The sequence below is a fragment of the Pholis gunnellus genome, assembly GCF_910591455.1.
Source record: "Pholis gunnellus genome assembly, chromosome: 8".
Taxonomy (NCBI): Eukaryota; Metazoa; Chordata; class Actinopteri; order Perciformes; family Pholidae; genus Pholis; species Pholis gunnellus.
This window is the reverse complement of record NC_136534.1, coordinates 23,248,508-23,392,686: the sequence shown is the minus strand read 5'-3', so window position 1 is coordinate 23,392,686 and position 144,179 is coordinate 23,248,508. Positions and strand designations below refer to the sequence as shown.

At 41.3% G+C, this 144,179-nt stretch overlaps 3 protein-coding genes across 3 annotated transcripts; all 3 read right to left on the bottom strand.

The window, feature by feature from the left end:
- Positions 1-78,852: 78,852 nt before the first annotated feature.
- On the bottom strand, positions 78,853-113,728 carry plcl2 (phospholipase C like 2). Its single transcript, XM_079164786.1, has 6 exons — positions 113,290-113,728; positions 94,037-96,520; positions 92,675-92,878; positions 88,887-88,962; positions 83,287-83,396; positions 78,853-81,911 (listed from the first exon to the last, which is right to left on the bottom strand). Exons 1-6 carry the CDS (start codon positions 113,542-113,544, stop codon positions 81,708-81,710), a joined length of 3,333 nt encoding a protein of 1,110 aa, XP_079020912.1. The 5' UTR covers positions 113,545-113,728; the 3' UTR covers positions 78,853-81,707.
- Positions 113,729-117,315: 3,587 nt separating this feature from the next.
- On the bottom strand, positions 117,316-124,449 carry LOC306699513 (cysteine-rich venom protein-like). The gene is made up of 8 exons (XM_079164147.1): positions 124,312-124,449; positions 124,090-124,157; positions 122,002-122,102; positions 119,700-119,790; positions 119,191-119,333; positions 118,278-118,366; positions 118,005-118,087; positions 117,316-117,916 (listed from the first exon to the last, which is right to left on the bottom strand). The coding sequence occupies exons 2-8, from the start codon at positions 124,151-124,153 to the stop codon at positions 117,780-117,782; spliced, it is 708 nt and encodes a 235-aa protein (XP_079020273.1). The 5' UTR covers positions 124,154-124,157; positions 124,312-124,449; the 3' UTR covers positions 117,316-117,779.
- A 12,641-nt stretch (positions 124,450-137,090) lies between these two features.
- LOC306699727 (cysteine-rich venom protein-like) lies at positions 137,091-143,639 on the bottom strand (the record flags this gene model as incomplete). The annotated part of the gene is made up of 8 exons (XM_079164448.1): positions 137,091-137,227; positions 137,332-137,414; positions 137,607-137,695; positions 140,990-141,132; positions 141,501-141,591; positions 142,431-142,531; positions 142,835-142,838; positions 143,580-143,639. 8 exons carry the CDS (start codon positions 143,637-143,639, stop codon positions 137,091-137,093), a joined length of 708 nt encoding a protein of 235 aa, XP_079020574.1.
- Between the last annotated feature and the right edge of the window lie 540 nt (positions 143,640-144,179).

Sequence of the window (144,179 nt, the reverse complement as noted above, 5' to 3'; positions counted from 1 at the left end):
TATCTTCAGAGTGCTTCACGCGACCTGACGTGACCCCGTTGTGACCCCGTTGTGACCGTATCTCTGCTGGACGCTCGGATGCAGATGTCTTCCAGACGGCGCACAACCTGGCGGAACAAGTCCAAGGTCTGGTACAGGAGGAGGTACATGAAGTGCGACGGCGTTTGGCTCCACACAGTAGAATTAATGATTTGAAGACACATAGTTGGTGAATAATTGATTCCAGCCCCGAGGATGGTTAGGAGCTGAGTAAAAGACTAATAAATCATTTGTGGTGCTGCCAGTTGTCACTTTCAATTATTTCTGGGTTTGCGATAAACTGCTGCACCTGCCAGCTGCTGGTCCCACGATTCTCTGGAGCAGAAAGTGACGACTTTACCCCAAACTTTGCTCTGCCATGCCTGACACACACAGCTACCCTTTAGCAGGCAGGGTGTGGAAGAAATGGGGGGAAATATAGACACAGTATTGCTTATCAAAACCATTTTCACAACTGCACAAGTAGAGCATGATATTAAAGTTTTTCTGTTAATGATTTCCACACTATCAACTTTAGTCTGATTTATTAATCGGAGTCGCATTGACCTTCAGCCAAGTCATTAAAACCAAGCAGGGGTTATTACAAAAATAAGTCCGATTGTATGGAAGTCAATGAGAAAACGACTCTACTCCTCTCTTGATTTATTCCCTCAGTAAACATTGTGAACACGAGTTTATGGTCTCAATCTCTAGTTTCAAGTCTTCTCCAATACAGCATGATGCTCATTTAGTAGATTATCTTCCAGTCGAGAGTAAAACAGACCATAAAGCAGGGTGTGCTTTAGGGCGGGGCTTACTGTGATTGACAGGTTGCTGCCGCTATACCAGAGACGTATACGGCGTCTCTACGTCACTCCTCCGCATTCCAAATATGGTAACTTCGGTTCATTGGCTGCAAAAAAACAACACGGCGACGGACGTAACACAAGACTGCGAAATCGAACCAAGTCGAGGCTTCATAACGTCCACGAACCAACGGGTGACGTCACGATGACGACGTCTTCTTCTTATATACAGTCAGTGTCATAGCCGTAAAAAGAACAGCTTGAAGAACACTGTTTGACAAACACAAAGGCCTCAACAAGGTAAACACGAGCAACATGGCTGCAGTCAGGAAAGAATGCGTTTTAAAACGTGATTGTAAGAAATGTTGTCCCTTTTAAAAAACAGAATATTTGTGTGCATGTGAAACACAGCCAGCGTGTGCTGCATACAGTCGTAAAGATGAATTGATCTATAACGTATCGAGACTCGACAAAAAAATGAGAGCTTCGGCAGCGTTGCTATGGTGATGTCCATTTACTTTTGTCCCTGTTGTTTCTGATTAGCCTTTTAGTGTCGAGCTAACAGTCCTCTGTAGCAGCTGCTATGAAACACCAGAAAGTATCTGTAATAAAGGGGTTTTATTAGCCAATAACAGAGTGGGAAGAACTTAAGTTTTTGCAAAATGAAATGCTGGAAATGAGAAGATGAGGCACAATATTTCCACATTGCTCATCTTATGACGTTATCTTTCCTTTTTTTTCTGTCTGTCTATCCTGATTGATTGACTGACAGACAGATGGATGGAAGCGGATTGATTGATTGAGCTGTTTTAAGGGCCTGCCGTAATGGAAATGTGATAATCTGCTAAATAAATAAATAAATAAAATCAGGTCTGTCATCCCCTCCCACATCTGACAAGTATAAATCTAACTGATTAACACTGTTGTACATTCACATTTTACTTCCTGTTTATTTGAATGTAACAGATTGCATATTGTAACATTATGAGAATGTGTCTCTAGGTGTAAAGATGTCTTTATAAATCGGCGCCGCAGCAACACATTGCCATTGTTAACATATGTGAGACTTGCTTGTGTTTTGTCACATGTGTAAATGAGCCTAATGCACAATGTACTACAAGGAAGACCTTGTCAAGTGAATAATTGCGGAGTTGCGGATCACGAGCTCCTGCAGGCCCTCTCCCGGGAGCGAGGCTTGTCGAGGTAAACTAGGTGTGCGGCACAGTTCGCGGTGCTCGAGTGAGGGCTTTTAAAACCCCGTTATTCCACAAACAAATACTATGTTTGTATTCTGAAAGTAATTTGATCAATGTTGGTCTCTATTAGTCATTCCACATGGGGCTAGAGCAATCTGGGAACAATCAGTGGTTTGTAATTGTAATTAGTGGTGGGATTTTTTTTTCCCTGTTGCTTTGGAACAAACTTTTTATTCAAAATCATTATTTTAGTTTTAGTGTGAAATGCCCTCTAACTAAAACAGTAACAGTAAATGTGTTTGTCATTGCTTGCCCATTGAAATGTACCTATTTAAGTATTGAAATGCAAATAAACTCCTATTAAGTACACCTGGACATCTCATCAATTGCAATCCAATAGAACTGCTCTGCCAGAAAGTCTACTTTACTAAATCTTTCTCACGGTCATAGAGGTGTTAATTCATGTAATTGTTTGTAATTGTTTTAGCATTGAGGTTATTGGAATTTAAATCCCCTCTCACTATAATAGTCCAGAATGTAGTTGTTTAGCGATATAGAGTTACATCATCTGTATGTAGTATCTAAATACGTGTGTACATGTTGTTTAGTTGATGCACTAACTTGATGTTGGTGAGATCTGAGGACACCTTGCTCACTGAAGGTAGCCACTCGTCACACCTGCAGGTAACGGACTGATTGGCACTTCTTTGTTGGTACTAGCTAAAAACGGCTGATCCCTGAAGCTCAATGAGTCATAGCTGAAATGTTTGCACACGTCACTCTGCTGCGCTGAACATATGAGCTGAAGGTATTTGATTTCAAGTGCTTTCTGACTGGTTTGCAAACTTTTTCCACTGTGCCCTTATTGTCAACAAATCCCATGAAAAGACCAAAACCAACAATCCTAACAAATATAACCTTTATGTCCCACCCTTGGTATAGCTTATTCCTGTGTCATGTTGCTCCAAAGAATATTTAAAATACACCACCGTTGCAGTGGGTGATACGTTCCTCCATTTCAATCAACTGTGTATCAATCCACATGAGAAAATAGTCCCCAGCAGATGTACTATTTCTTCCTGTTTGTGTAACATGTATTTAAAGCTACAGTACAGCTATTTCAGCAAATTACTGAGCCTTTTTATGAAAATGAATAATTTACTCATGACCCGTTTTTTTTTCTTTAATTTGTCGTCTTTAGTATGAACTCGTGGGTTAGGAGCTGAGTGCAACAGAAAATATTAAGAGATGCACTGTTGGTTTTGTTGCCCGTGCAGATCATGACTAAAGAAAATGTAAAGACGAAACACCACATCTAGGTTTTGCTTCATTCAACACAAGCATGCCCCTGTTTCGTCAACAATGTGAGTGAAAACTGCCCGATCAAAACACGATCCCGTGCTCTGGCACATTTGTGCAAATACGCTCCTTTCGTCAAATTTGTGGCGGACGCTCCTGTTGAGTAATTGCTATTTTGGTTGTATAGCGGAGTGATAACATTGCATTTGACAGCTGATAGAGAGCAGGGAAGCGTTAAGTAGACAGTGGTGGAGTGCGGTCCATCTGTGAGGGGGAACAGAGGGACGGAGGCAGAGTGTGAGGCGGCCCCTCAGGGCCTCCAGGCAGCTCAAACAGCATTAGCAAGAGGTGTCCCTGCCTTCACCGCAGCTTTCACGCCTCACTCCTCTTTTCAACGCAAATCAGAGGCAACACAAGTTATCCATTTGGGATATTGAGTCGATACGGAGATAACGGCTGCACTTATGAGCCACGGTTATGAAAAAAGATCAGCGATGTGCCCACAGCCTGTTTATCTGTCTCCCACATTAGTGAGAGCAGACACTCGCTGCAGGTGGCATGAAATATTAAAGGGATAACCTCGTTTTGCTAACTGACCGGAGCAAAGTTGTCACATGTGTCCTCGGGTTGTGTGAGGTCTCCGACTTATTGATTTTCTCTCCTTTGTTGTTTTCTGTTGGGATATATATGATTCAATATCTTCCCTCGGAGGCTCCTTTCTCACCTTGTTAACTGTGACTCCTTTATGGCTTTTCTTTGAGGATTGTTTCATTTTTAGCAGCTGAACAACTGCACTGAATGGGGTGATTCTTTTCTTTTTAAAAACCCTCCACCTGAGAATGTGTTTCAGCATTTGATTACGTATTCTCCCACAACTCACTTGTGCAAGTAACCAGCGACTCAGCCTGACTCAGCCTTGTATAATACCTGAATATAAATAGACGGAGAAAGAGAGAAAGATGGTCTATGTAGTATATTGCACCTTTGGCCACGCCCAACAGTGATGTCACAGTGTTCCGACGTACACCTGGAGTACACCTCTACATCACTGCAGCGAGGGGAGAAGTTAATTAAGCCACTGGAGGTCAGCAGAAACAAGATTTTCAGCTGGTGTCAGGTTTCACATTGAAGCAGGCGGGAACCGCAACATGTATTCGACAGTGCGTAAATATAATTACCAATATATTGGATTAGATTATGCACTTATATTCTTTCTTGCCAAAAGTTACATGAAAGGATTGTGAAGACGCTCTTGTCTTGTAAGCTAACTATGAAGCCAGAGCTAGCAGGCTGTTAGCTCCGTTTTTACTCCTTCAATTAGAAAACCAAAGTCTCAAATGTTGAACTGTTCCTTTAAAAGTCTGAACCGTTACCATATTTCCAGTGGGCCACCATTCTGGTTGATATGAAATAGGGTACAAAAACTAAAGAGAGTTGTGATAATTCATTTACTGTAATTTATAATTCCAAATGAGACTTTACATCAGGAGAGATAAAACTGTTTTGATTGTGGGCCATATATAGAAAAATTATAAATTCAAAGTTTTTAACCCGTTACTAGACAGCATTTCTAGACCCTGCGTGGAAATAACATGTCTATCAAAGTAACTATGCAACACTACTAAAGAGTTTGACATGACAGTCGTATAATAACAGTATTTCTATATCTGCTGCTATAATTATTCATTAAAAATTAAGATTAATTCAATACTCTTTAAATCTAATACAGTGTATGGCCTAAGTGCCCACTTTAAATATTATGCTATACGTAAACTAGTAAATGAAGTTAAAACTGGTAGAAATTGCAAAATACCTGTAATGGTTTCTGTTCATAGCCTCAGGGCCATCTTAAAAGATAACCATGTAAATCTGTAAGTCTAATAATGAGATGCAACAAACAGAACAGTCAGCAAATATTACAAATGAATTGGTCTCTGTGCCCAGACAGAAATATTTTTGACAAAATGTAGTCAATATTCAAATGAGGACGTGCAATATACAGTAATCAAGCCACATTCTAGTTCATTCTTGAACCAAATCCGTGGTTCTTAAACCGTATTTCGCGTATCTTCCGAGATTTCCACTGTAACATTGGCACATTAAACAGAACAGGACAAACTAATTGTTTAGTAGAGGTGGTGCATCGTGTTTAAGGACCCTTTTATTCCCTAATGTCAAAGTGAACCTCAGCCACTGAGGGGTTCAGAGAGATGTTTGTGCTCATTGTTCTTATACGAATGTGAAAATAGCTTCATGGTAGATGTGACATAGTAACATAAGGTTTACAGTTATTGCAGGTATTTATCGAGCAGTCTTTCTGAAGAGCACTTTATAGAAGTTGGAGGCACGTGATGTGACTCACATGCAGCGTTCACTGCTGGCAGGAGATCAGCAGCACCGCGAGCTGCCAGAGCAGCCCGGTCACGTGACCGGCTGGGAAGCCTTTGACAGGGCTGATGGTTTTGGAGTGAGTGGCAGCTGAGGCTGGTGGGGTGGCCGGTGGAGGGGGTGGGTTAGGACTGCGAGTAGAGGAAGTCAAAATGAGTGTGTGGGGGGGGGGGGGGGGGGGGGGAGTTGGTGCGCTGTGGTTTGGGATCTGTGAGGAACAACAGCGTTGCTCCTGTGCGTCTGCTCCCTGACACTTCCCTAATCTGATAACGGATGAGGACAGGTTGCCTCCGCTGTACCTGGCAAGTACCTTCCTCAACCTGCACAGGCGGATTTCGGCGGATAAGGCCAGGCTTGGCAAATGCCGGCGTACTCCGGAGAATAGTTAAAGGGTGATTAATCATTGTTTAGGCGAGGAATGCGCGGGGAAGAATGGGAAAGCGGCGTTTCACACCTCTGAAGCAATTAATCCCTGTGATCTCCACCAGGTTTGTCTTGTAGATAAGTCAGGGTACAAAACTGTTGCTAATTTATCAACCCACTCATGCCATCCAGCATAAAACACACAATTTATTTCCAATCATTTATTGTCAAATTTTAAAAAGAGTGACTTTGCCACATCCAAGTGTGCCTTATATTAGCTTCATATAAACTAAGTACCCCAGATTACAATGGGAATCTTGTTTTATTGTGCACATCTGGTGGAGTCACAATGCATTTTCACATTCGCTGTCTGAATTTTTGAGTGATTGTGGCATAAATCATTTTGCTAATCAGAAACATAAGTGACATGAAGGCATCTCCCCTCTTGGAACAAAGGAACAACATATGGCTCTAAAAGCACTCAGGTCTTTTATTTCCAAGGTATATAACCTGTGCATAAACCAATATTATTGGACTGATTTGCATTTTTCTTTCATTCCGGGCTCTTTTTCAGATCTCATATCTCTGCAGATGACTCCAATAATGGATAAGAAAAGCATTTCTTCCTCGTTATATATTTGATTCTCAACTTGAGTGCAGTTAAGCAAAACATAAGACTCGGCTCAATGGTTTGTTGCAAGGTGAATTATGGCGCCGTACTCCGTGATTTGTGGAGAACACAAGACCAGCGCGTGCATGATAGATTTATGTAAATATGCGAGCCAACCACAAAAAGTAGAGCTCCTCCTCCCTCTAATAAACTGCATTAACAGATGAACCAAAAAAACGACACTGATAAGACAAGATGAATTCCTTTATTACGAGTGGGTTCTCTCCGGATATCTCTGCATTGCTTCCAAATCATATTTGCCTCCTAAAATGGGAGGGGGTGGGGGGTGGGGGGTGGGGGGGACACATTCCTGCCAATAATAGTAAAATGGCTCCTGTTTTAATTGCATCATTACGTACCCAATATCAGCAGCCTGCCTGCCAATATCAATATTGCCATAGCATGGGTGGAATATAGATGACCCAGGGTATGCGTGGGTCTTCCATGAGTGCCTCCATGCCAGACTCATCCCATTGCCCGCTGTGCGGGGAATGGGCATGTAGGCCGGATAGCAGCTCGTCTTTCTAATGTCCCCCCGTATTCCCTTAATTGCTGACGGATCTTGTTTGGATTTTTGATGGCGGCTTGGAATCTGTGGTTGCTACACATAGGAATTCATAGGCCTTGAGGGAAACATCATGTTACCCACTGGGCGCGCGTCCGTGTCTGCATGTCTGCGCGCACATCCGTAATCCGTGCGTCTACATCTGCCTGGTCGGTACGTGCAAAGATCAGGTCTGTTGTTAAGGTGGAGAGGCGGAGGGCTCTGCATAGTGCGTTCATACATTAGGATGATGTAACTTATATAAATGGGGGTCGGCGGGGGTCAAGTATGCTGCACGCAGATTCACAGAGCAGCTGGTTAACTGGTGGTGAGAACGCACAGGTTCCTCTAAACATGATGGTGCAGCCTTTGACTGGGCAACACTTATATGGACCTGAGACAGATTTAAAAAAAATAAAGGCTGTTTTGCATTTCTCATCCAGCAAAGCTGCACATATGGCCCGGCAGCAAACTTAACAATTAGTATATGCTTTGATGAAGGAAAATTACATATTGTAGGTCCCACTTCAAATGCACTTCACATATCCATATTAATGCATTCAGGACTGGAAAGTGAAAAGATAATTTTCCTGTTTAAATATTTCATTCTAGCTTAAAACTTAGCCCGTAATTAGATCTCCCTAATGGCAAGAGCATCCAGTTTGTCCGTTTTAATTAGATTGTTGTTTAACTATTAATTATGTATCTTTGTGTCATATAGTTTTGATGCTAACAGATGGTGAAGTGCTTAATGGCCGGGTAAGATTGGGTGATGATTTATTTACCTGCACTCTGTTAGTAAGATCCATACTTACACTCCTGGTCCTCTGCAGCTTGTGTGGTGACCTGCTGTAATGATACAGGACAGGACAAGACGTACAATATCAGGTAGATACTGTATGCAAAGGACTGCAACTAACAACTTTATTCAATATTTCATAATCTTTGCTTGAAATATTACTATTTATACTGTAATTTCAGCTCTAGATATGTGTTATAGACACATTATTCAACAAATATACATTGCTCCGGTGTTCAATATGGTTGGAACTGACAGACAGCTGTAATCCCAGCACTGTAATGCATCACTGCACAGCGAGGTGCAGTGTGTTGAAGACGGTTACATGCATCAAAAGTGAGGCCTGTTAACACGCTTCTACGACTGGAATGCAAAGAAAACATATGCCGATCAATATAAAACACTAAATTATGAGTACACAGTTTGCATGTATTAGTACTCTGATCCCCTTAGTTTCCCTGCATGAGATCAATAAAGTGTCTATCTATCTTTTTCTATTTGAACTCTCACTATTATTGAAAAACTGTAGTTCTATTAAAATTGACCATTAACCTTAAAATTAACCAATTTGGTAGCTATTTAATCAGTATAATATCCTTCCTGCCCTGTGGAGGAAACTCACCGCACAAAACTGCAGAATTATAAAGCACAATAACACAACAAAGCATCCGCATTTAAGACAACAAGATGGAAAACAAATCAAAGACAGTAGCAGAAATGTGCAAGGCCCCCCCCCCCCCCCATGTCTACGTTGATTTAAGATTTAAATCTCGTAAAAAACTCGCTTTTTGTGATTCAGCACTTTGCCAGAGCTTGAGAACTACTTTTGCAAAGGTGCACCATATTTTTCTCACAAGCCAATCAGAGCAGAGGGGAGGAGGCCTTAAAGAGACAGTAGCTGAAACAGAGCGTTTCAGACTGAAGAAGAAAAATGCTGAAATACATATGAACCTGAAAAATCGTGTGATATGTCTCCTTCACAGCCACCTTTTTTCTAAGCAATTTGACTTTGAGGAAACTTATTAAACATCCTAACCTGACTTCTTTATATTTTAAATCCTGCGCTCCATCGATGTTCGGTAGCTTGCGGTGTTATTTATTACCTTTGCTGGTGCATTGCTGCAGTATATATGCACACAGACTCAACAGGGTACCTTTAATTAATAGTTTACGCATGCATCATATATGTGTCCATGTAGCATACAGTGTTTGATTTGTAGAGACCCGATTTAGGTCACGTTTTAACAGAATATAGTTTAGTTATATTTACTGGCAAAACATGAAGTAGTCAATAAGTGGCTGAGTGGATTTGTTGTAACGTTACCTTTGATATTATAGAATCAGAATCCTATTCAAAATGACCTGTTCCTACTAAAGTTGTATGCTCTTAAGGTATCAAAATGAAGAGAACTACATTTTGCAGCTTTTTGTCCGTTTTTTTGTTGTTATTGTTGAAGCAACAAACATGTGAACATGTTAAGCCTTACAGCGCGGTGAGTTCATTTATTTCTTTCAGCATGGGTGACCCGAGCGAGCGAGACTCAAAAACTCACAACCTGGCAGCGTTGTTGTGACGCTCGAACGGGACCAGCACACAAACTTCACGCACTGCTGAACTTTTGACCCTTTGTTGTTGTTGTTGTTGTTTTGTCCGTCAACAACTACTCGAGACCCCCTGCTTTTACTCTAAAGTTGAGTCATGTTGGTGTCGGGGTGTTTTGTTGCACCCGGTTTGACTCTGGGCTCCACATTTGGCTGACTGTTATTTGTTTTGTCTCCTGATGATGGGGGCCTGTGATTGATGGACGGGGTCCAGGACATCTCCGATCGACAGCTGTTGATAGCTCTGAAATCGAGAGCAGCAGTCGGAGCGTAACAATGAGCTCATTGCGCTCTTGGCTTGGTCGCCAGCCCAGCAAACCCCAGCACTGGGGGGACTTCATGAATTTCAACCGGGGCCACAAATGTGAGTGCACATGAAAATTGTGCTGGGGTGGAGGGAAAGGGACTTAACTTGAAATATAGCCCTGATAATTACAATAATCATAGTCGAAGCAAAAGGAAAAAAATGAATACTTCATGTGAGCAGCACAATGTTGAATGCAAAAAGACTTTTGTTTCAGTCTTTCATGGATGTTATAAAGTTCTCAGGCCATGTTCAACTGAAAGACTGAAGCGGTGCTTAACAGGAAAACTACAAGCTGAAAGATGCGAGTACACTGATGTGTTGCCCCATCAAAGCTTCCTGATAATTTGCCCCCAGTACATCACGGGGGGGGGGGGGGGTTACTGTCGTGGGAAGGCCTGTAAGGAGCAGCATGCAATGAAACAGGGTTTTTATTAAAGAAATCCCTCACGCTGGTGGAATGTCGCATTTTAGTCGGCAGTCACATCTCCAACATGCACGGCGGCTACAGTGTGATTTGGATTCACTAATATAGCGGCTATTTTTATGACAGTTTGTGCACTTTGCAGCTGACGAAAAAGAAGAAATAATGACCCAGAGCACTGCCGCTAATGACGGATTCACCGCACAGCGAACGCTTCGCAGCAGAGTGTCTGTCAGCCCACGTATGTGCTGTAGGTTAATGATAGAGGTTAAGGAGTCAATGTGAGCATTAAGCGTCGCTCCATATTGTGTTTTGTCTTAAAGCCACCCATACTTTAGCTTTAATTGGACAGCATCATGCGGTAATAAGCTGTGGTTGCATGGGTTTGATGCCCGAGCCCTCCGAGGTTACCAAAGCACCGGCACCACATCTGAGCTCAAATTAGCATTCTGGGCAAGCAGAACTCCCCAAGCTTAATTAAGGTAAATTCAACATTCTAGTTCATCACTGGGTTTTATATAATCTTAAAACCAGTTGCGCTTGTTTGGCAGCTGTTTATTTCTTATATTAAAAAAGAAAACATTACACTGTAGATGATTTGGCATCCCAGGATTTTGAATTTGAGCCCTCTATTATGGGAAATCTGGGTTTGCACAATGATTAAATGCTTAATAAAATATTCATTGTTGTTGCCAACATCTGTATTGTACAGGCTAACGGCTCACTGGAGTGTGCGAGACTTGTAAAGTTTCCAAACGCGCCGTTGAGAACCCTGGAAAGTTCACCTAAGAGTTTGCCTCCCTCATTACCACGCTACTTCTGTGTCTGCGATTAGACAGAGAACATCTTTAATTGCTTTAAAATCTGAATGCATGATAAGAATGGATTAATTTGATTTTTCTGTTCCTACAAGTAGCAGATGGTTTATGTCTTCAGAATGCTCATGTTGTAAAATGAGATCCCCAGCTTGTCTCTGATTGGTCACTGTTAATGAAGCATGCTGGGCTGATTATTGATTTAGAAAATGAGGACGACACAAGTATTGTGTGCGCTGCTGTAATAAATTAAAGACATGCTTTGTTTTATAGTTGACAGGCACCTACCTTAAACAACACGAAATATTTGATTTTCCATTCAGGTGGTCTCCGGCCCGTCAAAGTAATTTTATTGTTTATTTTAAAACAGGCACTTTTATAGACGCCACTAACAAGCAGATGGTCGACTTGACTTATTTGTGTTTTGTGTTTCTGAATGACCGATCAGATGCATGATGGGAAATGCAATGAGCTGCTTGTCAGGGAAGAGACAATTCACGGGAGAGGGCCCGCGAAAGCTGTATACATTCCCAATTTACTCCCATCTCTGCGGTTTTTAAGGTTAGTCATTTTTTTTTTTTGCATTATTATTGGCTGTTGCGAGAGCAGCTGTTCCCCAGCCTCCTACCGAATTACCATCCTCACACTGACAGACAGGCAGCTGATGGGGAAACTCGCTGCGTGCATGAGGAGATCCAATTCAGCAATGAAACTAATGTGCTGCATCAAGGGGGGGGATATGTGGCGGCCCAGGAGGAAGGGGAGGAGGTCCAGTCCGGGACCAGTTTGGACTGGATCTGGACGAGCCTGGATGTGGTTCCGTCGTGTCAGATCCTTCCTGTATTTACTCATTTATTCACTTATTTATTCATTTATTTATTCTGTTCCCGAGACACCGCCTTGGCTGCAGATTCCAAACTGGCAGTTTTCCACTCCCTAACAAACAACCCCCCCCCCCCCCCGAAAAAAGACAACAGACACATTTCTGATGTTTGAAGAGAGTACTGGGGGGTGGACACAATAATAGAAACATCTAAATATTATAATACGATGGGCCGTTACAACACCAAAACCACAGATACAATCAAAAGTAATGATCCCCTATAATTAAATAAATGTCTCTCTGACGCTGCCATCTTGACAAAGGTAGTATATATTGTTTGGTTGGTTTTATGACAGGGCTTTTGTCTTGGATTGTACTACATATGACAGGTGTTCCTGCTGTATATCAGTTTTTAACATCAGTGCGTGAAGCATACTGGAAGATTTTTATTCGGCTAAAGTTAGTAAGCTTGTAGGAAAGGAAAAAATACAACCAAATTAAAACTAAATTCAAAATATTACACAAACGTCTCATTTGCTTTATTCATATGTGAAATTGCAAAACACAAGGACTGGGAGGGATATGAATAAACACTAAATAATGGTAGTTTATAATTATGGACTGTGATAATCATGATACAGTTTGTGGGAAATCAGTTTTGTTTGATCACCTTGATACTTCATGGTTGTTCCTAGTTTTATGACAATTGCTTATAAACATAACTTGTTACAACAGTTTTAAATCTGCTACAGAAAATGACACATTAGTTCTGTTTGGGGTGTCTAGACGCCTCAGCTGTGAAACGTGATTATCTACGCTGTATGTTTGCACCATGCAACTCCTGCAGGCGCTAGCTAGCTAGTTTATAGAGCTTCTCAACTCCCAAAGCCAAACTTTCATTTTGTCATCAAATTTTGTAAAACTGCCAATATTTGTAACCTGCAGAGTTGATTTCTTGCCTCAGAAAATTCTTATTGGTGAATTTCATGATGAAATAGCATTCGAAAATGATTAAGAACGTACACGTGTTGGTCTGTTTCTCTGCTGCCTTGGTGCTCAGCTCTCGGGTATCTTTGGACGACAGGAACAAAAAATGTGAGCTGCCAAGTCACTCGACACACAAAGTTCCTTTCAGCGGTTAGCATCATTGGCTAGGCCAACTTAGCGTTTATCACACACCTGGAATGTCTGGAAAGGTAAAGACAATCAGAGGCAAAGTAGGGGCGGGACTTCCCGGTAAAACTGTAAAACTGTTGATGGATGTAGTTGAAAGATTTATTCATTTCGTTGCAGCAAGTTACACGATGAATAAATAAAAGTATATATTTAAATAAAATCATAAATAGAGAAAAGAAAGTGTGAATAAATAGATGAGTAAATAGATAAATAAATATACGATAAAGTAAATGTATGAATATATATATATATAAATGAATACATAAATAAAAATAAATTCAACATATATATAATAAATGTCTATTTTTTATTTATTTATGGTGACAACTGAGCTTAAATTGCATTATTATTCCTGTATTATTTATTCATATTTATTTATATAAACCGTTATGTATTTATATATTTAGTTTTGGCCCATAAAGCCTTCCGTACTGCTGGAGGAGCTGGAGAGGTCATTTAAAAACAAAGTGGAACTGAGGACTGAGAATGATTTGAGTACTTGCATTATTCAAAAAAGTAGCAGCCGTGGATCCCATTCAAAATCCCCCACTGTGCTCCATTTCTAGACATGCAGGCCTGTAGTTTGTCCAGCGCAGTGAGCTCCTTTGAGCATAACAACAAAGTGCTCGTCGCTTTTTTGCTGCTGAGGTCTTATGTTCATGTCTACTTCTATTGACATGCAGTGCAAACATTTCTAATTACCTTTAGCTCTGTGATATCAGTCTGCCTCGAATAACCTGCTGTGGCGTTTTACCACCTGTTACTAATCGCTCTGTGAATTCGTCACGGCACCGGCAATGATTCAAACCAACACTGGGCGCCCCACAAGACCCTCCAGGAAACGTAGCAACCCGGCAGCAGCACAGCGTTCAGAGAGCCGGGGGAGTGACTTCATGGATTTTTTGCATCATTAACTATTTATGAGTTGCCACTTCATGTTATTTACACTGGACTGATGGTAATGCTGTTCAGAGCTCAAACGCCATGCAGGGACCCGCTGGGATAGCGGGGCGGAGGGTGCAGGGGGAGGCGAAGGCATGTGTGAATCTGTTAAATATTGTACGGAAACGCCACCTGCAGCTGCCAACGTGGCGCGGGGTAAAAAGGGCGAGTTGGGAGCAACTCTGGGGGGGGGGGGGGGGGACAAAGAAATGCAGCAGACTGCAGTGCATGCAGACAGGCCACACTGTGACTATATAATGTATAAGTCAAAGCCTTACCACAAGCCACAGGGAATATTCAGTTGACCTGGTTTATCTTTAGCTTAAAACCACAAGAGCTGATTGCATCACCATTTGCAGTAAATGTGTCATAGCTGAAGATAGATTATGCATCGTCTGCTCCTGCACTTAAGGTTCAAGTCTGTAGAGCTGCTAGTTTCCCATCTATCTATCCATCTATCTATCTATCTATCTATTTATCTATCCATCTATCCATCTATCCATCCATCTATCCATTTATCCATCTATCCATCTATCCATCTATCTATCCATCTATCTATCCATCTGACTGTGATACAAAGAATTGTTGGTATATAATGTGTTTTAACTCCTTTAGAGCAGTCATTCCCACAGACATGGGTCGGGTTTTTTGGAGATTTCATTAGGGTTCACCAAATAAATGTGCAGAATTTCTTCCACGGTCTTTAACATTTATATCTGCAGTACACCTTTGAGCCAAATGAGTGTTCGTATTATTCAGTTTTTTTGTTAGCTTACATTTTGTTTTAAAGATGAACAGTGAAAATCAAGAGCCTGTTAACGTCGCCTAAATGCATTTATTTGGTCTAATTTAAAAAATATGAACCATGTGTACATGTTTTCAATAACAGATGCATGAAACAAAGTTGTCATTTTATCAAACATATCTTTTCAAAATGGCGGATTGACCTATTTAACATAATACACGGTGATGTGGAAATGGTCAGGAAGGTTTGATTATGAAAGTCACACGATAACACAAACAAGCTAACCGATCGAGGCAGCGGTAGAACAGAAACGTCAGTGTTTTTGTCTTTCCGAAGGGTAACTGAAGCCGCTGTCTATGAGCTCATTAAAGCCACAAACTTCTTTGACAAAACCAGTGATTTTTACCCCCAAGAACACGGAAGCTGCTGGTCTGCCGCTGCCTCGCTTGGTTTGTTTGTGGTATAATGTGTCTGGACATGACGTTCACACTGGAACTCCTGTCTGCTTCTCCGAACTGGGTGAAAGTACCTCATGCAACCCCACTTTGAAAAATCCATACTAACCCTTTCAGTTGTTCTCATACTTAGCACAGCAATGTACGTTGACTCAGCTAGTGCTAGCTTTCAAATTATTTATAATCTTATTGATTAGTTTACTGTGGTAACTTAGGTCAGTGCTGTTTGCTAACAGCTGAGGGACGTTTCCATTTGGAAAAACACAGGAAAAACCCATTTGGGAAAAAAATAGTCGACTGAGTCGACCTTTAAATGAGCAGTGGGTTTTTTTAGCGTTAGCATCTACGCATCAATGTACCTGCCTGAATATTCATGTCGCTCATTTACTGTCTCTTTCTCTCTCAAATTGAAAGGCAAATAAACAATATGTGCAGTTAAGTAGAAATGCATCAACATGGAAACGTGTCAAAATCAGTTTCGCAACATGGCGCGCAAACTGTAAATGAAACACTTGGAATGTCCAATCAGACAAACAGCTGTCACACACTCTCTCGCAGTGCAGATGCTCAAAGACAAAAGACTGGACCTGTCAAAAACAAAACGTAGCTATAAGTTGAGTTATACTTCAACCACTTGAAAGAAAAGTCAAGCAGCAGTGATAAACAGAAACACTATATTTTGGTTGATATGATGAGCAGCAGCGTCCTTGGAGTTGCCTCAAGACCGTCGCTTCGAACACTGAGGGACTTTTTGTTGCCAGGAAACATTTGAAAAGATTTTTCAATTTTGTCGGAAACTGCTGGGAGTGTTGCCCATCTACACTGTTTTAGTTTATCAGCACCCTGAGGCTTTGCCAGGAGGGATATCATCTTTGTTACTGTAGGATTTTCATTAGCTTGTTGTTGTCTGGTGTGTCTGTAGCTTCTATGCACATAAGTACAAACAATGTTTGAGAACAGGCAGTCATTTGATGTATAATTATTCCAATAATTTACAAATACGAAAAATACAGTCAAAACAATAATGCCATGTACTTTACACTAGGATCACAAGGCTCTTTAGGTTCGACGTCTTGCAAAACTGTGCAGCCCGGGTCTTTTGAAATGTGTCGCTGTTTGCAGAGGAATTAGTTTTTCCCTTTTGAAACGACACATTGTGATTTCACCGGTCCAGGTTTGTGCCTGTTCTGCTGGAGGGTGAATTTGCCTCCGTGCATAAATGTGTTGCTTCTGAGCCCGACACAAGACACACAGCATCCTCAATGATCAGCAGCGTCATGCTCGGTCTGAGTCATTTCCCATCAAATAGAGAGATAAATGCGGAACACGGTGTCTTCTATCCAAACATCCCATGCTTGTATCCACTTGTACTCACCTGCATCCTCTTGATAATGTTGCCTTCGCTGCCTATGAGGGCCTTGATGTTGGCTCATTAAATACGCTTTTCTGCCAGTTATTTAGGCTCCTTTAGCTCACAGTTTGGAGCCATGAATACTGCATGGGTCTCACCCGCGGTGCCGAAGCAGCATAGATTTGTTCATGATCCCCTTATGTCCCCATTGCTGTCATCTGAACAACATAAAACGGGCTGTAATTTGACCAGTGTGATTTGGGCCGGTGCGCCTTTGCAACAGCAATCCGCAGCCATTATAGTGTGGTGTCGACCGCCTAATCCAGCGCCGCACAGAATTCCCTTTGAACTCGCCCGATTGCGAGGCTAATTTTTATTAAGTAAGTACACACATTATTATTTGTGGCAGTCACTGAAGCTTCAAGGAGTTGTCGTGACAAGCGGCGCCCGAGAGCTTAAATTACCAACTCTCTCTGCTAGCACCGCTATAATTAGCAAAGAAATTAACAAGAAATGTTTGCTTTCGTTAAATTATTCAAAACATGTATGTCACTCTTGAAGGTTTAGATCTAATTGTTGTTCAAAATGGACTTTTTAAATTCTTTTATGTCAACTTTTGTCTCTGTTTCTCTTGTTGTTGACTGCAGGCCTGTCTAGATGGACTATGTCTTAGTAATTGAACATAAAAAATGCTGCATCATGAAACACACCTTCATTTATAATGCACTTATTTGTCTTTCTTTTGTATTTCATCAAACAAAGAAACAAGCTCTGTTTGTTCAACAACATATCTTCTCTTTTATTAGAAGAAGCGCTGGTGAGGACTGATCTCTAAGTCTTTATCGGAAGAGATCGGAAGAGTTCTGGTTTCCTTTTGTAGTCCGAGTATTGTATTATATGAGGCTTTGGTTGAATGCAGGTAAACAGTCCGTGTGGGGAGCAAAAAAAGGCGAAAAGCATTGACCGAAATAAAATCCCAGAACCCACCAGTGATCGTCCGACGGCGATTTAAGGGTTTGAGGATTCAAGGATAATTTATTGTCATTATACAACACAGTTATAGCTCTTTTGCTACACTAGGAAAATATGACAAAACAGTTTTTAATCAGAAGGAATGCAAACATCAACAACAAAACAATTCTCTGGCCAGATAGTATGACCGGCACCTTTTACATACAAAAATTCAGCATCAGGGAAACACAGAGTCCATCTTCTTTTGTCCTACCAGAGTCCGGTGCTCTGTCCTGCAGCGTGATAAAGCGTAAAGATGTGGGCACCACAGTCACCGACCTCCTGGTGCTGGGTCAGGCTGGAAGTTATATTTCATCCATCTTATTTTCCGGTGACCTGACATTAGACAGCCAGAAGCAGACCTGCTAGTGGAGTAGTCTTGTATCCCAGCTGGGTTAGCTAACCTTCTATCTCGGCTCTCCTCTCTCTCGTCCTGGGGCGGTCGACTCGACGTAGAGGAGCAATGTGCTTCACCTCCGGTTGAGGGAGGATAAAGTAAAACATGCTCGCTGCAGATGTCATCTGCTGATTTAAAATGCGCCTCTGAACCAAAGCGAGGTACAACGAGTGAGTTTGGTGTCATCACGCACCGTCTATAACGAGATTCAAACTTTGATCCAACACAATGCATGATGTATAACTACAAGGCCACTGTGTTGTGCCAAAATACCACATTCAGACAATTCAAACGCGAACATTACTTATTTTTCATTGGAATAGTTGTGGTTGGCTGCGGGGGGGGGGTTTGTTGTTGTTTGTGAATAAAATGATTCACGGTGACTAATGTGCTCAAGTGTCAAATCCAACGTATTGATTGCAGACGGATTAATTGAACATGGCGTGGTGAATTTGGCGAGGGCACGTTTATGGAAGTTCACCATTTATTAACACAACGTGAGCGACCCGAGGCGATGAGGTAATCTGCTGTTTTTTCTTGCACTCTAAATGCAGACTGTGTGTTAAATCCATTTTTAAATAAAAAACAAGGCGGGGGAGAAAACAGCGCCCAGATTCTAATGCAGCGAGATTGACAGACAGATAAAAGGGATACAGTAATACAATGACGGCATGACAATCTTGCCACGCATTTTATGGTGACGAATAATCAAAAATCCTTTTATCGATGACACATCAAGGAGCATTTAGTTTATGCTTCGGTTAATCCTATTGACTATTTAGTGATTTCTCTCTCTTTTACTTGTTCCACTGTGCTATATTTGTCTCATAAATACTGGATATTTTGGCTTGACAAATTGCTATACAGGCACAATCCTATTAAGGGATGCGGTGTTGTGTTGCATGCCAGTGACATTCTGTTTGGGTGTTGCATTAGACACTATGACTACTGTACCGGGTTGTCATTAATGGATAATAAGAGCATTTTGTATTTTTAGACATTTCTTTTAGCATACCACTATTTTTTTATTATCCCTGAACAATCCCCGCTGCAGACTTTTGTTGTTCTAATGTGCCACAAGATCCCTTTCACCGATCAATCAATTAATTAATCTTAATTCATCCAGCACTTCACTGAAACAAGGCGTCTAAGACGAGGCAAAGTCGTTTAGAAGAGACAAGCGAGCAGTGAAAACCATACGGCTGACTGAAAGAAGACATCAGAGAGCCAGTGGGACTGAATTAATGGTCAGGTACCGTAAGGATGATTTTACCGGTCACGATACGATTTTTAACAGTTTCAATACCTGTTCCGAGAGAAAATATCAGTCTGGGCTACTGTACAGGTTGTAAACTGCTGCAAGTCTGAAAACGAATTAATATCATGCAAATGGTGTTTAAGTGTGACGCTGTTACAAAACACTGCGTGATGTGACTTATCCTCAAACTATTCTGTTAATGTCACAAAGTCTTCCTAAATAAAGAATGGAAGGTCATTTCTTACACTCAAACTGGCCTGTGAATGTCATAAATCATCATGGAATCAACCAAATCATGTCAAATGTAAAGGAAATACATTTATCCAAGAATGAAAGTGATATTTTTATACAAGTTAAACCAAGCACCAGGCTTTAAAATGCTGAAGTTAAACCTAAACTCAAGAGTAACTTAACTTCATTCCCATCAACATGGCATAACATAAACGTTTGTCTATTCATCCCTTATGCTGTATGAGTGTAACCAAGATATTTGTGTCACCAACAAGTAATTTGGGTTTCAAACAGCACATTTCCTGAATTTTACATTGAATTATTGACACAGTTTCCTACTGACTACATGACCCAAAGGTGTGTGAAATAGAAGGGAGGGGAGGGGGGGGGGGCAGCACATTACAAACTCTAAAAGCCACATCAGACCAGTGTGCCACCTGCATCTCACTTCAAACTCTCTACCTCGCATTATATCCGTCACAGAAAGTGGAAGGATGCAGCTGCAGGTGGTTTTCGAAGCTGTTGCGGGTAGAAATAAACATCTTGACAGCTTAAATACTACCCTCGTTGTCTTTGTTATGGCGAATCTGGTCTACGAGAACACTTCATGACGTTTTGGACTCGGGTGTCTCGCGCCTGTTTTGACTCGGACCTGTCTGGATAATGACTTTTCCAAAGTGTATAAAATATGGTATAGTTTTAATGACGTCTGGGGGTTTCTCCCTTTGTAACACACACATTTTAACCAAATATATTTCAATGCGTTCAAAACCAATTACTACGAGTGCTTTAGAGGTAAAGATACACTTTGCACAGTGTTCCTTTTTATCTTTCTTAGTCAAATCAGACTTAATCAGCCCTGGTTTTGGTCTTGACTGCAGCCTTGATAAACATTAAATACGATGCTGTTTTTAAGGGAGCATCAACCTTGTCACCACCTTGACGGGCCCCCGTTTCTGCCATGGGTCACAGGCAGCAGGAGGCGGTGAGGTCCTGGAGAGCATTATTGAGTTTTCAGTGACATGAATTATGATAAATTATCGGTCAATAATTCAACATTGTGTGTCAGATAGAGTATATTTACAGGACCACCTGGCGTTGCCTTAATAGAGGTTACACTATAGGGAGTAAATAAATAATACAGCTTTTTTTTTTTTTACGCTGCGATTTAATACCATTAAATATTCAGCTATTTGGATGATCAAATTTGCTGCTAAATTACAGCTTCCCCGTTGATAGGACTGGGAGGAGAGGTGGCCAACGGGTGCTGCGGTGGGAACCCAGCCAGAGAGGGGAACAACACATGCACACACACACACACACACACACACTATCAGACGCACATATGCATGTCTGTGTGAGCTAGAATGACACACACACACGCGCGCGCGCGAGCGCGTACATATGCACACAAGCAGAGGCACACAAAAGCACATAAACACACACAGCCCCAGGTGGCACATGCTGGCATACAACGCCTTACCTGATGATGCTGTATGCATCAACGAGCGCATCCAAAATAATGCAATGTTTACCCGAAGAGGGATGGTTGGAGTTCAGACTCCTTGTCTGAATATTTCACATAGAAAGAGAGGATTATTCGATAAATAATAAATACATTCACAACCATGTGTGTGTTTCTCTATCGTACAATATAATACAGTGCTGTGACAAGCTTCATTTCCCCGGGATCTGCCCTCTGACAGACTGGTGCAGTTATTAGTATTAACCACTGTTAGAATCATCAGCACCACAAAACGAAAAAAAAAAGAAAAAGAAAAAATTGGCATCCCTAAGCATGATATGAGAATTTGTAAGCAAAATGAGAAATGAAGCAATTAGAGAGGTTCACATACATTATTTAGCGCTCATTAGCTTCCTGTGACACTGTAGGCTCCACACCAATGAAAAGTGTTGGCCGGGCTCAGGCAATTAGTAAAATTAGTGGCACAGGATTTGGCGTTGATTCAGGCCACATGGCCCAGAAGATACCAGACTGGTGTCAGTCGTGTAATTTATAACTTTGCACATGAAATAATAGGTTTGAAAAATCACTGGGGCTACCAGCGTGTCAACCTGTATTATCCAGGCGACAGGGGTTGTCTGTTGGACGGAGGGAAACAGCAGCAGCTTCCTCCCGGGCGTTTATACAGGGGAGCGAGCGGTGCAGTCGGCCATTTTGTGTCTCTCCGAGAAAAACAGGGGACAGAGGTCCAAGCGGATGGTAATTAGCAGTCTGGGTTGTGTTTGTTTTCATTTTGCGCATGTTTGTGCTGATAAAGTTTGACTTGCCAAAAAATCCCAGTCCCGCGCTGGATTCCGCTCAAGCTGTTCCCCAGCATCCTTCAGGAACGATGGGAAATCTTGTACGCTGCCACTGGTCACAGCACAAACAGACGGTGGTAATCAGTGATTAGTGGACATGTTACAGTATACAGCGATAAGCCCACACCCCCAACCCTTCAATCTGAATCAATAGCAGCACATGAAATACATAAAAATGTACACGCTTGGTGCTCGACGTTCTGTGATTAACCAGCAAAATAAGCACGAAGGGTTTGTAGAAATCTATTTATGTAAACTGTAAACTTCAAAAGGAATACAAATAAATAAATTGTTTGTTTGTTTTTCTCTGGTCAGAACACACGGACTGCTGAGGAAACACAAATCCCATTTTGTAAAAAAACGGGCAATTTAACAGCACAGTTTTGATCCCTTTAGGTTTTGAGCTTAAGGTCTGCGGCCAGCTTCAAATGACTGCAGGTCCGCGTCCAACACCCGAGCGTAGCTAAATAACATTTTGCAGCCTCTTTATCATTACAGGGGAGAGAGAAAAAAAAAAAAAAAAAGGGGAAGGCAGAGAACAAGCAAACCAAATAAACAGGTGTTGTGTGCTTTAGAAAAAGCTAATGCTAACGTGTTCTGGAATAGAGAGGCATAATTATACTGTGCTGGATTATGGAAAACATTGTGCATGTTAATTACACCAGGTATGCTCATTGATTTTCTGTTATAATACTTAAATGTGTCATTAATAATTCATTTTCCTGCCAGCCCATTCCATTTTTCATGCACCTGTGTGTTGTTGATGTGAATGACGCTGTGTCATTGCTGATGATGGCTGCGTAGTTCATCATGGAAAGTAATTTCTGCACTGACACCTACTTATTTGTCTTTTATGAGCCACTGACAATGTCCATATTGTAAGGAACGACTCTCCCCTCAGAGACTGACCGAGAGCCATGTCGGGTTTTTTTCCTTCTCTCTTTGCAGATCTGTGAAAAGGCTTTTATTTGTCTCTTTGCTTGTGCACCTGAAAGGTTTATTAGGGCGAAGACTTTACCAACAAGTATGGAGCAGCGGTTAGCTCCTCAAACTTCCAATCGCTGTCAATAAAACTAAATAAATTTTGGTTTTTGACATTTCTTGTGCCTCTCTTAGGCCAAAAGGCATGAACGTAACGCTTGATTCCCCCGAGCCGCTGCTTCAACAACTCGGCCTGTGGACCTGATTCAATGCCGAGTCTCTCCACTAATCTCAAAGTTTCATGAAGACTAATTCCCATGTTCTCGTCTTTTAAGAGCACCCATCCTTCTCCTGTCATTTTAAAGGAGCGCGTCTCTCGAGGAGCGTATCCGTCAAACAATAGTGAGACGAGCACGACAAACAAACCCGGGAACAACAACAGCGGCCACGGGCACAATCAAGTTTGTCCTTGAATTTCCACACCTGTGAGTGCCGAACGCAACTGGGGCCATTTGTGAATTGGAGGGAACACGACATGTTTGTCCAGCATCAACTCGGCAGCGTGTTTATCCCCTCGTTTTTTTTTTCCAGCATTGTTTGTCTTTTCTTTGTGGCGCCGAAATGCTCAAATTGCATTTCTCAGATGTTGGTTCCCTGGAGGTGTGCGCTTGTCGGCAGGTGTCTGCGGGAAAAGCGGAAAAAAGGGGAAGGGGAGAGGAAGAGGCGCTGGAAGACGGATAAAGAGAAGAAAAAAAAAAAGGACAGAAAGAGAAGAGAGAGCGCGAGCAAGAGAGATCTCCCACTCATTCTCCCATTTGGAGCTGAATTTATGCCGAAATGCTTCATCTGCTATATATGCTCTTTAGCAATGTAAATGCATGCTGATGAACTTGGATCCTGCAACAATATGGCACATGTTTCTTACACCGCGGAAACTTTTTCACAATTAGTTGTTTGGCAGAAGATGACAAACTATCCGGAGCTCCTGTGAGCAACATCCAAGTTACGGAAGTTTGGAACAAACGCGCATTTTATTTATTTATTTCTCCCTGAGGTACACGCTGACAAGCTAAATCCTGCTAAAAAAAGCGTGAAACATGGTGCTGTTTCCCCGCAATAATAATTCCGTTTTCCTTATTTTATTTCCAAATCAATTAACTAACCTTGAGATGAGCTTTGCTGCTGATAAGTGCTGTACAGTGCAGCTAAATCCCCCTCCCCCCCCCCCCCCCCCCCCCCCCGCTTTGAAAGAGGTTTCCTCTCCAGGCAGCATATAATAGATATTGAACTGTAAATTTGAATTGAAAGCTCGGGTCATTGTGCCTCATTGACTTTCGACCACAAAAACCAAATGATGTCTTAGTTGAGAGAAATATATCAAAGGATATCAACAATTACGAGTCATAAACACGCCTGGAGACGTGCCTGGCGGGCGTATAGCAGCGGGAATTAGCATGTTGAGCTGATAAATATGCATGTAAAGACGCTCCCAGGGGAATAACACGCGTGTGATTGATAGCTTTGGAATTGAAGGATGTGTAAATTCCTTTTATTCTGGGGGTTGTGCTGTTGTACCGCCGAAATACATAGCACTTGTTAAAAGTTTTACCAACTTTATAATCCTTAATGCCACATCTGTTTGCTGTCTTTATAGCGCCTGTAAAACGTCATTAAATTATTACCACCAGCTGGCCTCATTGCACAATAACCTCACTTATCTGTTATTCTCTGGGAATACTTTTGATTTATAGACCCTCTTAGAATAAATGATATTTTATACATATGTATATATAAATAAACAAGGGGAAATGTGTTCTCTTAAATAATTCATGAGTTGTACTTTGAATAAGTTACTTAGTAGAAGTTTTTTTTTCCTCTCTCTCTCTCTTTTTTCACCCCAGCAAGTATAAAAGAGTTGTTTGTGGCAGTTACAGACTGAAAGACGTTTGATTCCAGTGTGGACGGCAGAGCAGGTCGGTCTACTGAGTGTAATAAGTGTTCAATATTTTCACTTGATCAAATGTAAAGAATTAGATTTTCTTTTTACGTTTTTTCTTTTTTTTTTTGGAGATTACAAGACTTTGTAAATGAGGAACATGGTTTTGCACATTTTGAAAATTCTGTATCCAATCGATTCTCCTCATCACCTGTCGTTGATCAAGTGTGACACAAAAAAAAAGTTAAATTGAGCAGCTTTTCCGTGGTGTAGAATCTATATTTAAATGAAAACTCTCATGAACAGTGGATCTAAAAGAATAATATCACACCACACTGTAGTCAGTTTTTCCAACACTGCTTCAAAATCCAACGCCTCATCACTCAACTCTGAAGAATTCCAGCACCCCCTAATGTCAATACGAAGCTATTGAAATGAAAAGGCCAAAGAAGAAAAATGGACAAACTGACAAGGCATCATTTCAGCACACAAGCGCTCTGAGAACAGCAAAAAACAATACCCACACAAATAAATGCAGCTCAGGTAGAGGAGTGATCTCTGTGGCTATGCTGGTGCTTATAAATAGCACTCGCCCTGGAGTAGCAATAAAGGCTGTTTGCGTAGCTGCTATATGTTTAGTATGTAATGATATATTATTGCTCTAGGTAGTGGGAGCATGTCCTATGTGCTCTGTCCTCTTGGGTATAATTGCTTCAGAAGAGATAAACTGGAGAGAGGGAGGGGAAGAGAGGGAGGAGAAGGGGGGAGCAAGACAAGATATTAAAGATTAATAAGGTGTGTGTGCGTGTGTGTGTGTGTAAAGCTGTAACTCTCGAGAGTGATTCTTTTCATTTAGCTATAGTCTTTTATTTCCCATTGTCCCATCTTATTCTTCGCTCACTTTGAAATTCAGACTATTTGGAGAGACCCTCAAAGGCCTCGTTGTGGCTGCTGTGTAATGCAGTACGCTGCCTTTTCCAGCTTTTTCTCAAACCGTATCTCAAGCTGAAGCTGTCAGTCATCGCAGGCGTAATGCTCGACGCAGTGGTGCAAATTCAATTTGTTTCTCGTGCGTCTCCATGTTTTTCAAATGAGACTATTAATTAATAACATTGTCATGACAAGAGGAATTCAATATTTAGCTTATTCTATTATTATTTTGAAGGAATAGAAAGCAATCATTTTTTTATTATTATCTGATCAGAGTGGCTTTTGTCTTTTGCTCTAATTTAGAAAAATAATAGACACCAAATGCTATCAAAAAACAAACCTGTAGCTGCTCCACGGATGATGAATAGCTGACTTTCTGCCTTCTGCTTCTAACGAGAGTGGTTTTCATGGTTTGGGGGACATTTTATGATCTAAAACTGCATTAAACACATTTATTTTGTGATGTAAAACTCTGAATGTCCACAAGGTTCGTCTCTCAGATGTAGTAAATGAGCCACAGTGTTCTTTTTGATAACAGATTTACTTCAGGTCTAGCTTTTTTTTAAGTACTATGCACATTTACAAATATGACCATTTTCAATGCAAGAACAGGATGTGTGGATGTGCATTATGGTAGCTTATTGCTTTAAATTCCAATTAAAAAAAGTAAAGCGAGTGCACACATACGGGATATCGACGTGCGCGCACACACAGAGACACACAAACACTGAGAGTATCAGTGTGAAGCTCAGAATAAAGGAGCCTGTGAATTTGGCCAGGTTTCCGTGTCAGAAGCAGCCTGCATGTACGTTTGCGTTCCGCAGGCTTTAGAAGGCTCTTTTTTTTTCACACCCTGCTGTTTTCCCCTGATAATTTAATGTCCATATTCTTCTCTTCAGGCATTAAAACCCTCTGAAGTTCATTCTCTGCCTTTGTACTCTATGAGGCTGCACAGTGGGGCTGGGAAACACACACCACACTCCGTAGGTCCTCTGTTGTATTGCCTACCGAGTAACCAACCAATTACCGAGTTCAAACACGCAGCTATCACTCTGTTTTCGCTGCTATCCTCTGATTTGGCCAGTGTTTGTACCAGACTTGTTTTCCTCTCTTTTCAAACTGAGCTTCTATTAGAGATGGATGTTGATCACGGCGCGTTACTTATTCTCACAGATGACGAGGCAAATCCTCTAACTTAAAACTCCCACGGGAAGAATATTGACTACAGCGTGCCAAGTCATTTAGTGTCACGTCGATAGAAAGTGACCAGTTTGGTGAATGATAAGAGTGACAAATGTGGTGCTTCCTGTGTGTTCACTGTAAGTCACACATGCTGTATACGTGCAGGACTGATTGACACGCTAACATATAGAGGAGCCGACACTAAAACAGTAGCACACATGTTACAAAGACACAGAAAGAAACACTTTGAAACAATACCAAAAGAGGCTGATGGAGATGATATAATGAGCCTCTTATGTAAATCAATGACTTACAGTTTTTGCAAATTTGAATATATAATACACAATAATTCATAACTCACATGACTCCTAACTGTGTGTTAATATCAGTCGGGCAATATATTACAGGCAAAATAAATACATTTAGCAATGCGCGAAATAAAGGTTGGTGGTATGTACTCGTTTTATTCTGGAACGGTCGAAAATCTGTAGAGTTTGAGTCCGCTGTTGGAATAGATGACGTCGAATGTGAAAGGTTCCATAGATTTATAATTTATTAAATACTCCCTGAGCCATGAAAAGCTGTGCTTATGTGTGTGTGGTATCAACCCTAGTGTCTATAAAGTTGCTGTCGGGGCCAGAGCTGCGATCGGATTGGGTAACATGAGGTAAAGACAGGAAATAGTGTGGATTGGTTTGTAACAACATTATCCCGCAAGTTGCAAAATGATTATCAGGCGCTCAATTAACATTTACCTCCATGCACTCACTGTAGCCAAGCATCTTCTGTCGGTCACTTTGTTATTACAAATATTAATATGTAAAGTATATAAACTATTACTGCTTCTTGAAAGAGAGGTCAGTGCCTCCCTGTCTCTCAAGTTGTCCCGGATTGAACTTTGCACAAAGCAAACGAGACGGGTCAAACCGCGACCGGGAACAAATATGTTGCACGTCTCACAGAAATTCATGTTGAGCTAAATCTGGTCTGACTGCACTTATGTGTGAAGGCCGTGTATTTGCAGAGTGCTGCGCAAAGGCAACTCCACAAAGAGAGAAAACTTTCTTTGGAGTATGCACTGAGAGACCAACTTTCATAATTGGAATAAATTGGCACCGTCTCACCTTGAAAAATGTTAGTATGGCAAAGAAAAAACCTTTTCCCCATATTTTACCGACCTGCTGAGGAGAACGTGCTCGGTTTCTTTCAATCATACGCTGTAGAATAAGGGAGATCGTTGCAGACACTTGGTAGAATCCATTAAGGGTAGAAAAATGTGTAATTGTTGCCTTCCTGTCCCTCCAAAAATATGGAAAAATACCTATGCTGATCAGTATTTTAACTAATTTAAGGTGTTTTTTTGAGGGAGCTTTCTACTGGATATGTTTTGCCTTTCAACTGAAGACATATCGTAGCGGCTTTACAGACATCGGGGTCCCACAGAAGTAATAAGGAGTATAAATAGAGGACAGGTTAACAACATTCTCACTATAGAAAGCTTAAGTTGTTCAACAAGAATGCTGAACCCCAGATAGTCCACTCGATTGTCCCACGTCAACACGATCCCTTGCTGTGTCTTCTTCTTCTTCTTCTTCTTCTTTTGTGTGGTACAAGACGTGCATATTGTGGGAGCATGGCGGCTCATGATTTCCCCAGCGAGGCCCATAGGGCCTGTAGAGATCTACCTGTCAGCACACCTGAGCTCCCTCAGAGCAACCCGGCCTTTCTTGCTGACTCCGCCGCCACCGTTTACCGAGGCGAGACATGAAAAATGCAACAGGGGTCGTCGTCATCGGGTGTCTTGGGGGTCTGGGGAAATCACCTGTGCCAAGACGGTGTAGCGCCGGCATCCGAAATGGCTTCCTTGTACAGTGAATGATGTGTCTCAGGAACTACATTTCGCTGTTTTCTCTGCATAAAGCGCAAAAGATGGATTACAGGAGACTCAGGCATGCACTGAATATACCATTGATTTGATAAAGCTGAGTTTGAACGCTTATAAAACTATGTTGACAGCCCCAGGGAGTGTGACAGCTTCTTCAATTAACAATTGATGCTTATATAAGAACATCCGTCTGTAAGTTATTCATGATTTCTTATGCCAGTTGTTGTCGTAAATCCATATGTATGCAAGTTAATAGATTTCCGCCGCTGTATGACAAGACTTTCCTTCTCCATCTGACCCTGCCATATGCCATAAGACGTCTCTTTTGTCCATATTCACTGTCTAATTATATCCAGCCTGTTTTGTTTTTACAATACACCTGTGAAGAAAAATTAGCAGAAACTGAATGCAGACCGTATTAATTATGCTCAAGTTCTTACTTGATGGCTTACGTAGTCTTTTATGTGTTGAAAATAGTGATATTTTCTCGAGCTTTGGGTTTATGAAACCTTTACAATAGTTGTCAATCACTTACATAGTTTGTTTTTTCCATCCAACAGCTGAGATACTGTAAAACAGTGTCCATTAATTCACAGAAAACAGTATGCTGTCCTTTGTTGTAATACGATCGATACAATGAAGCATACAGACTGTAAACTGTAACACAAAGTGCATGGCTGCTGTTGTGGGAAGACCAAACAGCTACATTTCGATCATATTTTGGGGATTTCAAGGACCAAGCTGTGATTTTATATTCACCACATACATGTGATGTTTCTCAATTAATCAAGATTCAGAATACAGAGATACAAAAATCTGTTGAAATCCTGAAAATATCTTCTGTCTAAATAGACTCTTAACTATTGTTTAAAGGAGAAGTGTTGACATGTAAGTTTCCAGGTGACTGATTGAGGCGTTACAGAAGACATTTCTAAATATCACTTTATATACACACAGAACTTTCACGATAAATTCCCCACAATAAATTCAAATCAATTAATTTGATAGTTGTTTGCAACGTGGACAAGACACACTTTCTTCCAAAACAAACATTTTGATTGAGTTCTTTTTAAGCATTGTATTAAAATACCACTGAGTCCATTAATGTGAGAGTGACAGTTGTTTACAATACTGTGTTGTATTTTTTGTAATTTTGTAATTTGATTGGGGGATTCTTTTGATTAGATTTAGGTTCCAGGTCCAAACTCTACAACAGGAATTTCATCATCCTCTTTGACAAATATCCTGGAAATGTAGCATTTGTAAGATGCAGTTTTTCCCACCATCACGACACCAAGAAGAAAATATCAATCTTTCACAGGAACCTGAAGAGACAAACGAGCTGCGATAAGTGAAACACAGGCATTAACATGCTGTCGTGTTTGCAAGTTCATACAATGACAGACGGGCGGACGCATGTGATGCCCCCCCACCTCTCCCCCATCCTTCACTAAACCCACCCAGGCGCATATTAACGACATCTCCTGCCACTGCCAGCGTATTGATTTCTCACCCCCACCCCTCCCTCTTTTCTCTATTCTTAGGGACATAATGTCACAACATGAGCATTTTACCATTTAGTGTGAAAGAACAAGGAAGACGACGCAGTCACCTCACATGTTATTAAAGCATCAAGTTCACTAATTGCGGTTAACACTTAAGCACTTTATTAACTTGAGAAATGTGATATGCTGTGGACAGGTGTGAATATTAAAGCAAAGAGAAAGACAGAGAATCAGTCGGATGTGTTGCTTTGCTGCCATGTGTTACTGAGCTGTAATATAAAATCAACGAGAATTTAAACATTCTTTAAAGAATTACTCAAAACTTATTATGATATAGATGTTTCCAGCACATTAACTTGTGAAGCAAAAGTAAAGTCAGAATACATTGTGCTAATTCCAGAAAACAATAGGTAAGGGTCATAAGACTTCTTTGTGAGGTAAATGCAGCATTCTTTGGTAACGTATGGGATTGGAGCATTGGCACCCCTAGTGGTCCTCCAGATGAGATAGTAAGCTCTAAACATTTTGGCAAAACTGTTAACAATATCAAAACGTCTGGTTGTTGCATGTTCGGTTGTCAGAATCCAACAGCCGACTAAAGCGCTCCAGAATTCCGACAGGATCACAACTTCTTTCAGAGCAACAGGTGTCTCATTTTAACGAGGGACCGTGTTAAGCTGGTGACTTTCAGAGGAATGCGTCCGTTGTTCCCTCGTAGTAACTTGCGTAAATGGTTGGCGTAGATAATAAACACAGGTGATTATGAATTTAAAATGCTGAGAGTCACCTGTTAACACAGCCACTCTAATACTAATACTGGACTGATCACAAATGCTCCTCTTTGTCGCGCCCATTTTTAAAACTTAATAAACTCAAACTGTGCGTGCGTGTCATGGTATTTGACGTTCTGTACATGAACACAGATAACTGGAAGCATCTAGCGACTTGGATGCTCGTAATTTCTCGTTGGTGTAACATCTCAAGCTAGGTTTCTCCACCAAATACTTGTCTTTATCTGGCAACTAAATATAGGTGCACTTTAATGTATTCTACCCACTCACGAATAGCACACAGATCTGGAAAGTCAATTTGCTGAGGTTGCATTCATAATCTTTGCTGATTAAGGCCCTCGCATAGCTTGACAAGCTATTGCACTCCACCATAGTTGCCAAACGGCATGCGGGTTGCCAAACTGCATGCGCACACTTACATATATTATCATTGTTTACAAACTGTAAGTGTCTGATTGTAAGCCTTGTGCCGAAGCGTTGTGCATAAAGCTGTTAAAAGAACAATACTTGGCATTTAAAAGTTGGTCTTCTTCCAAAACCACAAACACAACAGCAGAAGTGTGAGGAATGGATTGAACAATGTGTTGGTCTGCTCTACCGTAACACGCAATCGTTAGCATGTCTGGCTAACTAGCTTAGAGAGAGCGTTACTTCCAAGGCCAAAGAGCACAAAATTAACCAGTTGGACTTACTAATAAACTAATAAAATAAAAGGCTGAGGTTACATTTTTATTAGCCTTCCCATAATACTATGCATCAGTAGCTCTTCACTGCAATACAAGAATGATGCTGTTATTTATCTCTAGATGGATTATCAGTCTTTAGACATGGTATCATTATGTAGTCATCTCATGGATATTTAAGACCGCTTTTACAAGATTCTTGTTTTAAAACGAGTCAGCTGGAAACATTCAAAAGCGGAAGACAGCGACGACTCCTGGAGCTAACATTAGCTTTATTAGCTAGCTGATAGAAATCTGCTAGCAAGAGTTATGATTTCAGCCTGCAAACCCCACAGTAGCCAGCTAGAAATGAGAAACCTCCTCATGTCTACATTTTGTGAAATAAAGGACCCATAGTTTTGAAAAAAATATTAAGGATTTCGATGGTAAATCTGGCACATAATCACGAGAATGGAAAGCGTGATAGCAGTAATTAAGAGGGGGCGGAGCTTTGTAAATTTGGCTTCAGAATTTGAACAGGCACTATGTAAAAAATCTACACGTAGTGGGTTTAAATAATAGACAGTTGTTTTTTTCCATGTCTTCACTTTGAATTGTTTTGGCCTCGTGCATGAATAGAAGTAAATATATATATTTTGACATGCCTCGTGTTGATGTATTTCACATGCATCTGTTGTGAACTGCTCTCATATGATCCATAATATACTGTAGATTACCCTCATCAGATCATAGGAAGTAGACCTTCTCACACCAGCTTGTTCGCCATCTCTGCTATGATATTATCTTCGGTCAGCTCAACTTATCCAGTGACACTGCTGCTACGAGGACATTGTAGTTGTCAAGGGTTAGATGTTTGAAATAAAGTTTTTAAATCAGTCTTCAATGTGTCTTGATGAAATGAAAACGTGTCCATATGATGAAAAGAGAAGTCTGAGGTCTGCAAATTGTCAACTGACTAAATTATTTCACAATGACGTCCCTCTGCAAATTTTCTAGTTTGGATGTTGCCTGGCAGTGAACCACCAAATAGGTTTTTTTGCACCACAAACAGAAGCTCTCTTTTTTCTCTCTCTCTGTAAGAAGCAGCATTACCAACTTTCCAAACCGGGTGTAAAAACTAGAGCGTGACAGCTGCATTTAAATATGAAATAGCTGCAGATTTGGTTTCAGACACCTTGTACTGTGTGCAAACAAAGCCACCGTTTCCACCAGAGAAAAGAGAATGCATTTAAAGCACCTCTTTGTCGTTGTTCAGAACTGTGTTCCCTTTGTTTGCATTTGTCTCTTTTTTCTTTTTTTTTAGGGAGAAAGAATGGGATGAAATATTTTTAAACAGTAATTACCTGGCTGGGATCCGACATGCAGGGATTAATGGGTGACTGCGGAGCACCAGGTTTCGGCAGCATGTTGGAAGGTAAGGGAGTGTGTGGGTGTGTGTGATGGAGTGGTGGTGGCAGTGGTGGTGGTGGTGGTGGTGGGGGGGATGCCGAACACGGAGGAACCAAAGACTGGCAGAATTCTGCTGCAAGTGTCTTTTCTTTATCCAAGCTCAAGTCACTGCTGCACGCCAAGTCCGTCACAAATGAACAAGACAGATTTAGCCCTCCCGCCTCATCCCACTCCCTCCAAATCCATTTGCTAAACGTCTGTTTTCATGCCTCCCGAAACAATATTGTTACATGTTTGGGGTTATTTTTACCTTCTTCGCTCTGGCCCACTCCGTTGCACAAGTCGACATTTTCTACCAAGGAGTTAAGCAAATCTGTAATCGCGCTTTGTTCAGAACCCTGTTTTGCATGTAATTGACAATCGCAGGCAATTTCCGATCAATTCATATCACCACAAAGCACTCGAAGCTGCCTGCTCAGGCCAAGCTCGCATCGCTGGAGTCGAAGAATACCGCAGTGCACTTTGCGCTCAAAACTCAATTAACCACGTCCTTGGAGTACAATATCTCTGGATTCTTTAAATCGTTTGGATAGTGCAGAGAGGCGATGAGGTGCTTTTACAGATGGCGCGCGACTCAGACTGTAATTAAACAGATCAGTGTCTAATACGCAGTCTGATATCTAGCAGCAGTGCAGCCAAGTCTCTGTGGGAATAACTTCCTGAGGTTCTCAGGAGGTTCTCAAGGTCGCTGCAGTCACTGCAGATTCTACAGTAGTGTAGTTTCTTTTGCTCTGAGGAGCCGTGGCTTTGTAACTTTAAGGTCATTTCTTTCTGTTTTCATGACTTCTGTTGCCACAGCATTTTATTGGGCAGTTTTTGTTAATGTTTTACTTTGGCATTGTGTAGCTTCTTTGTTGGCAGAGTGTTTTGGAATCACTGAATAATAAACTGAAATGGAGTTTTGGACAAACAAAGGGATTTTGCCCAACAGTATCAACTCTATTCTATCATCCTGACTGCAGTGTGTTTGGGCGTCACTTTCAATGCTAAATCTAAATCTGTATCTCTTTTATTTGTACAATAAACTTGTGAAAATGTGTTCTGTTAAACGCAGAGCTTCTGGCGCAGGTTTTTTGAAATATTGTTCCCATTTTAGAGACTGGTTTCATATTGGTGGGGAGATTTTTGGAAGCGTCAGTCTGTTTTGGCATTTCTCCACGCTGATATTTTATTCCATGCTTTTACTTACAGAAGTTTTGGTCGGCCTTCTTGCAGCCGTCTGACTTGCAAAGTCCAAACCAGAAAGAAAAAAAGAAAAATGATTCAATGATATTTCTTCTCTTTGAAAAGCGAACAGCCTTGTCCTTTCTCGGAGTGAAAGGCTCCCATGGCCTTGGTGAGATGAGACTCAAAGTGGGCTCCATCTTGCCAGTAACCAGAGTCAGATATTTGGACAACACCGGGACGTCTCAGCCCATTTGTTAGGAAAAGATGTTCGCATTGTACACAAGCACAAAAGCACTTTTGTGCACAAATTAACCTTCCTGACCAGTTTTACTGCCATTTCCGGTTTCACTTATATTACCTTGAAAAAGGAAACCAGCCATGCAGAAGATAAAATACATCATAACTTCCTTTCAGGCATGTGTTATTTTATATTATGTCCAATGTTAGAGGTGTACTGCAGATATAAATGTGGAATAAAACTATGAAAGACATTCTGCAAATGTAGTTGGCGACCTTAATATAAATTCCACGTGCCCCGTCTGGGGGTCCCGACCCAGTGTTTTGGCTCTGTTTGTACCACAGCTCCTTAACAAAGAGCTGAGCTTTAAAATTAGTGTTGATACAAAGGCTGACTTTTGTATAACACCTTAAGATGATTTTTTAATTAATCGTGTAACTTGAAAAGCTTTATTTGTCTTGCTTGTTGAAAGTGAAATAGACCAAGGGACTTGATTGAGCTGATAAAAGCTTCCACCAAAATAAAAGCAAATGAATGATGCACTTAAAAAAATCAAGGCTGCAGTTTAAAGTCTTTTCCATCGCTAATTGCAAGCTAATGAATCAAAGTCATTAATAATTTCATGATGCTTTTTTTTTTTTTTTTACTTTAATTTTTTTTACTTTCTTGGCAGAGTTTGAAAAGACGGAAGAAAGCTGCTGAACAGAGGCAAATCAAAGCACATATGGTTGGACGGCTGAGACGTGTGAAATTGCCTCGCCTGTCATTTGAACACAGCCCAGGAGAAGTTTCAAGGTTGCCGAATGCTTTGTGAAATCTCCTAAATGTAACTGTTCAGGCTTTTTGTGCCTCTTGCTGAAATTCTGAGAAATCATTTGATGAAAAGAAATGTCAAATGACGTTTAGTTTGTCTGTAGTTAAAAGTTCAACAGATTTTCCTTTTTACGATACCAAAAGACACTTTTTAGACTTTTATAACCATCAGTGGTAAAAATAAATAAAGAAATAAAATAAGAAATAAGGCAGGTTTTAGTAATACAAAGTTTTTATTTTCTTTGTCAATAAAAACTACTGTTGTTCATCACAGAAGCAGGATAAATATTCTGGATTTATATCAGGTGATAAAGCAGCAAGTCTCATAACATGCTCCAATAACCTACCTGCTCTAATTACAACAGCAATCATAAAATGTCAGAATGGAAAGCAATATAAACAAAGCATAACATTCAAGACGACAATATTGCACTGATTAATACAGCAGCGATGATGTTTGAAGTCGTTCCCGTATTAAATGTAGATGCCCCCTGAGTGTGAAAAAAAAGAGTAAAAACTTGTACACTGAATCTTGATTTTACTTCTTGTGTCAGAGCTGTGCAGAAATAGGACACTTTGTCACTTTCTGTTTGTCGTCATTAACAAAGTGCTTAATTAAGACAATGGAAAAGATAGTGTCTCATCACAAAGGAGGAGATATTTTTTGTGGGGCTGTTATCTGACAGTCTGGATGATAAGATCACAGCGAAGCCTTAAGAAATAATACGTTTGAGGTGGGGGTGAATCGAGATCAGCATTAATGTGATCGGTGCCATATGCCAGTATGAATCTAATAGACTGATAATCTGGCGTCTCACTGCTGGCGGAACCAATCTGTGTGCGATAAGGGGCTCACATTTGGGAGCGGATCAGCGGCGTCGTCAACATCGGACCAGAACGTGAAAATATCTCCCATTAAGATCTGGAAACAACAAGGAGAAGTCAGAAAACAGAAGGGAACACAGGAGATGTGCCGATACACTGTGGGGAGGGATAACACAACACTGCTTTGAGCTGTTAAGTCACCTTTCTCTCTCTGTCTCACTGTCTGATGTTTGTTCAACTTCAATTTTTAATAAAATCGATGGTAAACATCGTGTAAAGCCTCACATTTTCATAAAAAGCAAAGCTGTCGTTTCATTTGAACCTCTTTAATGACACATGAAATAAATGTATTGATTCAAACAATCATGTTTTCTCCTCTATTTAAACCTCCAGGTTCACTTTCACATATGTTTACATTGCTGACCCTTATTTGACATTTTCTTTGATATGATCAAACAGAGCAGCTTCCTCCTTCCCTCTCTCCTTCTCCATTATGGAAAAAATTATTAACATCTGCTGCACAGACATCAGGAGAAGTCATGCATGCCTTAATGGCCCCTTGTTTAGTCATTTATGGGTAAGCATGTCATTATTTCAGGATTTATGATCGACCAGATAGAGAACGCATTCTCCCGGAGTTTCACCTAGCAATTATTTATTTTGATTTTTATGGCAACAAAGTTTCCTATCCTCCCTCACTATCCAATTAATGCTGATGATCAAGCATGTCTTAGTGCTTTGGATGCTGCAGCTTTTGTTTTTATCTGCGTTTATGTCCTTTGATGGAATGTAAAACATTTTTGTGATGAGCCTGTTTTGGAAAAAGCGGTGTATTGATAAGTGTGTAGTGAAATGTACGGTATATCCAAGGACAGCCAGAGAAGTTAAAGTAAGTCTGTGAACAACAGAACGTCAAACCAGGTTTTTGATACCTGTAATTGTCAAGATGTTTGATTAAAAAGCTTTGTTTTAAATGTTCACTCGGATTTCTAAAATGCATTCTATTGTGTCTACTGTCGCCCTGTAACAGTGAAAGAGAGGCCTGTGGATTATCCGTATTGTCTTAGAATCCATTCACCTTCAAGTAGTTGGATGAAGGCACAAAACAAAACTTTATACGAAGAGGGCTGCATAACGACATGTGTTTCTTCGGGATTCGGGTGAACCAACCTTCAATATTTGGTGCATAGTTAAAGGAGCAAGGTGTAGGATTTAGTGGCATCTAGTGGTGAGGCTGCAGATTGCAACCAGATGAAACCCCAGTGCTCTCCTCTCGCTTTCCAGGCGTGTCGGAGAACAATGGTGGCGTTTACGAAATGTAAAAACACCATAAGCATCGCGAGAGCCAGTGTTTGGTTTGTCCATGCTGGGCTACCGTACAAACATGGAGGTGCAAACATGGCTCATTGAAGAGGACCCACTCCATATGTAGATATGAAGTGCTCCTTCTAAGCTAAGGAAAACACAACACTCAATTTCAGGTGATTATACACTAATGAAAACAAAGTTATGAATATAATATTCCATTTCTGCCAGTAAAAAATCCTACAAACTGTTCATTTACCTTCAACAAATTAGGCTCCGATAGAGAGGAATGTCTTATACATGTTGCCCGGTAGATTTAGCCTATTAGCCCAAATCAACTTCTGATGGCCAACTGTCAACTGTACAGCAGTGATTGAGAGCTCCGTCCTGGGAAATACATGTTGGATTGCTTCCTTTTCCTCCTTTGGTATCCTGCAGCTGTGTCCTAATTCATACTACATTATTGAATGAAGGTTTTGAGTATAGTCTGTTCTTATTGTAATAGTGACAAAATGTAGTACACTGAGGAAAAAAATCAGTTGGCAATTATAAAAAAACGCAGATTTTTGAGTGTGTTGTTGATGTACAATATTGTCCCACAATGCAATGGCTCACAGGTGCACATTACAAGAAATTGTGAATGATGAGAAGACAGTTCAGTTGATATATGAGGTTGCACGTATTGCATAATTCTCATCTCGTATAAAACTGTAATGTATTAGTATGCTTTTTAATCCTAACTGCAAATAAAAATATGCCATGCATATTAGTATATACTGTGTACAATAGTATGGAACGGGGAGAAGGCTACTGACCAGTTGATAAATGTCTTGTGTGCAGTTGTTTTCTGGGTTTTGTAGTTTATATAATCCCTTTAAAAGGTGACAAGTTCATTTTCATGAATGTCTAAAGATAAAGCATGAGGAGAGGCCTGCAAAGAGGTGACATTAGCAAGTAAAAGCAAGGCAGCACGTTACAAGTACCTTTCCCCTCGCACACATGCATGCATGCACCCACGTCCACCCACACACAACGCTCTCAAATTCCTGCAGTCACAGCATCTCGCACAAACCTTTCCTGACATTTTGTCCCTCTGCCCTGGAGCAGCCCCGAGGAGGCTGCCTCAGATCAGGGTCATCGCATCACTCGGTCCCTGAAGCTGCAGCTGGAGCAGTCAAAGGATGTTGTAAGGCCTGAAAACAGCCCTCACGTCTACAGATGTCGAGTTTCCCTTCAAAACGAGAGTTGACAGGAAGCGCACCTGCTGCTTCAAAGTGATTGATAGCACAAAAGCGAAAATAAACTAGAGACTACGACCAACCGGTGGCGATGGGATCAAACCAGCCACGACGCCAAAATTGGGCCTGGGGCGTAAAGAGTGTGTGAGTGTGTGTGTGTTTGTGTGTGTGTGTGTGTGTTGGGGGAAGGGGCACTTACCTCCTCTTCTGGCGGCCTTGCTCGGACCACACCCATCTAAGAATTTGGCTTTCATTTTGATCTCAACTACACACCTGTAAAGTCGTGTGACAACCGACATATAAACCACTGACAAAGTACTAAAAAACTGCATCTGTAGTAGTTCCCACTACTGTCTCCAGGACCACATTTTTGCCATGATGTCTCACAGACTCACAAGGTGAAAACAACACCGGCCACATGCTGTCGCTGCTGGTAATCCCACTCGATCTCATTGGACAAAAATAAGACCATTTGCACACATTCTGTCTGCACAGAAACAGTAAGGTGGTGATTTCTGATTTCAAAATGAACACAGAGTTTCAGAGAGAAGTCCTCTTTGGCAAGTTGGAGAGCACAGACGAGGCCTCTCTCTGACTTGATATGAGATGAGGATGCACAGAGGGTGTGTGGGGGGGTTCATTGCAAAAGCCACCATCTGGTGTCAGTGCGTGGTGTTGCTCACCATGACCAATTGTGTCATTAGATTATTGAATAATTAGAGGAGGGATCATGTCTACCCGGAGAACATGCCTTTCAAGTGTATTAGTGTGTGTGACTGAGGTCTTGATCAGAAAGAGCTACATTGTGACTGCAGAGATATGTTTCAGGGGGAAAATAATCATAACTCTGAGCAAAGTTTGAGACAAACAAAGGTTTCAGGCTTTTTAAAATCAATGGTCTACAATGTTTAATGTTGTAGTAAAACACTTAATACGAGAATCTAAATCCCAGTTTCCCTGTGTAGTCACCGTATCTCCCCGTGAGTCGAGTGTTCCCGTTGAGTTGAGGGAGAACTTTAAATGAGTTGCCCTGGGCAGTGAGGAATCTTTTATTAATGAAGGTTGCACTTTGTCTCAGGTGAAATCGTCTCTAAAACGCCAAGGGACTGCCTTTCGAAGCCACCCACTGCTACAACACCAAGCTAAGTGGGCTTCCTCCCACTTTAGATCGTACATTTAACGTTCAACTTCAGGAAACTGCGGTTTAGGAGCTATCTTTGTGGCCTGGTGGGACATCAGAATGAAAATAAGGATATGTATGAAATCCCAGACTAAAGAAAATTTGATTAGTGTGGTGAGGCGGTTCTCAGATTTAAGTCTGTCAGCCACAAATCTCAGATGGAAACGAATGATCCCAAAATGGGATATCCACTGTTTGAAAAGCTTTACACCTACAGAAAATGGATGTTAGCATGAAAATAAAGCACATTATGGTCTACTATTGACGTTACAAATCGTCTTGAGACAGCTACTCGATTTTCTCCAGGCTTTAAAAAGAATGATGCAAATGTTTTTTGGAAAGAACCGGACTGGGATAATAATAATAATAATAATAATAATAATAATAATAATAATAATAATAATAATAATAATGAAATTATAATAATTCTGTTAAAAAAAAATATATATATATATATATATATATATATATATATATATATTTTTTTTTTTTTTTTTCTGGGGTCAACACACCGGAAGCGAAGATTGACTGCGCAGGTCGGTTCACAAACAAACATGGCGGACGGAGATGAGTACGCATCAACGGAGAAGACGCGCGCGAGCTTTGCAACGCTCCCCTGAAACTGAAATCCAAGATATGGCAGTATTTCGGCTTTTTCTAAGAAAAACTGATTACTGGATAATTCGTTTGCAGCATGTACATTTGCACCGAAACAGAGTGGGGACATTACTAATATAGCTAAACACCTGTCGGTGGTCACGCGCATCAGTTCTGTGAAACCAAGACATACGGCTAACGTTAGCTATGTTTACCAGTAGCGCTAGCTAATATTTTAGCTAACTTGTATGACCTGGAACTCAGAGACGCGGCTGATTGGGTAAGTTGGCTAGTGTTAGCTAAGTTATGTGGTGGATGAATGAGTTGTTGGACAGAGAGGCGTGTTCCCTAAACATTCATACGGCTCTCTGTTAATATTATAACCTCTACCATTAATAGTACTACAGAAGAAGTCGTAGGCCTATGCTATTATTGGTACTGTTAACTAGCACTGCTTGTGCTGCTAGTGCTATTAATACTGTCTACATGCATGGCTGCAGATGAGACTAAAATATTAAGTCTACTCTATTTCATTAAATAGCATTAAACATATTTTAAAATGTATATTCTATTTATAGGTTTTTGTGTAACTTTATTGTCAATAGAAAAGTTAGTCTCACTTTCAATGGTTTGAAAGTATTTTGACTAAACCCAGTTTTACTAAGACAACGTAGAAATACTATAGACAGGTAATTAAGTATGCTTAGAGTAAAAGTACCCATAAGGCCCCATTTCGGAGTAATGTACACATTAATACATCGCTTGTAAAAATCCAATTGTACATTGAAATATACACCACTTTAATGCTGCAGCTGGTAATGGTTGGGCTAATTGTAACTACTTTATGTACTTTTGTGTAACTTGTGAATTTCCCCCCCTGGAATGAACACAAACTTATCTTAACCTATAATAAGAATCCTAATTTATTTGTTGATTATATTTTGTATTCATCCGTATGAGTAAATGTACTTAGTTACTTTCCATCACTGCTAATATGTGGCTATTCATGATGATGCCATTGCTTATTTAACAGTTGTAACATTTAAGTTGTAGTTACTGCATTAAATCAAGGCGTGAAAAATGAAAATGGTAATCAAAGAAAAAAAGATATTGATTGCAGCGTCGCGTTGTGAGTCATGGTGATTTTAAGCAAACGATTCAAACGCAATGCCTCACTACACTGGTCTGAAACTTTAACCCAATAACCATAGCTTGCATTCTTCACTCACGTTTGACAGTTTGTGGTTTATGTTGTGATCACTGATGTTTTGTTGCACCTGCGAATCAGGAAATCATGCAGACGATTCAGTGACCTTTTCATTTGTTTGCGATGTGGTTTTGGCAAAAACAAGCGTACGTGACCCTGTTCTACAGTGTGAGACATCTCAGCAGCCAGCCAGTCGTTGGACAGGAAGTCTCACAGTTGATCATCTGTCTTAATTTGTTTTGCGCTCCGGAATAAGTGAGGGCCTGTTCTTTACCACTAATTTCTCCTCCAAACATAAAAATAAAACAAAAACAACATCCAGGTCTTGGTTTGTATGGCGGGATGTCATTCATGTCTTGAAGCCCTGTTAAGTGCCATTCTGGTCATATGTTCAGCTTCTTTTTTATCTCACCAGTTTGTTTAAAATAGTGAATTAGAGTGGCAGGTCCGATGTCTGTTATCTTGTCATCCGTGCCGCCCTGAGATGCTTCTGACAGGCTCTCTGACTCCTAGTCACACGGGTTTTATGGCATTTCAAGCCCCTCGTTGAAATGATTTATGTGGTCGGCACAGATGTTGCTCAGATCCTGATTTTTCATTCAATTACTGAATCTATCTTGCTGTTTTAATTATGGCTATGAAAAAGTCCCATACCCCTTCTCTTCAGTGGCACTCCTCAGCCCATATCTGCTCTTGTCAGGCCCTCCTTCCTCGTTCACCTTTTTGTTTTTTCGTGTGTTGTTGCGTAGGCAGCATCTAGTAGACGGGACATCGTGCTGTAGCTCAACAAAACCACTAAGACGTTTCTGAGTGAGACGTGCAGTGACCGAGAGGACCGGAATACCATATGGGAGAATCCGGCCTTTCATACAGAGCTCTCAAACTGCTGCTTTACATGTATGCGGCATCTTGTTGTCCTGATGTGTCGGCCATCTTTTGGAAAGTTTTCAGTGCCACATGAATTAAATTATGACTCTAATTTACTGAAGAGGAAAAGGGAAATGTCCACTCACTGTCGTGATGCTCTTACCGAAAAGTATAATTGTGATAATGACAGTTTATTTAATTCAATTAATTTATTTTCGGTTTCCTGTCCAGCTACTGTGCTGAGCATTTTAACCATTTAGTGTCAAATTGTGTTGAACTAATTTTGATAATACAAGATGCAAATCAATGGGGATTTAACAGTAACTATACAATTGAAACATACTGTACACCCTATTTCTTAAATCAATGGGTAGGCTAAATGCATCTCTGTATAATACTCGTCACAGTTCATCAGCACACTACATCTGCCAAATGATCATAAAGTTGAGTCAAACTGCATCAGATTGCTAAAGTTTAAGCTAGGTGTACCTAATATTGCCTCATGTGTTAATGAGGTGTATATTATACACTTATATTTGAAATGCTTGAATATTTACAGTTATTGAAATACACCAGAATATTCCAATTTCTTTACAATAATCATTGAAGTTTCATCATATCATTGTTTTTTATTTGTCCGATTGCGTAATGAGCATGTTAGAAGTGTATAAATAACAAGTTTCTTTGCTGAGGTACTGTAGCTGTATATTTACAATTAAATACAAAGTAAATGTTGAATTTCACAACCAGCCTTTTTACTGCACTAATATGCCTTCGATACCATTGGATATGTGAACAAACATAATAACAATCCAGATATCTGAAGCCAGTTTTTAATGAAATTTAAAATTTTAGGATTTTTTGTTCAGCAAAAACTTTTCCTGTCACTCATTTTCTTTCAATTTCGGGTGTCACTTCCCTCAGACAGGGGCTAACTTGTTGAGAGAAGAAATCTCATTCTTCTCTCTCCAAAGTTTGTAACACTGCAGCCTGTTCATCATTCTCACTCTGACTTCTTTGAAATGATATTCAGACATCCTCAGAGCATTGCTCTTGACAGTCAAATGCCAGCTTGTGTGGCATAAACAAGATGACTTATCTTAAGTTGATAAGACGGATAACAAGATGCACATCCTCGGTTCTCAGAAGTGCACACCAGCAGCCGTGGTGGCGCTGCACTCGTCTGAAGCTCTCCTTTCGGTCCTTGGAGTATCAGCTTGGCGGCACACTCTACCTGCTTTTTTTTCCCTCTTCTCTGAGGTTTTGTTTTTCCCACTTAAGTGGCTGAGCTCTTTTCCACGGTTCCAGCAGACCTCATGCATTTTTATTGCCATCTGGAGAATACCAACAGGTCTTAACAAGGGGGCTCTTGTTGTAAAAACTGCTTACCGTGGAGACGGACTCAGAGTCAACTCGACTCACTTGACTGGCTGTGACCTAGTGTGTGTGTTTGCTTGTCGCCGTGTCTGTTTGTGCGCATGAGCGTGCACGTGCACATGTATTTTTGCTAGAGAGAGAGAGAGAGAGAGAGAGAGAGAGAGAGAGAGAGAGCTCATATATGCACCAATACATTTAGTTTGTGTTTGAATAACAAGCTAGCACTAATAATTCTTGCCTCCTCCCCGGAGCACCAGAGTTTGATGGGCCGTCCCAGACGCCGGTTGACATTTTGTCCCCAGTCCGACTGGATGCCACATAAAAAATTCACTCAGGCGAGAAGCCAGGAGGAATACCCCCCCCCCCCCCCCCCCCCCCCCTCCCCTCAGTGTGTGCCTCTCAGTGGGGAGTGCAAGGTGAGCAGAACTTGAGCTTGTCATGGCTGCACGCCTCTGACAAACATAAGTAGATGCTAATGGCAAAATCGTGACAGAGCAGAGTCCCACCACCATATGGCTAATTGCCACAACAATATCCTCTGTGTTATTAATCACGTTTTCATAGTGTGCCATGATAATTGGAATAATTAGGAGGGGAACAGGCACTGGGATGCCTCTGCAACATCCGTTGCTTGTTAGAAAAAAATTAAAAATAAATACAAACCCCTCAAAACAATGTGACACTCTCCCTTCCTTGTCCCCCATGTTTGGTCCTCCCTTCTGCTCGACAACATTCTTATTTACCACCGTAACCTTTGTTTTGCCTCAAGCTTCCTCTTTCTCTTCTTCTTTCCTTGCTCTCTCCTTCCCTCAGCCTTCTTTACCTCGCTAATCGGTCTCCAGCTCCCCATTTCCCCATCTTGTTTACAGTTTTGCAGTTGAAAAATGAAGTTGATAATTAATGAATACGGTAACGTGGGGACCTCGGCTGTGAACAGTTCTGGGGCGTGGTGGGGGCATTTCAGGTAGCTGAATGAGGCCACATGCCCCACTGAGTCTGAACAATGCGTGTTTGGGGTTAACCCTTTGTGGGCCAGGCCGTTTCTTTCACTGCAGCTTCTGTACAGTCGTGGTGGCTGTTGCTTTGTGAACCAGTTTGTTGTGTTGTGTCTAGATTTGTAGATTGTTTCTCTGGAAAAGGTCTCTACGTTTTCAATCTCCGTCCACACAGCATTTCAGCATCGTTTTCTAAATGATCTCCGTCCAGACTAAAACGCCTGAAAATGAATATCACTTGACTATTAACGTACACTGGGCATGCGGGTGGGTGCCGGTGTAAACAGGAAATAGATTGGTTGCTTAGTTAAAAAAAACAAACAGAGTAATAAAGTAGTCTTTAATAATGAAAGGTCGTGATTGATACTTAAGATCTTCTCTAAAATGCAGACTGTAACTGGACAACAGCTGCTAGTAAAGACAACAAGGTCAGCAGCGCCTGTAATCAGTTCTCCATGTTGAATTAACCTGGTAGTCGATCGGTAATCAATGTTGTTGTTTGTGATCTTCCAGGAAACGGTCACGTGATAGGCGTGTGACGAATCAGGGAAGGACACGTCGTGACTGCGAATAACCAATCAAGTAGTGAACGCGGCTGTGGGCGTCATCGTTTCCAAACGTATCCGTTTTCGACCGTCCACACTTATCCGTCCTCGGGAGCCAAACTCCTCCGTTTTCGCTGCTCGAAAACGCCGGCGTAGTGTGGACGCTCGGTGTAAACGTAGCAAAAGAAATGCGTTTTCAAATGGAAACGGAGTCGTGTGGACATGGCCTGAATGTGGGTTGAACTGGCGTGAAATATGTCACTTATTTAGCTAAAAAAAAATAGGTGGTACTGATTTTATAGTAGCAGTATCAGACCTTCCAAATGCAATGAGTACTCCTCAAGCACTCCTTTATAACGTCCAGTGGGCTGTGATTTACTATTCAGCAATGCGCTCTGCTCTTTGGCCCATAAATCTCCCGTTTATCCAGGAGCAACCTTAATGTCTCCGCGATAGCCCAGGCATTTTGAAAACCCAACTTTTATTGATTCCGACAGCGAGTCAATCAATAGGACATCTGTAGCATTAGAGGGCTATTTCGGCTGTCTGGGCTCCTCTCTGCCAAAAGCCGTCCAGGAGAGTGAACTTTTCTGTCCTAATGAAGATGTCTTTCCTTGAGCTAGCGTGACCTCCATCCGAAGGAATAATGGGCGGAGATACAGAGATGGAGATCATCAGTGGGAGTAGGAAGGAGTAATCATAGATAAGCAAAGGGAGTAAATAAAGTATAACTGTGCTGCATCATTGCTCAGTGATCTATGACACGCCCTTGTTTCCACCACCATTATCTGTTTAATACAAACACACTGCTCGTGCACTTTAGGCTGCATTGCCATCCCTACTTCTAAAAGTTTGTTTTAATTTCGTCTTCTTTTCTTGTATTATCCCGACATGTTGATGAATGAATTAATCAAAAGTAATCTGCTAATTAACTGAAACTGGGAAATAATGACAAAATTTAACTACAAATCAACAAAGATACATAATTTTGGTTACATTATGATGCGTTCAGGCTTTGCTCAGTCAATGAGTATTGGGCGAAGGTAAACTATAACGTGATCATGATGTGTTCACATGCGATCTTGTCAAATGTAGTGTTGGTGAGAAACTTGAATATATACAGTTACTTGAAGATGTTTTCACAGCAACATACAGATATTAGAGGTTATGTCCTGTTTACACTAAGCTCTAATCCGCTTATAATACATCAATAAAACTACTAATGACAAGATTTATTTTAATCAATAAAAACAATATTCTAAGCATTCGATAAGTGTGGGTTTTAAAAAGAAAACCCCACTATATATTACTATAACAAAGTAGAAGGATAACATTTTGAATGGTTTACTCTGACTTTAGTGATGTTGAAATTATTCTTTGGGACGGCGGCAGAAATATATAGTTTTGTGCCGTATATGATCTGTATCTGCACATATGGATCATCATTTATCTGCATATTCGTATTCGTGCAGGGATCTCTGAAAGTTATAATTGCTTCCTTTTTTCTTTTGTGCTGGTCCGATCCGTGACTCTGATCCGGGATACGATCCGAACAGTTGGTTTTATGATCCTTTGCACCACTGGTTGTATGAGGTGCTTATGCGTAGTCTGTGGATGGCGGTCGGCACGCCCCGGGTTGGAGTAACAGACCGGAGTACCAGCATGGGAGAGAAGCCATGTACTGCTGTGGACGGGTCAGCAGCTAAACTTATTTTAGCCACCTAAAAGAAAGGCCCACCTGAAAAACATATTAATAACAGGAAACTGAAGCCTTATCTATGCTCCTTAAAGCTACCAGAGTCCACTGACAAAAATGGTAATTTCACCTCGCAGAACACGGCAGTTGATGGTCTATCGGTTATTTTGTTTGTCTTACTAGTGATTTTAAAGGTTAGTTTGGATAAACCAAATGGAAATAGTTTTTGATTTCCTTTTTTATAAACACTATTGAGCAGACTGTTGAATTATTTTTGGCAAGGTTGGATGAGGTTTGCAGAAATCACTCGTATATTACCATTTCACTGTTTTCTCTAATCACTCCGAAGGTCTCCATAATGACTAGACTCTCCATTTAAGCAATTAGCCTCTCTAGGGCCCCATGTTAACGCCATTCACACCTCCCTCAGTATCGCTTATCAACACTTCAGATGACACAGCCAAAGACCAAGCTATTTGTTCACTCATTCACTTCTCTTTTTCACAGCCCTCTCTCTCTTTCCCCATCACTCTCTCTCTCACTCTGTCATTCATGTACATGCAGACACACTAGCTCACATGCACATTGAAGCAAAGATGCTGACACCAGTCTTAATTCTGAGTTTAGATTATTGTAAAACATTTTAAAGAATGCAGTTGTTTCAAAGTCAGGCAAGCAAGCCACTTAACTAGAGGCTAGTAAGACAATTTTTCTTGGGTTTTCCCTCCATATTCTCAGCTAAACGGTATCTTATTCGGATGGTAAGATTTTTTTTATTAGCCCTCTCAGCTCCAGCCAATGCATCAAGATGCGCATCCCATCGGCCTCAGTGATGGAGATGTACATCCCTAGTAGTATCTACGACTGCATTGGATGGAAATATTTAAATATCTCCTCATTTTAGCAAATATAAAACATGAACTGCTCCCCTCAGGCTTTAACAGGCTACCAATAGATAATACTCGGGTTATTTTTCTGTGGAATTCTAACAAATAATCATTGTTCACATTTCATATTTTTCTTTTAGTCATCTGCTCAATGAAATAACGATGCTATAGGTTTATGTCCCCAATTTATATTATTTTCACTTCTAGAATGCCAAGATATGCAGCGATGCGCCAGCAAAGGTATGGAGGAAGAAAAAGATGCTGTATTTAAAATACATAAAATAATTTCAGCTCTATAGATATTTTATAGGGAAGGAAACACATTTGTTAGCGCTCAAAGATCCACTCAATGAGTGAGAATGTAAATATAACTTTTGTTTGGTGATGATAAAACTCTTGAATACACCTTTGAAGCTGCAGATTGTGTCATCGGTTTTCTGAGAAGAGTAATCTTCAGCTTCCGCCCGTCGTTAGCGTTGTGTAACAGCATTTTAAGATGTTTCCTATGAGCTAAATTCTTTTGCTTCCAGTCAGCATTGGCTGCAGTTTTCCTCTTTTCTTACCTGTTGCCTCTTTCTCTGGTTTACAGTCTTATTTGTCGTTCTTCTGTTCCGCAAACTCAGGTTCTCTGAAGCAACCTATTTATTTGAGCCTCTTCAGCATCTGCTTTCAAGAAATGTTTTATGGCCCGACTGCAACTCCAATCTGTCACACAGACATCAAATACTTGACGTTGTCTGTTTATAGTTGTCTTACAGACGTGTGTGATATATGCTGAATAGGCGGGAAAGAATTATGGTTCTTGTATCAAACTCTCCTACCCCCCACGTTGTCATTTCAGACAGTTATGGACCCAGAAATGGCAAAAAGCAGCTGCTCCTCTGACCATAAAGCCCTGAGCCGAGCCCTTAATTGTTCCCGTGCAGAGAGGGAATTATTATCTCCACCCAGGCCCACCCTAGGGACCAGGAGATGAGGAAGGAAGAGGAGGCAGGAAGAGGAGGGGCTGTATGTGGATGGACAAAATGGCAGGATTGATGGCAAAGTGTGGGCAGATTTTGGCACAGCCACCTGAGGGAGTGGGCGGCAGGTGGAGAAGTCTCCCTCATTCACGGCTCCTCTGAAAGCCAAAGACGATGCACTGAAACTGGGTCACGACTGAGATCGGGCTGCTGTGTATTTTGAACGGTGTATGTAGGCTGGTACTTTGCAGATTTATGTTTTTCTTATTGTAAAAACCACTTTGAGTAGTTCCATGTTTGGGTCATGGAAGATGCTTGTTTTTGGTTGGCAGGTTGTTTTTCTTAAACTCTCACTGGTCAAACCGACCTCACCGCGGTTTAGAGGATACGTTCTTTTCAAGTTGATCTTAAAAAAAAAGTCCCTTTTGTAGAGCGTGAGAGTTCCACGTCATAAAGCAGGTCTCGGTGCTTTAAAACACAATTCAAATTATTAGGAAGTAAATGATTAAAACAAATATAGCCAGTCGTAGTTTTAGTAATGTATTATGAGCTGCTTAGTTAGGTTGTTAAACACGTCATAATTCCCTCTCTAATATCTCTAATATAGCGGTAAAGTTGTCTATTGTTCTATGTGTATTGTGTATTATTATATTTAGACAGACAGTAGAATGAACATGTTTTAGTAGAAATACCCAAAACAAGTATGAACTTGAAAATGAGCGTTCTGTCTCCTTTAACGGTGTCAGAGATATCGCTGTTCTCTTTCCTCCTTTACATAATGGCTGTGAAGCAATACTTGATTGGAATGACGTCACTTATGGTATGTGAGTAGTGTGTTAAGATGGTTTTATCCAAAACTATCTTTTTAAAATGGCAAAGACACTTAATAACAAGATCATACAGCCTGTCTTTTTGACTATTGTATAAATGCAATGATGACGTGAATTTTGACTTCTTTTTATGTCTCGGAACTATGAATTCACCTGCTGGTTATTGTCTTGATAAATGAATTACTCATTTAGTCTATAAACACAGAAAAGCAGCAGATTCTCACATTTAGGAAACTGGAACGAGACATTTTTTTGCATGATTGCAACATTAATCTAATATCACATTATTTTGTGATCTAACCACTGTTACTTCTGATACTTTATCAATACACTAGCTGAAGATGCTGGAGTTTCCACTAGTGATGGTGTATTTACAGCTATCATCACTAGTGTTGCTGCTACAACTGCTGTTCTCTTATCTTTTACAACTTAGTTCAAGTCCTTTCCATCAAAGGCCTCCTCCAGACACCAAGTGTGAGTGTCTCTCTCTCTCTGTGTCTGTCTGCCTCTCTTTCTCTCTCTGTCTGTCTCTCTCTCTCTTTCTGTCTTTCTCTCTCTCTGTCTTTCTGTCTCTTTCTCTCTCTCTCTGTCTGTCTCTCTCTTTCTGTCTTTCTCTCTCTCTGTCTTTCTGTCTCTTTCTCTCTCTCTGTCTCTCTCTCTCTTTCTGTCTTTCTCTCTCTCTGTCTTTCTGTCTCTCTCTCTTTCTCTCTCTGTCTTTCTGTCTCTATCTCTCTCTCTGTCTGTCTCTCTTTCTCTCTGTCTTTCTGTCTCTCTCTCTCTTTCTGTCTTTCTGTCTCTGTCTTTCTCTCACTCTTTCTGTCTTTCTGTCTCTGTCTTTCTCTCACTCTTTCTGTCTTTCTCTCTCTGTCTTTCTGTCTCTTTCTCTGTCTCTCTGTCTCTCTCTCTGTCTGTCTCTTTCTCTCTGTCTCTCTTTCTCTCTGTCTTTCTGTCTCTCTCTTTTTCTGTCTTTCTCTGTCTCTGTCTTTCTGTCTCTCTCTCTTTCTGTCTCTCTCTCTGTCTCTCTCTCTCTCTGTCTTTCTTTCTTTCTGTCTCTGTCTCTGTGTCTCTCTCTGTGTCTCTCTCTCTGTCTCTCTCTTTCTGTCTCTCTCTTTCTCTCTCTGTCTCTCTCTCTCTCTGTCTTTCTCTCTTTCTGTCTCTCTCTCTGTGTCTCATATCTCTGGAGGTGAGCTCTAGGTTGCTCCCCATATTAGTTTGCTTTCCACTTAATGAGGCGGCGGAGCATGAAGGTCCAAGCACTCCTAAATGCCGCGTTCATTAAACCAATGGTGCTTAATGACGACGGCAAAGGCACCCGCAACCCGCCGGCTCCTACTGAGGGCGGCCATTAGCGTTACAGCCGGCCAGCTGGGGGGAGACTGGAGCTGTCAACAACCGTGTCACAAGGACGCGTAGACAGTGAAAGATTCCTAAACATGGAGAAGAAGTTTTGCGATTACAATATGGGATCAGTGAGAGCGATGCACACGACCAGCAGGATTAAGTTTGATACTTCAAACTTTGTCTGAACTGTGTTTTTTTTTTTTTTTCACCAGCATTTCAACTTAGCTCACAAGTACTCATAAATGCATATAAAAACAATAATTTCTCATTATCGTTTTTTAAGATAATGTGTTCCAATATGTCGTTTAATTAATAATGGTGCCATTTAAAAATAAAGTAATTTGTAGAGCTGCAACTAATGAATATTTTCGTTATCAGTCAATCGGTCAATTATTTTCTTGATTTATTCATTAACACTTTAATCTATAAAATATCCAAAAATACGGAGAGAATCCTTAAATGATGTCAAAACGTAAATATACTACAGTAATGTGAAGCATTATTAACTGAAATTTAACAATTAATCACGACAATTGTTGATTTAACTGGTGATTATGAACTAATTTCAGTTTCATAAAAGGTGCGATGTTTAAGTTATGGAGTGTTTGTTTATAACATGCAAAAGATGAATTAACATTGTCAACACAATTTGAAGGGGATACAGTGTTGGCATTAAGTCAAAGTGTGTGTTGTGTTGCAGAGATATCTACTGAAATAAGCACGCTAACCAGCGAGCTGCAGCCCGTCCTGTCTTGTAATACCATGTTGATAGTGAGTCACTGTAGCGTCCAGCCAACGCAGAAGTAGAGCTGCACCAAGGACTGGTCTATAATACACCCATGGTCTGTGTTTTTGTTTATTGGATTAAATCCAAAGTGGCAGAAACAAGACAAGAACTTGCATCTCCCCCGAGTTAGCAGCTGAACCCCAGCACCGGGGGTCTGATCCCGGGGGGGGGGGGGTCTGACCTCCTGCTGGGTCAGCAAACTTTGTGTTGCTACACAGGTTAGACTGTAGACCCAACAGTGCAGGCTGAATTCATGCTGCTGCTGTGGCTGATTGGTTGTCCTCCTCCTGCAGACCGCTCTCCTCCCAGCTGGGTGGTCTCCTGGTCACATGGAGGAAAAGACGAGGTTTAGTTTGTTTTTTCGTTTCTGCCACTTTTGATTTAGTCCGATTTTTAAACAAACGATCAAAGCGTACACGGAGCATCAAACCGCAGTTAGTAGAACACACAAACAATTTAGCAGTTTTATTTTGAACGGTTCTCAGCACTTTGCTTGGATTTGCCGTGTTCTTGCCCTGCTGATTTTATGGACCCAGCACTAAAGGGGAAATGCTCACACCTATTTGTTTGGAGACATTTTCCCTTTTTTAAGAATAGTTTCAACACTTTACTAAAGAATAAAAATGTGTTGTCTGGGTAAATGTTGTACCTTGATTGACAGGACTCTTTATCTCATTGTTGAAAACCTACAAAGACTAGATGACTCTTACATACTGACTTACTGTCACCAACATGGCGACGATGTTTGTGTGTCTTAATATCATGCAGAGCAGCACCTGCTTTGAGTTCCATTCCGGTCAGATCCAAGCAGCGCTTCCTGCCTTGTTTTTATACACAATGAGTCATAAAGTAGCACATAGTCAGTGACCAGAGTCTTCATCCTAATGTATATTTAGAAAATTACCAAAAGAAAATTTAAGTATTTGCTCGTTTCAAACCACTACCGTTAATGCGAATATTGGAAGTTATATGTATCAACAAAGAAAATAACCTGATGGTGCTAATTCACCGATCAGGTGCCTTTTAAGGCAGTGCTGGAGGAGAGGGCTCAACAACATGACGCCAGTCAAACATCAAATGGTGGAGCAAAAAAAAAAAAAAATGTAGAAAACATGATGGAAATATTGCGTTAATGTCTGTTTGAAGTTTTAATTTGAGTAACGTTGCAGTCTCGTCATCGCTCCACACGGATCTTATTGACACAACAACTGAGCTCAACTCAAAATGCACATGAATGTGGATGGAAACGCAATTAGTGAGTAAATGCAGTGTTCTACAGTCCTAAGACAAGTCTAAAGCTCAAACGTACAGTAAGGCATGAAGTGTTATCAAAGGATTAAAAACATGTCATTACTGAGAGTAGGTTTATTGATGTTTACTGGATATATATATTTTTTTTTTACTTTGTCATGCTGGATCCGTCTCCTTCATTGCTGCTTTTACACTTTTTCAGACAGATTTGAAGCTGAAGTGCTCCATCAAAGCTACTTCATGAGTGTTTAACAAAAGCCTTCTGGAAGAGAGAAGTCCAGTCTCCAGTCCAGTGCTCTGCCTTTTGCTTAAAACTGTGTGTGGCCACTTCATTGCATAAATTAAACACACACACACACACACACAAATGAGCGCACACACACACACACCCCCTAACTGTCTGTGATTTCCATGCAGCCCTCAGAGGACACACTAATGTATCCAAATATATTTACAACAGATGTTTCATTTTATTTTTCATGATAAAAACCCATTTCAGAAAATTCCCTTCATAATGGGCAGAGCAAGTTTTTATTCTCTCTCTCTCTCTCTCTTTCTCTCTCTTCTGTCTTCTTCTGAGGTTCCTCGCATGTAAAGTGAGAGAAGTGCACCACCTAATGGTTGCAAACGTCTCCTCGTTCAGACCTTCTCTTTGCGGTGTACGTTTACAGGAGATAATGAGTGTTCTCCAACTAAAGGTGACATTTGACCATATGATTCATTTGCTAAAGCAGCCCGTCTGCCCACTCGATTCACAGCGAGGCTGTTGACCTGCAGGCTGCTGCAGTGCTGCGCGCTCCGAGCACTGAATGCTGTTGATTGACAGCCCACTCCAGAAGCTTGTCATCGCTGTGAAGAGAAGTAAAAGAAATACTAACAATTGTTTCATTAGCATTTAACCTGTTGATCGTGAAACTTGGGGAAAAAGTTGTTCTTAGATATATATGTAAAACACATACAAGTAGAAAATCAATGCACAAACATGTTGTTTTTCCCTGACTAAATAACAAACGGTTAATTGATTATGAAAATAAATGCTGAATAATTTTCTGTTCATCACTGATTGATAAAACGAATACTTGTTTCAGCTCTACTAAACATAGAAAGCCCGTGTTGCCATGAAATCAATCATTTTCAGTATTCTGCTCCCTCATTAACCTGCTCCACGTTGACTTAGTTTACATTCTTTTAGAACGTTCTGAATGAGGCCTCATTCAGAACGGAGCATTTTCTGATTAGGACACGTGTGATATGCTGATATTAATCCGGTTTCAGGAGCGTTCGTTACATGGACACAGCGCATTCAGAATATACGTCTCAATCTGACACACGGCCTCTTCTCTGTGTGATGAACAGAAACCACCAAGCCAACAGTTTGTAAAGTAGAGATGCACGCCCAAAAGAAAAGCTCACGTTTCAGGTCTGAAGCAGGAACACACTCACCTTTAAGCATTATGAAAGACTTGGATACCAACATGTTTTCACATATGGCACCACGGACCTTTTCAAGAAGGTGGTTGAAGGAATGAAAGGAGGAGGCGGCTTTGTTCAAACTAGGTTTTCCACCGGTTACTTTAAGCAGAGTGCACGGCTGCATGTTAACGGGAATATTAGTGGAACATTCATTTTTATTAGCAATGGAAACAGCTGAGTAGGAATATTGTCTTTTTAGGAATATGGAAAGAGCTGGAATATTTTGTGCAGGCAGATGTAGTCGTTGACTAAGTTTACATTTCTGTAGAGTAAACTTTATATGGACTGATTATACTCTAAGTTGAACATTCAAAAAGTACATGTTTTTATTTTTGAATATATTGAAGTTTTCTTAAATGTCTTAACTTTTTTTTGGCAGGTATTACATAAATCGTTATTTTTCTAATTTAAAGATTGGGTTAGAATTAGAAGATTGTATTTTAGTTTGTAAAACAGTTAACTCACTGTAAACTGTTACTTTATAGCTCCTTTCTTTTCAGGCTGTTGAGAGGAGAAGATGGAGAAATGGATTCAACTGTGGAGGACAAATGGTGGAGGGGAAAAAAAGAAGTGAGAGGGCTTGAGCAGAAGAAGAAGAAGAAGAGGAGGAGATGAGGAGGATTAGGTGAGGCGGGGGACAAGAGGCGCTCTCCCTCTCAGCCAGCCGGATGGGGAGAAAAAGAGAGGAGCAGGGGGGGGGTTAGCAGAAGAGCTGGAGAGACTGAGAGTGTGTGTGAGGGGCTAAGTGAGGCCTTTATAAATGAAAGCAGATGCCTGGCATTATGAACTTGTCGGGTCGCAGATGGGGATGGCGGTGATGGAGCACTCGACTCCCCGGATGGTTATCACTCACTCTCCTCCTCTTTGCCTCTCAGCCGCCTTCCCCAGTGCTCGCAGGGTGAGAGGGAGAAACAGAACGGGGATATTAAGGAAAAAGAGAGAATATCCATAGAGTGCGAGAAATAAAGGGGCGGGGGGAGGGGGGGGCAAGAAGGTGGGACATCTCCAGTGAGTGATTAGTAGCCCTATTTAAATAAGGACCATGCATACAGTGTAAAGAGAAGAGCTTCAGGTCTTTCTCTTCCTCCTTCCTTTTCCTTCCTTTGATTGATCTCGGCGTCGGTGTGCGGTGATTGATTGGATTGCCTGCGGAACATCATCCCGCTAACTAGTCGCTCCGAGAAAGGGTGTTTGTCACTGCCATTGATCTTCTTGTAAATTAAATGTTCCATTTCCAGTGCATTTTATTGTTAAATGCAGTTCATTAGCTACTCTGAGATTTATTGCCGTGTCTCCTCTCTTGGGCAGGAAGAGGAGGAGAGAAAGGGACAAGGGGGAGAGAGAGGATGAGAGAGAGAGAGAGAGAGAGAGAGACAGAGTAGACGGGCAGAGACAAGTGTTGATGGTACAGAGCTGCTGCAGACTTGATAAATATGGCCCAAGTTTGCCAAGAGATGAGAGATAATGATGGTGAAAAGGAACTGACACACTGAGCTTCCTGATGTACTGCAGTTATCCTTCTCATGATCACTGTGGGAACTTGTGCATCAATACTCTTATTCCTAACACATTCGATGGGGTAGTACTAGAAATCCTGGAGGAATCTATATTTAATCATATTTGGGTCGTTTTTAAACTGTTGTGGTTGAAAGAAAAGGACAAAATACATATAATTATGCAGAAGGATGTACTTTTTTTACAGTTACTTTAATGATCAAATAAATAAGCTGCAAAGGGTAGCAGGTGGATGGATAGAAGAGTCAATTGAAGTTCAGCCGTTCAGATAATTTATGAAGAACAAATACCGTGTTATAAGAAACTCCGTGCAGCTACGTTACACTCAAATAGCCCTGAAATATGTGATCAGTAGCCCGCCGGATCAGATCCCCTGACCAGCAGCGAGGATCTGAGCGGGGAAAGTAAATGAGCAGCTCTCCGCTCTCCCTCAGCAATTATTGCACACGTGCCGTTGATCAAGGCACTTACACGAAGGCTCAAGGCTCCAATTACTGCAGTGGAGCTGCTGTGGGTTGTACTGGGCAGCTCCCACCAAGCAGCCGCGGAGCACGCTCGGCTGATCTTTGCCGGTCACAACAGATTGAACTTGCTTCAAGCAAGATTTGTAAATATACAATTCACTTGCCGTAAGTCCCATAATTAGGCTTGAACATGTGATTATCACTTTTATTTGTCAGGAAAACTGTCCTTTCCAACATTAAGTATTAAATCAGAACTCAAGTACAAAACATGACTGAACTTTTTCCTTCACCAAATACCACGAAGAAAAGAGAATTTTGATAATATATAATTAGAGAAATGCTGAAAAACAAAGCATTGTTTCTATTTGCCGTGGGCCACTGGGCTGCGTAATGCTGCCGGCTGTAATCACCTCGCATGACTTAAGCCTCAAAATGCCAAACCTGATGTTTTAACAATTCATTTTGTGCCACAAAGGAATAGTTTAACATTTAGGGAAATCTGTTTAGAGTTGCTGGTGGACACATTGTGTCGACGACTAGTTAATTAAACTCTGTGTTAAAGATGATGGAGCCCGAGTCTGAACTGAACGACGAGGCCTATTTCTTCAATCGGTATTTACAGACAAGTGAAGGTGAGAGCTGTAAAAGGTCCCAACACATGCCTGTCAATGCCTCTACGGACTACAATGAGGAAAGCAACATGTTTTTGTTTGCTGTGGACTTTTCTTCTCTCGCTCATTCTCTGTCCTTCCTATCATTGTGTCGTCTGTGACAGAATAAGAGCTTTTACGTGTGCGTTGCTGTTGACGTGGAGCTTGCGGTGTGACTCGGCCTCTCTGGTTAATCTCTGCTTGTTAGACTTTGTGGCACATTGAAGAGCCAGACCACACCGCTGTTTGCACGTCAAACAGTCTGCAAGAGCAGGGCAATTACAAAAGCAAACTCTGCTCACGCTCTTTGGGCGTGATGAATAGGAGGTGTGTGTGTGTGTGTGTGTGTGTGTGTGTGTGTGTGTGTCATATGTTTGCTGGCTGCTATGAGCGGAGGAGCCTTCTTGTTTTGATGACAGGTTGCTGTAGTATTTGTTCTGTTCATTACTTCAGTAAATTCAATATCACGTCATCATCACACACATTTTTGAAGCAGCTAGAATTAAACATACAATTGACATTTGTAATTTAACATCTGAGCTTCACTAACGCACTGGTGGAACCTCCTATGTGCTTTAACTGTAGTAGCGGCCGTATTTAAAGGTGCTGTATACGAGATTGGGAGCATTTCTATTGCCTCTCAAAGGCTCTAACAAATAACGGCGCCAACAGTGCAAACTGCGGCAAAAGTACTGACGAAGCTAACAGTGTTTACCTGAGGCGGTGCTACGCTTGCACAGTAATAATAATACATAAAGGCAACAAAAGAGACGACATAACAGTAAGGAACAACACAAACGCTACATAACTAGCATCATGGGTTAAAATGACACCATTATTCGGGATGTCGTTATCAGCTGTAACCACATATGGAATGAATGAATCCCGTACTTTGCACCGGTTAAGTGCTTTCAACAATAGTGTCTGTAAATAATCCGTCATTAAATCATGCGCGTGGTGTTTAACTTTGCCATTTCAGGAGAATTCAGCAGACACGGTGTCATCTTACTGCCTAAATGTTGTATTTATTAGTCTAGTTATCCCTGCCTTTCTGTAGATAGCTATATATCTTTATATATATATAGCTTCTATAAGAAGCTCTGGTATTGCATTGGTAGAAACAGACTGTTGCATGTCGGCAGTAACCGTTTAAATCAAATGCTGTGGTTCATGAAGCGCTTTGTGAGTCTTGTTTGTAAAAAGTAGTGCCCTATTGTCGACTCGGATCGTCACAGAAATACATGAGAGACATTTTTCTCCTGATTTATTCACTCCATAAGCCTCCAGTAAGACGGCTACATTTATTAAATATTCACAACAATAACCACATTTAATAAAAATGCCACAGTGCCGCTGCGTTCAGCGGTGTCACCTTTTCTTTCTCCATTAATCGACTGGAAACAAAGGCTTGTTTTTGTCTTTTTAAGAGGCGGTATTAGCCACAGTGGAGCAGTTCCTCACGGCGAGCTGACACCGCTAAGGTTAGCCTGGCATTTTCACAAGATGGGAAGCCTTTCATGGGTTGTTGAGGGAACCAGGCGGAGCGATAGATCAAACCAAATGGCACAAATATCTCGGTAATGGTAGCGAGAGACGTCGTCTGAGAATAGTCACCTCGGTAAAGGGAAGGACAACATAAAGCCGAGTGAACCCCATAAAAACGATTTACATGCTGCATATGTGACGCATTTATATTGCAGATTAGTTTAAAGAGTACGAGTGACTCTCGGGGTTGAGCTTTTGTCAGGTGTGGGTGCTAACAGGAGCCTAGAGGTCAGATCTCTGCCCCAGAGACTGATGTCACCTGTTGTGTGTGTGTGTGTCATCGTTCACTGTCTACAGATCATAAAGACTTCAGTGAATATTAGGGAAGCATATTGTTCTCAACACCTTTTTGTTCTCCACTTAAAAGCGACTCACAAGATTCCTGTTTTGTTTTTTTTGGGGTTCCTACGTCAACGTGTTTGGTGCGAGGTGTTGATTGCTGTCGTTCCACAGAGATCCCCCGTCAATCAAACGTCGAGTTGTAGAGACGGAGCGCAAACTGCGCGAAACTGTGGCATCCTGAATGCAGCAAGCATTTAGTCCAAATACCGAACAATTTCTTTACATTAAGCTAAAGCATTTTGACACTATGCCACTTACATTACAGCGGATTGTGGACATCGTTCCATCAGAAAGCCGTATCCAGTAGTATGTTTGCGAGTGGCTCAGCTAACTACAGTTGCAACTTGCTAACACATAGCTATCATTAGCTCTGTTGTCTCTATGCTGTTAGACTGTCTATAGCATGAAGCAATAACAAAGTAACGCCACAGTATGCATGATAATGCATTGTCAGAATTCAGCACATTTACTTAAATTATTCACTAAAATCTTACATCATACAGATGTGATATTTTAAGAAACTGTATTTTCAAAGTTCCATCACAAGACCTGGTCCACACAGACACATACATGGGATCAGAAGGCACACAGCCGACATGCAACTTGTATTTCAGTGCTTCAGTCTGAATTGTTGCCATGAAGGTGATTAATTCTTACATCATTCACATGAGACCACTGCCGTCATGTTGGAATCATTATAACTTGGCAAATAGCCTGGAGACAAATGAGAAAACAACTGAAAGAGACAAATATTGGACTCAGTGAAATGTTCAGTTTAGACAAATATCTATAACTGAAATTAAATATTTTTCACTTTTATTTTCTCTACTGTCACACAATGTTTTGACTGAGCTACTGTGAACATTTTTACAGTCTGAAACTCAAATGTATTTTGCCACTATTGCATAATACTAAGAAAAGTAGCGAGATATCACAAGTGAGAAGTGAGATCTATGTCATATTTGGCATTTTTGCTTGAAAAAACGAGGAATGTATTATCAGAATAGTTGCCCCTTGATGTGGGGACATCACAATACTTAAATGAACCTGCCTACAGCATAGTTTGGTCATAAGTTGGCTGTATAAACTAAACCGAGTAGAGCAGGGGTGGCCAACCCGCGGCTCCCGAGCCGCATGCGGCTCTTTGCCCGGTTTCATGCGGCTCTTACGTTCATATCGAAGTTTGTATTTGTGTTTTTTTAATGTGCGTGTTCGCTTCGCTTGAGTTAAATACGGTATTTTCGTCAAACGCGCATGTGCGGCCACAGATTACGTTCCTCGTCGACCCATTTAACGCCGAGACGGACTGTTTGAAAGCCCCGCTAGTCACAGATGAGGATGCGGCTGAGTTGGAGATGATCGATCTTTGTGAGGAGGACCAACTCAAACCTGCTTTAAGGGACGGGACCATTGAGTTCTGGAAAAGTGTGCCAATGAAAAAATACCCCAATGTCAAACGGGCTGCGCTTAAGATACTGTCAATGTTTGGGTCAACATACGTCTGCGAGTCTGTGTTTTCTACCCTGAAACACGTGAAATCAAAGCATCGATCTGTTCTGACTGACACCCATGTTAAAGAATCGCTTCGAGTGGCAACAACGGAATACAAGCCAGATTTGAAGAGGATTGTTCAAGGCAAAGAATGCCAGAAGTCCCACTAAGTAACATGCATAGTAAAAGAAAAACACTATTGTAAATTATTATATTTTTGTTTGTGGACTTGGTTGAACTGAGAGTTTGTCTGTGTGAGACAGTGCACACAATGTTCATTGTTGAAAATGACTGGCCTGTGGTCTTAGGAGTCAATTTCTGTCATTATCATATTGGTGTGTGACATTTACAATAAATCTGGCTGAGCAAAGGTAGGTATGTGTGTGTGTGAGGAAGGGATAGGGTGATGTTCATGTGTGCCCATGTGTATGATGTGGCTCTTTGCGGTAACACAGTAAAAAATGTGGCTCTTGGTCTTTGACTGGTTGGCCACCCCTGGAGTAGAGTGTACCGAGTGTACCGAGTGTAACCGAGTAGAAGAAGTAAAGGTTGTGCGCTGGAGAGAGATCTTCAGGAATTGGTTTTAAATTGGTCGTGTTTTAATTGTTCTTCCTCGTCAGCTAACATCGGGCCTGTTCCATGCTGTCTGGAGACGAAGACGAGCATTCGCACGTTATGTGAATATCAGAGAAGACGCCAACAGCAGAAACAGCTGATCAGTCAGGCATGCGAGTTAAATGTACGTCAGAATTTATTCGGCAAAGGCGTTAACATAACACCTTTATCCCAAAGACAAACGTCACCTCCAGCGAGTGTAAAACCCTTTTTTACATATTTTTTTTCATCAAAAGTTGCCGCCTCCTTCCAACGTTTCTATTGGAATACTTCAAAATGCGCAAAAATATGTGAATGGAAACTTAATTTAGCGTTATCTATATGCGACGGTCCCTGTGACGAAGGGACAACGTGAGTCTTGAGCCCTGATCCCCTGGTACCTGCAGTACTGTAGAAAAAGTACTGCAGGTACTTGTTACCGAAGCATCTGCTCTCGTGACATCCCGACGTTGGTTATTTAAAGCAATTTAGAGCTTAAAATGAAAACTCTGAATTCATGGGAATTTTGGTGATCCTCTCATCCGGAGCCGCCTGCACAGAGAACTACGGCAGCAGAGAAACGATAGAAAGTGAAAGCCAGCGACTCACTTTTATCTTCATTAAGGGAAATCTTTGTCAGTTTTGCAGTGCTGGTGTCTACAACTCCACTTCCTCTCCGAGAACAAATGAGCTTACACCGTCACAGTGTAAACCTGCTTCCAGTGGCGACGCCAGGACCTTGAGTTGTTTCTCATCCATATTCAATCCCTCTGAATTGGGGACGGTGACATATGGTCGGTGCTCACGCTGCATCTCCCCCCTCCTCTGTACCACAGATACAAATTCAGAATTGGATTTAACACTTCAATTCCCCACTGACCAACAAGGCTGATACAATTACTATGCTGGATATGCCCCTCACACACACACACACACACACACACACACACACACACACACATACTGGTGTAATCCAATTAGAACACAGACAGTGTTTATGCTGGTGTGTGTTAGAGAGAGTTTATTAGAAATATGCAAAAGTTCTTAATAGAATGACATTTGAATTAGACTTGAACATGATATAATATAGAAATGTATAGTTTTCTTGTCACCGAGCAAGATACTGAATCCCAAACTGCTCCGGGGTCAGTGATCAGTAGCCAGACCTGACCTCTGACCCTTTCTCTCATGTTATTACACAAGAAAATGGGTCATTTATTTAGTCCAGCCTTCCGCTGACAAAGCACCGGCCTGTTCGTGTTCCCAGTGTGTTGAAATCCATTAAAGTTTCAGCAGATTTCTCCACTGCAGCGTCAGTAATATCAATAAAAAATGTCACTTCCACGAGAACAAGCTGAAGCCTTTGAACACCAACATGATACATGGGCTACTTTTACACATGAGCCAACGATGTGCATGTTTTTCACTATTAATTATGAACAGATGCTGTGCAGTGTGAGCGTTGCAGCTCTTTATTTCCTCGAGGACGTTGATGGAAACACGCACACGCGTCCTCAAACGTCCCCTCAGACATAATCAGGGAGAAATACCAGAAGGTGCGAGGATCAATATTGTCTTACAATCGATTTTTTGGAAGTTGGTGTCCATGAGGCAGCTGCTAACGGGGATCCAGATACACACAGAATGTGCTGATTGAGGGGATTTTACTGCCCGTGCTGTTTATATTCACTTCAGTTTGTCTTCTGTTAATCCCCATGGCAGCAATTGTTTTACAGGAGAATAGAGCACCAAATCTAGCAGGAGAGTGCGTTTTTTTTTTGTTGACAAACTTCCCCCATTGCACGCACACTGTAATGGCCCAGGCTGCGTGATGTATAGTCGGTGTGAAGTGCGTCCGGTTGGGTTCCCTGCAGAGTGATGGAAGTCATTCCGGTCTGAAAAGTCACGGTGGAGCGTCAGCGAGGAAATGTGCCACAGACGCATCAGCTTAGGTTTCACAACATTACATCACCTGTCTAATTGATCCGCTTGTTTGGGCTCATTTCATACCTGCATGGAAGTGCTGATGAAGCTGTGTGTGTGTGTGTGTGTGTGTGTGCGCAGGGAGGCAGGTATTAGCCCTGACAGATCGCACTGTTAATTGCTAATTGTGTTTCTCATTAGGCGCAGGGGTGACAGGTGTTGTTGGAGTGTTGTGAGTTCTTTCGGCACTCTCCCATGAATTGTGCTTCGCTCCCTGCGCGGCACATTGCCGATCCGCTCCCTAATGGTTCCCCCGAGAACTCCCATCAGCCCCTGGGCTCGGTGCAGCGAGGGGTCGGTTTTTAGATACTGTGTATCAGCAACAGCCGCATTGGGAGGTCTCCGAACAGAGAGCGTTGTCAACTAGCACGTCCTTTCATCACAGTCGGTATCGTACTCTGTATGTACAATGTGTAAAGTGTATTTGTTCTGTATGTTAAAAGATACTAAGTTAAGTAAAAAAACAAAGTGATACATATCAGGAACATTTCACAGATGCTGCTGGTGACAATGTCTTAATATCTTAGTTTCATGGATGTGGCATTAGATCTAGAAATGCCAAAAAAGAATTAGATAAGAAGGTTGCAACACTTTTCTGTAAGAACCAGGGTTGCCATACACCAAAATATGGCAGAAATACATTATCCAAATGTCTTGTGCAATAAAATAAACATAAAATAATAGACTAAAAGAGAAAGCGTTCAATCAATAAAAACGTTTTGTATTTTCAGATTTGACTTAAAAATTGACTTTCTTGAATTGAAATGCCACCGGGTGTCTTTCAGGATGAATGTAACAGTGGGAATCCATTTCATCTCGTCATGATGAAAATCAATCACTAGCAATAAACAGCCTTTCTTCTGTCTTTCCTTCTTGTGAAATATACTCGCTGATGCATCTCTTTGTCTGAATGAGATTAGAAAATTCAAGCATCTTTCGTGGGATTAAAGCACGCTCTAACAGACTCGGGGTCAGTTCCCCGACGCTTGCACTTTAGTTAGAAACATGTTTGATGTCCTGAAGGCTGCATTTACTTCCACATTACGAGACGGAGAGGATCCTAATGTACTTGCACGTAAGACGAGTACCATTCATATTTAACACCTCACTCAGCCAGCTGAGCGTAGCAGGTCAATAATTCCACAACTCACAACAACAAGTCTTGTGCACAGTGGGGACAATGAAATATGAAAATGTGTGCTGTTTTATCGGATGTGGTAATCGCATCTTAGACCATCAGTGAGGACACAAATTGTGTCTTGGTGAAGGCCTGCTCTGTGTTCTGAGGAAGGATAATGGGCTTCTGCCTCGTTTTTTGCTAGATTGCTGTTAAAACGTTTGCACTTGCTGTGCGCTCGTTTCTACCTTCATCAGTGGAGGAAAAAAAATTAAGTATTTAGTGCAAAACGAACACGCAGTGAGCCGGTTAGATGCCTCATTTCTTAGGAGATCTGGAGTCACTTTTTGTTAGATTATTAAAGTAGGTTACTATTTCACAGTTGACACAATTACTTTGTTTATAAACTCCTTTTCTTCGTAGGAGTGAGAGATTCAGGGCAACAGTGAACGCAACAGAGGAGAGACGATGCAGAACATTTGACCAATGTTTCCTGTCCAGCTTCAAGGTAAAGTAATACATCTGGAACATGTTTTAACTCTTTGATTACCTGCTACTTTTAGCTTATTATATTGCAAAACCACAACAAAGACCCAAACCAATAATGGGTTGGTTACTATGGATACTGTTTGACTTCCCCGGCCTGTCTGTGGCTCTCAGCCTCATGCTCATTGGTTCCTATTCATGACGTAAATCTTGTATTTGTTGGGGACTATTTTCAGCCATTTGGTGCTCTCGTGAGTATTTCCGGCAGCAGAAACGGTCTGTGTGTCTGATCAACTGAAAGTAAACAGCAGTTCATTCAGAAGGAACACGTCACCAAGTTCAACAGCGTGGCTCATCGGTGTTTTTACGATGGAGGCCGACCTCACGTAGTGGAAACCTGGTTCAAGGCAGTGAATTGATGAAGAAGGAGCGCCTCATTGTAGTGCTATTGTTAGGCTATGATAAGGCATATTGTTGCTTTTTAAATTACAAAGATGGCAGTTTAAAAATATAATAAATACTTATTTAATGCTAAACACAGAAGGGCCATTGTTTTTAGGGTTGGTTGCGTCTGGTTTCTTTGATACTGACACGGCCAGTTGTGAATGAAGGGAAGTCCGAAGTACGTAGAGAGAGGAGGACGGACCCACCGGTTTATGTGCACGAAGTTCTCCTCTACTGTTGTTGTTGTTCAGCACTTGTATACGGAGGATGTGACGGTTGGTCTTGGTGTGATTTGTCCCACCCTTCCTCCACTGTGATTGGACGGCTGGGTAGAAAGTGTGGGTCACTAGCGCATCTTTTTACCCAAAGTTGAAATCTTCTACCTCCCTAATTCACTTCTTATTTGTTAACACACTTTTAACATTGGCTTTAAATTCCCTTGACTGTTGAAGCCAACGATTACGCAAAACGTCTTCGCTACAGAGTAAAAAAAAAAGCCAATCCCAAAACATTAAGGATTATAGGCATACACATTGTTACCATTTCTTCATATTTTGAAAGTTTTGATCTGGTTTAGGTTGTTGTTGAACTTGGCCCACCATCTGTACTGTTTAATAAAAAGCTTAACGCCGAGCGTATGTAATAGAATATCCAGCTCTGGGGGTTGATTGTTTTGGTGACTGGTAATTATTATTGTTGCACAGATCCTCGTGCACCTGCTTGGCATGCTGCTTTTCCTCTGTAGAGCCTCCTTGTTGTCGCTGGCTACTAATTACAACCTGAGGACGAGGCCTCTGGACAGCCAGGTTTTGAGTGAGACGTGTCCCCGTGGAGACACTTGTCTGTCCCTCACCGCTGCTATTAGCTCAGCGCTCGCTCCACTTGGCAGCCATTATTAGCCTGGGTATTAGCATCTTCGCTGACTCACTCTTGATACCGAGACGAGCGCCTGTCACTGCACCCGTGTGGATGCTCATTGTTCTGGAGACCTCGTGGGGACGCGCTCCGGCTCGGAGTGCTAATAATAATAATTACCCCTCAGGAGAAGGTGTGAGCGCTGGTGAGGCTTTGCTCGAGGGGTGGTTGACATTTTAAAGTGGAGTTACATCGATATCAATGTACCGATACCTGCCTGTTAATAATGAATTATCAATAATATCAACGAAACGCCATCTTAAAGGAGCAGTGTGTAGCATTTAGAGGAAGCTATTGGTAGGAATAGGATATATTATTAATAAGTAGGTTTTCTTCACCTGAAAATAACTCTTTGTGTTTTCTCTCCATGCGAAGGAGGTCCTCTTAACGTAGCCGGCCGCCATGTTTCTACAGCAGCCTGGAAGGGACAAACCAAACCCTGGCTATACTGTAGATGGGACCATTTGTCTTTTCACGTTTTCACCTCGGCCACCGTCGTTCTCCTAAACGCCCGGCACACCAGGAGACTTTTCAATTGGAGGGAATTATCTGAGTGCTAAAAAAAAGATTTAAATACAAGTCACTGTAAAGATACAAAATAAATAATACAACTTGGCCAAAGTAAAAAAACGCACGTCTGAGATTACACTAAAGTTTATACAAATTTGAGTAAAAGTTAATTTTCTTAAGATTTCTGACGACAATTTAAACACTTGAATATGACTTAAACTAATACAAATGTAATACTAATAGTAAAATACATTTAATCAGTCACGTCAGTCCATAAATCCTAATAAAGGTGGTTATATTAATTGGCTGTAATGTGAGTAGTGTCAGTATGTGCACTCTGAATATCCTCCCTGGTTTTTTAACCTTCCCCTTTGACTTGTGCTAATGTGTCTGTTTCACATGTCTTCCTCTTCCCATGTTTCTTCCGCTACATTAGCAAACTACACCATTGGGACACACAAACCGCTCCACCCTCTCCCAACTGGAGGTGAGCTCAGGTCTCTGGGGATCTTTTTATTTTCCAGCACACACAGCAGATCCGTCCAGCTCCAATTAGCTCATTATGTACGCTAACAACTTCACCAACAACCTAAGCACTGGCTGACTGACTGAGTGACGTGCAGCCACGCTCAGGTTTTTATACTAAATCCAAGTGATGAGAATATACGTAAATCCACACATGATGAACAATGACATATAGAACCTTTTTTATAGCTCTTAAGGTTGAGTTCATCTCTACCATGTCAGTTATAAACTTGCTACTATCCTAACTCTATTATTCTATATCCTTAAAAACAAACATGGCTCTTGTGGTCTTCAAAATTCATTCAAACTTGCCACATTTGTATATAACATTAAATGCTCAGTGGTTTGAAGATCATTTAGAAACCATTAAACGGAGGCCTTCTATACATACAAGATTAGATTAATACATCAGTTTTGTTCTTTGTGTCTTTAAATCATTTTTCTGCCTTTTGTACAAATTTAAAACTCTTATTTCCCAGTTTTTCTGAGCTGCACTCCCGTCGACCTGTGAAGTAAATGTTTGGGCTCTTAAATAATCCAGGACTTTTCACTCTGCACAGCAGCCTGTAATGGTGACACCGACACTCATCCCTACATGAGCACCACTGTCGACCCGTAGAAGGTTTGCCGTCCCCTCAGTGTGTGTGTGTGTGTGTGTGTGTGAGCGCACCGCCCTGATGATGGGATGTGACAGCAGATCCCTGAGCAAAGGCTGACGTGTCCACACACATCTCTGCCCCTGTCACACACACGGGATCCGTCGTCAGCTGGGCCCAGACTGCTGCTCCCGGATTCTGCTTGCTCACGTCGGTGTGGGTGTCGGCGTGTTCCTCACTAAATGCTTGACGTTTTAGGAAATTAAGTGAACCTGACGCGCATATCATGCTCACTTATACCTCAATAATCCTCCAACAGTTGACGGGGAAACTTCGCTTTGCCAACAAGCCTGTTAATCGTTCCGTCGATCGTCAGAACATTAATTCTCAACAATTCTGATTACTGTTTAGGCTTCGTCTGGTTCCAGCTTTACACGTTTGCTGCTTATTTGTGTTATTATTTGATTGTAAATTGCTGCTGCAAATACCTTACATTTAGGATTGGTGTCGGGCAAAACAAACAATTAATATGTCTGTAAATTGTACTTTTTCACTCCTTTAGTTACATTTCATAGACACAAATAGTTTAATCTATAAGTCCACATTTCACTCTGTCAAATCTGCTCATTGTCAAAACAGCTGCACTTTGCATCTTTAAGGTTTTTCAGAAATATTTGCTTTTTTTTGTTCACGTGTTGAAAGCTACCGAGAACTTCTGAATATGTTTTCATATCCTTCTTTGATATGCCATGTTAGAAAATACATTATAATTGCTAATATCTCAAATGACAGTAGGTTACTGCTAATTGATAAACGGTGACGGAAGACAGCTCATGACTTGATCCCAGAATAAAATAAAACGTATTTCAATGCATTGAAATCTGTATTGCTGTATTTCAGGTATAGTTTTAAAAACATTTCTACATATAAAGTTTACTTAGCAGTAGATATTAACCTACATAACAGTTCATTATTAAATTAATAGAAAGTGTTGCACATAATTTGAATTATCTTTGAAACATACTGTAGAAAACATGGATGTAGCATCTGTGATGTCCCAGATGATCCGGGAGGTTCTGAAGTCTGGATTTGCGATCATCACTATGCTGCCATCTTGGCACCTTCTGAAGCCAGAAAAAACTAATTCTGGCAAAAGTGAGGGAGCTGAGGGGGGACGAGGGAGTGGCAACCAGCATAGCGGAGTGTCATAGGCTGAGAGAGCCATCGATCAAGCAAACGTACTCTCAGACAAACATCTCTAAATGTCAATATCTCCTCAAGGCATTTATATTTCAAATAGCCACCGAGATATGTTAGCAGAACTGGAACTTACATCATGTCTTGTGTAAAAATAAATACATTACGTAGACAAATTAATATATTTTAAATGTGACTGAAATATCTCTACCGCCGTTGGATGAATTGCTGTGAAACTTTGTACAGACATTCTTGGTTCCCAGAGGATGAATCACGGTCACTTTGGCGTCACCTTGAGGTTGACGTTCTACGGTTCGGAGTGAAATGTCTTAACAACTATTGGCTGGATTGCCATGAAATGTGGTACAGACGCTCATGGTGCCCAGAGGATGAACTGTAATGACTTCTGTGATTTTACAGATTTCCAACACTATCACCGAATGCCTGCAAGTCACTGTCATTCCCTTCAGCCTCAGCTGTTCTTTGTGTTCACTGCATAGTCAACATGGTAAACAATGTACCTGCTCGTCATCGGCCTGTTAGCGTCGTCATTGTGAGCATGTTAGCATGCTGAAGTTATCGTTTAGCATGGCTCTAGACTCCTCGTCTTGTTTCAAGTAAAAGTGAATTGACGCTTAAAATCTCATCTGCTGTGTGTTTCAAACATCTGCATGTAAATCCAAACTATTTGTTTTCAATCCGTGGCGGTTGTGCCTCGGTTTTGCAATCTTTAATATGTGTAACAGCACAGCTGATTGAACCTCGTTGAACCTCCCACTTAAAAATGCAACCAGGTTTACTGTAGAGTCTCACAGGCCTGAAATAACTGCCAGAGACACCGTGACGCCTTGCAACAACTCCAAGAGTGTTTTGAAACATATTTCACAAAATGATAGTTTGACGGTTTCACACTTGATCCGGTTTCTTACGTCTCCTCCTGGTTTTTGCCTGACCCCCACGGTCCATTCATCACATCCTCAGCTAGAGTACTCCCTCCTCCTCCCCCCGCCACCAAACAACAGTCCATCTAGATTCCAGCCTCTCTCCTCCAGCAAACACTGTTTAAACAACCTGGTAAACATGTCTGTCTTCATTCATTACCCTGCTTCTCATCATGATCAAGCCTCCCGATTTAATGAGGCAAATAGATATTTCTGCGGTGATTGTCTCGCTCTCCCACAAAGTATTAAGACTATTAAATGGACACATCTGTTTTTAATTAGGAGCTAAAGTCACCTCGACGCTGCCTTCCATGCTAATGGACTCTGATTCCATCAAGGCTCCCTCAGCCTGACAAACAATGCAGCGCAGTGTGGTTGGTAGTAGACAAAGGCCCGAGGATGTGATCAGCAAGAGAGAACGTAAATACACTTCGATCTTTCAATAAATGCACTTCTACGTGAATTACATCTGTCTGGGCACGCAGGGTGTGACTGAAAAAGTGTAAAATATAATAAATAATGCGTCAACAAATCCCTCTCTTGTGGATAAAGATTCTGTTTCAGTGAAATGAATAAAGATTACATCGAGCGTTAATGAATTACAGGCTGTAGCTATAACGCGTCTCTCTGAGGAGGGATGGAGAGTTTCTTTTTGTTTTCCAATCACAGTAAAAAGTTTTGAAGTCCCAGTTTACACATGTTTGCATATGAAAAGCAACTCAACCAACGGTTAAAAAAGGTGTCACCCTGACGCCTCAGAAAAACATCCCACATCCCTCACGCCCCACGAGCCTCGGCGCCTGTCACCTTTTACATGCATTTCAAAGTAAAGGTTCATTTTTGACTTATTTTGTACATTGTCTTTTTTTAAGAAAGTGCCATATGCTCACAGCGCCACTGCAGTGTTTCCTCACGGAGGGGAGCTGCTGTGCATTGTGGGAGCAGGTTACTGCATTCCCCTGGCATGGGGGGTGGGGGGCGGGGGGGGGGGCGGGGGGGCAGGTGTGATACCCTCCCTATAGAATAAAACATGATTAGATGGAAAACTCATGAGCAGCTTCGGGGGGGGGGGGGGGTAGAACTGAAGCGACCTGAGCTCGACCTGCCATCTAGTGGAAATCTTATTCATGTGCACATTTAGAGATAAATTACAGATTCTATTCTAACGAGACTATTTTATACAGGAGGCTTGATTTTGTCTCCCAGTGGAGCCAAACGTCCACGAGGAATAAGCTCTTTGACGACAAAGTTTAATATGCAATAACAGGAAAATTCCAGTTTAAGAGAACTTATTAAAATTTGCCAAAACAAGGTGTTGTCGTGATCCCCATGATGGCTGAACTGTGCTGCAGACATTCGTCTGCATCCGAAATGTGCTGACGATGTCCCTCACTCGCCCAGAAACGGCAAACATGAAACATTAAAACAGGTCATGGCTTTATTTAGAGTAGGAACTGCTGTGTGGACGGTGGACGTGTGCAGCTGTGCATGAATCTAGACTCCCCTGTGACCGAACTACATTTATGCTACTCCTCTGTCACCAGCAGGTGGCGGTAGACGACCACTTTATAGTACATACTGCCCCCCATTCAAAGCCTGCTTTATGGGAACGTGATTGTAAAGAATTGACTGAACTAAATACAGTTCTTTCTCTGAGATGATGAGATGTTGAAAGCAGTGGTTTTAACTTTAATCAAAAGTATCATAACTTCATAAACGAGCCTCATATAAGGACTAAATGGCCAGAACACTGCCCCCACACGTCTCTCCTCCCGGTGAAGTAGTTCCCCGGCTCCTAGAAGGACAAAATGAAAATACGAGCAGTTTTTGCATTCCTGCCACTTTTGGATGTAATCCCATAAACAAACTATCAAAATGTACACGGACCATAAAGCCCCGGATTAGTGGCACAAACACACAGATGGCTAACTTGAACTATAGGCCGACGCCACACGGGAAGACATCGGATCGTTGTTATTCTGAACCGGCAGTTTGGTCTGATTTCTGCCTATTGTTGCCCTGCGGTTAGTTTGTAGTATGCTTTTTTAAAACATGACTGATGACTGTATATTAGTACGGACCCAGAAGTAGAGGTGAGATGTGTTTGTAGCACGTGCATGCCAGGACTAACACATCGCACCTTTTTTAAAAGTCACAAGATGCAATAAAACTGATGCTTGAGAAAAATAAACATGTCTAAACACACAAAATCCAGTCCTGTCACTTGGGAGAGAGAATAGTTAATGTTCAAACACAGGAGTACACAAAAGCGGCATTTAGTGGTTGAGACATCTGATCGGGCCTTCACACCGAATGCCCTTTGTGCAAACACAGTTTTGCTGACTTCCTCTTTTTCTCTCTCTTAACAAATGCTTATTGTACCACCCTGTTCCCTCTTCTCTGTCTGACCCCCCCCCCCCCCCCATCTCCCCCCTCTGGTTGTTCCCTTCAAACAATGGAACATAACTCAGACAGGAACCAGCTGCTTCAGCAATTACATTAATATCTGTCCTGGAGTTTATTGGTTGGCCGACCACTCTAATCAAGTCAAAGGAAACGAGGCGATCCCTCTCCGGCCCCCGATGTGCTCTCGTTGACACTGGATGTCAGGCCTCCGCCGTTAGTGCCGCAGCGTACAATGTTCCTCCTGAGCCGTTACAGCGCTTACATCAGCCGCTGTCACTTTTTGCGTACTTTAGTGACTGCGTCGTGCGAGAAGAAGCCGCCATTATGTGGCGGAGAGAAGCCGAGTTTGTTTTGGCGGAGCAGGCGAAGGGGAAGCAGCGTGGCACCGGTCCAAACACAGCCACAATGAGTCGTTATTGTGTCACAACTCTACGAGCTGCAGGGTGACATTGTCCGGGACAACAGGTCATTCAGCGCTACTTCCTTCATGAGAACCTCTGCCAGGTTTATTCTAGCAGCTGCATGATGGTTAATCCAGAGCAACAATAGAGGAACGGAATTTGTTGGATTTGTTTTAATCAAAAGATACTGAAGTTTTATCTGTTTATAGATGTTAAAGTGGCTCGATTTACCTAGTTTAGCACAAAGACGGGGAAAGCAGGGCTGCAACAAAGGATTCCTGTTAGTTTTCCTAATTCATTGATCAGGTGGTGTAAAAGATGTCACAGTTGGCTTCAGTCCAACGTGACGAGTTCAGAAGTCTTGTTTCGTGCAAACAAACCTAAAAAAAACTGCCAAATGTTGCTTAAAATAACTTGTAATGAATGAACTGTTGGAGGCCTGGTAGCTTTCTGTTGGACTCGTCAAACAATCGACTCACTGTTCCAGCTCTAAAATCATAACATCTGTTCATATTTTGGCAACGTTTACCATGCTTTTTTTTAAGTTGCATTTAAAATGTTCAGTTTAAAGCTGAACCTCCATCTAAAGACCACAGATGTGAGATCAATATGAATCCATGGGTTGGTCAGACTGCAGCGGTTTGACAACGTTAAATAAAACCCTCTCTGTTTGAGGACAAGTCGCCTTGTTAAACACTCCATGGTTTAACAAGCCGACTTGTAAAACAGAGTGCCCTGATGGCTATTGGTGATATAAATGTTCCTTCCATTAAGTATCTCTTGAGGTACAGCGTGCCAAACGGCGTCTCATCCTTCCAGCGGAGGCAGAGTGTGTCCTCCAAGGCAGCGGCCCAATTTTCCTGGACGTTCCTCGTAGCCTCTGAAAAGAATAAGGGCCCCGTCGTCTTCCCGCCCTTGAGATGAGCGCCTACGTCTGCCTTTTAGTGAAGCTCCTCTGAACACCGCTTGTTTACTCCTCCCCAGTCTCTCCTCTTAACAGCGCGGTGGGGCTCGTGACTCGGTCATGATCGTGTGGCGGCGCTTCAATCCGCGGGAAAAGGCACTAAGTGCTGCTGAAGAGCAACCACTTGCTGCCCACAAAGGGGGGGAAGACGGCGCCCTGGGACGGGCAGTTTAGCGACTAGCGGAGCGTGAAATATTCACAAAGAAAAAAATATGAAGGCGAAGGGGAAAAGGTACCTCTGCCTCAAGAGTTTGTGTTGTTGCTGCTGTACGCCGGGCCTGGAGGCCTGGAGGCGGAGAGATTGTTGAGCAGAAGCCACAGCACAGAGGTCGTAGAGGAATGCAGTCACTCTCGGGTCACCTCGTTTGTGTCGCCTATCAAAGGCTCGTCTCAGATGCTCGTCTCCCTGTAGATTAAATATCACCACAGTATGTCTACAGACCAGTGATAACAGCTGTTGCTGAGATATCAGGCGTCTATTTAATCAAAAACCCTCCCTCCGAATTAGAACATTTAAAGATGTAAAAGTAAAAAGAAGTATATGATATACAGTAATTTGATGTCCGCTATACTTGAGTTTATGTGATTTCTTTGAAAGTTCATTTTATATTTGTTAAACACTAACGGTTTAGGCTGAGAGCGGCTCACGACCTGCTTTAATCTCCTATTTCACGTCATGTGTTGACTCCATCCTTGTGGTTAGCGCTAGCTAAACCCCGGCAACCACAGTTTATGATTAAATTAAAAAGTTATAACTGTTCAGTCCCGCTGTTTACTAACCCCGCCGACGTCAAACACGGCCCCCGCTATCGCACGTAAACTCTTATTAAAGCACCTAATGTCGTTCCTAAAGCACCGGCACTAATGAAACCGGGTGTACTAGTTATTATCCTCACAAGGTGTTTCTGTTGGCTCATGTCATCTTGATTCATATTTATGTGGACGTGAATGAGGTGGCTGTTGACCACTGAGGGCAGTTGCAGAGATTTGTGTGAGAAGAATCTATTGATGATGTGTTTGTGGTCGTCAGTAGAGGTTAATAAAGTTTATTGATTGTTTTAAATGCGCCATCAGAAGTGCACTCACTTTAAGCAGTGGTCACTCAATTACGGACAATTGAATGTCAATATATCGACGTTTGTTGGTGTTTCTGGACTTTTGGTGTTTCTTGTATTTTGAGTGTAATGTAACAAAGCATCTCTTTTCTTCCTGCGACATTTAACCCAAATCACAAATGCATCGTCATACTAGCAAAGTACAGATTAGTGGTGAATGGATTCTTGTTGTAACCTCTGCGTCTACCTGCATGTCCAGGCAGCTGAGAGCAACATCGTTACATTAGCATTCTGTCCTCTTTTTGTCGTGCTCGGCTTTCCAATAAGGATAAGCAACATGACCTCAAATATTAATCACGCCATTTTTGTTTTGTTTTTTGCAAAGGCAGTGTTGTATCACGGTATTACACAACTTCAAACCAACACTCTCAAAACACTATTCTACCATGTTTCAGTCTATTGGCAACTTAAGAGAACTTAAGAGAGAGATCTTAAGAAAGAAACAGTTTTTCTCTCATATTTTGCCTGTTTATTATTATTATTATTATTATTATTATTATTATTTCAAAGATTTGTCATATCTTTTCACTTTGGAGTATTTGCCGAAACCACACACTATGACAGCTGTAGTGTTAATGATTAAATGAACCTCAGAATTGTTTCCCTAATTAAATAATCTTTCAGTTATTTTTTTTTTAAGCAAATACTCATATTTGAGACACTGAAACCAGCAAATATGTGGTTATACTTGCTTGAAAGAGTAATCAATAGAACAATTAATGAACATAATGATGAATAATCAGCAGCTGTGAGGACGTCTGCTCTGGAGGACCCGGGTGCTCTGAGGTTTGTTAAAGAGCACTTTCATCTCCGCTGAAATGAATCGATGAATGACGACCCCGGTGACCTTCTTAGTGTAACTGTGAATAATTTAGTAGAGTTCAGTGGGACACCATGATGTTTGGGAAGTGTTCACTTTGGGGTCAACAAACCTCCTCGCTGTGAGACATTATTTTAATGTGGAGCTCAAACAATGATTCCATTTCCAGAAAAGGAATCTGCAGCTTTTTATAATTGCTTAATTGTTTTCCAATTTGATAAATGACTGATTTCAGTGTCTCGAATGTGAGGATTTGCTGCTCTCCTAAGTCCTATTTAATAGTAAATCTGAATATTGTTTGGTTTGGGACTGATATTTGCATAAAACAACATAATTGGAGGAGGCACTTTGGGCTCTGGGGAAATAAATTGGTATTTTTCCACGATATTCTGACGTTTTATAGACATAATCTCTTGCTAAACCTGCTAAATAAAACCTTCAGTTAATGTCAGGAACTTCCTGAACCTTTCACCGTGGGGAAGTATTGCCCTGAGCTGCCGGTTTCCATTATTTTGTCCGTGTATTCCCCACGAACCCGTCTCCACGGACAGCTCTGTACACTTCCACACCGACTCGCCGCTGGGCTTGAATGTCACATCGCTTCCCGGCTGATGAGGCCCAAAATGCGGTCCGTGTATCTGAGATGATAGCGGTGCGTTCAGCGTGAGGGACGGAGGTTTGATCAATAACCTGAGGGAACGAGTGGAGATGGATGGGGGTGGAGGGAGATGCATGTATTGACCTTTACTCCATTTTGGGGACCTCGTCTGTTAAAAGGCAGCTGGAGGTTGTCGTGGCGGGTGGAGTTACCTCAGGAGACACTGATCTCTACTCGGATGATGTAAACAGAGAGCATCTTCACTGCCCCGCCTTTTGTTTTACACGTCGCCCCAAACATTTCGCTCAGCTCGTCAGAGAGCCACCGCTCTGCTGTAAACACGACGGCCATGATTGAGGTTCCAACGTGGGGCTCGGGGGGGACCAGACCGTCCGTCCGTCCGTTCAGCGTCTCCGCGCTGCCGTTGCTTACTTTTGGGAATGTGCGCTGTGACGGAGGCGGATTCCATCCAGGCAAATGTTTACTGCCGAGACCCGCCACACTCAATCTGGTATTGTCTGCAAGCTCTGACTAAGATGGTGACGGTGCTGTCTGCTCTCCATCCAGCCATTTGTTCTGACGGGGGACCAGCTGATGTCACATTTCTGGTGATGTAGCTGATGTAAACCTTCACTTTTGCCATTTCTAAGTGTTCGGATGAATCCGGTTTGATCTGATGACTTGACTGGTCAGAAAGAAAGAACATGAGACCAATGTTTAATGATCTTCATCATGAGCAATCAACCGCTTGAAAGGTGCAAACAGAGAACCCTCGGTCTGAACTCTCCTATACGTAGCGACTAAAGTCCATTTCAGTGACGCTCGTCTGAAGCTCTTAAAGAGTCCATTAGACGCCGCTCTGGTCAGTTTACGTGTTCCTGACACGCATGTAGAGAGTTACGGAGCCGTCTGTTGAGTCTCGTATGTTTCTGTTTGCACAGCGTATCAGTCGGTGATTCCACAGGTCGGCTTTTAACCATCGATAAGAGACGAGATCATAAAGGTCTTTTTGTTTGTCTAGACCGGCTGACAGATGATTTCACTTTTTAAAGATTCAAAGATTACTTCTGGAGAAAAGAAACCGGCTCAGTCACAGCTTATTTATATTGTTTGTTTATCTACAAATTCATAATCCTAGATCCGCAGACTGTTCCCAGGTCTGCGGTTAAATCAAATGATGATGGAGCACGAAGCACGAAGCACTTTGTGTCTCGCTATACAAATAAAGTTTATGTGCGCTGGCCAGTAACCGCACAGCTGGCATGTTCGTAAAACAGTGCCTGCTTTTGCCTGTTACCTCTGCGTGTGTGTGTGTGTGCGTGTATTGGTGGTAGATCCATCTGAAGCGAGCTGAAGCTTTATCCCCCCAGGCTCTCTCGGCTCCTCACAAAACGCAGCGAGCTAATCAATACTGATTCGTCCTCTGGCTTTGGAAAAAAAAAACCCAGCTGGGACGATCCGGACGAGGTGCAACTGTCCTTGAAAATAAACCGTCACTTACACAAGTGGCCGTGCAGCAAACATGACTTGTATGTATTTTTTGCATTAAACGCGCCACTAACCTTCGGTAACGTTTCACGTTCTGGGTCCCTTTGGCTGTAATGTTTTAATTGAGAAGCGACTGAGCTTTCATTTCTAGATGAGAGGCCCGAACGTTCAGGCCTGTGGGAGCAGAAAGAAGCGGAGATGAAACAGTGCTTTGACCTAAGAGTGACATTTTACCTAAAGGGTGATTTCTGCTTCTTTCAGTGAAAGCAAGTGGAGAGGAAACCAAGTGATTCAGTGAGACGCCGCGATGTGAATCACTTTTCATCGCTGCCTATAATGGAGGAAAATGGGAGTAGCAGCGGCGCCGACTAGAGCGGGAAGGTCAGTGCAACACGGTGCCGCCTGGAGGGGGAGGGTTGAAGAGTTGAAGCCGGGTGAGGAGGGGGGAGGAGGAGGAAGGAGGGGGAGGGGGGAGGGAGTCAGTGGGAGCATGATGTGATTTTCTGCATACAGAAGAGTGAAATGTGTTTAGTCAGGACGTAAAGTGCTGATTACTTTTTCATGCCGTTACAAAACACACACACACACACACACACATAAATCTATCCAACGTTGTTTATTTATTTTTTTGGGACTTGACAGATGACGACATGAGACTGCAGTACATGTGAAATGTTTCTCTTTTTTCGTCCTCTCAACAACAGTTAGAAATACGCCGACTGGCACAGCACTGAAACTCAGAGACAACATTGTTTTTCTCGTCATGTGAACAGTTTAAAATCCAACATGGTGAAACAAAAAGCAGCTCTGGCTTCATTTAACAGTCCAGCTCGTGTGTCAACAGCCATTACTGTGTGTTTGGGAATTTGTTCGTGAATTCAAGTTCTTGATTTCTTGCTGTTGATCAATATTTTGACTGAAGTAAATATAAAAATCCATGTAAATAATTGAAGGTAGGGCGACAAGATACGGCCGGGAAAATGTAAATCTTATTTCTTCACGTCCAATTTAGGATTTCATGTTTTTTTTTCTTAAAAGCAAAGTAGGCTCACAGAAGAAAAGGGAATTTTGAACTTTCACCAAACTTGGACGAGACTTTGAGACATTTTTAGTGGGATTTTTCGCCGGAGTTTGCTGAGGAGACGCTGACTTTTCTGAAAGATCCATTTATCTCCCAGCTCCTGTTAAAGGTAAGACTTTGCTTAAGACTTGGCCACAGTTACAGACTTGAGTCAGCTTTATCTGAGTCTCTACTTCTGTACCGTGGGGGGGTTTATAGCTTCTGTATAGAGCGGAATCATTTCAACTCTAAAGATGGAACAGCTCGTAATAAAACATTATATTACTGCTGATAAGCGTATCACCTTAAAACCAGTGGTTAGTCCAGGCAGCTCCAGCGGTCAACATCAACACTACGCTAACGTGGTTGTACATTCATCAATACTACGTGGAGCACAAACACTCTAGTTTATAGGAAATAATGCAATTTAAATCCCAAAAATGACCATTTGATGTTTTCTTAATAATATTTGAGCCCTACTTTTTTTTTTAAGCCCACATACCTGCAGCTACCAGTTTATTAGGTACACCTAGCTGATGTAGCCTCATACAACAGCTCTACAATTGATTCATTTAATGCTCCTACATTTTTTGGTGCTGTTGAATTATATTTGGTTATAATGAAAAGTTCAACCCACCCGCATAAATATAAACAACATACATTGTAAAAAGTCTAAAGTGATAGAACTCAACAGCACCACAAACAGATTTAATGTAATCAACGTCTGGAGTTATGAAAATACACTGAACATTACAACCATCATTGATCACAGAGCTGCTGTATTAGACTGGATGAAGTTCAGCTCGGTGTACTTAATAAAGCAACATGTTGCATCTTGTCAACATGTCAGACACTGATCATGCTGAAGCATCCTCTGTCCAGTCAGAACGTTTAACTTGTTGTAAGCAGAACTTTTCTTCTATATTTAAAATAAAAGACAAATCCATGGACTGTTAAATGAATAGCAAGCTTGAGCACTATTGATGTAACATGTGGGGGAAAAAGGCAAAAACGATGGTTCAGTTAACAGTAACGTGGTGCAATCCAATCACAGGGCAGCTTTGGATCAGGTTCTACTTTATCAACAGAAATGGTTATGACGTTATTATTACTCTGAAGTTCATGTCCTTCTCAACAGACCTGAGTTTACATTCTTACAAAGCATTTTCAGGACATTCAGGACCTCCGCAGTGGTTCCTCCAGACCAGATCTACAAACACTTAACTTTGCATTGAACAGTGACTCACTGCGAGATGAAACGAAGCAAATCCCTCGAGTGCTGGAGAGTGATCGCTCAAACTGCTCGATGAAAGTGAAACCGGTCTTTGTTATTGTGCGTGACCTCCCATTCAAAGTGTGCAACCCAGTCACATGACGCCGCTTTCCTTCAAATCAGTAAGAGAACTGAACCAAATGATTACAAGAGAGGGAACAGTCCAGTTCCCATTGGGCTTGTTTTTAATAATGGAGTTGTTGGTTGAGAGCACACCGGGGAAAAATAAAATCTAAAATCTGGCACCTTTTTATGGGTCGCAGACTTCTAAACGTGACTTTAAAATACCATTTTGACATCGGGAGAACAATCGGAGCACAAGAGTGGATTTTGCCAAACGTGGGAGAACCGTGGCCCCAGAAAAGAGAGCGAACGTATTCCCCGAGTGAAATGCTGAAGTATGAAAACGTGTCGAGCTGTCTTTGAGTGAGTGTTGTGGTTCTTTCTCGTGCAGCAGCAGCTGCTGGTTGTTGAGACTTTGCTGCTGTTTGCACCACAAACACCATGAATACATTCTGTTATCAGTCTCCACACTCGGAGGTCACTTCTTTCTCTCTAATGACGAGCCTCGTTATCTACAGACAAATAAAACGTTCAATGTTCATATATCTTTTTATAAAATAAATCTTATATTTCCAAGTATACAATAATAAAATGATGTAACAGGAAACTCCATATATACACATAGTATAGTAGTTTGGCAGACAAGAACATGGACAAGTTCAGTATTGTAAACAGCTCTTTACTCTCATTCATGACACTTTCGTCCTCTTTTCCTTTCCTTCTTTCGCTTCCTCCGTCTCGTTACATTCATAACTCCAAAAAATTGTGCTTTAGGGAATCCTTTACAATAATCCAAGCCCCCGGTCCACTGAGTAGAAGTGTCTCTGAACAGTAATGTCTTGAGTGATCTCGTGGCTGGTAGTTCACTATGAGACCGGGTGAGAGGGATGAAGAGGGGGCTACAGATGAAGAGGTTCAGGAGCTTTATGGGGGCGGGGGGGGCGTTAGGATCTATGTCTGGCACTTTGATAAAGGTTTGGTATGTGTTCATGTGTGCACTTAACAGAGAGGCAGCATCAGATGCACGGCAAATGTTTGGTGCTTCACCAGCTTCAGTACAGCTCCTCAACATTTTAACAGACTGATGTGAACTTGGGCAGGATGTGTGTGTGTGTGTGTGTGTGTGTGTGTGTGTGTGTGTGTGTGTCCTGGAGTCGTTGTGGCATCTTTAGTGACGATTACAAGGCAAGAAGTCTGAGAGGTTACAGCTGTGCTCGGGGATACAGGAATGCACACGATGGAATGTGGAAAAACACTGGTGTGTGTGTGTGCAGAGCGGTGACGCCAGAGAGCGGTAAAGCAGAGCGGGAGCTTTCGGGTTGTGAGCTCAGGAGGCGGGAACAGAGTAGAGGTCTGAATGTGGGTGACCGGAGCAGGTCCGGAGCAGGTCTGTGGGTCTCTAGCTGTCCTCGTCGGTGAGCTCCTCCTCCACCGTGGCCTTCTCAGCGATGGCCTCCAGGCTGCGTCTGCTCTTGGACTCGGAGCCGGAGGAGCCGCCCGATGCTCCGCCTTTACTCAGGTTACTGGTGAGAGCAGCGTAGTGGATCTGCTTCAGGTTCTCCTGGACTTCACTCCTGGCGTGCTTCAGCAGGTCTGCCTGACCCTGAAGGAGTAACGATGGATCAAAGAGTTAGAGCAGAGCTTCTGAAAACTTGCAGCCCTCCATTAACCATTAAAATTAAAAACAATGTATATTCTGTAGACCCAGCTGGAGGTAAAAGGGTCTCAGAGCAGTGGGCAAAAGTTCCCCTCAGAAAATGTCGTCTTGCTGTGTTGTTGGGAGCCAGAATCAATATTGCATACTTTTGAGATGATGAACTGCAGATAGTGAAGCTCGCTAGAGCCAAGAATCACAAAGCGCTTCAGAGATGAAGATAACATGTTGCTGACAGTTTAGCTTAGCCTTCCGCCGCCCTTGGCTGCTGCACCGCATGCAGAAGGCTCAACTATTAGAGAGACGGAGAGACATTTTGCAAACAGGCTCAACTATTAGAGGGATTAAGAAGTGACCCAACCTGTGCAAGCCAACCAGCCTGCTACAGAAAACATCTGGACACAGTTGTCATGTAGCGGCTGGCTAGCTACATTGCTAATTCCATCATTGATGACATACTACACTGTGATATTCTGGATTTCTTTATGGCGCGTATCGAGGCTTGAGTTGATAACGTGTGTGGCCGTACCACGTGACTGATTCAGGAAATGGTTCGCGGGTTTGGCGCACGATTCTAAATATAAGGGGCAGCGAAACGCGATGGATCCCCCTCTCACATTTTGTGGACTTCATTGCGCGATTGTTTGCAATCTATTCGAGCATCACAAACATTCATTTATTCAATACAAAGCTTCACACACACCAAAGCCATAAAGCCATTATCAGCCTCATGTTACTAATTCATGATGTAAAAAGTGTTTCTTGCCGACAAAGACTCTCCTGCTCTCCAACTTCAATTGTATCCATTAAAAAAAAATTCTTTCAAATAAATAAAGTTGTTTGTGTTCCTCTCCTTGTTAAGACCAACAATTAAGATATTTTAACCAGATATTAAATGAAGAAAACATCAGAAAACATCATAGCATGTCGAAAACGTCATAAAGAGAATGATAAAGTCAGTATAGCACGTCAAAAGAAGTCATAAATCTCATAGTATAGTTTGTTGTAATTAGTAACAAATGCTGTCACAATTACCCAGAGTCCAAAGTGACACATTCACAAAGCTTGTTTCATCAAACCCATATTACAGAAATTTGTAAATTTGTAAAGTCAGTAAAATTGTCAAATAATTGCAGCGAAGTAAAAAGTTTAAAAAAAAACAACTTCCCTCTGAATTTAGTGGAGTACAAGAAGAAAGTGGCTTGAAAAGAAACTACTTAAGTAAGTACAAGTACCTTAAATGTGTACTTAAGTAGAATTACTTAAGTTACATTCCACCAGTAGCAGTCACTCGTGTACTGCCTTCTGTGAAAGAAAAGCTCACCTTCAGGATGGTGATGTTCCAGGTGAAGCTCTCCACCGCCTTGTGCAGCTTCCTGCCCTTTAGCCCCTCCTTCACGGCCAAGTCGTGGAGGTTCTCGTGAGATTCCATTGCTGAGAGAGAGAGAGAGAGAGAGAGGAGAACAAGTGTTGAGTCAGTCCTCACGGTTCATATTCATGGTGGTTTCGTAAAAAAAAAAACACAGAAGAGCAGCTGTGAGGTGACTGAAGGCTGGGAGATACGACCATGAGAGCAAAAAGCACCGGCATGTACTGTCAACATTTCACAGACTCCTCCTGCAGCAGACGGGTCGAGTGTGGAAGTACAGAGAGTCTCTGGCTGTGGAGGAGGATTCCTGTCTCACTACAGTGCGTCTGCAGCGCGATAACGGATCGCAGTAGCTGCTGTTGCAGGTGTTCTGCACGTCGGGTCTGAAAAGAATAAGTGAACATTTCTACACAAATGAAGGCGCTAAGCTGAGGATTCCATGTAAGAAGTGAAGAAGATAAACTAACCGCAGCTGCCATCAAATATCTTAATACCTCATTATTTTAAGCAATGTGGTTGAAAAGAAAAGGTAGAGGAAGTGTGACAAAATTCATTGAAGTGACAGATGCATCCTGTTTTTCTTGATTCTTCTAGTTGATATCAATCCTTACAGTGTTTATAGTAATTCAATCTAAATTCATTTTCACTGTGTTGTCCCCGTCAACTGTGTGTCCTCCACCAGCGACACCTTGCTTCATTATCTGGAAATCCAAACGAGGTGTTGATGGGATGTCACGGGACGGGAGCAGGCCAAAACTGGGTAATTGGTTGAGAGGGAGAGAGACGAGAGAGCAAAAGGGCATGATAACTCGAAGGCAGTGAAGAACACAAAAAGCAGAGCTGAAGGAAGCAGCGAGGCAGGATGAGAGGGACAAGAAAGAGCTCCGGAAACGGAGAGAGAGGCAAAGCAGAGCGACGCAGCGTAGGCAGACGGACATGACGTTCTTTCACCGCGGATCAGCATCAAGGCATCCAACAGAGGAGGGATTTGTCTCCCGAGGAGCTTTCCCCACCACCTCCTCCTCCTCCTCCTCCTCCTCCTCCTCCTCTCCTCCTCTCCCTTTGCATGACTGAGTCTGACTAAGGGAGGAGGGGACTATGTTAAATATTAAATATCACGTTGGCTTTACGGTGCAGCAACAGGGCAACCACAACCAGACCAAATTCCTGGTGAGGCTGCACACACACACACACACACACACACACACACACACACACACACACACACACACACACACACACACACACACACACACACTTCCGCTCGAAGCGCTGATATCAGAGAGAGAGAGCGAGAGTCTGGCCCCCAGGCCCCTGTTGCTGCTGTTGCCATGGAAACATGGCGTGCACACCAGAGGAGCCCCCTTCGTGTGCGATGGCCGTACGAGGTGTCGGGTTGTTCTGGAGCCTCTCGGCCGAGCGTGCACGTCTGCCGCCGCCGCTCAGGCGTGAATAATACAACCGCCAACAAAGTGACAGAATATATACGGACACGTTTTCCCATCTTTGAACCCCTGACCTCTCACTCACTCTCTCACACACACACACACACACACATACACACATACAGTTTTTCCATTTCTTGTGTTCTATTCGACACGTAAAATGATATAATCTCTGTATTTTCAGTTGGCTATTCTGTAACTACAGCTTTAATGACTGCGCTGAATAAGGTGCACAGCTTCCTCTATCTCTCTCTCTCACACACACACACACACACACACACACACACACACACACACACACACACACACACACACAAACAGTTAACTCACACTGCAGGTTGCCTAGCAACATTTTATGGAGTCTGGCAGCAGGCGAGAAAGGGGGAAGCTCGTTCTCAGATTGTGATCTCTCGGAGGCAACGCTGCAAGACGACAACTGTACAATAAGAGTCTCACAGCATGTTACAGTTACAGTGTGGAGCGGCGGCTCAGAGGAGGACGACCTGAATCACACATTTCATTAATAATTGATCATTATTTTCAACAAGAGATGATTGTATCTGATCATACTATGATAGGATGCCACTTCTTACACACACACACTGAGGAAAAGCTGTAAACTATGATTGATTAACATTTACATCTACGGCTGCATCTTAATTATTTTCAGTATCAATTACTCTGCTGGTCGGTTTCCTGATTAATATGTATTACAATGAAATCACAATTTCTCAGATTCCAAGATGACGACTTCAGATCACTTGTTTTCTCCGAGCAAGAGTCCAAAACACAAAGATATTCAATTTGATTCACAAACAACTCTCTGACTTATACAATGTGCAATAATGTGCAATAATGGGACATTACAAGCAGTATTATGGACATAGCCAGTGAATATCTTTGAATTAACCAGATACACTTATATGTACCAAGATGTACATAAATAGCTCTGCCACCTCTCATACATATCTGTGGGCCTCACCTTTAACCGGTTATATGTTTTTTGACATTATGTATATGTATTGATGTGTATATTTAAGACATGTTCAACAGATTTATGGTGTAAATGTCTTTATTTAAGTTCAGGTGACTCAAGCTGAAGGGCTCTCAGAGCTCCTCCAGTCACGGACCCGCCCTGTGGCGGCCGCAGCACACTTCCTGTCACACACTCTGAGGCTTCCCCCGCTTGTATTTGTCTAACAGAACGTGTCACCATGAGAACACAATGCTGTTTTTACTTCTCGTGTGGGCACAAGCCTCTCCGTGTGCACGAGTAAAGACTAAGGGCTTCTTCAAAGTCACGTTTGCGGGGCCGACCGGCAGACCTTTGGGTTCAAAGCCCCATCAGAGAGCAATGCAGTTTTAATTCATCACGACATTTGGAGATAATGTATGAGCACAAAAGCTCATTTGGACACTCATCGACACCGAACCACAGATAGTCTACAACGATGAACACTGGTTTATAAAGTCCATTAGTCCACAAAAGTGTCCACAAATGGTCTCTACTCTAATAATAACTATGACGTATAGCAGTAGAGATGCATTGATTGTGCTCGGCGTGGCCTGTCTGGATCGCTCTCTTTACTTTGTTATTGTCGTCTATGTGTTGCTGCCTGACGTTACCGTGTGTGCTGCTGTGTGCTAATCAACGCATGTGTATATGTGAACTCAGAAATATGCGTCTGACCGACTGGTTTCATGGCCGATCGGATGAAAACGGTCCGGTTTCGATCGGGAAAGCTCCCATTAAAGGGCGCTTTAACATATCTAAACACAAACACTTTGCTCGGTCGTGTTCAAAATGTCAGTGCAGCGCCGCGCCATCATGCTGCACTTGGCAATTCAGAACATCTTCTGTAGCGATCCTGTTAGTCTGCAGCAGGTTTGGCCATCCATCTGCCATGAATGCTAATTGGAAGGTGTCGGGTGAAGGAAGAGACATCCATGTTGGAGCTGCAAACACCCGACTGTGTTCTCTGACACTGCCTTTGTGTGTTTGTTTGCTTCTCTGGGTCCTGTCTGAGCTGATGTGATAGATTATTCACAACTTTAAGAACTGTTGCTGCTGAAACGCTCCGCTTGCTCTAAAGGGGGAATTGGGTTTGCACTGACCCAGTTTCTACAGAACAGACGCACACATAACCACGCCACATGCACACATTCAAATACAAACATGAGCGCACGCACGCACGCACGCACGCACACACACACACACAGGGGAAAGAATGATGTCAGTTTAGGATGGAAAATAAATCAAAGTTCATCAGTTTGCCATCTGTTGTGCCCTAGTTTGCAGTGGTTGGCTGTTGAATTGTCTCCAGCTGATTTGAGATCATTCATATATATATATATTAACCATATATAAAATGTGTGGTATATATATATATATATGTGTGGTATATATATATATATATATAATGCGTTGAGACCAGAAGCCAGTGCGTTGAGACCAGAAGCCACACAAAGCTTCTGTGGAGGCTTTTGGGGGAAAGAAGAAGAAAAAAGGTTTGGTGTAATTGAGCATTTTCACTGCTGTGTTACCCATTTGACTATTGTCTCATGAAAAAAGAGTGATTCACTCCGACAAGGCATGCATCAATCAGGACGAGGACTCACTGTGCAGCACGAAGGAGAGTTACATCACAACCTGCTGTGATTCCAAACGCACAACTCACGCAATGAACCGCCATCGGTCTTCAAACAGAACTTTGCCGATAATGAAATGTCATTCTGTTAAGATGAGTAAGTAATGACGTAGAGAAAGATTAACCATGTCTGGTCGACCTCTACTTCAGGATGAAATACTTTGAATGATTTCAAAAGAGTGATTTAAATAAGTCTTATGAAAGATGAGCAACAGGCAGAACGCACACGTGCTCTATGAATCAATCAACGTGTAATCCTAAAGTGTTGAGCCGACACTTTTTGTAAATAATTTCATACTGCAGATCTGTGAACTGCTGGTGGTCTTTAACATAGAAGATGCTGTCAAAGGGTCATTACTGTGTGACTAGAGACACAGCTCACTCTTTTCATTCATTAACAATATTAAACGTGATCACTGAGCCCAGATGTGAGCAGAGGCTTCGGGGGGATCTTTGTGATGCCAGTAAGCTCAACATCACAGCATGTTTTCACCCCAAAGCCACCGGCTGGTAATTGTTCAGGGCTGGAAGGTGGTCAAACTCAAAACACCACGAAAAAAAGCAAAAAACCCAGCACGAAGCCTTTGATCATCCCATCCCACAGTCCTCCTCCGCTCTGATGTGCCACGACAATAGAAATTGAATATTTTATAAGTCCATCCATCTGGAAAGCAATAAAGCTGAGGCGTGGTAATGACGGTCCACTCTCACTTAGCTCCTCCAGCAGGCTTTCTCCATGATTAATTAGCCTTTAATGCTACTTAGATGGAATTCATGGCCAGACAGCGCTGCATTTATATACAGCACATTAATGTCAACATTTTTTATTTCTCCTCATTAAAAGGTTTTACCCATATGTCTGCCACACTTGTAACATAACAGAAGAATAAAGACGGACCTCTGCATCACAGATAAAACACAGCTGTTCATCTTTTCAGCATTATTACGACAATATTTTCCCTCTTGAGATTGGTGCACACTCTCACATCCAGCAGAGGCTCCCTGCCGAGCTGCCAATCAAACTGTGCTTCCCGGAAAAAGCTGAGTGGAGTTACTTGACCACATGGAGTCATTCTGTGGCAGTAAACCAGGACTGCGTGAGCACATTACAGACTACGAGTCTTACTTTGCTCGCTTTGATGTCGTCCAGTTCACTCGTCTCTCTGAGCCCGAGACGCAAACCGTGTAATGAGAATACAGCACACAGGCTGTTACTGGTGCGAATTGAACGCCTCTTGTCTGAACCGCAGCTTTTCAAAAGCGAAGCAGTGACTGGATATACGCACACTTGAATATGATTAAAATGGTAATTCCGCATATGCAAATGAGGAAAAGTATAATCAGGCCAATCAAATCTCCTATTGAGTGTGGAGCTGTGTGGCTTCAGAGAGACGGTCGGGCCGGCTTTCAGGAGGCTAGCGGTGTCAGGAAACAGCCTTTCATCCACCTGACCTTCCCTTACCTGCTTTTTGGGTTTGCAGAATTCTCTCGTACACGCCGTCGTAGCTCTCCAGCAGAGTCTTGCTGGTCTGGATCACCTGAAAAAGGAGACAAAATATCTTGTTTATATTTGGCTCTATTTTCCCACATCAGAAAAGCTGGCATCCCACAATAAAGCGGGAGGCGGTCTCTGTCTGGTGGCCGGGTATTTCTATCTAGGGAGGGCTCCTAAAAACAAGCTGTTATTACAGGCACGTCGGTGGGCGTGGGCGCTGAATAGCATTTTTTGAAAGCCAGAAATAGAGGGAAGGAGACACGAGCAATTAGACGGTTTATTAAAAGTGTCTCGTCCTCCGGAGATATACACTTTAGTCCTGGTGCACGCTTTTAAAAACATCTCTTTAAAAAAAGGCAAGGAGTCAAGGTCATGTGACTACGATGAGAGTAAAATGTGAACAAACTCTTTCACAGATAACACGGCAGCTGATCTCCTGAGGTGTTTATGCTCGCCCTTAATTGAGTGCACAAACTCTGGTGACCTGCAGACTGTTAAAGGTCTCATCATGGCCAGACTCAAAGGCTTTGGGAATTCATTTGCATATTGAATGCCAACAAATCACCATATAAAAAACGTTTGCTTCCTTACACAAGGACAGCAGCGCCGCGGGTGTTTCACGAGGTTAATGATGCATATGTAGCCGGTCACAGATAGAGGTAAATAAGCACAGAACATCTGGATCTTTCTCCTTCAATTATCTCGGTAAAAGCTAAATTGATTCATCTGACATAGATGATGTATGTACCCAGAACGTTGCTCTGCCTTTGATTTCAATGTGTGCCTGTGGGGCACTGGGGCCTTTGTGTCCGCAGGATTGCTGTAATTGACTCGTACACTCCCTGAGTGACTTCAGTGCACCGCGATGTCGTGTCACAAAGCCAGGCCGCACCGCTCTGCTGCCAAGACGGAGCGGAAGGAAGGAAAAACAGTTTTTTTTATTCAAGCTCAGTGTAACAAAGCCACGTTGAAAAAACCCAGCAGCGATAAACATCATACCCCTGTGATCGATCTCCGGAGCAAGCCAGCTCTGTGTCCGGCCAGCGAGAGGGGAGAGAGAGAGAGTGTGTGTGTGTGTGTGTGTGGGGGGGGGGTCATTCAGACATACAGGCGACCACACATTTTAACTGGTAACACCCTCATCTTATCCTGAAAGAAATGTGATTTTGTGAAAAGGTGAAGTCTGGTGATCTTATTTCTTATTGACAAAATAAAAAGATCAAAACCAACAATAAAGAGAGTACTGCCTGTGCACTCAAAGCCTGATGAACCTTATTCCTCATTGCCGTAGAGCTCCATTGTTCTATTAAACTATTAAAAACAATAAATGAGCCGTACATGTTCCTTCATTACGATGAACACTGTAGTTTGTTTGGAGTCAAAGCCACTCACACACACACACACACACTCACTCACACATACACACACACATGGAAACATGCCCCAGCTATTCCTGTTTGAAAACGTACAGTGCATGGCTGTTGGAAGGAATCACTGAGCTGATTTTAAAAGAAGGGATATTATATATTTGTGACTCTTTTCTTAACAGATTTATGTCATCAGTGGGAACTGAGAGCTGCAGTCTGGGTCCGGGTTGGTTTTAGTCTCTTCATTGGATTAGTTGACAGTAAGAAACATATAGAATAACAGAGTCATAAGGAAACAGTTAATCAGCCACTGAGGCTTTAAACATTGCCTTTTTTGGGGGGGGGCATGATTACATAGAGTCCATCCCCCGATAGTGTGCACTGTACCGGGAACAGATACAGTTTCAAGTGAATCACCGGGTTACTCTGAACGCAGTCACGACTAAGTGATTGTGGCGGCTTTGTGACACTCCGCAGCTGCAGTCGCGCCTCTCAGAGCTGTCGCACACGCTGTGATTAGCTCCCTGATGGGAGAAGAAATTACCGTCTTGGTGGCAGAGACGGCGTCTCAAATGTATTTAAAGGCACATTATGAGGTGAGTGGGTGGACTCGGGTCCCATTTGCACACTAAAGACCACCTCCTGTAAGTGCTATGCTTAGTTCTATTCCTATCATTATTGTTATTACCTGTATTTAACAAAGACACAAATGCTCGTTGATTTCTAAAGGGGGATGTTATCTTAGCAATGCCATTATGCACGTAACTAGTAAAGGGGGCAGTAATTATAAATAACAAGCTATCAAAGATATGCACACAAACGATAACACATATAACTAGTATTTATGCATAGTTCTAATATATTCAACAGAAAAAGTTCATTTGTTGTGAACAAAAGCTGAAATCAGAGCACACTGTGGAAGAGCACACGCTGGTACCGTGCCGAGTTTCTCCACTTTTTCCTCAGCACACAAATGGGCAAGGACTGAGACCCAGATTCTATTTCTGCCAACGAGGAAGCGAACGCCTGGTTGCTCCCAGTGGTGGATTTTGACACGGCGCCTGTATTTCTAATTGGACTGATCCATACATTATTTACATCTCTTTAAGTTTGGCTCTCCTCTTTTCAATCACGCCCCTTGTATTTGTCAGCTCGCCTTCAGTCGTGCACCTTGCTGCTCTCCGTCTCCTCCGGCGCTCTGCTGACGACCAAAGCCGGCAGCTTTCACTCCACTTAAGCCCTTGCTCTTAATTTATTCGATTTCGGTCCCCAAACACCCGTCATTTTCTCCTTTCTTCCATCCAATTCAATTTTCCTGGCCATCTTTCCATCAGGCCCAATTAACTAGCCCTCTACTCCAGAGTCTGACTATAGCAGCAGGTGTGTGGGGGAGGTGGAGGTGGAGGGGGGGGGGGGGGGCATCTTAATCCGTCTGAGACGTTTCAGCATCATCCCCCTTTTTCAGATGTTCATCTCTGAGTCCCAGGGGACAGAAAAAACAACACGGTTGGATGCAGCGAACACTTGCCTCTCTGAGTGTGGTCGCTTTACTTGACGGTGCTGTATTTTGAGTCTTGCTAACGTTGATGTACAGTTAACGTTAGCTCTGTAGCGCTCTGCTATGTTTTTGTGAGTGAAGGTCTGGCTGCTGCGGCATATAACGTTAATGATCGTCAGCGATATTCCCGTTGACTATCGTAGTAGGTCACGAACCACATTCGGTGTTAGCCAGGAATTTCGTGTGGTGATTTGTTCCTTGGTGGGGCTGTATTTTTTTGAAATAGGTCAATTAGTTTGGTTGTACTGTTCAGTAATAAAAGGTTTTGAAAACCAACAAAAGCTAAAGATTCATGTTCGGATCGTGGATCGTGATCCTGATATGCTATTTTTGCTGTCAGCCAGCTGTGTGACTGATTTCTGCCCCGTGCCTGTAATAATGATGGAAAGTTGACTTGCTCATGGTGTGTTGAGAATCAATGGAACAGAACAGGATGTGTTCTGGGTAATGTGTTGTCTGGGAATAGCCTCAATGGCATGTTGCATAACTTGTGAACATTGATTGTATTACCTAACAGAGCTCCAGCCACGTTACCTAACCATCTCTGTATGCCCCCATTCAGTCCAGTAAAGCCGATTTATTGATTTGATGGGAGTCAAAAGCTTGTTGGCTTGCCAAGATTTCTTTTATTTGTATTAATTGATGGATGCATAGAGAGCAGGAATGTTAGCTGGTTAACCACAGAGAGTTTTTTTTGACAGGTTAGGCACGTGTCTCTTTCTGTTGTGTTGTTAGTAACGGTAATGTATTCGATCCAGCTGTTTGCATCACATGTACTTCCAGGTGTTAATATTGTGCTCTAATAAAGTGACTTTCAGACTCCGACTCACCATGTCGTAGGTGGTGACGACTTTCTTGAGGACCTCTGGGAGCAGGCTCTGGGGCTCCAGGTTCGGGTACTGGTCAGCGAGGTTGAACAGCAGGAGGGGGCTGTTCTCGGCTCCGGTCAGTCGAGGGGAAAGGGCCAAGATGCACTGCTTCAGGTTAGCCATTGCTGAAAGGCCGCACAGCTCCTTAAAGGACACGATGGCATTCTGCAGAGAGAAGAGAGACATTACAGCTGGGCTTGCACTGGCAATCCAAGCAAAACACATAATACTCACTTGTTCGAGACAAAGAATGAAAAAAGGAATTCATTTTCATGTTGCTATAATCTGGCATTGTTATGCTTTAAACATACAACCACAGCCCCACAGAGTAGTCAGAGGAAGTAGCTGAGAACTCACTCATTACCTGTGAGAACTTTCATTTTGGCACTTGCTAGCTTCTCACAAACACTCAATCCGTTTGGACTGACATCAGTATCACACGGAAATGGAACAAACACACACACACACACACACACACACACAAATCCTAACCTTCCTGTGAAAGCCCAAATTTAAACCCTAAATAAACAACCGGAGGAACAAACCGTGACAGGGCGGCCAAGATGTGTTATAGTCTCGAGGCCAGTGGCTTATTATCACACAATGACTGCCATATAAACAGGCCTACCAAAATAAATCCGAATACAATGGCTGAAGAAACACAACATGTGAGTGTTGTGATACTCCAGTACAGCGTTTCTCATAAAACGTCTTCAGTGAGACTTTAATCAACCACAAATTAATATGATCATTAAAAGAAAAAATGACACCGTTTTTATGATCCTTGTGGCGGCAAAGCTCGGTCAATATCAGACAAAGAAAAAAAAGGTTTGGGACGACACTGGATAAGTCTTGATTGGAAGCCATTAAAATGGCAAGTGATTAGATTAACATATGTTAACAGCCCGCTTAAGGCCATGCTCATCATCTGTTGCAGTGATTTTAACATACAAAAATCTACCATTAAAACAGGGATCTCATTACAACATTTCCCAACTTTTTCCCCGGCATTTCCTTTGACTATTGCACAACACATCAAATCAAATTGGATTCGGTCTCGCCTGCTGGTTTTGTGTTTCTCTTTCCAGAGTGGGAGCCTTTTTTTTTTTAGACGCTCAAGATCCTTTGTAGTCGATCTGGTTTTAATCTGTACTTGACTTGGGGTTACAATTTCCTCAGTCTACCCTTTCACAGAAAAACATTCCCATGCTGGAAGACGGAAGGAAAAAAGTCGTGATGATATTGTTGGCTCAGTGCTGCACACATCAGAGGACACTGGTGAACAGAGTAAGCACTTATTGGGGTTTGATTTAAATTGCTTACCTGCATGTTTTCTCTGAGATCTGTTGCCTCCCTCAGTGGCAGCATGGCTGTTTTGAAGACATCATCCACAGCCTTGATCAATAGTACTCTCATGCTGGCGTACTCTCTACTCCTCTTGCCCTTTCGTACAGACAGTCCCCTTTTGTGTGATTTTCCGCCTCCTCTTCGATTGGTTATGGCCACATGAACAAACAGCCAGGTGTGTGGCAGAACCTCCCCCGTCAGTGATTGCAGCGGTACATGTCGAAAACCCGGCTGGAGACACTCAAAGGGGATCGTATATTGGCCGATGAATTCATCACCAATGTAGTCATCGTCCAGCACCACAAAGCGCACCATTGCAAGCTCGGGGAGATTTATCTGAAACTCAAAGCTCTCATCAAACAGAGGGTTGTCCCCATTCTGGTTGACCGTTTTAGTCCTTTGTTCAGCGCAGTCGGCAGGAATGCCGTGTATTTCCACGTACACATAGGGGTCGACCACGTCTCCTTTGGCACCTGAGCCTTTGGGTTTGGGGAAGTTTTGTCCACTGATGATCTTGATGTGCAAGAGCTGTGGAGAAACACCAGGCACTGAATCTTTAGTGTTGGCGCTGAAATATGACACGTGCTCCCTCATGATGGCCGGACGCAGCACGTAGCCGCAGTTCCCATTCTGACGGAACCAGCCGATGTTTAAATCCATCATCAGGCCGGGAGTCTGGTAGTTCATTGCCACGATCTGGCAACCACACTTCCAGAAATCTTGTGGATTCATGTTGCTGGAGTCGATCCGCATGGGGCTAGGGTAAACCCGCGCAAGGTACTTCTTGTTGTAGTTGACAAAGTCACCCGGGAAGTCGCTAGCGCAGCGACTGGCAAAGACCTCGTTGAAAGAGCAAAGCTCCCATTGCTTCTGGCTCTGGAAGGATGCTGGGAAATCTTTGAACTCCACAGACTTGCACAAGGTCACCAGATCAGAGAGGTCCTTCGACAGCTGGAATTTTTTGGGCGCGACAGTCTGTTGCTCCGCAGACTCGATGCTCATCCGTTGAGACATTTCGGCCCCCTCGTCCTCGTCCGTCACCTCGCCTTCTGAAGCAGTGCAGTTGGTGCTCAGTTTCTTACCCTTCAGCAGGATCTTTCCCTTCAGTTCTAAGGGAGAGGGCAGGTAACAGTCCTCAGGTTTTGGAGGATCCATGTGGACCTTGTCTCCGAGGATCTTCTTTAGGTGCTGAAACATGACTCTCTGCTGCTTTAAGGAGCAATGGTTTTCTAAACACAGCAGCAGTGGAAACTCAGATGCAACAAAGGCATACTTGTTGAGGACATCGATGACGCTGCGGAAAACTATCTGCGATGTCATCGTGTGACCGGTGTAAATAACAGGTTCGTTATCAGGTCCATCCCAAACATCCAGCTCCACACTGCGGCAGCCCATCTTGAGGGCGCGGATATACCCTGTGACATCAGAGGGACCTCTGAACTGATCCTCTATCAGATATGTGTTGTGGGATGCATTGATGTAATAGTGGGACAATGGCTGGGTCATGTCTTGGCAAACTGTTTTCTGCTCAGGGTCAAATATATGGCACTCTGGAGACATAAGGTAGTTGGTGAACCCATCTAGAGAAAGCCAGCCCTTAAGCTGGCCCTCTTTAGACGGTTCATATTTCTGAATGACCTCTAAGCTGGTGTCTTCACTGACTTGTGCCGTACCCTGCTCTGCCTCCAGAAAGATCATTAAGTCCTTGGTGTCCAGAAATTCTTTGTTGCTGGAGAACTGAACAAAGAGAAAATAAATTTCTGGTCTGGTGCAAAGATCATGAAAGACTTCAATGAACTCATCCTTTGTCACGTCAGACCCTACTTTGTCCTTGGCTTTGTGAAGCTCTTTGAACTTCAGTTCCATTTTCACATTTTTAAGTCCAGGGTTCAACTTCTTGACCAGCTGCACAGCAGCACATATCGTGATTCTTCTGCTGTTGCTACAGTCTGCCTCGTCGAAAAGTTCACCGAGCCAAGATGAGCGCATGTTGTTCTGACTGCTTTCTATCATATTCAAGGTGTGTTTCCCGTAGGAGATCAGGTACCTCAGCCCTGTCACCCAAATGTTGGCTACATCTGCAGTGTTTGCCACCAAGTCCAGGGACTCGTAGTTCTCCCCAAAGATGATTGAGAAGGCACAGTCCTCTGATATCTGATCGTAGGTTCCGTTAGTTCTAAAAGTGTCCGTGTTTTTGCCCGTCCGCACCTCCTTGATGGATTTCACATCAATTTTGGCCTTTTCTGATTCCTTCTTCGTGGGCTCCCATCTCAAAGACTGCATGTCGGCATCCAGGAGAAAGTAGCGGTGGTAGATGCGGGAATTTGATCGCACTTTCTTCAGCTCGGAGCCATCCACCATTGCACCGATGCAGTCGCTCGCACTGCTGATTTTCTTCTCTGTGGGCATGCTGCTGAATGACACAGTCTTCTTTCTTTCTTTACGCTGTCTTGAGCCATCCTGCAGAGAAACAGAACAGAGTGCATGAATTAAAAAACATTCTGTAGATACATAATGATTAAGTAAAAACAGAAAATAACATAAAACCTTAAAAGATTGTTTTTATGTTTCAGCTTAAAGGAATATAATTAATTTGTACAGAGGCATGCTTTTCTTGCTTTCTGAAAAGTTTGAAGACTTTTTTTCTCAATGTTGCTTTTTTTGTTGTTGATTTATTTAGCTAAATAAATCAGTTATTTTCAATCTTTCACATCATTCCTTCAACTGAACTCTAGCCCGGTTACCACAACGGTTCCTTTTTATTAACCCAATTTGTTCACATGGAATAAAATCTGAATGCAGGCATTCCCCTTTTCGCCTCCAGCAAAAGACCGTTTTCACCCCAATATCTTAAATGTCGTTACAGTAGGATTCAGGATGAAGTATTCTGCCTTCAAGTTTTCAGCAGAAAAGACAAAGTAGATCTTGAGTTTACATTACAATACAGCAACAGAACACATGCCGTCTGCTCTGATATACTGTTTGGATGTAATGTTCTTCCTTCCTGGTCTGAACGTTCGCTGAGCTGAATCACAGCAGCAACTGTGCTGGGTGACTTCAGGTACCTGTCACTGTTCATTATGGAGGTACAACAGGAAGTCTCCCTCAGGAGAGTATCGCCCACACGAATCCATTCGTCAACAGCTGCCACATTTCTGACATTTTCAAAGAATCCTGCTCCTTCGCTGCGGCAGGTTCCTTCAGCACAAGGACATCGTTTTGTATTTTGTATTCTTCAAACTCATTTCACTAATTTGGCATCAGCAAAACCTCTAACCCTTGTTAATCATTATGTGGCAGCTTAATGGTACCACTTTATACAAAAGCAATGCATCATTTTGTCAACTGTATGATGTTGCCAAGTTAAGCTTTCGTTGTAGTAGAAAACCTTGATCTTTCTGCTTTGGGGTTTAATGAAATGCACAAAACCTTCACAGCCTCTCACGTAATCAAACTGAAACGTGCACACCTCACATACTGAGAGAACCAGCACTGATGAACATCACTATGTGAAGGAACGATGGGCAAAGTCACAAAAAGTGATTCAATAAGAAGTCGTATATGATTGATGCGTCTATATCTATGTGTCTATAAATGCATATAGGAGCTTCACACATCCTCCATGTGACATCTTTCCTCCATCACATTCAGGTGACAACACTAATATTCAGAAATGTGACAACTCAGACATCGGTGACAGCTTAGCCGTCATCTTTCACAGGACCGGCTTTTGTTTTGTAATTTTTGAAGCAGCTTCATCACAATCAGTTTTGTCTGTCTGCTTATTGTTTCCCCTATTGTCTCACAACACTGCCATGGCTCATCGGTTGCTGTTAGACACACAGGGTGCGGATAGAGAATAATAAAACCGAATGGACCGAATTAGACGGAAGCCAAGGAAGCTTAAACAAAGTTCCTCCCCGACATGGAAAACATCTCAAATACAATCGAGTGAAATCACAAACACCTCATCAAACTAAAACATGTCAGTGGGCAATTCTGAAATGACAGGAGGCAAAATAATATTATGTAATGATTTTCCAAAATTAATTAATCATCATAAATCCCATCTGTGTGGACACATTTACTCTGATTGGTTGAACCTCTCCATGGACCATGTCCAGTAAAATGTAGACATAATATTCACATTCTTTCACACAGTCTGCTGCGTAAAGGGAGTTCATTATACTAAATGGGAGCTTAGGACCTAAATGCATGACTGGAAATAATCCTTATGATCTGGTCAAGAATGTGAACTTACAGTCACAGCTTACTGATAGATTGTGTCTGCTTCCTGCTGTGTAACCAGGGTCCACCACGCAAGGCATTCTCCTCAGGATTTCCCCTCTGCTTCCTTTACCTAAAACTAGAAAACAATACTGCCCACACCCATCTCTGTCTTGTTATTATACCCCGAGGACGCTTGTTTCTTATGCAACAGTCCTTTTTTTCTGTCTCTGGTGGAAGTCAGATGGAGTGTTTTCTTTTGCAATCAAGTATAGTTTTGCATGTCCTTAAATGGTTCTTCAAAAGACGAGATCTGCAACATCAGATTGCCTATTTATAGCTCAAACAGATATAACTTAATAGGGTACATATTATTCTAGACATAAATATCACTTATCTCCGTTTCTCTGAGTCTAACTATACGATCTTCACAGTGAGCTATGATCAGGATGGTTTTTCATTCGCCAGACCAAAGCACAGCACCGGAACAAGCTTTAAAGATGGAGTACCTGAAGAGACCAAGGAGCAGCAACGCCTCCAACAAAACCGTTCTCTTCCCTTCACGGTTACTGTGTTTTTATAGGACTAGCTTTGAAGGATTTACGGACCTTTACTGGTGATCATCAAGTCACCGGTATAGTGTTATTGGTAGTCGGGCTGCAACGGGTCAGTACATTTCCAGACATGTTACAAGGGACGTTAAGCATCACTACTTCTTCTGGCATGTTCCGAGTTAAAAATATGCCCATATAACTGAATTGTTACCATGCACTGCATTCAGTAGCACACTCTTCCATCACATGTACAAATCATTTGCCAGCATCCCATTAAAGAGGATTTAAGTATAAGGACAAGCCTCTGCATGCACAGTGCATTCTGTCATCACATGTGCAGCTCAGTTAGTGCTCACTTTATCTCTTGTTAAACATGCTGCTAGCTTTAGCTAGCTAGCTGTTACCATGTGGGATGTAGCTTGATTGAGCATGCTCACTGGAGTTTCAGTGAATCTATTTCCATTCATTCTTTATTGTAAAACATTCCTTTTATAAATGAATGAATCACTTATTAGTTTGCACAGAGCCTATGTTATCAGCTCAAATGTTAAAAGCACCTTTCCCCATTTTTTTTACTTGCTAATTCACCATGACATATTTCACATTGTATGTATTTGACAGATTAGCAGATTTAATTGTCAAATTAATGAATTATATGTGCTTATGATATAGTACAAAATGTGTTTTTATCTAGATATGTCAAGGTTAATACAGTCTAGCAGCAAATAACCTCTATAAATTCATTTTATTCCTGTTATTTCTCATAAAATCTCTTACATTTTCATTTATTCCCCTGGAAAGTGTGCACCTTAAATATTCACGGAATATTGCGAGTCTAATTGTGAGTTATTGCAATTTCACAGAGCAGTGTTTGTTATAAAAGTGTGATCTGAAAAGATCATTTCATAAGCCAGAAACTACAGCACCAGTAAGTATACAGGCGGAGTCACTGGTATTGATCAACACTCTTATTCAATTAATTCAATTAATAAGTCATTAAAGAGAACACTGCGGTTTCGGTGGTAAACATCCCAAACACACTGCTGTGCGATGCCGTTACTCATTACTTCTTTGAAACCTATTTATTTGTTGTTTTATATGATGTCGGGGGAATCAAGGTTAAAGTCTTTCTTTCATATTTGAGAGAAATTCGTCTTGCGTAACAGTGCTCATTATCCATCACAGAGTGTATTTTTCATGTTAGTTACGGTATGTTCAGAGAAGAAAACTCCCGGTACGAGTCAGTAGAACACACAAAAAGAGGACATTGGATGTTTTAAAGGTATTTCATAATAAAGAGATAATAAGGCTTATCCCACGAGGCTCACCCTGACGGGGGATGTTGTTTTTATGCCTTTACATACCGTTTATGTATATGCTCGGTGTTTGAGTGAGTGAGGAGACAGAGGGTGAGTCAGAGAGACAAACCCAGGACGAGACAATGAAACAGCAAGTAAGACAGAGACTATCCAACTGCTCACTGATCCCATAGGAATCTGAATCCCCTCATGGACTGAATCCTGCATTTTCTCTGGCTCAGTGAGCAGTTATGAACTGTCTGTACGACGGAGAACATGGCAGGGGAGCCGCTACTCTCTGTTCAACTGTTCTGTATACATCGCCAACAACGAGCAATGGGAATCACACTGCAGCATGAATAAACTTCCAGCTCCACACCAGCAACGGCTTCAGTTCACAATTATCTAAATCTATTCAATGAGGAGAATTTCATCAATGCAAATGTGGTACGGGAACCAGACTGGTACAAAGCCTTTGAAACATCTCTTTCACTTCTACTGGCACTAATAGTGTTGCGCACTGTTCAGCGATCAATTATTTAGGCCGATTTATGCTCACATGCAACATCTATGTTATAAAACTACCAGTTACATCCTGCACAGAGCAGGAGTGAGTCTTTCAGAGTTATCATGTCCTGTGGCACAAAATAAACACTCAGTCCGGATATCAAGAGTCAGATGCTGAATCATTTTCCAACCCTGGATTAGACCCAAGACTGCATTAAAGTCTCCTCCTCTACCGACCAAACAAGCTGAGGCAACAGCATGGTTACCTAAGAAGCTCATACGTATCCCACAGCTAGCAGTGGGGTATGGAGCTTTTTTAGGACCAGGAGTACAGAACAAAAAGGCTTACGAAGCTGGTCAGAGGTTCTTATGCAGCAATCCTATAAAAATGTATTTTAGAGGATATGAAACAGCAGCATATTAACTATTATATCATGATTTGTCAATTTCCACATCCAAGATTCTTCTTTAACATACTGATGGTTGTGTAAATCTGTTGCTTTAATTTAACAATGAGATAAAGACTTAGAGGCCTTGATGTTATAGCCAATCCCCAACACATAGACATGCACCATTAGAAGTACTGACACTTAACTTCATGAATGTTGGCTGCCTATAATGTAAGAACGGGGCCTCTTTGCAGTAACTTCCGAAGTCTGGAATCCTGTCTTCTCTCAGTTTAGGATGACATTTAGAATGTTTCCTATCTTTGAAACTCTGTAATAAGACCCCTGGACTAACTTCTATTCACTCTCTTCTGTGACTGGATTATAATTCAACTTCATCAGTTATTTCCTCTCCATTCAGTATCCAAGGTTCTCATTCAGTAGATCATAGTCCACATATAAATAAAGTCAGATTTTGGTGTCGAGCTTGAGTGTGTTTGTGGTTCAGCATGATAAATTAACTGAAATAAATTCTTCTTTAACTTGTTTGAAAAAGTAAAATGCTAAACGAGGCTAATGCATTATTCAGTAATGCGTTTTGTATAAACTAAAAGAACACAAAAGGCAGTACAGTATTGTTCCATCTCGATTATAAAACTATCCGACATGTGCGGCACTTTGAGCATAATATGCTTAAATCTCATGCGAGTCATAGCTCTATGCCATGTAATGTGTTAAGATTTGTTCAGATATATTCCGATATATTCGAGATCTGTTGCAGCACTACTCATTTCTCTTAAGTAACATCATCAGATAACACCGCCTGTGTTCAACAGGCGGAGGAGACTTTGGATGAAAACAGATGTGTGTGTGTGTGTGTGTGTGAGAGAGGGTAACGCGGTGACAGGAAGAGCTTTGGAGGAACAACAAAAACTAGAACAAAATGAGTCATGTGGGAAACCAAACTGGTGACGGTAAAGAGGAGGAAATACATGTTTTGAAAAACAAGAGTCGGTTACAAAACAAGAGTCAGATTCAGTTGTGAAAACTTCAAAAAGGTGATGACAGTCACTTTGTGCACACTGTGGCCACGGTTACCCCACAACAAATACTGAAAACACCTTTTTAGTTTTTAGTTTGGACGAGTGCAGCAACCTTCACACTAGATTATTTGTAATGAATGCTGTGAGACCTCTCTAGAAGATTTTAAGTTAAATATGTAAATGTGAAAATACTTAAAATCATGATTCAATCGAGAGTGAAGAACAATAGGACCGTATGAAAAAATAAGACAGCAAACTGAGCATAACACACACGGTATGGATTCAACGTTCAATGAAACCGATCTATTCCAGTAAGGAGCTTGTTGTTTTGTTTGAATTAGCGTACGGAGACTTTTTGCTCTGTAGCTGCACTGCAGTGAAGCCCCACAGGAGCCTAAACCTGGTCACGGCCCAGCTGCTTCTGTTCTGTACCATCAACTCAGCTGTGGAGAAGGTGACGACCCTGCACTCAACTTTTAAACCATTTCCTGAACAAATATGAATGAAAGTAAAACGTCTATCTTTGGAACGTTGTGGTTGTGACGACATGTCATCGTTAGGATCCTCTCACCTCGCTTTCTGACTTTGTATCACTTTGGATTGTCAACTGGTTTTTCATTCTTGTATTTAATATAAATATTATTGTATACTGCGTAATATCAGTATGTATTTTTCCGCTACTTAAAATATAGCCGATAGATTATCTGCTGATGAAAATCAATTGGTGCATTTCTAGTTTTTTTTATGTACTTTTATGTCATTTAAAGAGTGAAAACTGGTGTTTGTTTTTGTTGAGTTACCAATAGTGTCAGTTAGATTTGGTTTGGTCAGAGCTATGGAATAGTAAAGCGTCCATCTGCACACTACATCTAAGCTTTCCTCACCTTCAGTGCATAATAAAATACAGGTTATGAACTTCTTTTAAAACACAAAAATGTGAAATGATTGTTGATGATCGGTATCGACTATTAGAATCAGGTAAAAATAGTTCATCCCGGTTCTATTGCATAACACTGGAACAACATGCAAGACAATTACATGAAGAGTTAAAAGAGACAACTACATTACACAAGGTGTTGGCCAACGGTACATTTTACTCAAAGCTAACCAAAGACTTTACTGAGAGCGCCTGTTCATCGTTCACCACCATCTTTCTTCTGAAATGTGCTCCATGGAGCCGTTCCAGGATTTACATCATCAGCTTTTAGCTCCGTGGCTCCAGGCCTTTGGGAGAGAAGCTCTCATGTTCTCAAATATTAATTGAGTCATTAACCACAGTTACAATAAGTTAACTTGTTCATTCAGCGATATTAATAGGAACCTTTCGACAGTGTTGGTGCTTCGTTAAGTTGCAGACCATCCCTATGCCTAAAAGGAGCTGAAAGAACAAACGCTTCATGTTATTATGAAGACAGGCTGGTCCATCGATCACAGAGCACACAGCCTGACACAAACAGGTCGCTTCTACTCAATCCTCACGACAGTAGTTAGGTTTCTTTTAAATACTGGGTAGGTAGGAGGACAACATCTCTGGCCTGCAGGTATCAGCTGAATGGAAAGAAAAGTAATGGACCTGCAAGCCTGCTTTAACCTGAACCGTGACCACGTGACCGTCTACTGGTTCCCGAACATTTTCATGGCTGGTGTGAATTAAAAGCAATGTAAGGGGATATTGAGAGACGTGTCAACCAGCAAGCTAAGCACAAGGATGTTTTGAATAATAATGGTGAGCACATCAGTGTGATGGCCTACGGATGGAATGAGACCAGATAAAAATGGACAATACTCTGATATTACACTGCAAACATGTAAAGCCCCTTTCTTTCACCATTTCAGTAGCAAAACAAACAAAACTCCACCTTACAACATGGCTGTTTAACCCATCTAACCCTCACCTACTGTACGGATTGGCTACTCTATACTGGGTCTACTGCAGTGGACGTCTAAATCATAACACATTAGATCACAGAGCCCTATTTCACATCATGGACCTCCATGTGAACATATCGTGGTTGTTAGATATGATTAATATTAGACTTCTATAGTTGTCAACTATAGTTGAAGATAGGTCACTGTGGAGGAAGTGAAACCTATGATCAGAATAGTCACTCTTATGACTCTTAATCACATTGCTTGATTATCAAGGGTCAATCCCCACTGAAAGAGACCAACACCTACCCTTTCCTCAGCTACAGACAGCAATAGAGCTAGAAAACAACTTCATTCATCTCTTACTGATCTGTGTGTGCTTTTCTGCAAAATCTTAAGTATTTAATACAAATCACACCTTTATGAAAATGCAGTTGAATATGGAAATTGAAAGTCTGCCAGAACGCTGAATTCTTCTGCTGACATATGAAACATGTGATTGCAATCCAAACCAAAGGTCGTGGTCTCATCGATAAGCAGTTGTAGAGATTCATGCATACTACTATGTCTTACAGTCAGGCCGGCCTGCAGTGCACTTTTAAACAGTGCGAGCACGCTAAAAACAATCAAACACCATCTCGATCAAACTGACCGACGACAGACGCATCTAGGAACTTTTGCAAATGTAACAGCGGTGAAGTACAGTCGGTGTGGGACACCTAATCGTTCAATCGGGTCAACGCTGCCAAGCCGACAATGATTTTGTTCGCATTCCGATCAGCCGGGAAATGATCAAGCAAAATCGTCGTGTCACGCTTCACACTCACGGAGGAGGGAGTGAACTGCATCAGCACGGCTCGGCATCTGATAAGGCAATCCATGATGAGACGGCTTCAGAACACTGGCAGGCTTCAAACGCTCCGCCTGCACAGCGAGTTCAATTAACATATTAGCTGCCAATTTCACGAGACTTTCACAGCCGACATAGTTACTGTTACAAAACAGCTAAGCCGATTCATCCTAGGAGCCTCTTAAATCTGAGCAGCAATGCAAGACAATGCCGAGGCACTGAGAATAACGACTACCTGCTACACTTTACTCCTTCAAATAACAAAAAGGATTTAAATACAGCTAATATAAGAGCATTTTAACGAAACTCTATAATAACTATGTTAATATAGAGCCACATTATGTTACATTAATAACACAGAGTTCCCACACAATAACTGTTACATGTTGTTATCTTACTTGCAAACAGAACTACACTCTGGCAGGATATCAATTAGTGACTTTAACACAAAAAAAAAGTCTTTCTAGATCAAATAGGAAGGACTGAAGACTCAAGTAAACAGTGTTAGGGATAATATAAACACAAACCTTTTCTTATGGTTGACCATAAGACAGTCATATCAAATATCAAAATATTTGGTTTGTGCAGGAAATGATTACCAAAAGAAAACATCCAAATGGAAGCTCTACTGAGAGAGCTGGGGTACAGCTGGCCTGCAACTAACAGTTATGTGTGAAAAAGGACAATCACAGTTTTCTTAGAACTCAGACTGTCACCACGTCTTGTTTTGTTCAACCAGCAGTCAAAACCCCAAAGATATAATAATAAGACGAGGAAAAGCAGCTATTTATCACATTTAAGAAGCTTGGACCATCAAACGTTCGCCATTTTTTGCGTGGAAAGCTGCACAAACACTTATAAAAACAGACCAATCACTATCAAAGGAGACCATAGCAACACTAAGTCAGCACTTTACAACAGTTACATTAAGAAACTTCAATCAACCCTAAGCTTCACAGGAACATATACTTTTCTATGATCCATCCCAGAGTGTAGATACGTTCATTTATTGTGAGAGCAGTGTTTTTAATAAACATACATTCCAGTAGTGACAGTGAGCCTTGCATGTTCTCTCAACAGAGGGGCTTATTGAATCGTTTATCACAGTCACAGCTTTGATGATGGTGCAGAAACTTCATAACTGCTAATTAAACTCCACGTTACTTGTATAAGTATTGTCCTTTCTGTGCGTCACTTTGTATTACAGTACAATGTAATCATAATGGCATAGATCCACCTCTCCCATTAAATGGGGCAGAACTGTAATCACCGCTAAGTCATTGGAGCTACCCTTGACATACACTGCCCGGGTGAGGCCGGCAGCACTCGTGTAAATCAGTCACAGCTGAGCTGACGGATGAATAAGCAATGATTCAGGTGGGAGACTGATCGCTGCAGACACATGCAGCCTCAACGAGGGAACGCGAGACAAGCAGCCGGACACTGCATCGAGGGACGCGCTGTCAAAAGATGTTTAATAAATTACACCATCCGCTGCCGGAGGCACTGGGTTGGCCAACGGGATTACACTCACGCACGCAAGCTACATTGCTCAAAGAGAGTTTGGGTTAAACAACGATCGGCGGTTGGACTATTTAGGCTAAGTGGTGGTTGGAAAATCCGTAATAACAGCTTTCTAGAGTGACATTGTGAATAATTAATTGACAAGTGCTCGGCAATATCAGCAACATTTACATCACCACATTCTTAAAGGGGACTTAATTCTACCAATCTTTATAGAAGACAATGTGCTGGAGACTTTGTTTTGCTGAACATGGACGCTCAGTGTGAGTTCTATGAAGTTACGTTTGTGGTTCAAGGCCACAGATTGAGTCTCACGCTGCATTATCACAATTCATTTTAGTGGCTTCAACTGTCTATTTGATTGTAAAAAGAATTGGACAAGCAATGGCTACAATTACACATTCCAGTGAAGGTAGTGTAGCACATGCACCATTCATTATTTACCACAATTAATTAGACTGCAGAATGGAAACTATTTAGACACTGATGACTACATTAGCACTAACAGTGTGCAGCACAAAGTACTTGATATACAGTAGACATAGTGGAAGCATCCTTTTACTCAAAGTTACAATATAACATGTTATCACTTCAAGACTTCAGGGGAAAGCTCTCCAAAACCCTTCAATATCAATATATATAGCCTTTTCATTATAATATAATAATAATAATAAAGTATTCAAAGCTGATCTACCACCTCACACTGACTATTAACTGTGCCAAGTCATAAAAAGCTGATCTAAAAAGCTCATTGCTGTCAAATGTAAATGCAGTATGCACGATGTAGCGTGTGAGGATCTACTGTGGAAACCATAAAGAGAAGATGCTTTATGTGATGTGTTGAATAACATTCTTACTTTTTCTTTTGTACTCGTCAAATGATCACAGAAAACCGTTAAATGTCCATTCTAGACTTTCTAGACTTTCTGAAATCTGACATAATAATTGCAGTTTATAAATCGCTCTTTGGCACAAAAAAAGCAAAAGTTGAAAAGGTCGGTAAGTAAGAAAGTCTTCAATCCTTCATCGCAAAGTTACCAACATAACAATCGCGCTATATATTAAACACACATACACAATGTTGAGTTTTAACAGGTCTCCGCTCCTCATCACACGTACAGGAGTTCACCTCGAGAACACATTCAAGAGTTAAAGTCAAAACAAGAAAGGAGCCCCAACTCTCTCCCAACCGTCTTATTTCAAATGAAGAACAACGACAATATTCTGTTATCCTTTCACAGGAGCTCATCAAAATAATCCTACACTGATTACGAAACAAAAATCCCACCTCTGCTGTGGTGCACTGCTCTGAGTATTGCAGTATTGTATTGACTGAGTGATATGACACAATATGATGATTCTCACGGAGATACTTGTCTCGGCCTCGCAGCACTGCTGGTCCGCCATAATTAATACCATATTGTTCTCCCTTTTTCGCAGGGTGATATCACAAACAAGAGTTTGTTTTCCTCTGCCATCGGAGCTGTGAAATAAGTGTTATTTACCACGCGATGGCGAGATCGTCTTTGTGCAAGAGGATCCGAGATGAGCTGTGAGGTGGGCAGCAAAGTGGAGCCGTGGGACCATTATTCTTCCTGCCAGGGCCCACCCGTATATACAGCACTGTTACAACATACTGGACGCCACGCACAGGAGCCCGAGTATAACATAGTCGCCATGTAACCTAAACATACGCTGCTCAATCTTTCATGCAGCAGTTAAACTACGTCAGTTGATATTTCAAGTGTATGAAAAGTTATAATTCAAGGCAAAGCACTCAAAGTGTGCATTCCTCTGGCAAGGCTGTGACCAACCCGAAATTCCCTGATAATAGTAACGTACGGTTAATGGAGTAAATCATTTTTCCATTCAACTTTTTAGAAAATTCCGCTAACTAACACACAAGCAGACTCTTTAATTTCTGGAAATACGGTTGTCTCAAAGTGCTTCTCCATCCAAAACCTATCTTTGGACTATCAAGCAAAGATGGCGGTTTGAAGGGGGTAGTTTCATATTTCATAGAGAGGATGTGGTCATGGGTTGTGGTCAACTTGAAAACACATCAGTCGGGTTCAAATGGTTTCCAAAGAATCCAAACATCCATAAATAATTATCCAACCACTCCTGCAACAGAAGACCCTTTTCTATTGTATAATTCATACTGAGAAAAGAAAAAGAACTTCTGCGTTTCATTGGGGGGGGGGGGCGACAGAGTATCTGTTGATATTTCTATCTTTTAAAAAACTGTTTGAAATCTACTGACAGCGAGGGGGTTAAGAGACAACGTCTCACTTGCCACCACTGGATGGATGAGTGGGAGGGTGAGTGTAGATTTTGGGTGGAGCATCACTTTAAGTTCAGCATTGAGCTACCATCAAATTAAAAGATCTGCAAAGGTGCTATTTTGTCAACCAAAGACTGCAAGCTTCACTTTCCTTCCCCACCGACACATTTTGAAAGGAAAATATCTCAACATGGCAGTTTAGATGTGCCATTAGCGCGTAGGCCTAACCACACTGATTACTACACACCCTCACCACCGCATATGTAGAACAGAAGTCAGGTTCATGTTGAGCACTCAGTATCGTAGCTGTTACTATGAGAGTATGGTTGGCGTTGTGTCGACCACATCCTCCCGTCTATTCGGAGAAGCAGCTTAACAAGAACTGAAGGCTCTGCCCGACAGTGTGAAACAGGCCGCCTTGTTAACGCCGGTCCAACCCTTCACAAGCACCGTCTGTGATATACTCGATCAGTCACAGCTGTCAAAAACAAAAACAAACTGCCTTCAAGAGGATATTGGCATGCAGACAAGGGCGGCGTACTGCAATCCTGATTGGAAATTCTAAGATTTGCCTTTGCACAAGTATAACATGTGATTTACGACATATTTGTTCTTTCTCTATCAAAAAACACATTTTACTTAACGTGCTACTTACTTTAATATGTGTTTATGCAACATGGCAGTGTAACTCTTGTTGGTGTACGAGTAGTATTACATAACTTCATTATGTTTGATATTGTTTCTATGTTGATTAAGATTGCATCAACCCAAACCTTGGTAACAGCCCACGGTCTCTTAATGATAACTTAACATGACATCCATTGTGGCATCATCACCACCGTGATCACCATTGAAGCAGCTGTGTTTTAAGAGGCAGAGCGGTGGTTCGATCCCTGGCTCCTCCAGTTGTTGAAGTGTCCTTGTGCAAGACACGGAACCCCGAATAGCTCACGAACACTGTCCCATCGGTGTGTATGTGTGTGTGTGCGTGTGTGTGTGAATGAGCATTTTCATTAGTTGCAAGAAAGGCGCTGTTTAAATGCAAGTCTATGTACCATGTCGGCTGTGAGTCACTGGATGTTGATCCGTCTGTGTGCGTTGTTGCTAAGCAAACGCACAACATCATTTCAAATTAACTCGCTGTGCATTTCACGTGTGTCATTAGTGTTGAAATAAAGGCTTTCATTGTGCAGTCTGATATTGCACTTACTGACTTTAGGTCACTGACCACAGAATAATGTCTTGTCTGCCTGGCACAGGACAACCATGTGGAGAAAACCTCTGGACCAGTCCACTGAATAGCACATGGGGCTGGACGATTAATACGTTTATATTCATTTACGATCTGGGCTTCCAACTATTATGAAAACGAGATGATCGAGATTAAACCATTACTGTGACGCATTCTGTTTCACAGTTACGCTCTCGTTTCGTCTTGCGTTATAAATTCAGCTCGCCCCTTTTCTTTACAGCGGTGCTCTTTCGCTCGTGTCTGAGAGCCGAGCTGCGACACCGGGCCGTGGCCTCGCCGGGCCTCTCTCCCTGTGGGCTGACCGACCATGGTGGCGTTTTCTGCAGCCCACCAGACCGATGTTGAAACACGGACCTAGTATCATCTACCATGCTTTGAGGGTGTGACTTTCTTGATATCTATACAAACAATGCGCCTCTGATTAAATTGTTCACTAGAAGAGTGAACAATGCCTCCCTTCAAGACAAAGATTGGAGAAAGGTGCCTGACTTAAGTTTACTTTTGCTCATTTCCTGGATCATGATTATGTTATTTGATCCCATAGACACCCAATATTGCCCAACACTGCTGTCTGACATAACTTCAGACCAAATATATTAAAAACATCTTTCCTCAGGAATGTATTGGTTTCTGACTCAGAGAAAGTGGGAAAAACATAAAAATTCCCCAAAACTACTGTATCTGAATTATCTCTTCTAGATTGCACATATTTTGGCTTTTCTATGTGATTTTCACTGAGCCTCCCCTGAAACTCAAACACTCCAAGCCTTTTTAATTCCTCTCCTGAAGTGCACCAGATTGATGCATTTTACCTTAAAACGTACAGATTGTTCATCTAAATGCGAGAGGTTTTCAAAGTCGATGGGTACTCATGTTCAACAACCGTGTTCTCCATATTGATTGGATTATCTGGAACATGATTTTGCCATAATGGAGCAGCAAATTGGACAAGGGCATTCATCTTAACAAGGGCAGCAATCAGAGGTTTTCTAAGCAGAGTTATATGAAGAAGACTTTCTCCGTCTCTTCTTTTAAAACAGGTTATGAGTTGAAGCCCTTTAAAAAACCTATTGACGTTTCTCTTATTCAAATACGCTTCCACGTGTTTGGACAGAGCCTGTAGCTCACAGGAGTGGACACATCACAGAAACGGCCTGCGCACTAAGACAGGTCCTTGTGACTTTACAAAGCACAAACGTCAATATCGCCCCCATCAATATCCAGGCAGAGGGCACGTCCGAGCTCAACATCCACAATGTGTCAAAGAATGTGTTGCCTGTAAAAACGCTCCCCGAGAAACGATGAGCAGAGGGAACTCCGTCCGCTGCCAGAGAACGTTCCCAAAGCAGAGAAATCTCACTGAAAGATCAAATCATAGACCCAATAATGGTATCGATTATGCACATGGTAGTGGACGATTAAACCAAATCCACTCAGGACACACCAGACACTGACATTTGAAAAGTGCATCTCAACAACTCCCTGACACAGGTCATGCATTTTAAATCCAGCGGGCCCTAGAGGGAATGAAATCTCTGAGTCCGACTACTAATTCATTGACCTCTAAAAGCAAAATGTAAACAGCAGCAACATGAGAGGCATACTTTTCTGACATCTCACAATGTCAATGATAAGGTAATATTCTCTACGGGTAGAGTACAGTTATTGTGAAGAATAGCGTAATAATGAATCCTTTGTTCAGTTTAACAAGTCACTACCCGTCACCGTGTTCAAACGTACTCCTTCAGAGCTTCACAGCTGACATTATGACAGCAGCAGAGGCCAGACGGACATTACAGCGCTGATGACGTTTACCACAAATATTCCGTGTGTACTCCGATTGACCAGCGGCAATATTTTTCGACCGTTTGAACAAAGCCTCCTTCTTTCATTCCTTCAACCTTCTTAAAAAGGTCGGAGAACCGATAAGTGCACACATCCAACAATCCGTAGATATCCCAGTCTTTCATAATGTTTAAAAGTAGGTGCGTTTCTCCTCCCGACCAGAAATGTGAGCTTTTCTTTGAGGCGTGCATCTCTGCAAACTGGTGGTAGTCGGTTTGTGTATAACTTCTGCACGGGCAAGAGGCCTAGAATGCTCCTAAAACCCAAATATTATCGGCATATTCCACACGTCTTACATGGAGAGTGCTACATTCAGAATAACACCAAGTTCAGAATATCCAAACAGAAAATGCTTTCTACCTGACCCATGAAGAAACTCAGAATATTGTCATATTGGGAATAATAGTGAAATGTCAGTGTGCACGTTAACGTAGTCAATGTTTTTGAAGACTTTCAACATAGATTAATGCAATGAGAGGAAGTGTCATCATCTTTGTTAACCCTTAAGCAATACTCACAACGCCCATACTCTGGAGACAAGTATAGTAAATTGCAAAGCTTCAGACTGAAAGTCAGAATTACAAAGAGTCTAACACCAAATAGTTGAACAATATGAATCTGTTAACAGGTATGTTTGTTATTTGCATATCTTTCTAAGACATGTACACGTCATAAGAGCATCCAGGACCAGCACCTGGAGAAAGGATTCTCTCTGATCACCGATGTTTCTTTTACGGCAATATGAGATATCTTATTGTGTTACTCGGTACTATCTTCGTATTATGCCAACTGTAAGCTGCACTTTATCAATGTTAAGGCAGACCCCATCGAGTGTGAGGTCAACATCCGAGACACTCAGGAGCCCTGCATCATACGGCCATTCTACATGGTGTGCTGCTGTACTGAGCAGTCTGAGCTGCTGCTGTTCACTTTATGGACACTCCCTCTCATTCTCTCTTAAGTACAATATTTAATTGCGTGTCAGTTGTCGGTCTTTGCTGCTCCCTAAGAAAACATTACCTTATTAATGTCGGCCCACTTTCATCCATGTGCAAGCTTTATTGTTACAATATTCAAATATGCATTAAACATATTATTGGTATAATGAACTTAGTACCTTCACCCACACCCACAGAGTTGCGGACATACTATGTTTCTGTCGTGCCTCTTTCACTGCTTGGTGCCTGTACTTCCCTGCTATTGCAAAAACATGTTCCCCTTTTGGGAGCAATAAAGATCCTCCTATCTCACCCTGTGTCCACAGCAATGCACATGTAGCTAGACTGCTGACAATCAACATCATACAAAAAGGAGAAGCACGGCTATACAAATCCCATGCAAAAGACATTCAGACAAAGTACAGGATGTGCTTCTGGTGATCCCCTTACCGGCCTGTATTGAGGAAAAAAACACCTATTTCACTGAAATGTCACTGGCGAGATTAGTGAGGAGGAGGCAAAAGATGTGCAAAGAAGAGAGTCATTAAATTAAAGCAGGGGTTGTGCGTTGTAACTTCTAACAGCCTGCGTTCAAGGGTAGATGTGCAGAACGAATGGCACAAACAACGAGACTGGAACTTCCCATGTTTACCTTGATAATGCTGCTCCTGCGCGGTATTTCACATTTGGCATCCGATCCGACAGAGGTGTTGGCGGTGTCCACCCCGGCTTGGCTGCCAGGTGCGACGAAGGATCCCGAACCGACCATATTGTCCGATATCCCACAGTCTCCATTCGAGACCGACACTTCGCAATGCGTCTTGCCAGCGTCTCCGTCGCTGTGCACGGCCGTATCCCCAAGATTCAATGGAGGCAGGCGGCTGCCGTCCTCCTCAAACTCCGCCATAGGCACTTTCGAGCACACCCGCACGCGCGCGCGCGCACACACACACACACACACACACAAGCTGCTGGTGTAGCAAAGCCTTATGTTTTCAGCTTTCCTCCAATTTCCTGCCGTGGCCTATTATTGCCTCGTTGTAACATGTGCACGCATTTCTGCCATATCATCTCATCTCTCGGTGCACATATCGGTCAGCTTCCCACAGTCAGAGGGGCTCCGTGCACCGCGCAAAAGCTCTGCAAAAGACAAACAACGGGCGATTAGCATAACCAGGCATAATGTGACATTAGTAACAGCATTTAATACGTTGATAGTAGCCGCTATTTCACGCCGTAGCGCCACACTGCAGGAGCGTTGAGCAGCAGTTAAGAGCGGATGTTAACCGTAGTAAACCCACCCTCTTCTGTTAGACAGTCGGTGACGTTATAAGTTGGATAACAATAAAAGCATGTTTTAGTTATCAGTTCATTCAACTCTCCCTTAAAACTCGACGACCAGCTCACGGTAACGTGCAATAGATTTGTGTGTACTTGCCTTTTGAGCCGACTTGTTTCTCCATGGAAAGGACTCGGTCTCTTCCTTCCTAAGTTGTTGCTGCAACAGAGAAAAGAGAAAAAGCAGACGACCGTGTTCTGTCTGTGCTGCTGTGCACTGAGCCGAGCTAGTGAGCTAACTAGCACAACGCAAAGTCCAGTCAATACAACCCCGGTTGTTTATGGAAGCCCATTTCCGCCATAACAAAAAGTAAAGTTTTTATTTATTTTTGTAATTTATTAAAAACAAAAACAAACAAAAAAATTACAAAAAACAAAATGCACCAACGCTTTTACTGCGTCCACCTGTAACCATGACACTAACCAGATGTTTCCAGTTGCGGTTCAATGAAGGTGGCCCCCTCAGCCACATCGGGTTTATTCTTTCTACTCCAGAGCTGCTTCTTGCTTAAAATCCTTTCAAGGGTGCGTTTGCTGAGTACAATCCATGTGAAGTATTTCATGTGTTGTAAAGCCACGTTTAAAGTAGTCTTCAATGTACTCACAATACATATGTCAACTGTAGGGTAACCTGCCAAAGAGCTGTTGTGTTAAAGTATCTCATAATTTATTTTAATTTCTTCTTGTAAATTAAAGTAACTTAGACAAATCAAATTTGATTGTCAATCAAACCTAATATTTTTTTTTTCACAGCTAGAAATGATCCCCTTTTACATTCCCGCAGAAGAAATAAACCTGTATACTAATATAAAAGGACTTTAATCTGGAAATAGCTTTCATTTTGGTCACTCAATAGATGTCTTTTGTATTTTTGCATGTATTTTGCATGTAGAGACGAGTAGGATAGGTTATAGCATGTGGAGCAATACTACAATATTTACTACAACAGATAGTTTTCAATGGGTCCCTAGGCTGGACTTTAAAATACACAAAACCTGAAATAAATGTATAAGAAGAAGAAGCAAGACTATAACAAAAACCTATACTGGGTTGAGATGTCAAACTCGCTGGGTCTAAACCAGTCTGGTAATAGTATTATTAATCCAAAATACATGACTAAATAAAGGCTTTATAATTGTTCTCCTTGTTCTGCCTCAGTGTCTATAGTACTTCTTATTTTCTCTATGAATAATATTTATGCTGTTGATTCAGAAACTGTATGTGACATCCCTAAAGGACAGACAGAAAGGCTCACATGACTTCTTTTTTTTCTATTTCCAGTCACATTGTGTTTCAGGTCTTCCTCTTTACGTGGACAGTGCACGGAGACCATGAACTAATCTTAACGGTGATGTAACAACAGTCTTCACTGAAAAACAGCATTTTTGCTCTTCTAATGAAACCTGGACAACAACCTATATGTGACCAAAAAATAATCTTTCTTGGAGATGATCCAGAGCTTTAAAATATCAGGTACAGTTAATGCCTAACATTTAGATCACATCGCTTATAGCCTCTTGTATAGGAGACACAGAGAGTAAGTGATGAGGCGTAACATTGGTTTACATGATTTAATGCATTTCAATCACAGGCCACTGGTTCAGATGAAGGCAGATCAACTTGACACTGGTATTCAGAAGCAGGAGGTATGGTGAGTTGTACAACAGAGCCATCTGCTGGTCTACAAGGGTTGTTGGTTGTTTCTGGTTATTGTACAGTGGAGACAGTATTTGACAATACACTGCTAATCAAAGTTTATGTTTCTAGCCAATCTGTATAGACCAGTGGCTTCCAGCCTCTTGGCCCTTAAAACCAGCAATTCTTCTTGCCAGCCCTCAGATATTTCGTGCAAACCCTGGTGGAGGTCCCGACCATCAGACTTGGGACCACTGATGTAGGGTTATACTAGATTCTGTGACACAATGACATGACGCGGCTGTTTGTGTATGGAAAGTTGATATTTAAAGAATATTACATGACAGGAAAAAGGTGCAATGCTGTCACAATAATCAACCCACTTCTATTCATGATGCATAATTCATGTTTATTTTATCAGTATGTATGAAGGTTGCTGAATAAGTTATGTTCCTAGATATTGCTACTTTAGCCAAAATATTTAAAACATTTATACATTTTAATGTTGTCATTAAAGAAATCTTGATAATGTAAGCTGGCATGAAGGGAATGATTAAGAGTTTACTTTTAGATGTATGTCTCTTGATCAAATCTATGATCTTTGGTCTCACTGATGGTGATATTAAAGATGGGATATTGTGGTGCTGTGTGTACTCAGGGTTCCAGAAGAACCTCTTTGCTGTAGTTTGAATGTGCAAACCAACTGCTGTTGAGCTTTACTGAGCAACTTCAACATTACTATTACAATGTTAGCTGCTGCACTAGTCAGTAAGCCACATAAACACAGCGTTAATAGCTGTAACTTCATCCTTGCTAAGTACACTGTTGTAGGTCAGCTCAGTATTAAATAAGTACTCTTTAGCACAACAATCATGTTACCAAATAATTCCCTATTTACACATCCAGCAGATCTGGAGAAACATTAGTATTCATTTGGAGCCGTGTTTCTATTTTTCCCTCTCCTCCTACCAACTCTCGAGGAAAATATCTGTCTCTTTAGCTGCTATATGTGCCACTAAGTTAACCCCTTACTTTGTTTGCTGTTTGGTGCTGGGCAGGTAGCGTACGGTGGCCAACCAAAACAATTAAAGACATTAAATAGCTCTGTAGAGCTCAGAGAAACTGCTGAGTCTGGTATTAATAATTATCTGTGGGTTTGTCAGAATGTCCTAACCCCGGGAATCAGAACGGGCTGCACACCATGTGCTCTGTTCTTGGCTCGGGTTGACACAACCATGTGAGGCACAACGGCTCCTTGCTGACACCCACAATCTTCACTAACTCAGCAAAATAAGAAGAAGAAAAAGACAATACAGGCAGAGGGCAGGGCCTCTGTAGATAGACACCACCACACACTTCTGGTGGGACAGTGATGATTGAGAGGGATTATTTTGGATCCGGATGATAGCAGCCCACAGTAGGAACCAGTAACATTTACACACTGAAGCAAAGATGAGCATCAGGGGCCTCCTCTGGTGTTTAAAGTTGATTCAGCTTGTTGCTTATGTAAATTCATGCAAATACGTCTATTTTCTTAGGTGGTGGCGTTAGAAGGCGGTGACACTGTGAGCCACAGTCAGGTGTGATCTGACAAACCTGATAATTTGTTCAGTGTTGTCCCCAACCACGGTAAATATTCTGGCCACTTGACGTTGTCACATTCATGTTATATGGAGGGAAGAAGGACATCAAATTGAAACAAAACTAAAGCATTTAAATGTTTAATTCTTATCAACCATAACAAAATGACAGCACTTGATTTTCAACATCATCTGTATTGTATGATTATGTGTAGAATGAATATTTTTGATTTCATATTATGTTGGTTTTAGGTGAATTGACAGTAAAACCGTATTTCTTGCTTTTGCTTACACATTTCTGCAATTAATATCATTGAGTTGGATGAGTCCCCCTACGTATAGTATATGACACATCACACAACTCTGTCCCATGGGGTTTTGATTAGAGATTGATATATAAAAAGACTCCCAAAGCATCCACTAAAATTGAAGGCAATCAGTACTAGAACTTTTTTTTTGCTTGCGTCATTGGTATATTATTATAAGCTCACAGGAAATTGATTACAGTTGCAGTAGCTTGCTTCATGGACAGAACCAACAAAAAAGTCTGAACCACTTAATTACACTTTGCAGACTCAGTGGCTTCTCTTTAGCCGATTGGAATGATTTGAGTGGGGCATTTGCATGAAGCAGGACACAAAGCATACACCAGAATATTGCGGCATCCAGTCTTCGCTTTCAAGATTGGACATCTGTAGAATTTGTTTATGTAAGGACAGGGGTTGGCTGAAACGAAACATTGGAGAGGTCAGCTCATTGTCTGTCTTTCTGATATATTTGCCGTGAAGAGAACCTCATAACATCTGTTACTTACTGCACAGTTTGTCTTCACAGTTGTTGGGACAGGAAGCACACGTGGGTCCAGCCTTGTAAGGTTTCCATCCCTTGAAGTTTCCTCTGTTCAACAAATTAGAAACTTCAGTTTTTTTAACTTCACCTGACTCAGAACTAACCTCTGATTAAATATACAGATTTAAATATATAAATAGACACTTTTACTGTTCATTTTTAACCCTCACCAACGTCAAGCTCTCCCAGAAATGATACAACAAAGAAGTCTAATGGAGGGTGAATGAGGGTCACTTACGCTCGGAAATAATGGCAGCTGTAGAAATAGATGTTGTTAGGGCACAAAGACACCCCACAGCCAACTTTGTAGGAGCTGTTCCACACCACCTGACAACAAAGATAAAACCAAAACCAAAACTTTAATACTTTAATATGAATGCATATTGCTTGTTCAAACACTGCCATGACTCATTTATGTTTTGTTTATTTTTTCAATTAGTTTTTTCTTTAAATTTTTCACATCAGTTCTTGAAATGGAAATTGCTGTGTTGGTTTACTTGTAGTGAAAGTGTGAAAATTGATCACAAAACTGCCCATTTGTATCTGCTAAAAGACAAAGATATATATATATCTTCTTAAAATCGCAATAATGACTGTTTATGATGTTTCAATAATGTTTTTTGAAATATCTCTCCGATTAAAAAAAACAAACAATATGAAATCCATTGGTGAAAGCAGTATTTGTCACACACATTTTGTTCAGACAATTCACCATGAAATGAATATTTAGGAGCATTTTGAGAGCTATTATCCACAGAAACAGTCTCTCATCCGTCATTACTATTGGTCCTATATTTATTATTCTCACTACTAGTAAGCAAACAGTTTCATTAATGTCTGGATCTTTAGCTCCTAAATGATCTTCGTTGTCTCAGAGCTTTTTCACTGAAAACTGCTGCCTGCTGGGACGGAAATCGACTCCATGAGATCAGTGAGAGTGAACCAAAACAGGGGAGTTGTGGGCCGACAAACCAAAACAGTGAGCTGAAAGACGCCAAAAGACTATTGCATTACATTTGATCCATTGTTAAAATAGAATTGGATATAAACATATAGATGAATTAAAAGTAACCATCCAATAACACAGCAGCAACATTACCGTATGTTGTCATTACTGCTGTTGCCACATACTTTGTTTAGCTAAATGTTACCTGTGTGTAGTGACCAACAGCTTCGCCATTTGTGGAGCCATTGGGATACAGGTAGTGTTCCACCTCACTGTGAAAGGCATTGATGATGTCCGTCCATGATTTACGTGTAGACGAATAGAACAGATTCTCACCCATTACATATCCTGCACGTTGGGGAGAAACACATGGCAGCACGATTAATGGGTTTCTGCAAACACAGTGTTATTTCCATGTCTCAGTAGATTATTTTCTTTTAGATAAAACAGGGTTCAATAATAGGCCTATTGATGATAATCTCCTTAATGATTACACATCCTACTCCGTGTAATTTGTTATTAAAAGAAGGTATTAAGACTGCAGATAAGATGATGTTCCCAGTGACTGACAATCAATCACAAGGTCACTCAGTTCACAGGGAACCTTTACACCGAATGCACCTTTGATGTATTATCTAAGGTGCTGGCATTTGTGGAGCAAGGTTAAGAGGAAACAAAGAAGAAAGAGGAAGAGTAAAGGAAGAAATAATATACCCTTGAGCATGTGGTTGTGGGGTGGTCCGTGAGACAGCTTACATTTGTCGACCCAGGCCTGAGCACTGGCTGCTACCTCCTCACTATAGCTCTGTAAAAAATCAAGTGTTTCATTTCAAAACACCCACAACCAGATTGCAGAAACAGATCCATCGTCTCGCTAAGATATTGGTTGAAAATGGGATCATTTGTGATTTGAAAGACTGAAGAAATTTCAAAATATTTTCCACTCTAAATCTTAGAATATGAAAAAGGTTGTTGAAACGGGCTTCTCCTTTGAGACCAGCTGCTGTGCTTTTCATACAGCCCAAAGCAAAAACTCAGCTCCAATATAAACATGAGACTTTTTATTTATTTTTCTTCTTCTTTTGGGTAGAAACCTTACACTTCCAGAAACACCCAACTCTTTTGAAAAGGAAATGAGACATCTTTATTTTCCTGTTGACTGAAAGATTTCCAACTGTGTGCAATGCTATTGTAGTGTTTGGCTCCCGAATAGATTAGAAGATGTTGACATTACTCAACTGTAATGAACATAAAAATGACATTTTAGAGTGTTTATATTTATCTATGACAGACCATATAGTCAAAATGTATTTTCACATTTGAAAAAGCATTTATACATAATATGTATTGTTGGTCTAAGGCAGGAAATGCAAACTTGTTGCTTTTCAGTGAAATTCGCCATTTTTTCAAGTGTTTTTTTGTGGGGAGGGGGGCAATTGGCTAGCCAGCGTTTCTCAGATTGGAGTGAGACGAGGAGAAAAGGTGATTTTGTGATCTTCACAATAAAACATCTTTGATGTGACATGTCGAGTCTTGGCCAATCAGCGTTACGATGTCTACACCGTCTTTCCCTCCGTTAAAGTTTAAGTTCCGTTATGTTCCGTTACAGTTCAGACTTGCTGGGTTAAGTTAACGTCCACTGCATGCGCAACTCTGTGGACTGTTAACGTTAGTCATTATCGCGATTTAGGAGGAAAAAACGTAACGTGATGAAACATGCCCCCCCCCCCCCCCCCCCACCGTTCCGGTTCAGTTCACGCGGTCACTCATTAACGTTTAAACCCGAACACCAGCGCATCTGGTTGCAGGTTGTTTGTTTTAATGAAAGGCCCAGATACTGATGACATGATGAGGTCAAAGAGCTTCAGGAAGAGGAGGCTGTTTGTGTAGCGCAGTTTGACACATGTGAAGGAGCTGGGCCTGGATAAAGGTGGAGCTGGGCCTGGATAAAGGTGGAGGTCTAAACAGACGTGAGTACAGCTTCCCGCTGTCACAGTGTTTTAAATACATTGATAAGGCAGAGTATGCTAAATGCAGCCTCTGCTCCAATAAGATAAAGTACAGCAACAAGGGCTCACGTGCCCTCTCACCACACTGCAGACACTGTTCACTGTGATGAACAGTCCCACGTGCAGTTAAATCACAGCTATTATTTTACTCTTGATAAACTACCATAGCCAGAGTAGATTATCATTTTCATTTAAATAATTGAACTGGATTGAATGCATATTAATTGCAAATAGAAGATTGGCCACAATTCTAACAGCTTCACAGTAACAGTGGAAGTTAATATGAAGCCATACAGTAATGAAAACAAATCACTTTATTTGTACACGCGATGGTTCTCGCTATCTTTGTTTTTATATGACAACATTTTTTAAAGGTTAATAATAATAATAGAGCTGAAATACTGATTAATAACTGAATAATAAATTAGTTTTGGGCTTAAAGTAAATGTCTTATCACTTAATTTTCTTCTCAGAGTACACCAGAATGCTACATTTTAAAGCTCATATTTAAAATAAAATGCTCCAGGTACCTGCACTCATTTTGTTTTGCACAGGTGACAAGCGATTGCAATTTTCTTTATTCTAATATTTGAAAAAGCACAGATGGAGGAGTCACAAAATGTTATTTCAATAAAAGTTCAACATGGACCATGTTGTTACAATTTTGTTGGGGCGGTGGGGCATGAACATTTTTCTTCCTCCAAAGTGGGGCGTGACAGAAAAAGTTTGAGAACCACTGGTCTAAGGTAACGAAAACACAATGATTTTTATTTTAAGGTGATTATAGACAAAAGAAACCATTATTTCTGCTAAAGATCCTCATTAAATGCAACACACTGGCCCTTTAAGGTTGAGTCCAATCATCAAACTCTATAATCCTGATTTTGAAAAGCCGCGGCTTTTATGATTTTCAGGCGTCGTGCAGAAGACCACACCCACTTAAAATGTATTTCATTTTAAATATCACCCAAGCCACTTTTATTGTGCAAGTAGAAAGCAGGACTGACCATTAACAGCATGTCAGAAGCAGTAGGCTGAACCTCTCTCCGGAAGGCATTGTGAACGGCAACGATCTCAGTCTGAACCGCTGCGTTTGATGGGCACATGTCTGCACACACACACACACACACACACACACTTAAAACCACTGGGTAAACAACATATTAAAGTTATTAAATAGGCTGATATTTACTCTGGTGGCTTAATATTTATTCGCCATGACTCAAACATATCCAGGTTTAATTACTCTGAAATAGCTTGACATAACAGAAGAACTTACAGAGAGGATTGTACCAAATCCCATAATTTTATTGGGAGACCTATAGGCTTGGTTTCACAGTTGATGCCCCAAAAAAAGTGTCTCTGTCTGTAAAGTCAAACACGTCAGATGCAGTTAACATTGCGCTTACCTGGCTGTGGACACACGATGGCACGCAGAAACGTTTGAAAAGGAGAAGAAATTAAAGTTAAGTTCTTATCAGGACATCAGGGGAGTAGTCTTTACTATTTTCAAGAAGTATTTGCACCACAATGTATTTTATATTTACTTAAAAGTAGTAGTTAACGAGTTATTATCGCGTTAACGCATTAATTAATTAACGCCGACAATTATTCTAACGCGCGTTAATGCAGTTTTTTATTTATTATTAAGCGGACATTTTTAACACAAGAACCGGGCAGTGAGTGGTGAACAGCTGTGTTTTTGTGTGCCGCTCTCCCCCCCACCGGGTGACACGCCTGGTCCTCCTGTCTTTCTCGCACTCACACACACGCGTGTGATCGTCTCGTTACAGGATCCTCACAATATCAAAATACATATTGTGGTGTTTTTAAATAAACATATAAGCACGAGAGAACAAACTGCTCTTAACTGCAACTCTTTATTAGCTTAACATCCGCGCTGCACGTTACTGCCACGGTACAGACTCCCTCCAGGTTCCCATGCTTCACCTACATTCCCCTGGGTCCTAAGTCCCTCCAGGTACAGCTTCTTATCACCCTCCATGTACCAACGTACATAACAAATACCACACATATTACGGTAATCAGCGTTGCATATAGTTTATAAAGTTGTTTTGTTTGGAATATGTATAATAAGCATATCATTTAGTTATCGCTACTGAGAATTTAACAAACAGAACAAAAAAAAGAACAAAACATGACGTAGATAGGTTTGCAGTTTTCAAGAAGAATATTTCAAATTGCATCTCTTACACACATGAAGATAAAATTGTGAACACCGGCTGAATATCTATTATCAGAATCATTATAACTGTATTTTAACTGCTACTGTGTAAAGGGAATACTGCTGTTAAAAAGCACCTTATTTGTTTAAAGTGTTTGCAAACCAAATGTTATTGCACTTTTGTTAATATAGCAGTACTTTTAAAATAAAAGTACTGCTATACACTACTTTTGAATTCATTATTGAGTTTTGCGCATAACCATGCGATTAATCGCAGAAGAATCGCGATTAATCGCAGAAAAATCATGCGATTAATCACGATTAAAGATCGTTGCCCAGCACTACTTGAAAGTTAAGGCAAAAATACGAATCGTGAAACAAGGTTCTTTCAGTGTTAGAAAAGTTATTCCTGCTACACGTTGGCTATGTGATATTTATCATTGGAATAGTGGCATTTTCTTTTATATTATTGTAAATGCTAGTGTTGTCTAAATAAACACAAAACCATTAGTGAGATCATTTGCTTGCTGAAAATATATGAATTCCAGCAGAAAACGTCTCTGTACCAGTCCAGTGTGACCAAATCAATAATAAATATTGGAATTTTCAGACTATAAAATATATATATTGATATAAGAAGAAGGTCAAATCATGAATTATTGAATATTATTATAATTGCCCAGGCCAAGATTGGACTCTAGCAATGGATCAAGTTTTATTGGCTCACCATTTAGTTTGCATGTGAAACCTTATTCTGCAGAGAACTCAGTGAAGCAACTTTAATACACAAAATGTCTTGAAAATGTACTGAAATCTCTTAAAACCAAAACATACTTTCCAGCCTATGGAAAACACTCCGACTGCATAATGTATTGTATTACAACTACCTGTAATATGTCAATACTTCTACTTACCACATTGCAGGCGGAGTGCACTTGCTGCAGAGTCAACATGCAAATCAGGAATGCCAACATTTTCCTGGACAAAAAAGAAGAGTAATTGGATTCTTATTTTCAAGAAATGTTATCGATCAAAACGATATAAAAGATATGATCTAATCAATCCAATGGTATCATCAAATAATCGAAAAATACTAAAAACAACGTTTAGGAAACCCAGTAAAGAGGCATACCTGCCCGCGAGTCTTCAGAAGGTGCAAGTGGGTTGGTGCTTTCCTCTCCGTCCTTTTAAAGACTCAGCTCCGTTGCTAACTCTCAGATATTATTAAACAGTCCCCTCAGGCCACTAATGATGCAGCAGAAACCAGGGCTTTAAATAATGCACACATTTTTCAGTGGCGGCTGGCTTATAGAGGGCCGTAGGGCGCCCCTCCTTGAGCACCCCTCCTTGAGCAACAAAAAATAAATAAATAGTATTTGTGTTTTTGAAATATGGAATATACCCAGTAATATTTGTAAATTATGATATCTGCACTGTAATCTATTGCTGTTAATTTACAGGCAATTTTCAACATTAATCTACTGTATTCATGCATTGTGTGCTGGCCAATTTGAAGCAAAAGCACAAATGCCCAAAACAGTATCTTAATTTTTTTTATTACAGTACGCTACAATATTTTTGGTAAATTTGTGTTTGTGAAGGGACTTTTTCAGAGATGTCATTTAGAAGGCAGTTTTCAGAAGAGGATGCACTTCAGAGGACATCTGCTACACATCAATAAGAAGTCCTGCTTCATCTGAATCAATTCGGTTGTGCATCTACAAATTAGACAGTAATTAAAAATAATTTCTTATTCGTAACTAGCATTACCAAAAATAGGGTTTGAAATCAAACTGTCTATCTAGCCAGTCTATGATTTTAAAATGTCATTTATCAATGAGGTTGAGATTTGAATAGCTCAAAAATGTATATTTACTAGTGCTGGGCAACGATTAAAATCTTTAATCGCATGATTTTTCTGCGATTAATCTCATTGTTATGCGCAAAATTCAATAATGAATTCAAAAGTAGTGTATAGCAGTACTTTTATTTTAAAACTGCTATATGAACAAAAGTGCAATAACATTTGATTTGCAAACACTTTAAACAAATAAGGTTCTTTTTAACAGCAGTATTCCCTTTACACAGTAGCAGTTAAAATACAGTTATGATTCTGATAATCGATATCCAGCCGGTTTTCACAACTCTATCTTCATGTGTGTAAGAGATGCAATTTGAAACATACACCTTGAAAACTGCAAACCTATCTACGTCATGTTTTGTTCTTTTTTTTTTGTTGTTTGTTAAATTCTCAGTAGCGATAACTAAATGATATGCTTATTATACATATTCCAAACAAAACAACTTTAAAAACTATATATAAACTATATGCAACGCTGATTACCGTAATATGTGTGGTATTTGTTATGTACGTTGGTACATAGAGGGTGATAAGAAGCTGTACCTGGAGGGACTTAGGACCCAGGGGAATGTAGGTGAAGCATGGGAACCTGGAGGGAGTCTGTACCGTGGCAGTAAGGAGCTGCGTGGAAGTTATGATAATAAAGCGTTGCTGTTAAGAGCAGTTTGTTCTGACGTGCTTATATGTTTACTTAAAAACACCATGATATGTATTTTGATATTGTAAGGATCCTGTAACGAGACGATCACACGCGTGTGTGTGAGTGTGAGAGAGACAGGAGGACCGGGCGTGTCACCCGGTGGGGGGGGGGGGGGGGGGGGGAGCAGCACACAATAACACAGCTGTTCACCACTCGCTGCCCGGTTCTTGTGTTAAAAATGTCCGCTTAATAAAAAATAAAAAACTGCGTTAACGCGCGTTAAAATAATTGTCGGCATTGATGAATTAATGCGTTAACGCGATAATAACACGTCAACTTGCCCAGCACTAATATTTACATGAATTTTAAAGTAACTGTGTTTAAAAATACTAACCATTTATCATCTGGGAATTTTCTTCCCAAGCAGTTGTTGCTAGCTAGCTAGCTGATAGCCTTTTGCGCCCTGTTAAAGCTTCAAATGCCCAAAAAATATTAAATAACTTGAAGGTGGTAATAGTGAGGAGATCATTTCAAGTAGGAAGGTGGTTTATCTTTGAGAGGAGAGGGTGGACTGCACTTTAGTGTTGAATACAAACTGCGGTTTGGTTTAAGATTAGAAATTTCAGCGCGAACATTGATACAGGTGGTAGAGAAATGTAGCCAGTAATTATAATGGTCTTCTTCTGGACATGTTTTAGCCTAATTATCATGACACCGTATGTTAAAAAACCCCAAAATACCCCTTCAAGACTACAAAATGTTCCTAATAGTTTTTCATTAAGTCTCTGATCTTAAACTATTTTGATTTTAGACACTTCATTGGTATTAATCCAGAGAGAGGAACAAAGACCATGCAGGGCAAGGTTGTCGCTCTCTCTCTCTCTCACATTAAGCCTGTGGTATTATCAGCTTTGTAAGCATTGTTATTGTACATTCCCAACTGTAGTTATTTTCATTAATTATTTAGTTTGTTGCTGTTTTACAGTGGCAACTCTGGAATAAATCTATGAAGACGAACATCGACCAGCAAGGTGATAGTCCAATAGATTCAGCTTGGGGCCAAATCTGTTTGGCCCCAAGCTACGCGTTCTCGTCAGGAGAAGTCTCTACGGGCGAGCCAGCATGACCACTACTCCTCCAAGACCCGTTTGAGAGGAGAACTTTGGCAGATATTCTGCAGGCCAAAGAGCTGATCCCAGATCAGCCTGACCTCACAATCAGACAGCAGACTAGCGGGAAAGAAAGCAGTACATGCGAAGCTTCTCTACTAGTTGTACACCAGACAGATTTGGCTAGCTGGATGCAGTCATGCTAATAACTTAAAATGGGGACAGATCCAGCACGGAGAGTTAGGGAGTGAGGGATGAGGAAGTAAGAAAACATGAGAACACTGGGGCACACATGGAGAACTCTGTCAAGCTACATATTAGGCAAAGTGAACATCTTTTCTAGTACATAGTTGTCATCAGTCTCATCTGCTTAACTTGGTCATGGAAGCATCAACATTTAATTGAGATGGTAAATTAACAGTGAAAACGCATCATAGCTTAATTTAACATCAGTGTTCCTAATTACACTTCATGTTTACTTCTCCTGATCTTTACTTCCTATAACAAGGTCCAAAGGGGCATCTCAATAAATAAACATGGTCTATTATATTTAATGCTGGGCAAGTTAATGCGTTAACGCGTTAACGCATTCATTCATCAATGCCGACAATTATTTTATCACACGTTAACGTGTTTGTGTGCCGTCACTTCCTTCTGCTGTACAAAGAAAAAGCAAAAAAGAAACGATTCATTGAAATTATTATTTTCTTTATTTTTTTATCCGCAATATGTGCAATAAGCATATCATTTAGTTATCGCTATTGAGAATTTAACAAACAAAAAAACGACGTAGATAGTTTGCAGTTTTCAAGGTGTATATTTCAAATTGCATCTATTACACACATGAAGATAAAGTTGTGAACACCGACTGAATATCTATTATCAGAATCATAACTGCTACTGTGTAAAGGGAATACTGCTGTTAAAAAGCGCCTGATTTAACCTTTTGATAGCCCTATTTTTAGGCCTCTGCTCGAAAATTGCATCCCCCTACTAAAAAGATTGTAGTTCTGTAACTACAAGGTCTATTTTAATAATTTTGATGTTATAATAACAGAAACACTTGTGAGATTTGATCAGATGTGTAAATATCAGTGTATATGTTACTGGTTAATGCTAAATGAAGATGGCACACAGCTCAAATTGAAAATGTTCAGGTTCGCCTGAAAAAAAACCCCACTGTTTTTATTTTGTTCTTGAAATGAGGCCCTGGCTAGCCTAAAAACTCTCCCAACTCTGGCTTTGATAAAGTGAAGCAGGCCAAAGTTATAGAGGTTTCAGTACAGAGAGGTCAAGCCAAATTCTCATTTTGGAACCAGCTGTTGCAGCTGTTCTATTCTAATTGTATATACTATATAACTATATATTTCACTTGTTTTATCACTAATATTGTTCAATCTATCCAAATACAGCAGTTTGGCATCATTTCGAGAGCCAGAATCCTCTCTAAAGGTGCGTTCACACCAAATGCGATTAACTCGGTCTCGGCGGGGACTATTTGTGTTCATTCGCGTGAATCGTGCTGGAGAGGGGGCGCGGCTTATCGGCCTGAAAGCCGTTCAACTGTCCGCCATCAACCGTGGAAAAATAACCTCTATTTCTGCTCAGTACGTGTTGTGGAAGTCCCATATATCATGGGGAACTAAACGCCGTCATGTCTGGGTTCATAACATTGTCCAGAGGAGCTCCGTGGATTTCATCGAGCTCACTGTGTCTAGCAAGCCACATGTCGGCTGTTTACCACAGCTGTATGAACACAAAATAAACTGATTTGGCTGTGATTTAACGGCAATAAACCGACAAAAAGGGACTCCGAAATAACTACGTAATGATGCCGATTTGTACTTGTTTTCTCAATGGAGCTCAGATCGATCAGTGCTAGGCTATGCTAACATTATAGCAGCTCCATCAATACTCACAATAACGTCATCTAGACGTAAATACGGCAGCGTCTATTTCATTGTTTGTACCATATGGTTTACACACACACACACGTATACACATAGTTTGGTCCGGTCTCTACTGATATGAGGGATCGTAGAGCTCTGGGTGAACATAGGCGGCTACAGTATTTATTTCCTGATTCAACAACGGCAGGACTTCACTGATGACAGGGGGAGCAACGCAACGCTGATAGGCTATCGCGATTTTTTCGCAGAAGTTCAAATATTTCAACTTCTGAGTTTGGGGCGAATTCGTGTTAATTGTGCCGCGCCATCGCAAATTCGCGTTCATCGCGTCTGTGCATAGACTTTGTATGTAATCTCGCCACGTTCATCGCGTTTGGTGTGAACACACCTTAAGGCTGTAAACCATGTATCCATTCTCGTCTGAGCTCGTCTTCATGTGTGTATTGGAAGCTCAGCCAGCCTTATGATTGGACAATTTTAGAAAATGACACCTCTTTAGACGTGTCAGAGTCTTAGGAATGCGGTAGTAGAAGCTTGGTGTTGATTGACAGAGTCTTTAGCCAGTAAAAATCAAAAAAACGCCTTGCACCCCCGTGCGTAAAATTCCATTCACCAAAAGTCTGACCCCCTCTCCCCGGGGTCCCACAAGTTAGGTTGACCCCCCCTTTCTCAAGGAATCCGATGACAAAGACACAGGACATCCATAGCAGCAGTGTTTACCAGGCAAACTTATGCCATTCTTTTCGTGATTCAACGTAAAGGTGAGGTCCTGCATGGATTTGTTTTCGGTGAAGCGGTTGTTGTTCTGCCGTTTGTTTGCTCACAGCTCCGTACTGGTTTTACGGAGAGAAATTCTGAAGATATCTCTGGATTCTCTGTCGAATTCTCATGCTCTGCAATGTATTGCTCAGCCGTGTAGCCGCTAGCTTTTTTGTTTGTAGCTTTCTCAGGAGTGGTAGTTTGCCGAGTCATGGCGACAGATACGTGATATTGTGGTACATCTTCTAGTTGCTTTTATTAGTTGTGTATAATTGTGTTTTGGAGTGTGTAAAAAATAACTTGCATGATAGTGTTGCCCAAATGTTGCTGTTTAATCTGGTATATAGCATGTGTAGCATTCATTATATTCGTTTCTGAAAAGTGCATTCTACGACACTCTTTGCTAAACTGTCTCGCTGGAGGACCAATGGTCCTCGGTCAGTAGCAGTGTTTGCAAACCAAATGTTATTGCACTTTTTTTCATATAGCAGTACTTTTAAAATAAAAGTGCACAATACACTACTTCTGAATTCATTATTGAATTTTGCACATAACAATGCGATTAATCGCCAAAGAATATATATATATATATACTGTACAGTATATCTGCATATGTGTGTGTATTATATTGTATTGAATAATATTATTATTAGTGCTAGGCAACGATTAAAATCTTTAATCGCATTGACGTGACGTGATTGTATTAAGTGTTTATCAAAGTGTTACTTATTGCTTTTTTTTCGTGTTGGAATAAATGTTAAATATTTAACTGGAAAGTAGTAATGCGTGTTTGATGCCTTAATTTTTTTTGCATTAAATCATACTGGGATGTTTGCTGAAATTGATTGGATGGCCCTACCTAGAACATTTTCCACCAGCCGCCACTGGAATTGTTAAGCCCAAGGGTGTAGTGACTTTCTGATGCATCGGCTCAACTTCAAACGGCTTACAGTAGAATGGAAAGGCATCTGAGGTAAAAGGCAAATACAAATCAAAAGAGCATTGGTAGATTACAAGGTAGATCCGTGTGGTCCCGTATTAAATGAATTACAGTCATACAACACATGTTGGCTGAAGACACACCCATTGCTTGCTTTGGCACTAAAAGCATTTAGAGAAAAATAAACAAAGCTTGTTATGCTTTGGGGTGTTTGAAGTCGCATCGCTGTCCGGGTCTAGGCGTTGCCCGTGTTTACATCTTACGACTTTAACAGTTCCACAGTGTGTTTTCACTTCTTGAAAGTTATTGTAACCTTTTTGGTTGCATAAAAAATGTTGGTCGGTTGTACTACACACTACTACACAAAAAAAACAAGATGGTGACGGACAAAACATTAGTCCACAAACCAATGGGTGACGACATTGTGCCTAATTCCTACGTCCACTTCTTATGTACAGTCTATCCTCCAAATGCATGCTAATTACTCTGTCAGCTGGATGTGGAAATATTTGTTAAAAGATAAACTACAACAACTTTAAGCTATGCGTGTAATATGTCAATAGTGTGTTTACAGCATATAATACTGCTTCAACTTAACTAGCAGCAGATTTAAAAGACATCTTTGAAAAAAAAAGACAAAGAAATCAAACCGTCACGCTGAGTGATTGCCTCTATGGCTAATCAAACCCCAAATAACATCAAAGACCTCTCTGTGGGCCACACAGTCAGATTATCTGGAGAGCAAAGAGCACCAATATTAAAAGGAAAATCTCACAGATGATTACTCTAAATAAGTCATAATCCACTGCAGGTCTACATTACAGTGAGATTGTGTATCATGTGCATTTAGATTACAGTCATGTAAATATGTGAGTATATTGTACCCATTTTGCTTATTAGCATACCTTTATTGTTTCATTTGTTTTATTCTGACATTCTAAATATAGTACAGTGCATGCAGTACTAGTATTTATTTATTTAATTTGGTTTATTTCTATATTCTCAGAGAAGCATAAGAAATTATTATGTAGTTTGTCTGCAGATAAACTGTGAAATAAATGACTCGGACTGCTGGCTCTGCAAGAAATTCTGTGTGAACGAAGCAGAATTTTATCTTTTGAGTGACGTTGCATGTTCCCATTCCTCTCTGTTCACTCGTGATTATGTGTCTGAATACACAAGCATTATGCGGTTATCGCCTCTTTGCTTATTGTGTTGTACAGCACGATGGGTAACTGGAGTCAAACAGTCTCGGTGTATCAAAAACAAGTTCTACTTGGAAATATGAGTCTTGTTTGGCCATTTTTTTATAGATTTCTTTGAAAATGTCACCGTTGTGTGAAAGTATCGTGGGGAGTAAGACTGTGATTACACCTGCTGTTATGCTCCTTATTGTAAAATACATTGTCTCATTGCTGCTGCGTCAGAAAGCAAAGTCATTTATTTGAGTTTATTTACTTTTTTGAAAGGAAAAGTTCTGTCCCAAAAAAAGAAATCTGAATATCCAAAAAGAAAAACAAGACTAGGATTGTACAGCGACTCAAGTGGCTCAGTAAGACTCCATTAGATGTATAGCATATTAGTTTAACGTGTTTTGAATGCTAATATTTGATCGTGCTAAACACAAATTACAGCTGACGCAGGTGTGAATGACAGTTTTGCAGGTAAGGTCATAAATCAAACTACTTAAACATACACAAACATTTTATCACCAACACTCCACTAACTCCTCTCACACTTCCCTGACAATCGCTCTGCACTCATTCGTATCAGAGACGTTCATATCCAGACACAAGTTTAAAGAAGCCCTAAGCTCCAACTCTCTTTTTAGCCTTTCAGTTCTTGTTCCTTTTGAGTTTGAATGCACTTATTGTAAGAAGCTTTCGACAAACACGTCTGCCAAATGTAATGTAATGAATGTCTGTATCACATTTCATGGCAATCCGTCCGATAGCTGCCGAGATATTTCACTCAAAAGCACAAATCTGAAGCTCATGGCGCAAAAGCAGTGGCGGGCCGTGCATTTTATACCTGGGCCTTCTGTGCTGTCCTAGTTGAATAACCTAATTATGAGCCACAGCTACGGTTATTATTTGTTTCTTGGGGTGTAACAATACGTATTCGTAGTAAACCGTTCGGTACGAGGCTTAAGAACTGAACAATACGTTTGAATAATACTAGTGCATTTGGAAAATGCAGAAGCATAAATTGTGGGAAATATGTTTTCGGTGGACTGAACGGGCTTTGTGACCTCTCAACACGGAACATCATTAAAACGACACAATAGAAAATCTAACAGTAGTAACGCTACTGCAGATGTAAACACAAAAGCACTTCACTTACCACAGCTGCTGTTCACTTCAAGATAAAGTCCATCCTCCTCCCTTTCCTTCGCGGTTGTTCAGTACATCAGTTCACTTCAGTTCCAGTCAGAGGTCCTCCTGCGAACGTGTTCGTTGAGTTGTAAATCCACTCGGGTCTCAGCAAATGTTTCATTCTTAGCTATAAAATGTGCAACGCTTCTCCGCCACTGTCAGCCAGAAATACCGTTAGTACAAATCCTTTTCCATGCTAGCTGTGGGGTTGACCGACCCTTTGATACGATGTCCAGTTTTCCTGGTCTTGAGAAATCAGTTTCTCCTCCTTCAGCCATTGAGTTTTAAAAAATAAAGCTAGGTTAAAAAAAAAGAATCTACACCAAGCAAAATGCAAAAAGTAATACGTTCATTACATGCGAGTACTTTTTTAAACTGGGCAATAATGCCGAAACGTTTTTAAAAGAGCACCATAAATAGGCAGTGTAAACCTCACAACACTGATCAACATTGAATGCTATCAAACTTTTATTAAAGTTCTTCAATATAACTTGATTTAAGATTAGAAAGGGGTACTGTTACGGCCTATAGTGTGCCTAGGGGTACACTGGAAGTGACATAAAAGGTGATGGAAAACCTTGGCAAAAGTTTAACAAAAACCAAGAGGATGAGGCAGCGGCCATTAGATACATTCAACAGTATAGATGAACAGGGACAAACCAACTAAGTAAGGAAGCGTGGCCGTCAGGGTCTCTAAGGCCAACATAATAAACAAAACCCCCATGCTAACTGGAAAAGAAGAGGTCAGCTGGCCTACAAACAAACAAACCAATACTGAACTCCCCAAGTAGTCACAAAAACAGGAGAAAACTTTACAAAATAAAAGGCAGAGAACCCCTCCAAAGCTTCCATTAAGTTTGAAACCCAGGTATGGCAGACAGCACAAATGCTCTTGGTAGCAGCAACAGCAAACCCACAGTGCCACAGGCCCAGAGTGAACAAACGGGAGCCGGGAAACACTGGATTCGGGGGTTGATTGCAGCTCGACTGATGAAATGAGGACTCTCAGGTGCTTGTGTGATACATACTTTGAAGCACTTACTACTAACTGCAAATGCATGCAGCTTTTGTAACTCTTCCCTTGGAAGAAAGACAACTCTGATTGCAACGGGGTTTTATTCATTTTCATAACTTACTTTCAAGTTCAATTTCCTCTACTGATAACATAAGAGATTTTCCACAACAGCACTCACCTGGAGACCTGCACCATCAGCTCCCCAGAACAGTCAGACCATGGGCACAGAAGTCCACAGACACAAACCCAGAGGTGATGCTTAACCACTAACAAAGTACTACAGCCTTCCCTGTAATAAAGACCTTAAAGTATCTCCTAATTCCTTTGACTTCCAACTTCGTATGACTCAACAAAATACTTGACTGACATGTTCAACACAGTATCACAACATTCCTTTTCCATCTTTCCATCAATTTCTCCAGGCAACAAAAGGTCAAGTGTTTTTCTGATGTCCACAGCAAGTAAGTAATAGCTTTTAGACTGAGGGATTTGTCAATAATATTTACATCAATGACCATGCAATGTTTTTTTAAAGAATTCCAGAGGGTGGTGCTCGGGAAGTTGGTGGACCTCATTGAGGAAGTGAAAAGAATCGGGAGAGGGGTGGAGCCCGAAGGACTTCATAGACAGGTCCCGACATTAAACAGTTTCAACTTTCAGTAATGCTCACCTGTTTAGAATGGCTCCATAATGAGTCTATGCCATATCAATTTTATTCCCACTTCTTTAGTTGACAGATATTGTCAACACTTTTGGTGCATCCACCTGTAACCATGACACTAACCAGATGTTTCCAGTTGCGGTTCAATGAAGGTGGCCATCGGTTTTATTCTTTCTACTCCAGAGCTGCTTCTTGCTGAGTACAATCCATGTGAAGTATTTCATGTGTTGTAAAGCCACGTTTAAAGTAGTCTTCAATGTACTCAAAATACATATGTCAAATGTAGGGTAACCTGCCAAAGAGCTGCTCCTATGACTGTTGTGTTAAAGTATCTCATAATTTATTTTATTTTCCTCTTGTAAATTAAAGTAACTGAGAGAAAACAGGCAGAGTTGTTATAGTATGTGGAGCAATACTACAATATGTACTACAACAGAGTTTGATCTTAACGGTGATGTAACAACAGTCTTCACTGAAAAACAGCATTTTGTGCTCTTCTAATGAAACCTGGACAACAACCTATATGTGACCAAAAAATAATCTTTCTTGGAGATGATCCAGAGCTTTAAAATATCAGGTACAGTTAATGCCTAACATTTAGATCACATCGCTTATAGCCTCTTGTATAGGAGACACAGAGAGTAAGTGATGAGGCGTAACATTGTTCTACATGATTGAATGCATTTCATTCACAGGCCACTGGTTCAGATGAAGGCAGATCAACTTGACACTGGGATTCAGAAGCAGGAGGTATGGTGAGTTGTACAACAGAGCCATCTGCTGGTCTACAAGGGTTGTTGGTTCTTTCTGGTTATTGTACAGTGGAGACAGTATTTGACAATACACTGCTAATCAAAGTTTATGTTTCTAGCCAATCTGTATAGACCAGTGGCTTCCAGCCTCTTGGCCCTTAAAACCAGCAATTCTTCTTGCAAGCCCTCAGATATTTCATGCAAACCCTGGTGGAGGTCCCGACCATCAGACTTGGGACCACTGATGTAGGGTTATACTAGATTCTGTGACACAATGATATGACGCGGCTTTTTGTGTATGGAAAGTTGATATTTAAAGAATATTACATGACAGGAAAAAGGTGCAATGCTGTCACAATAATCAACCCACTTCTATTCATGATGCATCATTCGTGTTTATTTTATCAGTATGTATGAAGTCAACTAAGTTTTCCCCTTACTTTGTTTGCCGTTTGGTGCTGAGCAGGTAGCGTACAGTGGGTTTATCAAAGCGTTGTCACCAAAAACAGCTGTCTGTTGCAGCTGGAAACAACACTGATGAGAGCGGTGATGGAGAGCCAACCAAAACAATTAAAGACATTAAATAGCTCTGTAGAGCTCAGAGAAACTGCTGAGTCTGGTATTAATAATTATCTGTGGGTTTGTCCGAATGTCCTAACCCCGGGAATCAGAATGGGCTGCACACCATGTGCTCTGTTCTTGGCTCGGGTTGACACAACCATGTGAGGCACAAAGGCTCCTTGCTGACACCCACAATCTTCACTAACTCAGCAAAATAATAATAAGAAAAAGACAATACAGGCAGAGTGCAGGGCCTCTGTAGATAGACACCACCACACACTTCTGGTGGGACAGTGATGATTGAGAGGGATTATTTTGGATCTGGGTGATAGCAGCCCACAGTAGGAACCAGTAACATTTACACACTGAAGCAAAGATAAGCATCAGGGGCCTCCTCTGGTGTTTAAAGTTGATTCAGCTTGTTGCTTATGTAAATTCATGCAAATACGTCTATTTTCTTAGGTGGTGGCGTTAGAAGGTGGTGACGCTGTGAGCCACAGTCAGGTGCGATCTGACAAACCTGATCATTTGTTCAGTGTTGTCCCCAACCACGGGAAATATTCTGTTTTAGTTTTTTCCCAAGCTTCACCATACATATGGATATAATAATGATGTAGAAGATCCAGCACCAGACAGTTTAAATAGTAGATACTTGTAGATAATAAAGGGTCTTTGGAGCCACCATATTGTATGTGAAGAGAAACGTAGTATACGAGTATGAAGAAAGAGTTACTAATAAAACTCTTGCATTTGTGCTCTGAATGTCAATGTAATAAAAAAAACAAAATGGCCACTTGACGTTGTCACATTCATGTTATATGGAGGGAAGAAGGACATCAAATTTAAAAACAACTAAAGCATTTAAATGTTTAATTCTTATCAACCATAACAAAATGACAGCACTTGATTTTCAACATCATCTGTATCGTATGATTATGTGTAGAATGAACATTTTTGATTTCATATTATGTTGGTTTTAGGTGAATTAACAGTAAAACCGTATGTCCTGCTTATGATTACACATTTCTGCAATTAATATCATTGAGTTGGATGAGTCCCCATAAGTATAGTATATGACACATCACAAAACTCTGTCCCATGGGGTTTTGATTAGAGATTGATATATAAAAAGACTCCCAAAGCATCCACTAAAATTGAAGGCAATCAGTACGAAGACACTTTTGTTTTGCTTGCGTCATTGGTATATTATTATAAGATCACAGGAAATTGATTACAGTTGCAGTAGCTTGCTTCATAGACAGAGAACCAACAAATATGTAAAAAGTCTGAACCACTTAATTACACTTTGCAGACTCAGTGGCTTCTCTTTAGGCTATTGGATAGATTTCAGTGTCGCATTGGCATGAAGCAGGACACAAAATAGCCAACAGAATATTGCCGCATCCAATCTCTTCTGTCAAGGTTGGACAGTTGATGTATCTGTTTATGTAAGGACAGGGGTTGGCTGAAATGAAACATTGGAGAGGTCAGCTCATTGTCTTTTTTTCTACCGCAGTCGAAAATTGATATATTTGCCGTAAAAAGAACCTCATAACATCTGTTACTTACTGCACAGTTTGTCGTCACAGTTGTTGGGACAGGAAGCACACGGGGGTCCAGCCTTGTAAGGTTTCCATCCCTTGACGTTTCCTCTGTTAAACAAATTAGAAACTTCAGTATTTTTAACCCAACTTCATCTGACTCAGAACTAACCTCTGATTAAATATACAGATATAAATATATAAATAGACACTTTTATTGTTCATTTTTCACCCTCACCAACGTCAAGCTCTCCCAGAAATGATACAACAAAGTCTAATGGAGGGTGAATGAGGGTCACTTACGCTCGGAAATAATGGCAGCCGTAGAAATAGACGTTGTTAGGGCACAAAGACACCCCACAGCCAACTTTGTAGGAGCTGTTCCACACCACCTGACAACAAATATAAAACCAAAACTTTAATCTTTTACATTAATAGTAATGCATATTGCTTGTTCAAACACTGCCATGACTAATTTATTTGGGCCCGAGCAACCGACAACGTCAGTCCAGCGAAGGCCCTATTGAAATTGTAAGGGTTTTTATTCTTCTGATTTGTAGTTGTCTGCATTGGGAGCATTTTTGGGGTACTTGCCATGCATGAAAACTCACCAAAATGTGCACACTTGTCAGGCTTGGTGGAAATTTACGTGTGATATGGGAGTTGTAATTGCGTGTTACAAAATGCCTCTCTACAAGTTGGACCGGCGACGCCCCTCGGCCAGTATGTCCGATTTACTTGAAATTTGACACACATGTCCAACTCCGCTAGCTCTACTAAAAAGCCTCTCAGACCCCTAAGCTCCGCCTAGAAACATTTTCCACTATTTTGAAGTTAGTGAAAAACACATTTTTGCGAACTCCTCCTACACGCTGAGTCGGATTGCTACCAAATTTACTGTGGATTATTATTGGATCTAGATCCCCAAAAGTTATCAAAAGCTTTTAGATCTCTCTATGCGTGTACAAGATATGGACCAATTAAATTCATAGGGGCGTAGCTTATATATCAATACACAACTTCTAAACCATTTGTCCTAAAATCACCAGATTTGCAGCGTATGTGCACATCGCATCCTGTAACATACCCTGAAATTTTCAGTCCAATAAACCGCTAGGGGGCGCTACAGTAATTCACCCATTTATTGATTTTTCATGTTTTCAGCCTTTGTAGTTTAACAAAAATAAAAAAAATAAAAATGTATGCGATCAACTTTAAATTTGGTCAGGATGCTTTTAAGTTATCAAATTCGTGGCGTAGCGGCCATTTTGCGTCATTCGGCATGAAAAAGGAAGTTGTACATTATCACATTATCACAGTGTATATTAAAAAGTACATTATCCAATCTGCACAAAACTTCTTATGCATGATGCTGCTTCAAGCTTGAGCCAATTTCCATGCTAAAATGTTCACATTGTCATTGTGCCACCTACTGGCAAAAGGAAACGTCACATTTTATACTTTTATTTACTCCTCCTAGCCAGTTGACCTGATCTGTCTCAAATTTAGTAAGAATAGTCTTATGACATTGATGATACGTCACCATGAATATTGTGAGTTTTTGTTGAACGCTGTTGCCGTGGCAACGCATCATTCGCCATGAAAAAGGAAGCTGATTGTTCAGTGGCTTAGATGTTCAAAAACTTATGAAACTTTGTACATGTCTCATAGGTCATGGGAAGACAGTCTATATGGGTTTTTGGCTTGGCCGTTTTAAATTGCCTCCATAGCACCCCCTACAATATTTTAAAAGAGCAGCTCCAGCGCTACGTTTAAGGTACATGTATGAAACTATAGGAACATGTATCGCATGGAGACCTAAAAATAAGTCTCTTGGGACCATGCTCTAAACCAGGGGTGGGCAAACTTTTTGGCTCAGGGGCCACATTGAGTTTTAAAATTTGACAGACAGGCCGGGCCAGTAGCAGATGGATGGAGAGTGTTTGTGTGAACTAATATAAATTACAAGTAAAAGCCATTACCTAAAAAGTAAAGAAAACTTACACTTCATTTCAGTGGGAGCAGTGTTTTTGCTTACTCTTTTTTTGCCAGTGCATCAAAGTTTGGTTGTGGCAATTCTCAGGACAGATCTGAAGTGTTCATCAGTTAACTGTAATCTGTGGCCTGATTTGTTGATGTTAATCACGCTGAACGTCTGCTCACACACGTAGGTAGAGCCAAACAACACCAGCATCCTCTGTGCCATCCTCCTAATGTTTGGAAATTTAACTTCGCTTAGTGAAGCATACAACTCATTCAGTATAAGGGAGTTGAACTTCTTTTTAAAACTAAAACGATCTCCGTCCACACAGCCTTTCAGCATTGTTTTAGAAATGATCTCCGTCCAGACAAACACGCCTGAAAACAAATATCACGTGACTATTCGCGTACACTGGGCATGCGGGTGCCGTGTAAACAGGAAGTAGATTGGTTGCTTAGCTAAACAATAACAATAATAATAATAATGAAAAGGTCGTGTTTGATACTTAAGATCTTCTCTAAAATCTTCCTCTATGAACTCAAACAGACACAGTTCGTGGAAAGTTTTATTTTTCAGACTTAACGTTAGTTACAGCGCTGCGGGTCTTGCTCTCTCTCTCTCTCTCTCACATGAAATTTACTCTTAAAATGAACACTTACACATAAAAGTTTACTAGATTATGGGTCCATAAGTGGTCAACACATCTCTCACTCGTTTTCTCAGTTTCGTTGTTGTCTGTTCTCACTCATAGCTCTGCTGGTGGCTTAACTATCTGTCCTACTGGAGAGCAATTACCATTTTGTACCTTTTGCATTTTATCTGCGGACTTCACAATAGTTGTGCAGAACAAAATAAGCATTAATGAGGACAGGAAAGTCCTCCGTTTTGTGTCCACCACCCTCCCTAAAGCCGCTAACCGTGACTTCAGACGGCCGCTCCGTAGATCTGATAACGCCGCTGGACACGCCGCTTGCTAATCGCTCCAATAACAGCTGCTTCCTCCGTAATAATGCAGACTTTAACTGAACTACAGCTGCTAGTAAAGACAACAAGGTCAGCAACACCTGTAATCAGTTGTCCATGTTAAATTAACCTGGTAGCCGATCGGGAATCAAGGCTGTTGTTGTCTGTGAGCTTTCAGGTAAGGGTCACGTGATAGGGGTGTGACGAGCACGTCGTGACTGCTAAGAACCAATCAAGTAGCGAACGCGGGTGTGGGCGTGATCTAGAGAGAACAGACCAGACCACAGCAAACGTCAATTGTGTCTGGAGTGCGCCATCTAGTGGGATCAACTGAAACGCCGGGTATTGCAGGAAAAAGGCTAAATGAATGCGGTCTTTACTATAATTTGGACAATTTTGTCCCAATATTTGACGAGCCGGATTAAAAAGCCCAACAGGCCTTTATGGCCCGCGGGCCGTAGTTTGCCCTGCTCTAAACCGTACTGGAAGTCGGCCATTTTGATTTAAGTGTGAATTTTCCCTTGATTTTGGACAATTTATAGGGCACTATACTAACGACAAACCAAAACAGTGAGCTGAAAGATGCCAAAAGACTATTGCATTACATTTGATCCATTGGTAAAATATAATTGAATATAAACATATAGTTGAATTAAAAGTAACCATCCAATAACACAGCAGCAACATTACCGTATGTTGTTATTGCTGCTGTTGCCACATACTTTGTTTAGCTAAATGTTACCTGTGTGTAGTGACCAACAGTTTGGCCAGTGGTGGAGCCATTGGGATACAGGTAGTGTGCCCCCTCGCTGTCCCAGGTATTGATGATGTCCGTCCATGAGTTATTTTCAGCCGAATAGAACAGATTCTCACCCAGTTCATATCCTGCTCATTGGGGAGAAACACATGGCAGCACGATTAATGGGTTTCTGCAAACACAGTGTTATTTCCATGTCTCAGTAGATTCTTTTCTTTTCAATAAAACAGGGTTCATTAATAGGCCTATTGATGATAATCTCCTTGATGATTACATATCCTACTCCATGTAATTTGTTATTAAAAGAAGGTATTAAGACTGCAGATAAGATGATGTTCCCAGTGACTCTGATAATCAATCACAAGGTCACTCAATTCACAGGGAACCTTTACACCGAATGCACCTCTGATGTATTATCTAAGGTGCTGGCATTTGTGGAGCAAGGTTAAGAGGAAACAAAGAAGAAAGAGGAAGAGTAAAGGAAGAAATAATATACCATTGAGCATGCGGGTGCTGGGTTCTCCGTGAGCCAGCTTACATTCGTCGACCCAGGCCTGAGCACTGGCTGCTACCTCCTCACTATAGCTCTGTAAAAAATCAAGCGTTTCATTTCAAAACACCCACAACCAGATTGCAGAAACAGATCCATTGTCTCGCTAAGATATTGGTTTTGAAAATGGGATCATTTGTGATTTGAAAGACTGAAGAAATTTCTAAATATTTTCCACTCTAAATCTTAGAATATGAAAACGGTTGTTGAAACGGGCTTCTCCTTTGAGACCAGCTGCTGTGCTTTTCATACAGCCCAAAGCAAAAACTCAGCTCCAAGATAAACATGAGACTTTTTATTTATTTTTCTTCTTCTTTTGGGCAGAAACCTTACACCTCCAGAAACACCCAACTCTTTTGAAAAGGAAATGAGACATCTTTATTCTCCTGTTGACTGAAAGATTTCCAACTGTGTACAATGCTATTGTAGTGGTCGGGTTTGGCTCTCGAATAGATTAGAAGATGTTGACATTAATCAACTGTAATGAACATAAAAATGACATTTTAGAGTGTTTATATTTATCTATGACAGACCATATAGTCAAAATGTATTTTCACATTTCAAATAGCATTCATACATAATATGTATTGTTGGTCTAAGGTAACGAAAACACAATGATTTTTATTTTAAGGTAATTATAGACAAAAGAAAACACTTATTAATATTATATTTAATTTCTGCTAAAGATCCTTATTGAATGCAACACACTGGCCCTTTAAGGTTGAGTCAGCTCCTAATCATCAAACTGTACAACCCTGATTTTGAAAATGTTATGATTTTCAGACGTCGTGCAGAAGACCACACCCACTTAAAATGTATTTAATTTTAAATATTACTCGAGCTACTTTTATTGTGCAAGTAGAAAGCAGGACTGACCATTAACAGCATGTCAGAAGCAGTAGGCTCAACTACTCTCCGGAAGGCATTGTGAACGGCAACGATCTCAGTCTGAACCGCTGCGTTTTCTGGGCAAATGTCTACACAGACACACACACACACACCCACACTTAAAACCACTGGGTAAACAACATATTAAAGTTATAAAATAGGTTGATATTTACTCTGGTGGTTTAATATTTATTCGCCATGACTCACAAACATATCCAGGTTTAATTACTCTGAAATAGCTTGACATAACAGAAGAATTTACAGAGAGGATTGTACCAAATCCCATAATTGTATTGGGAGACTTAAAGGCTTGGTTTCACAGTTGATGCCTAAAAAAAAGTGTCTCTGTCTGTAAAGTCAAACACGTCAGATGAGGTTAACATTGTGCTTACCTGGCTGTGGACACACGATGGCACGCAGAAACGTTTGAAAAGGAGAAGAAATTAAAGTTAAGTTCTTATCAGGACACCAGGGGAGTAGTCTTTACTATTTTCAAGAATACAATGTATTTTATATTTACTTAAAAAGTTAGGGCATTAGCTGAAGAAAAAAAAGAAAAAATACTAATCATAAAACAAGGTTCTTTCAGTGTTATAAAAGTTATTCCTAATACACACACTGTTGGCTATGTGATATTTATTATTGGAATAGTGGCATTTTCTTTTATATTATCGTGAATGCTAGTGTTGTCTAAACACAAAACCATTAGTGAGATAATTTGCTTCCTGAAAATATATGAATTCCAGCAGAAAGTGTTATTTTTAGTTTAACGTCTCTGTACCAGTCCAGTGTGACCAAATCAATAATAAATATTGGAATTTTCAGACTATAAAATATATATATATTGATATTAGAAGAAGGTCAGGTCAAATCGTGAATTATTGAATATTATTATAATTGCCCAGGCCAAGATTGGACTTAGCAATGGATCAAGTTTTATTGGCTCACCATTTAGTTTGCATGTGAAACCTTATTCTGCAGAGAACTCAGTGAAGCAACATTAATACACAAAAAGTCTGTCGAAAATGTACTGAAATCTCTTAAAACCAAAACATACTTTCCAGCCTATGGAAAACACTCCGAATGCATAATGCATTGTATTACAACTACCTGTAATAAGTCAATACTTCTACTCACCACATTGCAGGCAGAGTGCACTTGCTGCAGAGTCAACATGCAAATCAGGAATGCCAACATTTTCCTGGACAAAAAAGAAGATGAAAAACAAAGACTTTTATATGATATTCTGGCAAAAATGTTCCCGAGTAATTGGATTCTTATTTTCAAGAAATTTGATCGATCAAAAAGATATAAAAAATATGATATAATATAATCAATCCAATCGTATCATCGAATAATCGAAAGATATTAAAAACAACGTTTAGGAAACCCAGTAAAGAGGCATACCTGTCCCTGAGTCTTCAGAAGGTGCAAGTGGGTTGGTGCTTTCCTCTCCCTCCTTTTAAAGACTCAGCTCTGTTGCTAACTCTCAGATATTACACATTTCCCTCAGGCAGTGGTGTATAGTAACGAAGTAGAAATACTTCGTTACTGTACTTAAGTCGTTTTTTTGGATATCTGTACTTTACTTTACTATTTATATTTCTGTTGACTTTTATTTTTACTTCACTACATTTTGCAAAGAAAACTGATACTTTGACTCCGATACATTTCCCCTGAAACCTTCGTTACTCGCTACAAAATAAAATCTATCTTTAGAAAAAAAATGAATCACGA

What these genes read in the sequence shown, in the direction of transcription:
- plcl2 (XM_079164786.1), bottom strand. Translation starts at nt 113,544, where the DNA reads ATGGCGGAGTTTGAGGAGGACGGCAGCCGCCTGCCTCCATTGAATCTT. An exon ending in GCAGGAGCAGCATTATCAAG is followed by an intron (nt 96,521 to 113,289) that starts GTAAACATGGGA and finishes GTTTCTCTGCAG; the next exon opens with GATGGCTCAAGACAGCGTAA. An exon ending in ATCTCAGAGAAAACATGCAG is followed by an intron (nt 92,879 to 94,036) that starts GTAAGCAATTTA and finishes TTCTCTCTGCAG; the next exon opens with AATGCCATCGTGTCCTTTAA.
- LOC306699513 (XM_079164147.1), bottom strand. Translation starts at nt 124,153, where the DNA reads ATGTTGGCATTCCTGATTTGCATGTTGACTCTGCAGCAAGTGCACTCC. An exon ending in CTTCTGACATGCTGTTAATG is followed by an intron (nt 119,791 to 122,001) that starts GTCAGTCCTGCT and finishes GATTTTTTACAG; the next exon opens with AGCTATAGTGAGGAGGTAGC. An exon ending in CCACAACCACATGCTCAAGG is followed by an intron (nt 119,334 to 119,699) that starts GTATATTATTTC and finishes CCCAACGTGCAG; the next exon opens with GATATGTAATGGGTGAGAAT.